Genomic DNA, 144,179 nt, shown 5'->3' on the forward strand with positions numbered 1-144,179 from the left:
AAGTGGTTGGGTTATTGAAAAGCTGTATTCTCCAATGTTTTAAAGGCTGGGGAGGTGGGGTACTGGTAATATTGGGTCTTGGGGAGCTGGAAAGATTGGAAGCTGAGTGGTAGGCGGCTGGAAGGCTTGACGCTGTAAATCTTAATGTTTGTCTGGGGAAATAAGAAGATGAGGCCAGAGAAGGAGAGAGAAACAGATGCAGCCAGGAGACCACAGCCATAGTCATGTTTATCTTTTTTGTCCCACACTCATCTATGTCTCATTCACATTAACACATGCACTGACACACATATGCCCTATGCTTTAACATAAGGTTGACGTGCAGACTATACAATCACAAACACTCATATTTTTTGTGTGTAGTCACTATGGTGTTCCTCACCATGACAAGTGGTTTTTACAATGAAATATCCCTTGTTTGAACTGTATACACACAACCTCTGTGTGACTTCAGTGTGTGTGTTTGCTTTGGGGTCTCAGGTCAGGACTTGCCCTTATTTCAAGGACATGTGAAGAGGAAGAGAAGAGAAAAGGTTTACCCCTATCTTGTTCCCTACCACCCTCTCTTTGTCAAACATTAGTTAATGGAACGGCAACTCAGTGGAATTTCAAAAACAACCATGGGAAACAAGGGAAAGTCCACACCAGGGTCTCAAACTCAAATTAAATGATGGTCAATGACCAGGTGGTTTTCTCCCAAGGGGAGAAAGAATTGTGTGGAGGTAGGAGGAACTGTCCCATGTTTGTCCAACAATTACTTTTAACCATATAATGGAGTTAGATATAACTGAGGTTCGGGAAGCTCAAGTTTGTTAAGACTAAGTACCCCATTAGGATGGGTCAGGACTGAACTGGACCAAAGGCTGGTGTATCAAAAATACAAGTAGTGTATTACAAGATATAAACAAATAACAAGCATGACAAAACAATAAACACTATAGGGGGTGTTGGACTATAGCAGGGCGAGATAAAAGAGGGCTACTGGGAGGGGAAGAAACCTGTGGGTAACTGTCCTTGAAGGCAGGCCTAGACGTGAACCGTACGAGCACAGCAAATGGTGTAAGGAACTCTATAGAAAAAAGCTAAGGATTATGAGTGGGTAATACCGGCACTTCCTTGCAATACATAGTTTTAAGCTTCCATCAGAATCACTGGAGGCTGGCCAAGTGGTTTGATTATGCCTGGACGATGTCCACCAATCTTTCCTCACCAGCCACAACTAGTTTGTGAAAAATACATTAACCCTCGTGCTGCCTTCGGGTCACATGACCCAAAGGTTCATAACGAACCATTGTTGTGTTTACCCAATTTTACCCAATACAAAAACAAATAAAAATAATTTTCTTTTAACCATTCCAATGTGGGGGGTCTGAGACAGCCCGACAGTTAAAAGAAAATGCTTCACTTTGTTTTTGTATGAGGTAAATTTGTCGCAATACTACGGTGGGTCACAATGACTGATGGGTCAGAATGACCCGAAGATAACACAAGGGTTAAGAATAGGTTTTTGAAAGGATTCCTTCTAGAACTTGGTCATTTATCATAAAATGTGTAAGAGGTTGGAATTAAAGCACACCGTGAAACTCTGGAAAACGATGCCTGAAGCATCTGAATAATGTTTTGACTGTTTGACCATGCGGTTTCCCAACAAACGGGAGCAGAGGATAAGTCGGATGTGTAGCGGGGTTTGCTCGTTTAAGAATAAATATACTTGATCTATAATCAGTTATTTAGTTAGGGGTGAGGACATCAAGAAACCTAGATTTAATATGTAATAATCAGTCTTCTGAAGGAATTAATTCATTTAAGGGTAGCGGGTCAAATAACGTGAGGGAACAGAATACGCAAGTTCAAATTATATACAAAGAGGAAGTAAATGGAAATATAATGAACAGTACAGGATATATTTGTTATTGGGTGTGCTCAAGCCTTCGGCGAGCACAACCATTGTTCTCTCACATATATATTATTTTTCTTCTTTCTTTTCCCACCCCTAAGGATCCGTCAATATTTGGACTACATAGACGACGTCGGTGTCAAAAGGTTCATCTTGGTGGCCATTGAGTTGCTTGTATTTTTATTTACGTTCCGTTGCACGGTTTAGGCTGAAATTAAGTTTTTGTGGCAAAAAAGTACATTTACATTTAAGCAAATCAAGACTTGCATGTACAGTAAGTAATGTCACATTAAATAAAGTATTTAAAGATCCTGTAAAGTAAATTCCACGTTTTGCTTTTAAGTACATTATATACGTGTGAAATGAGTTCCTGAAAGCATGGGCAAAGCGCTAAAACTTTGTCACACTGAAATGTGGAGTTAAACCGAAGAACAGTTTCTCTTCCGTTTTCAGATCAGGTTTTAATGGGCGGAGTCAAAAAATGCCCTAGCTACGTCATTTCGCCCTATCTACGTCAGATCACTCAATGGCTCCTCCTGCTGTACTGTTATTGTAGCCTACATCAGCTAGCTAGCTAGCTTCAGGATGTCTCCCACCACCTGCAACTGCATCTTCCCTAGATGCAAGAACTCCAGCTGCGCTGCAACGCCATTTAAGTTCCCTATTGATAATGAAAGGAAAAATAGGTGGATAGATTTTGTGAAGAGCCACGCTCATGGAAAGCTTCGGATAAACTCCAACAGCCGCCTCTGCACTGACCATTTCACGGCGGACAGTTTTAACATGGACCAGAGACAGATGGGGTTCACCAACACACGGCTTCTCTTGCAGCGCGGAGCCGTACTGAGCATCGCCCCTCCAGCCGTTCATCCTCCGGTCGCACCTGTATGGAACGCCGACAGGGTCAAATGTACTCCCGTTTAGGAAGCGCCTGCAGCTGTTTCATAAGCGGCTGCAGCCGTAAATGTGCAGGCGAAAGTTATATGGAACATTTACATTACATTTACATTTATTCATTTAGCAGACGCTTTTATCCAAAGCGACTTCCAAGAGAGAGCTTTACAAAGTGCATAGGTCACTGATCATAACAACGAGATAGCCACAAAACATTGCAAGTAGCCAAAACATGAAGCACACATTGTGAACAACCAAAATAAGTGCCAAAGGGAAGAACCATAAGAGCATGTAGTTAAACAAGTTACAATTAAACAACATGAACTGCTATAAGTGCAAGTGTACCTGTGGAAAAAAGCAAGCAACAATAATAAAAACAATATATCACAGCGAGTACAAAAATTTTAGTCAGTTACCACTAACCACAAGAGCAACAAGTCTCTAAGCAAGAGTCATTGTGATCCTTGAGGAAACTAACATCGGGTCAAGCGAACCATTCCTAAGTACCGTTGTACTCCCGGAACAAGTGCGTCTTGAGCCTTTTCTTGAAGGTGGAGAGACAGTCAGTGTCTCTGATGGAGGTGGGGAGTTGATTCCACCACTGGGGGGCCAGACAGGAGAAGAGCTTGTGTTGGGACCGGGCGGTCTTGAGCGGTGGGACCACCAGGCGGTTGTCTGAAGAAGACCGTAGGTGACGGGTGGGGGTGTAAGGCTGCAGGAGAGACTTGATGTAGACGGGTGCAGTCCCGTTCACTGCTCGGAAGGCCAATACCAGGGTCTTGAATCTGATACGGGCCATGATAGGTAGCCAGTGGAGAGAGATGAGGAGCGGGGTAACATGGGAGCGTCTGGGTAGATTGTAGACCAGGCGGGCCGCTGCGTTCTGAATCCTCTGAAGGGGGCGGGTTGCACATGCTGGAAGACCAGCGAGCAGCGAGTTGCAATAGTCCAACTTGGAGAGGACAAGTGCTTGGACTAGCAGCTGGGTGGAGTGCTCAGACAGGTATCTCCTGATCTTCCGGATGTTGTAGAGGGTGAATCTACACGACCGGGAGACCGCAGCAATGTGGGCCGTGAGGGAGAGCTCGTCGTCCATGGTAACCCCAAGGTTCCTGGCAGAGGATGAAGGGGTCACCGTCGCAGATCCCAGGGTGATTGAGAGATCGTGGGAGATGGAGGGTTTAGCCGGGATGATGAGAAGTTCTGTTTTGGCGAGGTTCAGCTGGAGGTGGTGCTCGTTCATCCAGGCGGAGATGTCTGTGAGGCAGGCCTCAATCCTAGCTGAGATCCCCGGATCGGTCGGGGGGAACGACAGGTACAGCTGCGTGTCGTCAGCTTAGCAGTGGTAGGAGAAGCCATGGGAGGTGATGATTGGTCCAAGTGAGGTGGTGTACAGAGAGAAGAGGAGGGGTCCAAGGACGGAGCCCTGTGGGACACCAGTGGAGAGCTGGCGAGGGCCTGACAGTTTGCCTCCCCAGGAAACCTGGTAGGATCTTCCCGACAGGTAGGATGAGATCCACTGGAGTGCAGTGCCAGTGATGCCCATCTCAGAAAGTCTGGCGAGCAGGATCTGGTGGTTAACCGTATCAAACGCTGCAGAAAGGTCCAGCAGAATGATGACGGATGACCTGGAAGCCGCTCTGGCAGACTGGAGGGCAGTGGTGACTGAAAGGAGGGCAGTCTCTGTGGAGTGGCCAGTCTTGAAGCCCGATTGGTTGGGGTCAAGCAGGTTGTTCTGAGAGAGAAAGTTAGACAGTTGGTTAGATACAGCACGTTCAATTGTTTTTGAAAGGAAGGGTAACAGTGATACCGGTCTGTAGTTCTGGAGAACGGCAGGGTTAAGGGAGGGTTTGAACGCCGACAGGGTCAAATGTACTCGTAATTTAAACGCGTATTTTTGATTGGACACCGTTTAGGAAGCGCCTGCAGCTGTTTCATAAGCGGCTGCAGCCGTAAATGTGCAGGCGAAAGTTACACATGAATGTACGCGTTAGTTAACGCTTGCAGGCGTTAAATAAACGCCTGTATATTTACACGTGCAATTGCAGGCGTTAAATAAACGCCTGTATATTTACACGTGCAATTGCAGGCGTTAAATAAACGCCTTTATATTTACACGTGCAATAGGCTCTGTGCACAATCGTACTGACGAACTTCCGCTGTAGCCCAAATTCGGCAAATCAGTTTCCGGTTTACTGGAGGCGATCACCCGCTTTGCCAAAATGTCCGGCTTTAGTAGATGTCTCCAAGACCTGCCTAAAATAAGCGTCAGTGACGTCCATCGCATCGTAAATGCTTGTTCCCCTGCTCCAACAAGCAAGCGGGACAAGGGATTCAAACTTTACATATCCAGTTATCTGCACAACTATGAGGGTAAGTAATTTAATGTGGTGTTCCGGCCGGCTAGCGGCTAAGCTAGTTAGCGATGTGTTAATTTTTAGTGTAGTATAGAATCTTGTTTTTCTTTATTTTAAACGCTAACTGTCCGTTTTTATGTATTATCATTTGTATTTCTGCCCCTCTCAGTTTCTAATAAAGATCAGGACACAGGGGAAGTCGTGGTCAGGGCATTGTGCTACAGGTCCATGAGGAAAGCTGAGAAACCTCACAGTTTGAGTGTATGGTGAAGTTAGGATTGATAAATTCAAGTTCAGGTTCAGGTTCAGCCAACACTTATAAGCTTGTTACTTTAATAACCCGGCGTTCCTAAAGTTCCTGGGGATTTAGCTAAGGTCATTTACGTTTATTATAACTCTCAAATATAATGATCTTCATTAGGCAGGTAAGTTTACCTAGCTGATCCCCTCCGGGTTAAATGTGTTCTTATTCAAGTTTTCCCTAACTGTCATTCATTTAAGATGCAATCTTGTGTTTAAGGTATTAGGCTATCATGTTTCAAAGAAAAACGATTATGGATGTTGATTTAATGCAGTTGGCATATTATACAACATACTCTAATCCAACATATAGAAATACATGACATTTGATCTGTGATTCTAGAATATTAGATATAGAAAATATTGTAAAAACAAGATTGTGTCCTAAAAGAATGGTTAAACAGTGACCAAGCTAAGATAAATAAGTATTTACTATGACATTTTAATTATGCAGGTGGTACTGAAAGATTCCAGTCCTGTGGAGCTGCTTCATCACAGCTGCACATGTGTTGCTGGAGCAGCTTTATGCAACCACTGTGTCGCTTTGCTGTTCCAGTCAGCACATTACTCTCAGCTGAAGGTGCCAGTGGTCCCTCCTGTGCTAAGCTGTACTGAAGGAGAACAGCAGTGGCACAAGCCCAGAACTTTGGTAAGTTTGCACTGTAATTACAGAGCTGTTGGATATATTTTCTAACTATATTAAACTTCTAACTGTATTGTGCTTAACTTGATAGGGTGTAAAGCCAGGCCCTGTGGATAAGATGGCTGTGCTTTCTGCTAAACCAAAGTGTAGAGCAAAGATGGTGTAAGGTAAAACCTGAATATTGTCGATGTATTCCAATATGTTGCCTATTTGAATTAAAATACCTGTGTGGATATGCCACTTTCCACTCATGAAAGTGTTATGTTCCACACAGGAGCACACTCTACAAAGGCCTCAGTGGGGAATTGCCTGATCTTACTGTTCTTCGGGTTAGTAGGGATTTCATATCAAACAATATACTAGTATTTCATGATTTTCTTTTTCCTCTCCTTTTGATTAAATGTACTATGACCCATCAATTATACAAACAAGTATTCTGCTTTTGAAGAAATAATTGATTGAACTGAAACAAAATAAATGTTTACACAAGGGTTCTTTATTATGAACTTATTTGTAATGGTGTCTGGCGTTGTGCATGATGCGCAACATATTGTGGCCATGAAAATGTATGGTATAATCATTTAGTTTGATATTGCTAATCATTATATTATTACATCCCTAGGTGACAGAGGCGTATAAAGATTTTTCTACAGCGGAGGCGCCGATGATCTGCAGCATGAGCATTAGCTGTGAAATTCCCCTGGTTGACTCTGCCCTTGGCAAGGTTCAAGCCGGAAGTCCATTGTCCTACCAACAACCAGCAACAGCAAAGAGAGATCTGTCCTTCCATGCTGCCCCACCACGTCCATCTATGCCTCTTCAGAATTACTGCCTACAGCCATCAAGTTGCATGTTTGTCTGTACTGAACCACAACAGCTACACCATAGGAGTCTGGAGGTCACCTGGGACATGGTGCACAAATTTGAATGTGCTACCAGAGCACAAAGTTCATGTACTGAATGGCATCAGCTAAGGAGGCATAGATTGACGGAGTCACGTTTCAGGGAGATCTGCCTGGTTGGAGAGAACTCTGAAGAAGGTCTGGCTAACCGGATACTGCAAGGGACACGGCAGCTATGAAGAGGGGGCTCGAATTAGAGGCAGATGCTATTTGGGAATATTGCCAAATGAAAAGGGTCAACCACTACCCCTGTGGATTGGTAATTCATCCTGACGCTCCTTGGCTGGGGGCGTCTCCAGACGGGTTAATCTTTGACCCTTCAGAGCCATGTCAGTTTGGGCTGATTGAGATGAAGTGCCCAAATGTTAAAAGCTATGTGGACTGCCCGTATCTCAAAATGAAGTCAGGCAAATTGGAGCTAAAAGAAAAGCATGCTTACTACTGGCAAGTACAGGGGCAGATGCTAATAACGGGAATGAGTTGGTGTGATTTTGTAGTCTCGGCTGAGGAAGATGTACTCATCCAAAGAATTTACAGAGACAATGATGTTTTGGATATAATCAGAGAGAAAGTAGACAGGTTTTATTTTTATGTCTACTTGCAGAAATGTGTAATGCTTCAGGATTGAGATAAAATAAGATCTGTTCTTTAATTTTCACTTTTAATGGTACGTTTTATGATTGAGATTATTTTATGTGAATGTTTGTGCATCTTTAACTTTCAATGGCAGATGTTTTCCATGATTAACCTTGCCTTCCCAAAAAGTAAACACAATAAAATGTGTGTGTGCCGTGAGCACGCCAAGAAATATTTATTATCTTGATATTAAAGGCAATAAAAATGATTTAATTTCATGAATTCTTTATGTTTAACAGAACAATAGTTATCATATTCCTCAGAAAAAGATTAAGCTACAATATCAAACTTCATATCTCCATTTCTTGACAAGAGGTCCATTTTGGTAATTTGAGAGGAGACAAGCGACAGTGAAGAGTTGGTTTATGCTCCCTGCAATGGAGAGAGGGATGGTGGTATCAAAGAGTTTATTTTCTTTAACTCTTCTGATCATCCTCTCGACATGCACCCTCAAACGGGCGATGGACTGCGTCTTCAGAACATCCACCTCTGGCATTTGGGCCCTCTTGGAGAGGAAGGCAGGACGATGAACAGTCCCAGGTACAAGGTCATCCACCAAGAATCCCTTGTCAACCATGATGGCCATGTCAGGCATTAAGAGTGGTGCAATCCCTGACTGACGAAACACCTCCTTGTCACTCATGGAACCCTCAAAGAGTGCTGAAACAAAACTCAGGGCTCCGTGAGGGGACATGCCCACCATGGCCTTAAAGGTGCAGTGGGACTTGTAGGTCGAGAAAACTTCGCTCTGAAGGAGCATGGATGACGGTGTTTGACACCGTAGCTCTGTACAGTCGAGGACCACCTGTGTGTCACTGTAGCTGCCATCAAAGTCGCGTGGAAGATGGGCCTTCACAGTTGCGGGAGACATCCATATACAGACTGAGCCCAGTAAGCTGTAGAGGAAGTTGGCCCAGGTCACGATGATTCGGCTGACGGTTGCTCGGTGGATGTTAAATCTATGACCCAACTCCCTCTGGGTACAGCCAGTGGACAGGTATGTCAGGAAGAGGAAGAGCTCATCTATTGGCAGCAGTTTCTGTGGGGAGAAGTGTTTAATGAGTGTTAGTTCAAAACCACCCTTTTAATGCTTAGGGATCTGTGTCTGTGTGTTTTTTGGGGCGATGGGTACTTACAGTTGGTCTGGTTAAAGGGCTTGCAGTTGTTGTGCTAGTGGCGTAGGTTTTCTTTGCTCTGGTGACCCTAATTATTTTGGCTGTTGCTGCCTCAATCAGGTTCCAAAACGCCATCAGATGCTCGTATGAGGGGAATCTAAAATACAGTATTACAATTGAAATCAGTTGTCTTGTCATACAAGCTTAAGAATAACATTAAATATCCCATGACATGCTGTTTTTGTATGCTTTTATATAGGCCCTAATGGTCCCCTAATATCTGAAGTCTCTTTCCCGAAATTCAGCCTTGGAACTCATTAATGTTAAATAACCTCCTAAAGTGAACATGTCATGAGACCTTTTAAGAAAAAAAGAGGAAATAATCAAGTTAAGAGAAGATGTTGATCTAATAACTAGCTTACCTGGTGTAAAATCTGATGTCTTCAGGAGACGAAGCAAACCGTTTCAGTCCAAAGTTGGAAAGATGATACGTTTGGACCTGCTCTCTCAGCGCCTCGAGTTCCCTCAACATATCTCCATACTGCTCCCTGTCCACACATACGGTACCGCTGGCCCCATAGTCGTGGTCCACGACCATCGGGACCATGGCGGGTTGCTCGCTGTCCTCCTCTGGCTCCGCCGGGTCAGGTTCCGGATTTGGTGGTCGAGATCGGCGCTCCCAAACACCGGCCCTTGACTTACTGGTGTATTTGTTCCACTCAAATAAAGAAGGAACAGAGCCTGCTGCCAAAACCCGTCTACCCTTAGCAGTAGTGACGATTTCATGGCCTTCGAAATGTCGACTGCAAACCTTGGTGTGTTGGGTCACCGAATATTCCACCCTCCTTATTTTGTGCAGCCACCGCGCACGAAGGCAGGTGTCCTTCGGGAAGCAGTGGAAGCTCAAATGGTTGTTATAACGGCCTGAAGCCGAGCAAAGTGGCACACAACAGTGTTCCTTAGACCCACGCACAGTACCTTGGAACTTAAATGTATCACGTACATTATATTTCTTTTTACTTTCTTTTTTCCGTACAACCGCACCACTCATCTTGTTGTTCGTTCACTAATGCGGATGAGGACAGGAAGTGAACCGGAAACTGATTTGCCGAATTTGGGATACGGCGGAAGTTCGTCAGTACGATTGTGCACAGAGCCTAATGCAAATCACTGCCCACAATTTCCCTAGGTCCTCCTGCAGTTATCTGGGCTAGTGTGATTTGATTCTTCCCTGTATTTTCAAGTACCAGCTCCTCCCCACTGTTGAAGCGGAAGATTCCAAAACAAGTTTAGCCCAGCACACAGAAGTTTGAAGGATGAGAAGATGGCAAGAAGGAACTTCCTAAGACAGTGTAAGCAGACACTAAATGACTGCACTCAGCTTTTGCTGTCGGATAACCCTGGACACGACGACCTTCAGTCCATGTTGACAAAGGTACAGTTTTTTCGAAATCATTATTTGTGACTTAATCGTAATCTTCACCGGCTAGCTAGGCTAACAGGGGTTTAACTTGGTCACTCGCTGTTCGGATAGCTTTTGTTTGTTTGTTTTTTAGCAATGGATTGCTACTGTGATACTTCTGCATTGCTAGCTAGCCAGTCACTGACTAGTCTAGACTGTTGGATAAAGACTAGCTATTTGCGTTTCGTTTTTATCCGTGAAAGCTGCCATGTTAAGGCTGGACAGTCCATATCCAACTGTCTGTCCCCTAGTTATGTAGCTAGCTAAACGAGTTAGCCTCAACCCCCAACCATCTGCTATCCTCAGTAGTCAGTACAGTAGGCTCCAGTGCTGCACATTCTTGAGATTCATTTTTTGTTGTTACCTAAAGTCGATTAGTCTAGCTAGCTGGTATTTTGAGGCAAAACCACTGCTGAAGGCAAGCAAGCTCAACCTTCAACCTAGGCGACTATTTGTTCACGTTCTTATGAGATATGGTCGATAAATTATTACTGGTTTAGATACAACAACAAAAAATACTAGCCTTGTCTACTTTAACACCATTGTCTTCTTTCAGGCTGGAAACAATGCAGCGAAGCCTAGAGTGGGCAAAGGGGTACGCTCTTAAATGTTGCTTCAGCAGACGGCCTGATAGCTGAAGTGTCCGAGCTCATGCAGGAGAGTCGCACCCATGATCGGCATGCACAACCAGGTGGGAACCATTTCAGTGGGGGTGGGTGCTCACAGCTCAGATAGTCCTTTGAGTTGTTTCACACATCGTTCACTTGCTGCCCATTGCATTTTCCCTTGTGCAGTATTTTTTACTGCCCTTGTTCAGTATTTGTTGTTAAATTGCAGTGGTATTTAACAGTGCATGCCTAGAGCTTGTGCAAGTTACAGTCTCTTAAATGTTGTAAGCAAAGCATTGTATTATTGTTGCAGCCAGTTCCGGTTACCAGGCTCCATTGACTTGGAGTGGAGCTAGAGGTGTCAGTTGGCTGAGCGGTGAGGGAATCGGGCTAGTAATCCAAAGGTTGCCAGTTCGATTCCCGGTCATGCCAACTGACGTTGTGTCCTTGGGCAAGGCACTTCACCCTACTTGCCTCGGGGGAATGTCCCCGTACTTACTGTAAGTCGCTCTGGATAAGAGCATCTGCTAAATGACTAAATGTAATGTAGAGGTGCTCCTCATTATCACATCACCGGAGAGCAACTGAGGGGTCTGATGATAGATGGCAGATATTCTTCACATGTTCCATTCTACACTCAAACCACATCTAAGGTCAGTTGTGCTTGGGGTTGAATGCTATGAAATGCAAAGCTTTTAAATGCATGGTTTCCACAATTTTGGCATGAATGGGTTGTCAATAATCAAGTACTCTAGTGATACATTGTCTCATCTGGGCATTGTCAATCTTTCTGTCTTGTCAGGCACTTTGCAATAACTTGAAGGCAGCTGCCTTCCCATCAATGTTGCAGAGGCTGCACAGAAGGTACAGTGTTGCTGCTCTGAATTCTTTATAACACATCGATGGAAACTACAGACTGAAGGTAGATGCTTGCTCACTCACTCACTCACTCACTTTCTTGGTATATCTTGGTTATTGAAACTGTAGGTTGTAACATCTCAAATGCTATCAGGTAGCTCACTTGTTTATCAATTAGAGCAAGAACTGACATGGATATGTGGATAAGAATAGTTTTATGATGTTGCTGCTACTTTGGTTATTGATACAGTAGTAGCACCTTGAAATATACATGCTTATATTGACAGTCCAATGTTATGTTTTTTCTAATGAAAATCTGCAGAGGGGACTGGTGCCTCTCAGTCCTTAAACCATGGTGGTTCCACTGGTTGCAGAAGTCTGCCATGTCTCTGTTGATTCAAGGCAGATACACATAGTGTCTATCCTCCACCTGAAATCACAAAAAACATAACATTGGACTGTCAATATAAGCATGTATATTTCAAGGTGCTACTACTGTATCAATAACCAAAGTAGCAGCAACATCATAAAACTATTCTTATCCACATATCCATGTCAGGTCTTGCTCTAATTGATAAACAAGTGAGCTACCTGATAGCATTTGAGATGTTACAACCTACAGTTTCAATAACCAAGATATACCAAGAAAGTGAGTGAGTGAGTGAGTGAGCGAGCATCTACCTTCAGTCTGTAGTTTCCATCGATGTGTTATAAAGAATTCAGAGCAGCAACACTGTACCTTCTGTGCAGCCTCTGATGGGAAGGCAGCTGCCCTCAGGTTAATGCAAAAGTGCCTGACAAGACAGAAAGATTGACAATGCCCAGATGAGACAATGTATCACTAGAGTACTTGATTATTGACAACCCATTCATGCCAAAATTGTGTAAACCATGCATTTAAAAGCTTTGCATTTCATAGCATTCAACCCCAAGCACAACTGACCTTAGATGTGGTTTGAGTGTAGAATGGAACACGTGAAGAATATCTGCCATCTATCATCAGACCCCTCAGTTGCTCTCCGGTGATGTGATAATGAGGAGCACCTCTAGCTCCACTCCAAGTCAATGGAGCCTGGTAACCGGAACTGGCTGCAACAATAATACAATGCTGTGCTTACAACATTTAAGAGACTGTAACTTGCACACGCCCCAGGCATGCACTGTTAAATACCACTGCAATTTAACAACAAATACTGAACAAGGGCAGTAAAAAATACTGAACAAGGGAAAATGCAATGGGCAGCAAGAGAACGATGTGTGAAACAACTCAAAGGACTATCTGTGCTGTGAGCACCCACCCCCACTGAAATGGTTCCCACCTGGTTGTGCATGCCGACCATGGGTGCGACTTTCCTGCATGAGCTCGGACACTTCAGCTATCAGGCCGTCTGCTGAAGCAACATTTAAGAGCGTACCCCTTTGCCCACTCTAGGCTTCGCTGCATTGTTTCCAGCCTGAAAGAAGACAATGGTGTTAAAGTAGACAAGGCTAGAGTTTTTGTTGTTGTATCTAAACCAGTAATAACTTATCGACCATATGTATCTCATAAGAAAGTGAACAAATAGTCGAATACATCGCCTAGGTTGAAGGTTGAGCTTGCTTGCCTTTAGCAGTGGTCTTGCCTCAAAATACCAGCTAACTAGACTAATCGACTTTAGGTAACAACAAAAAATGAATCTCAAGAATGTGCAGCACTGGAGCCTACTGTAACTGATTACTGAGGATAGCATATGGTTGGGGGTTGAGGCTAACTCGTTTAGCTAGCTACATAACTAGGGGACAGATAGTTGGATATGGACTGTCCAGCCTTAACATGGCAGCTTTCACGGATAAAAACGAAACGCAAATAGCTAGTCTTTATCCAACAGTCTAGACTAGTCAGTGACTGGCTAGCTAGCAATGCAGAAGTATCACAGTAGCAATCCATTGCTAAAAAACAAACAAACAAAAGCTATCCGCACAGCCAATGACCAAGTTAAACCCCTGTTAGCATAGCTAGCCGGTGAAGATTACGATTCATGTCACAAATAATGATTTCGAAAAAACTGTACCTTGTCAACGTGGACTGAAGGTCGTCGTGTCCAGTGTTATCCGATAACAAAAGCCGAGTGCAGTCATTAAGAGTCTGCTTACAGTGTCGTAGGAAGTTTCTTCTTGCCATCTTCCTTCAAACTTCTGACTGTGCTGGACTAAACTTGTTTCGAAATCTTCCGCTTCTACAGTGGGGAGGAGCTGGTACTTGAAAATACAGGGAAGAATCCAATCACACTAGCCCAGCTAACTGCAGGAGGAGCTAGGGAAATTGTGGGCAGTGATTTGCATGTGGCGTTTATTTAACGCCTGCAATTGCACTTGTAAATATACAGGCGTTTATTTAACGCCTGCAATTGCACGTGTAAATATAAAGGCGTTTATTTAACGCCTGCAATTGCACGTGTAAATATACAGGCGTTTATTTAACGCCTGAAAGCGTTAACTAACGCGTACATTCATGTGTAACTTTCGCCTGCACATTTACGGCTGCAGCCGCTTATGAAACAGCTGCAGGCGCTTCCTAAACGGGTTTCCGATCAAAAACACGCGTTTAAATTACGAGTACATTGGACCCTGTCGGCGTTCCATACACCTGGACCATCCACCGCCGCCAGCAGTTCATCACTCAGTTCTGTGTGCTTGTTATAATTATACTAGATAACTTTTCCAGAGGTATCTCTGCTATGAGTTAGTGCAAACTGCTAAATTGATATTAGGCTACTCGGTGTAGAATGATGGTGTTTTGGTGAAATGGTAGCTAATGTGTTAGAAGTAGCCTAGTTGGAGAGCTCACTGTCTGCTGTCTCTGGTGTCCATTTTTACTGTTACAGCTCAGGGGAACATTTCATTTATATGCATCTGTATGTTTCTCTCATTGAACAAATAAATTCTAATTCTATACGGTTTTGTTCGGCTTGACATACTGTCCATTATTTGGGTCGGAGGTAGGCACTAGGCAGCGAGGGGCGGCGCTTCAGCTCCTTCAGGCGACACGCCCCCCTATCCTACTCCCCTTTTAACTTTTACATGTATGCAACTAGTATCAAAAGCTTTTTATGGCACACTCTACAGGGCATGAGGAGCCACCAAAATAATTTTGGGGTGTGTCAAATTTTATAATCCCAAGATATGAGGGGGGAAGATTTTGGCAGGTATTAAAAACAGTGTTGCCAAAATCCTACTCCCCTTCTAACTTTTACATTTATGCAACTAGTGTCAAAAGATTTTTATGGCACACTACAGGGCATGAGGAGCCACCAAAATAATTTGGGGGGGGGTGTCAGATCTTATAGTCCCAATATATGGGGGGGGGGAGGATTTCGGCAGGTAGGATGTTATCCACCATCATCCCTGTGCCCAAAAAGCCAAGACCAACAGGACATAATGACTACAGACCCGTCGCCCTGACCTCTGTGGTAATGAAGTATTTTGAGCGCCTGGTGCTGGCACACCTCAAATCCATCACAGACCCCCTCCTGGACCCCCTGCAGTTTGCCTACAGTTTGCCTACAGAGCCAACAGGTCTGTGGACGACGCAGTTAACATGGCCCTCCACTTCACCCTACAGCACCTGGACTCCCTAGCATCCTACGCCAGGATCCTGTTTGTGGACTTCAGCTCTGCCTTCAACACCATCATCCCCGCCCTGCTTCAGGACAAGCTCTCCCAACTGAACTTGCCTGATTCCACCTGCAGGTGGATCACAGACTTCCTGTCTGACAGGAAGCAGTGTGTTAAGCTGGGAACACACGTCTCTGATTTCCGGTCCATCAGCACCAGATCTCCTCAGGGCTGCGTCCTTTCCCCTCTGCTCTTCTACCTGTACACCAACAGATGGTGCACTTCTACACAGCCATCATTGAGTCATCCTCACCTCCTCCATCACCGTCTGGTATGCTGCTGCCACTGCCAAGGACAAGAGCAGACTGCAGCGTATCTTCCGCGCTGCTGAGAAGGTAATTGGCTGCAATATGCCTACCCTCGAGGAGCTGCACACCTCGAGGACCCTGAGGCGAGTGAGGAAGATTGTGGCCGACTCCTCCCACCCTGGACACTGTTCCAGCTACTCCCCTCCAGCAGAAGGCTGCGGTCCATCAGGACCAAAACCTCACGCCACAAGAACAGTTTCTTTCCATCCTCTACTGGCCTCTTCAACAAGGCCAAGGACTCCCACTGACATTTAACTATGATCTATTATGGTTGCACTACGCACAAGCCACCTTATTGCACTATTGCCCATTCATATTCATTTTCTTCTTATATTATTTTTTTATCTTTTATTTTTATTTTAGCATTTAGATTTTAAATTGTTTTATTTTTTAGATTTTTATTTCCTAGGATTAGTTAGACTACAGTAGTTTTATACTTTTTGATTGAAAATCCGTATATGTTTATTGTTTGCACCTTCCGGCCACAGTAAATTTCGTGTTTGTGTAAACCTTCTTGGTGAATAAAACCAAAATCTGATTCTGATTTTCCTCTCACACTATTGTAGATGAATTTCTGAATGTTTGAAACGTCAAAAGGTTTTTGGTCATGTGACCTGTATATTTCAAAGGCATATTTAACTGCTAACAAAGTACATTTGCACATGTCCATTTAGAGGCTGAGACCTCATCTAATCACAATTTGTGTTAATGACAGTGACATATCCAAACCCTTCGACTCCTAGGAAGTGGAGTAAGGGGTAAAACCCAAAGGCCAACTGTAAAGTCAAATAGGCCAGGACTGGTAATTTGTCATACCGGGCAAATGCCCGGCTGGCTGAGGCACCTTTTGGGCCGGTGTAAAATAAAAACGTGATAAGAAGCCCTTATTCCAGATGGCAACAGACATTCTGGAGTACTCAGGTATGGAGAGTTAAATTGGAGATTACGTCTGATTGAATTCAATATTAACTTTTGGCTTGAAATATAGTTTAGAATATAGAAATATATAATTTAGTTCCAGTCCTTGATGAAAACAATGACTGTTCACTGTGCGGAACAGACAAGCCCCCTGGATGTGGACCAAATACAATATGGGTCAGCTATTTCATTGTAACACTAGTGTGAATGTAATTATGACAATACTAATTAATTGGGTGTGCTCAAGCCTTCGGCGAGAGCACAACCTTTGTTCTCTCACATATATATTATTATTCTTTTTGCCCCCCTAAAACTCAGTCAATATTTGGCCTACATAGACAACCTAGGTGTCAAAGGTTTCGTCTTGGTAGCGATTGAGTTGCTTCTATTGGGATTTACGTTCCGTTGCATGGTTTAGGCTCAAGTTACGTTTGTGTGGCGAAAAGTGAAGCTAACGGTGGCTAATTTGCTAGCCACAGTCACTGACGTTACTAACATCACTACGTCACTAACGTCACGAAAACACGCGTGACTACCTTTGGCAGAACATTCGTTTCGCATCTGTTAACTTGGGGGATAGCTAGGCTAACTATAGCTTTACTGCAAGGCAGCTGCAGAAACGCCACAAGCAAAGAGGCCAGGGTGATAACTATTTACTCATTTTACTTTGTGATATGACACACAATTGTGATGTGTAATGTACAGTATAAGCTGATATTATTAAGGAAGTACATCTACTTTCGGAAACAGTAGTCTACTATTTCACTGAAGTATTAGCATCATGACATTAGCCTGTGTTGCCCGGGCAACACATACTACAGTGGTCTATGATGTAGCGTTATCTGTTTTCAATCGTTAAAATAAACATTCCTCACATATACATTTTCGTTGTAGGATTTATTATGACATTAGATTACAAGTAAACGATTTGTGAGTGAAATTATCATTACCTGTGGTTTCAATCCAGTGTATCACTGCAACGCTGTAGCCTACGCGAGACACTACAAAAACATCTACACAGTTGTAGGAAGTCAAACGGCGACAGAACATGTTCGGCACTCCCCTTACTTAAATCAAAAGTCTATCTAACTACTAACCTGAACTTCATTGCCACAGCCTAAACTTTGTCAATCTGTTCATGAAAATAATTAATTTCAGCCTAAACCGTACAACGGAACGTTAAATCCAATTCAACCAACGCAATCGCTACAGAGACGAACACAGCAGTAGTCTAGTACTGTACCGTAGTAGTACAATTTACCGGGGCAGCTTCTCCACACAGGGCTATATCGCATTTTGCGTTGTTACTGACAATGATCGCTACCAGTGAGCTTTTTATGAATGAGCGATTTTCCACTAAATAAATGTCAAGCTTATTTACGTTTTTGGGGGCATATTTTCAGTTAGCAGATGGTACTGTTTGAATCGCGATTCCATCTTCTACTGCCGGTAACGTCGTAGAATAATCTTCAAAGGGGGTTCTTTATTAATGAATGAATGCAATATGAGTAGGCTAAATGCCTGAAAATATCACGAGAAGGGAAAACTTAAAAGGACGTTTAAGTCATAGAGATTAGGTCAATTTTTACACCGGTCTGCCAAATTTATTCGTTTTGATTCAGCTATGAGGCTGCCTCTTGCAGGGGAAATGAGAAGACATCATATTTAATTCTACACTTCACTCGTATTTTCAGTTGTAAATGAGCAGCACAAAAAAAATGCTTTTAAATCTATGTAATCTTTATAAATAATAAGTATGCATTTTAATATAAAATATACAGATATATCAGTTGTAAAAATGTCATTCAAAAACGGACCCCTGTGCAACCGAAGCAAGCAAGCACACCCTACAATTTCCCCAGAAATTGTACCCTCTCTAGTTGTGAGAATGCTGTTAAGCATTCTCACTATTGTTTTCCTGTTTCTCTTTATTATTGTGAGAATGCTGTTAAGCATTCTCACTATTGTTTTCCTGTTTCTCTTTATTATTGTGAGAATGCTGTTAAGCATTCTCACTATTGTTTTCCTGTTTCTCTTTATTGTGAGAATGCTGTTAAGCATTCTCACTATTGCTTTTTAACTTCTCAGTTCTTCCGCCGTTTTTTGGCCTTTAACTCGTTCTGCATACTTTAACCGATTCCTACAACTTTTGTATCAAAACGTTCAGCTCCTTCAGGAGATGATGGCTATGACTTTTGGTATTTCTCACTTTTATACTTTTTAAGACATTAAGGTTTTTGTGCAAATTATTCTCCCATTAAAAGTAATGGTAAATCCTTTCAAATCATTAAAAAGCTTCCTCCTCTTTCAAACGTAACTACTTCAGCTTACTTTCAGCTAGAGACACCATTCAACCTTTAAAATGTTCACAGGACATTCAGCTATTCCCAAATGATTCAGCTTTTTCAAATGTTCAGCCAATTTTGAATTATGACAGTTTGAAATACATTAAAATGTTTGCTCCTTCTTGATTTTTATGAATGAGCAGCAAGCAGAGTGGCACACTCAGCTTGCTGCTCTTTTTCTGATATTCAACTAATTTGTCAAACAAATTCCTCTAACGTTCATATAGTTTAACTTACAGAAACAAGTTATACCTTAAAATGTAGGAAAAATTGTCCTCTTTCAGCCAATGTAACTACTAAAGAGCTCACATTTACAGATTTTCAGCTATGAGCCTTGAAGCGAGAGCAGCCTTTCAAATTCTCTCACTAACTTCAATGGAGAGGTGAGTAAAATCAGTCAGAGAAAGCAAGAAGGAACAAGATTTTGAAACTGCCGATAGAGTCGTATTTCTGACCGCACAGACATATAAAGGACATCTCTGGTTTCGGCAGAGTCTTGGGTCTCGGAAAATATCCTTATATTTTGGATTGGACGTATAGTTTTGCGTCTAGGTCAACTTGTTTGAGGTGTGGATGCTAGGTAAATGTTCGTTTTCTCTCTGCCTAGCTCGTTAGCTATCACAGCTGCGCCATCACCGTGGCAACCAAACAAACAAGCACCAGGAAAGCAAAAGGAACACGTTTTTGAAACTGCAGGTAGAGTCGTATTTCTGACTGCACAGACATATAAAGAATATCTCTGGTTTCGGCAGAGTCTTGGGTCTCGGAAAATATCCTTATATTTTGGATTGGACGTACAGTTTTGCGTCTTGGTTATCTTGTTTGAGGTGTGGATTCTAGCTGCATTTCTCTTATTCTCTGCCCTCAGCGCGTTAGCAATCATAGCTGCACCATCACCGTAACGACAGACACGCACCACTCAGTCTCTCACACAGGTGATTGGTACGTTTACTTGACCATGAGAAACACGATTACTAGCAATTGTCGGTTTATGCCAATAATACGATTACTCCGTTTACATGTGTAATTAGTTATGCGATTACTCAATAAACGCGTCTACATGATTCTTTTTTATTAATAGTTGTATGCTCCACGGACAAAACTTGCACCATCATCCTTCTGCAACAAAGTGTCGCCGTGTCTTCCTGTATCGGCTCTACTGCTGTATGTTTCATTCCATCAACACATTGAATCCTACTAAGAAAGCCGAGTAAACGCACTCAAAGGTAGGCTACATCTGCTACTGCTATTACTATCCCAACTATAATTTCAGCTGTTAAAACGATAATATTCTTGTTCCGACTAGCTAGCCTACTTCTTCTGTTTAACAGTTCAGCTTTCAGCTTCTCCCGCATTGTAGGCTATTTTAGCTCTTAGCTTTGTTAAGATGATGCAGATGATGCAGTTCAGCTTCCACACTGCCTCTTTTGTGTGACTCACACATTTTTGAAATTCATTTCAGCTTGCGGGTATTTTCTCATTTCTCACTTTTATACTTTTTAAAATATTAAGGTTTTTGTGCAAATTATTCTCCCTTTAAAAGTAATGGTAAATCCTTTCAAATCATTGTTGGAATGCTGCTCCAGCCCCTTTCAAAAATACCTTTCGGTTGCTTTGAAGCTTCAGCTTATAACTTTCTACTAAATTTTCACTATTTTCAGCTTTTTTAGCATGGTCAGCTATCCCCATTCAGGTTTTCAGCATTCTCACTGCTGATTCGCAGGAACAGCCGTTTCTAGTTATTATTATTATTTTTATTTCTTTTTGCCCCCCTAAAACTCAGTCAATATTTGGCCTACATAGACAACGTAGGTGTGAAAAGTTTCGTCTCGGTAGTGATTGAGTTTCTTCTATTGGAATTTACGTTCCGTTGCATGGTTTAGGCTGAAGTTAAGTTTTTGTGGCGAAAAGTGAAGCTAACGGTGGCTAATTTGCTAGCCACAGTCACTGACGTTACTAACATCACTACGTCACTAACGTCACGAAAACACGCGTGACTACCTTTGGCAGAACATTCGTTTCGCATCTGTTAACTTGGGGGATAGCTAGGCTAACTATAGCTTTACTGCAAGGCAGCTGCATAAACGCCACAAGCAAAGGGGCCAGGGTGATAACTATTTACTCATTTTACTTTGTGATATGACACACAATTGTGATGTGTAATGTACAGTATAAGCTGATATTATTAAGGAAGTACATCTACTTTCGGAAACAGTAGTCTACTATTTCACTGAAGTATTAGCATCATGACATTAGCCTGTGTTGCCCGGGCAACACATACTACAGTGGTCTATGATGTAGCGTTATCTGTTTTCAATCGTTAAAATAAACATTCCTCACATATACATTTTCGTTGTAGGATTTATTATGACATTAGTAAACGATTTGTTGGTGAAATTACCATTACCTGTGGTTTCAAACCAGTGTAGCTCACTGCAACGCTGTAGCTTACGCGAGACCCACGACAAAAACATCTAACTTACACAGCTGTTTACAGTAGGAAGTCAAACGGCGACAGAACATGTTCGGCACTCCCCTTACTTAAATCAAAAGTCTATCTAACTACTAACCTGAACTTCATTGCCACAGCCTAAACTTTGTCAATCTGTTCATGAAAATAATTAATTTCAGCTTAAACCGTACAACGGAACGTTAAATCCAATTCAACCAACGCAATCGCTACCAAGACGAACACAGCAGTAGTCTAGTACTGTACCGTAGTAGTACAATTTACCGGGGCAGCTTCTCCACACAGGGCTATATCGCATTTTGCGTTGTTACTGACAATGATCGCTACCAGTGAGCTTTTATGAATGAGCGATTTTCCACTAAATGAATGTCAAGCTTATTTACGTTTTGGGGGGCATATTTTCAGTTAGAAGATGGTACTGTTTGAATCGCGATTCCATCTTCTACTGCCGGGTAACGTCGTAGAATAATCTTCAAAGGGGGTTCTTTATTAATGAATGAATGCAATGAGTAGGCTAAATGCCTGAAAATATCATGAGAAGGGAAAAACTTAAAATGACGTTTAAGTCAATTTACGTTCCGTTGCATGGTTTAGGCTGAAGTTACGTTTTTGTGGCGAAAAGTGAAGCTAACGGTGGCTAATTTGCTAGCCACAGTCACTGACTTTACTAACGTCACTAACGTCACGAAAACACGCGTGACTACCTTTGGCAGAACATTCGTTTCGCATCTGTTAACTTGGGGGATAGCTAGGCTAACTATAGCTTTACTGCAAGGCAGCTGCAGAAACGCCACAAGCAAAGAGGCCAGGGTGATAACTATTTACTCATTTTACTTTGTGATATGACACACAATTGTGATGTGTAATGTACAGTATAAGCTGATATTATTAAGGAAGTACATCTACTTTCGGAAACAGTAGTCTACTATTTCACTGAAGTATTAGCATCATGACATTAGCCTGTGTTGCCCGGGCAACACATACTACAGTGGTCTATGATGTAGCGTTATCTGTTTTCAATCGTTAAAATAAACATTCCTCACATATACATTTTCGTTGTAGGATTTATTATGACATTAGATTACAAGTAAACGATTTGTGAGTGAAATTATCATTACCTGTGGTTTCAATCCAGTGTATCACTGCAACGCTGTAGCCTACGCGAGACACTACAAAAACATCTACACAGTTGTAGGAAGTCAAACGGCGACAGAACATGTTCGGCACTCCCCTTACTTAAATCAAAAGTCTATCTAACTACTAACCTGAACTTCATTGCCACAGCCTAAACTTTGTCAATCTGTTCATGAAAATAATTAATTTCAGCCTAAACCGTACAACGGAACGTTAAATCCAATTCAACCAACGCAATCGCTACCGAGACGAACACAGCAGTAGTCTAGTACTGTACCGTAGTAGTACAATTTACCGGGGCAGCTTCTCCACACAGGGCTAAATCGCATTTTGCGTTGTTACTGACAATGATCGCTACCCGTGAGCTTTTTATGAATGAGCGATTTTCCACTAAATAAATGTCAAGCTTATTTACGTTTTGAGGGGCATATTTTCCGTTAGCAGATGGTACTGTTTGAATCGCGATTCCATCTTCTACTGCCGGGCAACGTCGTAGAATAATATTCAAAGGGGGTTCTTTATTAATGAATGAATGCAATGAGTAGGTTAAATGCCTGAAAATATCATGAGAAGGGAAAAACTTAAAATGACGTTTAAGTCATAGAGATTAGGTCAATTTTTACACCGGTCTGCCCAATTTATTGGGTGTGCTCAAGCCTTCGGCGAGAGCACAACCTTTGTTCTCTCACATATTTATTTATTATTATTTATTTTCGCCCCCCTAAAACTCAGTCAATATTTGGCCTACATACACAACGGCGGTGTCAAAAGGTTCGTCTCGGTAGCGATTGCGTTGCTTCTATTGGAATTTACGTTCCGTGGCATGGTTTGGGCTTAAGTTAAGTTTTTGTGGCGAAAAGTGAAGCTAACGGTGGCTAATTTGCTAGCCACAGTCACTGACGTTACTAACGTCACTACGTCACTAACGTCACGAAAACACGCGTGACTACCTGTAGCAGAACATTCGTTTCGCATCTGTTAACTTGGGGGATAGCTAGGCTAACTATAGCTTTACTGCAAGGCAGCTGCATAAACGCCACAAGCAAAGAGGCCAGGGTGATAACTATTTACTCATTTTACTTTGTGATATGACACACAATTGTGACGTGTAATGTACAATATTAGCTGATATTATTAAGGAAGTAAGCCCACAAAAACTTAAAATGACGTTTAAGTCATAGAGATTAGGTCCATTTTTACACCGGTCTGCCCAATTTATTCGTTTTGTTTCAACGATGAGGCTGCCTCTTGCAGGGGAAATGAGAAGACACCCATTTCATTCTACACTTCACTCGTATTTTCAGTTGTAAATGAGCAGCAAAAAAAAAATGCTTTTAACCCGTTAAGGAGTAGCGTCACACATGTGATCGTTCGAAAGCGGGCCCCACAGAGTACCGTCACACGTGTGATTCTGAACATTCCAACCGACTATTTTCTGATAGACAAAAACTATATGACAAACGCTATAGTATGGCTTCAAAATGTACAATTAGGAGGCTAACAAGTAACACTAGCAGGTAGTAGCATTGCTACGAGTATTATGCTAGGTAACGGAAGCTAACTAAAACTAGCTAGCTTCCGTTTTGGAAAAATAACTCTGGTGGAAGCATCGGTAATATTTAGAACTCACTCCTTAAAAGGTTAAATCTATGTCATCTTTATAAATAATAACTATGCATTTTTATATAAAATACAGAAATATCAGTTGTAAAAATGTCATTAAAAAACGGACCCCTGTGCAACCGACGCAAGCAAGCACACCCTACAATTTCCCCAGAAATTGTACCCTCTCTAGTTAATACTTCTTACATGTGTTTTTCAGGAAACCCCAGGATTTTGACACCAATGTTGATGAGGTGGCTGCTATACGTCTCCTGCAATTATTTTTCTTGCATCCAAATAATTTATTTTATTCATTTGCTTGCATTTTCATTTCTTTAGTCTCAATCCTTTTTAGCACAACATTTTCTTTGTATTGCTTAGAACATTTATTTAAGTATTATGGGGGAAATAACAATTATGTGGCTCGTGTTCTGTATTTAACTGTTTTGAATGTGTTTAGTTGCATTGTTATTAAAGAGCAATTATACTTCATCCTCTACAATCTTTTGGTGTGACCATGCACCTGGTCTTGTGTAATAAAGCTATCAGATGAATAGCACTCCAATTATTTGATCATATGTCATGCCATGTGCGATGGCACAGATATTGCAGTTTGATACTGTTTAGTGGTTGCATGTTCTGGGTGTGATGCAAGGAGATGGTGGTGGAATATCAGCACTGCTTCTCCTCCTAAATAGCCCGGTCAGCAATTTATACCTGTAATTTATTTACTAAACCAAAAGGAAAGAAAAGTGAATGGACACTGAAATGGATTTGAAGATGATAGGTCACATGACCAAAAGGCTATTGAAGTTTGAAATACTAAACAATTCATTTGAAAAAAGTGTGAGGTAAAAATGAAAAAACTAAAGGCTGTGCAACATGTATGCATAGTCAATGAACACTCTGAAATGGATTTGAGGATGATACGTCACATGACCAAAAAGCTATTGAAGTTTGAAATACTAAACATATCACTGAAAATAGTTTGAGTTGAAAATGAAAAAACTAAAGGCTGTGCAACATGTATGCATAGTCAATGAACACTCTGAAATGGATTTGAGGATGATAGATCACATGACCAAAAAGCTATTGAAGTTTGAAATACTAAACAATTCACTGAAAATAGTTTGAGGTGAAAATGACAAAACTAAAGGCTGTGCAACATGTATGCATAGTCAATGAACACTCTGAAACTAATTTGATGGTGATAGGTCACATGACTAAAAAGCTATTGAAGTTTGAAATACTAAACAATTCATTGAAAAAAGTGTGAGGTAAAAATGAAAAAACTAAAGGCTGTGCAACATGTATGCATAGTCAATGAACCCTCTGAAACTAATTTGATGGTGATAGGTCACATGACCAAAAAGCTATTGAAGTTTGAAATATTCAAAAATCCATCTACAATAATGTGAGATGAAAATGAACAAAATAAAGGCTGTGCAACATGTATGCATAGTAATTGAACTATCTGAAAGGGATTGGAGGTTTATACGTCACATGACCAAAAAGCTATTGAAGTTTGAAATACTGAAAAATTCACTGAAAATAGTGTGAGATGAAAATGAGGAAACTAAAGGCTGCGCAACATGTATGCATAGTCAATGAACACTCTGAAACTAATTTGATGGTGATAGGTCACATGACCAAAAAGCTATTGAAGTTTTGAACTTTCAGAAATTCACTGAAAATAGTTTGAGTTGAAAATGAAAAAACTAAAGGCTGTGCAACATGTATGCATAGTCAATAAACACTCTGAAACTAATTTGATGACGATAGGTCACATGACCAAAAAGCTATTGAAGTTTCAAACTTTCAAAAATCCATCTACAATAATGTGAGATGAAAATGAACAAAATAAAGGCTGTGCAACATGTATGCATAGTAATTGAACTATCTGAAAGGGATTGGAGGTTTATACGTCACATGACCAAAAAGCTATTGAAGTTTGAAATACTGAAAAATTCACTGAAAATAGTGTGAGATGAAAATGAGGAAACTAAAGGCTGCGCAACATGTATGCATAGTCAATGAACACTCTGAAACTAATTTGATGGTGATAGGTCACATGACCAAAAAGCTATTGAAGTTTTGAACTTTCAGAAATTCACTGAAAATAGTTTGAGTTGAAAATGAAAAAACTAAAGGCTGTGCAACATGTATGCATAGTCAATAAACACTCTGAAACTAATTTGATGACGATAGGTCACATGACCAAAAAGCTATTGAAGTTTCAAACTTTCAAAAATCCATCTACAATAATGTGAGATGAAAATGAACAAAATAAAGGCTGTGCAACATGTATGCATAGTAATTGAACTATCTGAAAGGGATTGGAGGTTTATACGTCACATGACCAAAAAGCTATTGAAGTTTGAAATACTGAAAAATTCACTGAAAATAGTGTGAGATGAAAATGAGGAAACTAAAGGCTGCGCAACATGTATGCATAGTCAATGAACACTCTGAAACTAATTTGATGGTGATAGGTCACATGACCAAAAAGCTATTGAAGTTTTGAACTTTCAGAAATTCACTGAAAATAGTTTGAGTTGAAAATGAAAAAACTAAAGGCTGTGCAACATGTATGCATAGTCAATAAACACTCTGAAACTAATTTGATGACGATAGGTCACATGACCAAAAAGCTATTGAAGTTTCAAACTTTCAGAAATTCACTGAAAATAGTGTGAGGTGAAAATGAAAAAACTAAAGGCCGAATTATACTTCTCCGACTCCGTTACGGACATACGGACGGACGGAGTCGGACGGATTGGTTGAATTTATAGTACTCCGAAGGCTGTGGGTGCTGAAAACACTTCACCGCCAGAAGAGTAGGTGGCGCAACGTTTTTTTGTAAGTCGTTGTTGAGTGTTTATTTACCTAGGTTATCGAGAAGTCGGAGCAAATGTACAAATTAGTCGTTTCATCAATAAAATACGCACATTTTCAGCAACTACACTGCCCATTTATCGTCACATTTTAATTCAGATGCTGATTTACATGTACTGTTTAGCTGAAATATGAATTGTGAAAACTTACAGCAATGGCGGTCAAAGGATTCTGTTCGTCCTGTTTATCACGGCAACCCCGCCCCTGACGCAAGCGGTTCTTAATACTGACCAATCACAGTCAAGGGGGTCTCCGTAGCTCTCCGAAATTACGACGGATAGTTATAAAATTCAGGAGGTGCACGTCGAGCTCTCCGGGGCTCTCCGAGGGCTGACGGAGAGCTCGTAGAGGGCGTTCCACGGAGACGAGGGCGTTCCCATGTGTCCGTTTTTCGAAAAACGCAGAAGCATATATCGGTATTTATATATACCATAAATCTCAGTTTTTATGGAGACGGACACAGGGAACGCCCTCTCCGACGAGGAATTCCCTCTCCGTGCCCTCTCCGAGCCCCTCGGAGAGCTCTACGTGCACCTCCTGATTTTCCTGACTATCCGTCTGTCCGTCCGTCATTTTACGGATACCCCTTGGCTGTGATTGGTCCGATTCAGATTAAAGTTAAACCATTTATTTTTCACTTCATCAGTTCTGCGCCCTTCTCCAGATACAGCGTTCACTGCATGAGCAATTGCATTCCATGCATCGGTTTTATTTACTGGTTTGTATCCACCGCTGACGCTACTAAATATAATGTGTCGTTTGTCGCTAACTTCTTGCAGCTGTACCTCCACTTCAGAATTACTTAAGTGTTTCTGTCTTTTGTCGATGCCTCCACCGTTTTTACCACGTCTTTTTGAAATTTCTCTGAGTGTGCACACGGCCCTGCCATCGCATGCCCTTTTATGGGAATTAAGGGAATTAACGGGGCGTTTACCTATGCTAAATAGGAGCAACGGGGCATGAGCTTTCAACTTACGACATATTGGGATTCATCATTCTAAGAACACACCTGCGAACAAATCTGCTGTTTAAGAACACGTCTTGAATCACACGTAGATTTCTCTGAGGAATTTTCTTCAGAAACAAATTTAAGAAATAACTTAGGAAGATATTGGTGAATAAGGCCCATAATCTTTGCTGAGTTTTGTTGGTGGCCATGATGTTGTGGTGGTCCTCCCCACGGGGTTCGGGAAAAGTTTGATTTTCCAGCTCGCTCCGTTAGTGGTGAAGGAGTTGGCTAAAGCAGCTTGCACACTGCCCCAACAAACTCCAACAAATCCCAACATTTTAAAGTTGGCAGTTGTTGGTGATTGTCTTTAGAATGTCCAGAAAACCAATGCCAGCTCCACACTGCTCAGACAGTGACAGCTTTTTTCAGCGAGCTAATTACTTTTTCTGTGTAGCTAGTATCATTTTAAGATCAACATTCTGCGTTATTTATTGTGTGATAATAATATTTAACTCACAAAATAAAATTATAACTATTGAAATTAAAATATTTGAAATCAACAGATTGTTTTAGACACAGAGCAATCATTCTGTCATACCCTATGACCCGATTTTCACGTCGCACGCGTAAACGTTGACGTTACCGGACGGTTGAAGAAGAAAGCGAACTAGTGCATGATAGTTTCAAGTTAACATCAACAATGCATCGGTTTTTGCTACCACGTTTGGAAGAACGATTAAGAAACGATAGTGACGTAGAAGAAGAAATGGCAGGGGTATCTGGTGTGGATTTTTAAGGAGAGGAACGTTGTGGTCAAGGAGGTCAACCCTCCACCACTACTGAGGGTGCATGGTGCTAGCAGCATCAGTGACATTAGCATGGACGCTCAGGATGGTCCGAGAAGACCAAAACTCCAGAAATATCCACCTTGCATGTTTGGAGTCCAACCAAGGAGTTTTTGTAAAAGCTATTTGGAACAGTTTGCGTGGTAACAGTTAGCTGTGTCACATTAATGAATGCTGTCTGATTTGTTGCGTGCATTGATTGCAGTGTCGCTGAAGACTAGTTTCGGTTGATAAGCAACGAAGAGGCCCTTTTTTTTTAAGCGAACGCTAGCGATTGTTTATGGCAGATCCAGAGTGGCTCTGGGGCAGATCCAATAGTTTTAAAGATCCTGTAAAGCAAATTCCATGATTTGCTTCTCAGTACATTATATACATGTGAAATGAGTTCCTGAAAGCATGTTCAAAGCGCGAAAACTTAGTCGCACTTAAAGGTGACATGACATGCTGTTTTTGGATGCTTTTATATAGGCCTTAGTGGTCCCCTAATACTGTATCAGAAGTCTCTTTCCCGAAATTCAGCCTTGGTGCAGAATTACAGCCACTACTAGCAGTCCCACAAGGAGCTTTCCTCAGAACGCGCTGTTTTGGTGTCTGTAGCTTTAAATGCTAATGAGGAGCGGAGGGGCGGCAGCATGCGCTAATGTTTACAATGGATGTATTGCAATGGCTGTAGCCCCGTTGCTGTAAGATGCCTCGAATTTGCCCATTCTCATCTGATAACCCTGGTTAGCAGAGGTACACACTCAGTCATTTCAATGAGGGGAAAGGCGGATATCGCGCGCGCCATAACACCAACAGCAGAACGGTTATCCAAATAACAAAGAAGTGTACAACACTCACGTTACAGCATGTGTATTCACACACATACTTAATGCTATCTACCTTTCCATTAGCGACAGTAACTCAGCTGTTAGCTGCAGAGCTAATGTTACAGCCACATTCTAAGGGTAGCAAGCTAGGTAACCATATACAGTAAAGCTACAAAATGATATAGCGTTAGTTAACTTACTTGTCCGAGGTTAGTAGCTGGACGAAGGAGAGTTAGTACTGATCCAGAATTTAATTTCAGCAAGGCCAGTTTTGTATTACATTTACATTTAGTCATTTAGCAGACGCTCTTATCCAGAGCGACTTACAGTAACTACAGGGACATTCCCCCGAGGCAAGTAGGGTGAAGTGCCTTGCCCAAGGACACAACGTCACTTGGCATGACCGGGAATCGAACTGGCAACCTTCGGATTACTAGTCCGACTCCCTCACCGCTCAGCCACCTGACTCCCGTATTAGCTCAAATTGAGGAAACAGTCGTGGCTGAAGTGTTTGGCGCAGACATACAAAACAAATGCGCCTACAACAGAAGTTGTGTAGGCGCATTTCCAGAGAAAATAAAATTAAGATACTGGGTCTTCAGAGGCTCGGATGAAGGAACTGTAAAAATATTTTTGTTTTCCTTTGTACATCCAAACTGAGCAAATGTAATGCTTCATTCGTTTGCAAGACATGATGTCTCTCGAGGATAAAAACACTTGCATGGTCTAGCTCAGTTTCTTATGGGCGGGCCAGATTCTCTGGGCGGGCAAAGCAGAGAGAGGGGAGGTAACCTTCCTCCTTGTGACGTCACAAAGAGGAGATTTTCAAACAGAACAATTGAGCCTTCATTTTCTCAAAGGCGCATAAGAACACCCAGGGCTTGGTTTACACCTATCGAAAATTCTAGACACTGGGGGACCAAAGGCAGGCTAGGGGAACTCATATTAATGTTAAATAACATCCTAAAGTGAAGTTTTCATGTCATGTCACCTTTAATGTAAATCGACAATACACTGTATGGGGCTTTAAAGAGTTTGAGAAAAGGTAGGAATATATTGGTTAGAGGATGCAGATTACCGTGAGTCATCAAGTCAGTGAGTACAAAATTAAGTGGGGATGTGTCATCTCACGAGAAAAATGAGAATCTACTAAATCAGATTCATGCAAGTGCTATAGAGTAATACAAATAATTCCTATCTGCAAGGATTAAACATGCATAACACATGCAAACCTGTAAGGGGTCTGCCTCTAGTTGATGAGGAGTCCAGAGTTGGTGAGGTGACTGATAGCCCTCGGCCCGGAGTCGGTGGTGGTTCCAGCCATCTTTGAAGAACTGAAGGTGCCTCTGTATGTGTGGAAGAAAGCTCCAGTGCAGTGCATAGGGGTGAACTTCATCATCTGGATAAAGTAGGCCCTCATGCTCCAGGTTGTAGAAGTGGGTGTAGAAAAGATCAAGTACCCCTCCAAAAACATCTCTCCAGAAGCGCCCAATTCTGTAAAAAATAACAACTAAATAATTACCAGCTAACATTTACATGTATTTGAATTTTAATAGGTTAGCAAGAAGACTGTTGCAGCTTTTTGTTGTAACTGACTTAAAACTATTGTACTTGCTGTGTAGTTGCTTGCATAGTTGATGTCTATTGTGGATGTTTCTGGTGATCCTCCAAACAACACATGTATAATTGCAGGACTCAATCCAGTGAGACATGGTCCACCGTGGAGGAACGAGTGGCCTATCATGCGTCCCGCCACAACAAAGAGGTCACTCTCTAAAAGGAACGAAGATGATGATGGGACTAGATGATCTTCTTCATCTTCAAACAGCAGTGTACCTCCAGGATCTTCAAACCCCATTGTTTATCTATCAAACAGGCACATTTTATTCAGAGAATCAAAACTGTAGACTTTACCATCAAGTGAGCACTGGAGTGGACAAGCCCATTCTGTGTTACGGTTCTTGTAAAAAGTCAAGATGGACCTTTCCCTGTCCTCTTCTGTGTCTCTCACATCCATGTGAAGTCTCAGAGGCTTTCCTGTTTCGTGGGTACTGATTATGTGCTCTCTGAAACTTGTTGCAGCTTTTAGTGTATCCGATTCCATTTTCCACCCTGTAAATGCAAAAATAGCAATTCAATATTGCGATTAGCTAATCATCCCCTTTAAAAATCTGTTTTACTTAATCAAATGTATGATACAACTATTTAAAATACCTGACTCCTTAACAGCATTTACATCAATGATCTCAGTCACCGCTTCAGTTTCCCTGGATGACACATGGTTTCCTGTGCCAAATCCTGGATTATACCTGACTTCCTGTCTGGGTAGTCTACTATCTGAAGCACTCGCTGACGGCTCAGACCTACTATCTGAACCACTCGCTGACACCTCAGAAGCCCTAACAAACAACTTGTTAAATATTCCTATTCATATATATTTTTTATAAATCCCACCCCAAAAGTCACAGAATTCAAAATCCTTTTAACAATAAAAAGGAAAATGTTACACTTTCAATTTTCAAAACTAAACCATGTACTGTAAGAATAGACAAATGACAGACCAGTACCTAATGCAAGATTCACTGTGCATTTTTATCTCTACAAAAGGAAATTCCTGTCCGCAGCATACACACAGCTGAGGAGGTCCAGCCAGTCCAGTTTCTCTGCCAAGCTCAGCCTCATTTCTGGACTCCTATTAATTTGGATCATTACATTCAAACAAAAGAAAACCCAGGATTAATGTTACTTTGTACTTTTCGAGCAAAAAAAAAAAGCTCTACTTTGCTGCCATCTTCACTTTATTGTCTCGCGACAGTCTCGCGCCAGTTGTAAAAAAATGTATAGAGATTAGAGAATTACAATTTGACAACCACTCGTCACTCACTACTCAACTTTTGATTTGCCAACTGTGCCCCCACGATCTGCAAAATTATTTATGCATTTAGCAGATAGCAAAACATATGAAGGATGTTAACTTTTACAATGCAATTTTTTTTTTCAATCAATAAATTGCAGTGGCCCGAACGGGCCACTGAGTTGCTAGCTTAACTGTCCCGACGTTACTTTTTACTGGCCCCGGGCCATCGTTATTGTCGAGCCCTGGGAAGGGTCTATCTTTGTTGGTGATCGTATAGCGGAGTCTTTCCATATGCAATACATTGCCCAACTCCCTAAGCCACTGTTGGAATAGGGGGCCAGCCTCTGATTTCCACTGTTGCAAAATGAGGCATCTGGCCAACAGAGTACAGAGGGAAATGGCTTTCCCTTCATAGCTTGTAATGTTGGGATCATACACCACTGAACCAAAGATGGCAAGGAGTGGGTCTGGTGTAATAGTTTTATGGAAGGCCTTTGAAATGTAGTCAAATAAAAGACATCAGAAGGAAGTTAGTTTGGAACAAGACCAAAACTGATGTGTAAGAGTACCAGTTTGTTGTTACATTTATCGCATAAAGGAGAAATGTTGGGGTATATGCCATGGAGCCTGTCTTTTGAGCAATTGAGTCTGTGAACTACCTTAAATAGAACTAGAGGATGCCTGGAGTTGATAGAGCTGCTGTGGATTCTATACGTAATTCCCTCCAAAACAGTTATTGAAATTTCCATGTCAAGTTCCTGCTCCCAATAGTTTTTCAGCTTGTCAGTGGGCACCACTTCATGGGCCCTTAGCATCCATCCATCCATCATCTTCCGCTTGTCCGGGGGTCGGGTCGCGGGGGCAGCAACCTAAGCAGGGAGGCCCAGACTTTCCTCTCCCCGGCCACTTCCACCAGCTCTTCCTGGGGGACCCCGAGGCGTTCCCAGGCCAGCCGAGAGACATAGTCCCTCCAGCGTGTCCTGGGTCTTCCCCGGGGCCTCTTCCCAGTGGGACGTGCCCAGAACACCTCACCAGGGAGGCGTCCAGGAGGCATCCTTATCAGATGCCCGAGCCACCTCAACTGGCCCCTCTCGACGCGGAGGAGCAGCGGTTCTACTCTGAGCCCCTCCCGAATGACCGAGCTTATCACCCTATCTCTAAGGGAGAGCCCGGACACCCTGCGGAGAAAACTCATTTCGTCCGCTTGTATTCGCGATCTCGTTCTTTCGGTCACTACCCACAGTTCGTGACCATAGGTGAGGGTAGGAACGTAGATCGACTGGTAAATAGAGAGCTTCGCCTTTCGACTCAGCTCCTTCTTCACCACGACGGACCGATGCAGAGCCCGCATCACTGCAGACGCCGCACCGATCCGCCTGTCGATCTCGCGCTCCATCCTTCCCTCACTCGTGAACAAGACCCCGAGATACTTGAACTCCTCCACTTGGGACCCTTAGCATATCATATAAAAAGGAGACTGTGCCTCTGCTTCCTGGTATAAGGTGTTGAAGACTGTCCAGTGTGTTGTGTTTGGGCATATGCTCGTAGTGTGGTATATGAGTCTTGATGTAATTCCTAATCTGGAGGAACCTGAAGAAGTGTGCAGATGGTAATTCGTATGTCTGTTGTAGGTGTTGAAATGACATAAGGTCACCTTCAGAGTACAGATCCCTTACAAAGACAATATTTTTGTCTTTCCATCTGGAAAAGGCTGGATCCATCAAAGCAGATGTAAAAGCATGGTTGTGACAAATTGGACTGTCTATATAGACTTTGGTTAAATCAAGAAAAGATTGAATTTGTTTCGAGATTCTTAACGAGTGAAGGATTACAGGGCTATTTATATAGGGAGGTGTTTTTGTTTTCGCCGGGTTATTAAGAAGTGCCGGGAGGGAGGTGGCACCACATGAGGATATTTATATTTGAAGCCATGAGGGATGCCCCCTTGACTACTGGCTGTTGGCATACCATTTCGCCAGTATAGTAGCGCATTCAGATTAGCAGCCCAATAGTATAGTTTAAAGTTTGGCAACCCAAAACCTCCTTCTGACATAGACTTCCCTAGGTTTTTTTTGGATATTCTGGCTTTTTTATTGTTCCATAAGTTCCATATTGATGTAGGGTAAAAAAAAAATTCACTCTCATTACTGCATTAAGACCAGTGGCGGCTGGGACTTTTTTTTTCAGTAATTAATTTTTATTTAAATGCAGTACTGAAATACAAGCAAGCAACATTCGTGTTCTATTCGCCTGTGTTTGAGGAAAAGGCGGGAGGGGGTAAATAAACAATCGACGACTTCAGAGAATAGGTGCGTTCGACTTCATGCAGCGCCGGCGTCGCCTGCAGCCCGGCTGACTTGAAGCAGCCAATGGCATTCTCAACTTCAAGGCAGCCAGCTGCAGCCGGCTGTCGGCGCCGCTGGTGCTGCATGAAGTCGAACCAAGCCCCCACCCCTCGCCCCTCGGCTTGAAGCAATGGCCCCGGTGGATGTAGGTGGTATTGCATTTCTTGTTAGACTTCCGGCTCTCCGGTCGTTTGTATGCTATTAACTCCAGTCAACATTTACAAAACTATCTCCCCCAATAATTTTTGTTCGATTCTCGAACCTGGCTCATACTACTAGCTTTTTCATAAAAAATCCTGATTTTTGCTAAATTTGAAACCAATCCGAAATGGGTAAACTAGCACCCCATTTATTTGCTTACGTCAATAAAAGTTGCCTGCAAATGTGCTCGCGGATACTAACAGGGCACGAGCACAAAAGTTCACATTGGCCGATAGCCGATTTACCTGGAGCTGAATGAGCCATAATGAATGAGCACAGGGAGAAATGGCTTGAGTTGCCTTCCCTGTTGTAGCAAGTTTAGCAAATGGTTGTCACACATACATGAAATGTTGTTAATATAGTTTATTCCCGTTATATTAAAACAGATTTGATTTTTCTGTCAAGAACGTTTTTACGTACATGACATGATGGCAAATATTACATTATGTTAAGCATGAGCATATTGTTGACATGTCTATCTGGAGCAAAGACGAAGATTAATACTTTAACTGATAACCACAATAAGAAATGATCTAAATATGATTAGTCTTGCCTTCAGAAGCTTTTGTTAAACACACCCATTATTCTTTTTTTTAATCGTGTCATCAAGCCAGACTTCTTTTGTGGGACAATGAAGGTCCTCAGTGACTGTTACACCCCCACTTATATCTGATGGAAACGTCTTGTATATAGGCCTAGTTCTGTTAATATGCCCCTTTCAAAGGCAAATGTTAAATAAAGTATATTTTAGACACACTTCTCAAGCTTTTATTTATTACATTATTTCCAAGTCTTGTTAGATCACGTTATATCCAATAATAGGCGTTTGGTTTTGTAGAACATATAAAACACAGGCCACATTTCTACACTGATATGTAAATTGAAGGCAGTGTGAATTTCGTGGCATTTCGTTTGAAAATACAGTTGACAGTAAGCTATGGTAAGTCTGCATTATGGAAGATTTCTGTTAGCCTACCAAAATAACTATTGAGCTTTCTTTGCCTGGCGAGAACGATGGAGCTAGTTGTTCATGTTAACAGTTTATTTAATCCGATACAATGCGTTGGAAATCATACTCAAATCACAAGAAAAAAAGCAACATATGTGATGAGTTCCATCTAGAATAGCCCTATATTTAGCCCTATAGCCTATTTGTAACAACCAAGTGAAAGGAATACTATATAATGACAGCATACATTTACGTAAAGTTTGCATCATGTCTCTGATTCTTATCGGACTTGTACCCCATTCTGCCACTGCAATGCCTTAGCTCACACGCTCGCAACCATATAAATCTATGCTCGCCACTGGCTGTCGCAAAGTATGACGTGTACAGCTAGTTGCAAGCGTGCACGAGGTCTCGGAGCTAGGGAAAAAAAGAGCCACTGTTTAAAGCTAGACCGGAAGAGTCGGAAGTGGAAAGATGGCGCGGTCCAGTTTCGCGCTCTCGCTTGCCTCACTGCGCCACTGAGCACTTTTCATAGAAATGAATGGGGACGCCATCTTGGAAGACAAAAGTTGCTTCCTCTAGTTATATTAACTCTATGAGTCGAACACACCTATTGTTTAATACAGGCTCTGACGACATCCACACAAAAGACGTCATGGGGCAGGCTTCTATAAGATTCAAAAACGTTGCTCCGCCTACTGTTCTGGCGGTGACCGATGCAAAAATGTTAGAAACGATGCATCGCGATTTCATCCCACATGCTGGTTTGATGGCGGAGGGAGGAGTTACACAGAGTTGGTATTTCCGGTAAAATTTGAAATGCATCTCTTCCTTCATATTCGCATCTGCCAAACAAGCACACTGTATTCTCCCTTATCTGCTCGAAACATTTTCAAAAGCCTTGTTGCGTATTCTGTATCAGTTTCTAATTCAATTTAAGCAAATACATCCTTCCAACTCATAGTCCATCTCCTCCTCATATAATTTCACTGGTTCTTTCAAATGCGTCTTTCCCATAGACCAGGGGTACTCAATTAGAAACTGAAAAGGTCCACTCACCAAATTTCCATTCAGTCCAGGGTCCGGAACAGTGATGGTTTATTGACCAACTATCTGACTTGAGTCTTTGATCATTACACCCATCACCTCAATCAAACAACTAACAAACTGCACGTGAGTCTAAGAGTCCCCAAAGCCTATATGTCAGATCGCATGCTAACAGGTAGCTCATGATGACATGACTTGCTTAAGTCACCATAATCCATCTCTCTGGTAACATTGCCCCCTGCCTGGATACAGATGTTACTGGGTCCCTTTGCCCTGTGCACCCGGGGCATTGTTGTCTGTTGTAATTAATTAAATGTACTTGAATCAATTTAGTTAAACAGATGTTAGATAGCTACCCCTAACATCTGTTAAGACAACGACAGTACAAATGGATCAAATTCCATAAATATTTATTACATATCAATGAACAGAAATGACTACTCTCACAGCAGTGACAAGTCTACAGCACTTGTTTAAAATAATTGTTCAAATAATATTAAAAGTAATTATAATAATATTTTTGTTTCATTTGAGGCCACAATTTTAAACACAAACATTTACAAGTAGTACTTGGCATTAAAAACAATGGCGATACAATATTTTAAGACACTTGGTGTTTTTTTTGTCATTTTTTGTCATTTTGATATCACAGAGAGGTTCAGCAACAGTCTAAACAGTAAATATTGATTTAGATACAAAACCACTGTGAAAACGTCAAGGGGAAGGAGAAAAACAGAAGAGGGTGGGCTAAAATCAAAAAGAGAGAAGAGGGAGTAACAATCAAAGTGATTAAGCAGTATTAGAAATCTTCAGACAGCAACCCCCTGTTGACCCATATGTTATAGGAATCAAAATATTGAAGAACAAGTATACTTTTCTTGTAAAAAATAATTCATATTTTTCATTTTTTTGGAACATCCTATGTTGTGTAATAGTTGAGGGGATGCACATTGACTCAGGCAAACACAGTGAGAAACAGAGAAGAGTGGGTGAGAGAGAGTGGAGCGTATAAGGGAGAAGGGGGTGTTCATGCATTTTCAAAAAGGGGTTCCATTTAGCAAGAAAATAAGACATGTAGTTCTGATCACTGGCGCCAATATGAGAGTTGCAACGCTAACTTCCTGTCGTCAACATCTGGACTCTCAACAGTGTTAGTTATATTGTATTTGCTATTATAGTTATTCTGGATTATGGCTGTGTCTTAATGCTATTTTAACTGACTCCTGGCTGTGCATGCATTAGTCACTCACTGTTTTCTCATGTCCCATTGCACTTGGTGAGCTCAGTCTTCCACCTACCAAACTCACAAGTCTGAGATTGATCTTTATGGAGATTACATAGATACCCTATGAGGAAGTTTTTTTTATACATACAAGCTACATAGGTCTCCCAAGGGCCATGTAGTGGGTTTGTGAGTTTCAGAATGGACATCAATGCTGACGTGATAACACTACCAGTGGTGGGATGCTGCCGTGTGCAACCCTCAAGACATGAGTGCTATAGGACCCGTAGGTCTGGAGAGGCAGTTGCATCATAGGAACTGTAGTTTTGTGGAGTATGCTGATGATTGGCACTTCTGGGAGATTCCACTTTCAACCCTGTCGGTCCACCTGTCTGCCTCTAAGTAAATGTCTACCTTTCTGGTTCATCTGTCCACCTGTCTCTTTATCTAGCTGGCCCTTTACTTGTCTGTCCCCCTAACTACATACCTGTCCAACTATGTACAGTTCTTGTCTGCAGTACCTAATAACCTGTCTCACTCCTTATCATCGTACCTGTCTGTCAACTAGTTTGTTGGTTCATCTGTCTGCCTGCATACCAGATCATCTATGCATCATTGTACCTGTCTGTCTGTCTGTCTGTCTGTTAGTCTGTCTGCTTGTTGTATGAAGGAATAAACAAGACAGGCCAACGTGTAGAGCATAAAACATAATACATTTACTGAATAGGTGACTTAATCGTATTTTTATCATATATCTATAAAGTTATACAATGTTTTTCCATGTGTATGCATCTTAACATATAAACAGATGTACACATAGCTATGCCTGTATTATACAACATTTGAAAGTGGAAATCATCACAATAATATGCAGCAAATCTGGGAGCTGCGGGAACAGAAAGAGGGAGTTTGAAACACAGGGTTCGTCTTCGTGCCTTGGTGCGTTGGTTTACATTCAGTTTTGATTTGTTGGGGGAAACCATAAGCAAAACTCACTGAACTCTTCCCTGACATAGTCAACACCTGCCACCTCTTCATTTCTTTGGGTTTGTTCGCGGCTGTTAGACACACACTCACACATACAACACACAGCACACACACAAACACACTTACAAACACACACGGTCCATCACACTCCAGGCCTGATGGTCGGGTAAAAGGGGTGTGGAGGCAAGCAACAGGGAGATAAACAAGAAGAAAAAATAAAATCATCTAACAACAAGCAAAACCAACCCACACAAGGAAAGGAGAAGCCCAAAGATGTGTGAATGAGGTGGGTGGAGAAGTGCATGATGGGATTGTCTTCACTTGAGGTCCAGGACATCTTCTTCGAAGGAGGTGGAGAGGGTGAAGGGGTTGGTCAGAAGGGGGGGAGTCTCCTCGCCTAGCACCGTTTTCTCTGGCTCCGCCTCTGAGCCAGAGGAACAATGCCGTTGAACTTCGGAGTCTGTGTCAGCTGACTCAGATCCAATCCTGATTGGATTAAAAAAGAAAGCACATACTGTTCAGTCAATCACAGAGCAGGCAATAGTATGATGCTGACAATGCTGATAATGATGTCAGTCACCTTTCGTTAGTTGACGTCAAAGCCCGAGCCCTGGGCTCTTCCTCAGTAGTTTTCCTGCTCATCTTCCTCTGTTTGACCGTGCTGTTGTCTGGCTTACCACTCGGCTCCTCAGTCAGACCTGCACACACAAACAACATACACATACAGTTTCGTTATGCTCTCTTGAATACTTCATGTAAGGATCATCTCAGTGTGTACCTCCCTGTGTGTCCTTTGCTCGCCTATATTTTCGTTTAGTCATTTAAGCAGACGCTCTTATCCAGAGCGACTTACAGTAAGTACAGGGACATTCCCCCGAAGCAAGTAGGGTGAAGTGCCTTGCCCAAGGACACAACGTCATTTGGCACGGCCGGGAGTAGAACAGGCAATCTTCAGATTACTAACCCGATTCCCTAACCGCTCAGCCAGCTGACCCCCAGCTGATATTAAATGTGTTTACGTAGAAATCAGTGTTTGTGTGAGTGTGTTGTATGCAAAGCCTTACCAAGCAGCTCCTTGCGCGTGCGGCTGGCAATCTCCTTGATCTCCATGCGGGACAGCGAGAGGGAGTGTGTGGCGGGGCTGAGTGGAGTAGGGGCCACCATGCTAAGGGAGGATGTCACCACTTTGTTGACCAGCGGGGACTTGAGAGGCCTCTCAATGCTGCGACCCACCAGGTTACTCAGCGGAATCTTGAAGATGTGCTTACAAGCGGTTTCACCTAGGATGGGGATGGGGGGTAGAAAAAGACACAAGAAAAATGAGAGAGGGTAAGGGATAGAGAGAAGTAAAGAGGGGTGGGGAAGAAAGTGAGAAGAGAGTGTAAAGAAGGACGGATTTAGAGAGAAAAACTAGATAAGACAGAGCATCTGGGAAGGATTGGTGTAATTGGTGAGATGGTAAAAAGAAGCAGAGAAAGATGAACAAGAGAAGACAGAGAGACAGAGGAAACATGGGAAATAACGGAAGAGGAGGGATAGAAAGCCAAAATTTGAAGTCAAAATAGAGAGAGACTTTTGAGACTGTTACATTAGGGAATCTTGAATCAATGTTATGGCTCAGAGGATTAAATTAATTTGCAAGGCTAAATTGTTTGCACATAACACAAAAACAAACACACACTTCTCAGACTAAGTTATTAGCACAAATTACTCAAACCACAAAAAATACACCCACGCTGCAGTCTATCAACTGCTGAATGACACTTTGGGGATTGTATAAATTCTTCCTAATTTTCTTATTAACATGGTGTAATATGACCACTCAGTTACAGCCTGCTATGGTTGATCCTTTATAATTAATTTTACTAAATTAATAATTGAAGTGCTGAATTTCATTGGACGCTTAAGTCTCTGAAACGGCACTGTCTGAACAGTGGCTATGTGCCCGCCTGCATGTAGCCACCAGGGGGTAGTGCTGTGATTCTCCATCGCAGACTTATCACACGGACACATGCATCCGCTCACACACACGGGCCTCACACACACACACAAGCATGCACAATTATGTGACTAAATCAATGAGGAGGCCGCATTGCGCAAAACAGAACCCCACATCCTTCAAATGTCAGGGGGTCAGAGGTGAATGAAACAGCAGAAAGGGTGAGGGAGTCACAGTGATGTCTGTGGCAAACCCACAGCATCACAATCCCCCCCTCTACCTTCACTACAATATTAGACGACAACTAACAGCAGTTCAATTGAAACAAGCATGCAAGTCATGTGCAATATACATTCTATCATCGGGCAGCATCCATATATTCCACATGCGTTTCTGCTCCTGGGGAATAATGCATAAGCATAATCTAGTTACCTCACTAGCATGAGATTCTGATAAGGCTAATAGCATGAATGTCTATTGGTGTCCCATGTTGTGACAAGGTCTAGACCTGATTATGATGGTTTTGTCCAGTCAGCACCACAGGGACCAGGTTATAGGTATTATGTCCCAGCCTTTTCGGGGAAACAGACTGTAGCAGATTGTACCGGAGGCAGGCTAACTACTTTAGCCTGTACCAGGAAAATAGGGTTGACAAATGTGGGGCTTTCTGTCGACTGAAACAGCGTCAGTAACAGACTCTGTCTGATGTTACTGGAGGTGGATGAATTGCAAACTCAGTATGCGACTCTGGCTTATGGATTAGCGGTTAGCAAATCTGTGCTAGTCGTGGTAGCAGTGCTGAAGGAATTGTGGTGGGCGTAAATGAGATATGATCAGATTGGATGAATGACAAAGTCCCCAGCAGCAGAGACGGGTAGGTGCACAGACCAGGACTGAACAGGCACTCTAGGGATGGCAGGTTTGTCAGTGCCCCCACTCCCACTCCAGATTGTGGTACCTCTATTTGGATCGGAGAGGGACTTTGACAAAAGTATCCATGGCGACGGCGCAATCTGTAAATCATGCTATAGCAGACCTGTCTTCTTCTCCCCCTGTCTCTCTCTCCCTTTCTCTCTACCAACAATTTATCACCCTCTACTTTGTTTCCTCCCTTACTTTTTTCTTTCTCTCTACTGTCTTTCCTCTGAATACCACAGTTTTTATATCACTTTTGCCCACCCCTCCACTTTCTCTCTCCTCTCTTTCACCTCTCTCTACACTCCTTTTTTCACTATCTTTATCCACACAACCTCTCCCTCTTTACTCTCTCTATTCTCCTATTCTCTCACTATCAACATCCCCTCTCGCCCCTTTCTCTCCATTCGTCTCTACTTTAAGTAAATGGACAAGTAAGTTTCCTCCCTTTGTTTCACTCACAACTTTCGATTTATCTTTGTCTTTATGTCTTTTCCATCTCATAACCTGTTCTCACCTTGTTGCCTCAAGTGTTTGTGACAGTAATAGGTATGGGGTTAGGAGGCGGGTAGAAGAAGACACTGAACATTCACTTCATGTTCAATCGTCTGGTCTACATGCCAACGTGTCTGATAGTTAGACAGTGTAGTATGTGAGTGCATGCATGTTAGTGGGGGCAGCATCCGCATGGCGTGACACACAAGGTGACCCCTCCAGTACCTTCAGCGTCCTTAGACACGTACAGGGAAAGCTTGGTACCGTACGGAATCCGTATAGAATCTGAACCAGGGGAGGAAGAAGAAGGTTACACAGTGACACAAACACGCACACAGACACACACACACTCAGAATAGTTTCATCTTCTCAAGGGACTGTGAAAACCCTGTTACAGAGGCATCATGGCCAGTCTAAGAGTTGACCAATTGGATTAAAATAGGAAGCACCCAGGAACAGATATAGCATCTTCCTCCAAATCCCCTAGCAACAAGCCCAACAAGTTACCATCAGCTACTGACCGCATACACACACTGTTGGGCACCTCATTTGGATGTGTGTGTGATGTTCTGAAGCTGTTTCTGTCCGAGGTGGCCTTGTCAGTAGATTTACTGCTATTGTGTCTGATGATTGCTGCCTCGTCGGAACAGATAAAAGTCAGCAGACGGACATCTTCCTTGTCTGTTCCCAGCTATTCTCTGTCCTTTGTGTGTGTGTGTGTGTGCACATAGGAGTGTTTGTCTACTCACAGTCCTTGTGAGTCATGAAAAAGACCATTTGCATCAGAAATATGTCCTCCACGTCACGTTACACAGCAGGAGAAAGTGGACCATTGTTAATCAGAGTCAAATGTAGGATGGAGGGATAGATGGATGGGGGAAAGGGTAGAGGTAAAGAGGGGTGGGGGAGGTGGGGAAGAGGGCTGATATTTATCTGCCCACCCCAGTAGGTCTTGCTCTCACTTGGGAGGTTTTGTCACCTGACCTGTGTTTGTGAATGTGTGTGCCAGTCTACTTTATGGTATAACATCCCCTTGGAGAGTGTGCCCTAAAGGATTCATTGTACAACTGCAGGTACAACACCGCAAGGCCCTATGGGAATATTATCTTTCAAACTGCTACGACGAGCAAGCGCTGTCACTGCAGAATCAAACTAATTCTAGACAGGCAGGCTTAAACACTGTGAGAGAATTCCAGTTCTTGAATTCTGCAGTTTTTCTACATTTGGAATCGATGTAAGAGTAATCGTGCAGACTGCCATGATGTATAAGCTCTTGTATGGGCCCTGGGGTGACTGCGTTTCCAGGGGGGCAGTCTTACCATCGCCAAGGGGGGAGGGGAACACGGGCATCTCGTATCCGGTGGGTGTTTGAGGAGAACTCTGGGAACTGGTGTCTCTGGAGCTGCAGTTGGTGGCGGAGTTGACCGGAGCAGATGACACAAAGTAGATGTCCGACTGAGAGAAGAGATTGGAGAACGAAACGGAAAGGAGAAGAATATAGAAAGAGATATGGCAGAAGGAGGAAGAGTATCAAAGAAGATAGAACAAGACCAAGAGAAGGACAGAAAACACGGAGAGAGAGAGTGAGAGATGGGGTGGCAGAGGAAAGAGAGTAGGTAAAGAGTGGGAGATTGACAGAGCCAGAAACAGAGAGGAAGGAAGACATAAAGAGAGGGGGATAGAGAAACATATTAAAAGAATAATTAGCAAGTCCGGAAATGCCATCATCTGCATAGTCAGACAGTCTGATTTTGCGGCATGCTTGTTTCCATGTGCTGGGTGGTAAACCTCCAAGGGAATGACTTATGACTGTATTACTATTGCTCTCTGTGCAGCCTGATTGCTAGGTTAATTTCCCTGTGGGCTAATAAGGGCTGATTGCAGAGAGAGAATGCAGAGAGGGCCTTGCCTACAGTTCACAGCATGTAGCTTGTTTTATACTAGGATCACACTTGTGTTTGTAAGATGCTTTTACTGATTAGTAGAGATCTTGTGTTGTGTTACGCTGTATTGTATTCTGTTTTATTTTGTGTGATTGTGTTTATATTTGATTATGTTATATTGGTTTTCATTCTAAGCCAGGTGTAGTCAAATTAGTAGGACCTATCTGTCTGGTAATGAGGACACAACTGTACTGTCCGGTTCAATCATTCTCACCCTGGATGCAGTCAACTGTAGCTCAGGAACCACGGCTGTGTACACCAGATTGCCGTTGACAACCAGTCGGATCTCGATGGAGTCTGTGGTGAAGGCCAGGATATAGGGGAACGCACAAACTACAAGAACAACAACATCCGCAACATAGGTTACGGCTTATACTGCACTAAAATCACGTCACTGTGTTGTCTTACTGTTAATTAATGTCTGATATATTGTCAATAAAAAGTGTCAGAAGTATGGAGGAAAAGAGTATTTTGTCATAAGCTTCAACAAGCAGCAGTGGTCATTGCTAAAGGGGAAGCGCAATGTAATCAGTCTCACACAAACACACACAGACACCCACCGGAACACACATAAGCAAATAATCCTCCTCAAAAATAAATAAATAAAACACTCAATTGTCGCGGGTGGGCCAGACCAACTGCATTGTTACCATGGCGACGCCTTCAGCCATCCAAAAGCTGGGATGGGGCGTGGCCTGGTTGCTGTGGTTACCTACCGATGGCGTTGGGCATCTGGTTCCAGCTGAAGTGGAACTCTGAGACGTTGGAGTGGATCATAGGGGTGGAGCCACTGAATGGACACACCTTCTTGTAGTAGCAGATGTCTAGAAAGAAGAGAGAGAAAGAGAGTGAGAAGAAAGAGAAAGAACAGAGAATATGAACATTCACACAAGAAAGAGTGTGGTGGACCCGTAACATACCAGTACAATCACAATACATGGTATTAAATATTTATGTGCAGAATCTAACCTACAAAACAACAACTCTTTAAAAAAAATATTTCTCAGGAGGGATTAAATTCACCAGGTAACCATGCATTTTAATTACAGCGTTCATCAATTTAATAAACAAGCACACACAAACACACACACACACTCTCCTCGGGGAGAAATTTACAGTTGTAACACAGCAGCAGGCCTGCCTCCCCATCCTCGTACACATCGATGGCAGCCACAAAGTTCACCTGCAGAAACATAACCCACAACCTTAGTCAGCAACCTGAACACAGCATTGACAGCACCACGCCACTCAACGTGAACGGCTTCTCCAAAACTAGCTCCATATAACCAAGAATTGCTCGTATCTAGAGATGACATGGGTTTACAGTTCATTGACTGTACATGTGTGTGTTAATCATGTTGACACAATTATTTCCTCACTAGTTCATTAGTTACATGATAAGGACAGCTATTGTTTAGTTAGTTGTAATTCTGTCATTTTGTTATTTGTTTGCTAATCCGGGGTGTGCTGTTAGCTGGGATGCTAACAGAGCTGGTCCAACTGAAGCTGTGAGGAGCGAGGTTGTTAGAACAGCTGCCCCAGAGGCTCATTCTGTCCAAGGTGCTGAGGGAGAGTGTTTACCCAGTAAACCAGCATAGTTGTTTGTGCGTGTGAGTGTGAGAAAGGGTTTGACGCCGTGTTGAGTATGTGTGTGTGTGAACATGGGTGTATTTGTGACCCAATGTTTTATATACAGTAAGAGTGTGTGTGAATGTGTGTGTGTGTGTATCCAGACCCGGTTGGCATCTACGTGGTGCAGCCGGTAAGCATCTCCAGTACTCTCGTTGATCAAGTCAAACTGGTGTTTGTACGCCACACAGATCATGTTGTCATTTTCCCCCGTCGGCCCGTCAACCAACGCCATGACGACTGGGGGATCACAAAGGCAGATTTCCTGCAGAGGAGTCACGGGCTCATTAATATGTACTGTATACAGGGGAGTCAGGTGGCTGAGTGGTGAGGGAATCGGGCTAGTAATCCGAAGGTTGCCAGTTCGATTCCCGGTCATGCCAACTGACGTTGTGTCAGCAAGGCACTTCACCCTACTTGCCTCGGGGAGAATGTCTCTGTACTTACTGTAAGTCGCTCTGGATAAGAGCGTCTGCTAAATGACTAAATGTAAATGTATACAGGAGGATGCGAGTGCATTGTCTTGTGTGTGTGAACCCACCCGTATGTACTGGAACTCCTCCACTGGTGAGTCCGCTCCCATGGCAATGGCGCCAAACCCGTCAGGGCGTGGCTGTTTCCTGGTGATTAGGAGGAGCTTGTTCCTTATGGCCGCCACGATGCGCAACTCCACCCCGTGGTGTGTGTTGATGGAGTAGAGATGACAGCCTGGTGGAGAAGAATGGAGGGATGAGAAAACAGGTGGGGCAGTTAGTGGAGAGGAAGATAAAGAAAGAGAGGAATATAAAATATAGACTCAGACTACTAAATACAGTCTCACAAGAGGATCCAAAGAAAGAAAATGAAAAACAAGACATAGGCCTACAAGACATATAGTCATAGCCATAACTCAAGACTCAAATAAAAAAACAGTTCATGTTAGGCTTCATATCTCGCCAGCGTTTTCTGAGCCTGGATGAGTACCAAGAGAAGCTCTTTCTAGGGCTGGTTAGGGGCTGGAACGATAGGGAAGAGAGTTATAGGGAGGTGGAAGAAAAGAGAAAGAGAGACAGAGAAAGAGAGAGAAAGAGAGAAAGGGGTTACGAAAGTGAAGTGTGGGGTGAAGAAGAGAGAAAAGGAGGGGTGAGCAAGAGAGGGAGAGAATAGTTTGGCTGTAGTACAAAATGTTGTGTATTGTATGTGCTTTTTAGCTCCAGGATAAACCGTTATTCTTGAGAGGGTTTATGTGTGCTTACCTTTAGTCTTCTCCAGCTTGTTCTCTCGGCTGTCACACTTGCTCCTGACCAGCTGCCTCTCCTCCAGTCCTCTCTTGAGCGTGCTCAGTCTGAACACATAGAGACGGGCATCTTTCCCTGAGAGGGGAGACAAACCCAATCAGCACTGAGATACACTAACCTACTTCCACGGACCTTCCTTCTTTAAGGGGATGATACATGACAACAGTCATCATACTTCCTCAGAGATTCAGTAACACAAGGTTCTAATTATTGGGGATATATCCTTACATAGTATTTTATTATTGTGTTCATTCATTCTGTTTCTGAAACCACCCATAGGCAAGCAGCCTGTGGGTGGTTGATGAAGATGGCTGGACGGGGATGGATGGATCCAAGTGCAGAGCACAGGGGTATTCATTATAACAATAGAAAACAGGAGCAAAAAAAACAACAGAACAGCGTTTCTATAAAAAAGTAGTTACTTGAAGATAAGTACTAACAGGTTTGGTAGACTGGCAAAAAGACAAACAATACTTCACAAAGGACAGGGTGTGAAGCAGTTTAAGTAGTGGCAATAAGTGTCAGAGGGAGAACAGGAGAGTGGAATTTGCAATCAGTACACCGAGGACCGGGATCTGCTGTGAGGGGTTCATGAAGTCCGGTGAAGGGTTTTCATTTCCTAGCCCTATGGGAAGGTTGCGGAAGAGGCGCAGGGACAGACCTTACACTGCCAGTACTGAGGGTTGGTGAATGAGCTGACAGAAGGCTTGCCTGGACCACGATCATATAACACGCTACTGTGCTTTTCTGAGATTAATGTTAGGCTTAATTTTGAGCCTCCAAACTGAAAAACACAGATCCACACACATTCTGTACGTGTAACGAGGATGCAGACACAGGGTAGGTTCCAAATGCAGGGGGGTTATTAAACAGGGTCAGGGTACGGTCCAAGATCAGGTTACCAGCAAACAGGGCAATAGGGACAATCCAAAGACTTGGTCGAGGTACAGGCAGCAGTTCGTTAACAGGCAAACAGGGGGTAATCCAAAAGCAGAGTCTGTGTTAAGTCAGTCAGTCAGATTTATTTATAAATAACATTTAAAAATAACAGCTGCTGTAAAATAGCGAATTATTAAAACACGATTAGACACAAAACACAATCACAGACAATGCACAAACATTTAAGAGCCAAGGGTAACAATACACACAAGACAGGACTAGATAACGCTCAGTCGGCAAAATACGTAGTTTAACACTGAAACTACAGATGTCATGGATTTAAATTGGAAATTACATGACACCGGTGAAAAAGCTTAATACTAATGAGCACAGAAAACCTAATTCTACGGGGAAGCGGAGTGCAGCCACTTGGTAGGTAGCTCAGTGGAGCTGGGTGTTACAGTACGCACACACAAATGCACAAACACATTCACACACACAGACATGCTCACACCCATACATACGCAGTTCCTCAGTGAGAGCATTGCTCTAAGAAAACCCAAAGTGGTTCACCGAACGTCTTTTTCAATTCCTTTTCAAGTGAGAGAATACGAAGGCTGTTTTTTTTAGAGCGAAGCTCTCAGGCGTATCAAGTTGAAAATAGTTCAATTTTGAAGTAAATCGGCGCAAAGCGTTTGGTAGAACCCCAGTATTTTTTTTCTAAATGGCCCTGTCTCCTTTTCTGACAGAAAAGTGCTCAGGGATTTCAGGATGTTTGTTTGGTCTCTGTGTTAAAGACATCATTTGGAGCATGTCTGCCTCTGATGGTGAAGGCTAACACTCAACCTTAAGACTATTTTGCATTCTTCTTTTCTTCTGAAATACATATTACAATTCAGTCTGCTGTTGATTGACAAGCCTGTGTATAGATTTCTCTCTCTCTGTCAACCTCCATAGTAAAATAGTGGAAAGGTTATCTCAATAGGTCATCATAATCCTGCTGGAGACACACACACACACACACACACACACACAAACACATAAACAGTATACACATGCATATACACACATATACTGTATGCAGTATATACACACACACGCACAACACACACACGCAGACACAGAGATCAATGAGTTCACTGGAGCGACTGAGCGAATCAGCTAGAAGGAAGCGAGTAAATGTTCAACGCAGAAGAAAGAGAGGGAGAGACAAAGGAGTGAGAGAGCAGGGGAAGGGGATATGGAAATAAAGGGGGGGGACATTGTCTTGAAAAGAAAGTGTAGGGAAAAAGAGGAATAAACAAGCCCCTTATGAAAGTATATGAATTTAAAGGTGTATGGACAAATATTGGGACTTGACTGTATGACTGGATTGATGAAAGGATGGACAAATAAATGGGGTCAACTTTCCTTTACCTTTATCTGCTCGGGTGATGAGCAAGTCCTGAGGTTCTAGAATGTGCATCTGCTTGACCACCATGGTCTTGTCAAACACCTGCACTGGAGGCACCGCTGGAAGTTCTGCAAGATAACACAGAAAGATATGAACGGATCATCTTATTTTGACATAATAACCGCATGAATCCAACTTATTATATTGAAGCTCTAAAAACAGTATTTGCGAGTCATTGCAAATAAAATTGTCGATTGTCTCACATTAATTGTCTCACATTAACTATTGATGTCCCTACCAAAGCTGATATCAAATTTACATCCCTGTTGCCCCAGTAGAGCTTCTAGCAATGCACTTGAGTGACCCTAACAACCCTGATCTAACATTGTCTCAGAATGGGTCTTTTCTTGGTGAAGTGAGCAGCTGCTCAGATATTGTCAGATAATATAACTACCAGAAGACAGAGATGTCTGCAGGGGTTGAGAGAAATAAAAAAAGACTCTTTGAAAATAGAGTACTCAGAGCAGTGATCTTCTCAGTTTTTGTACAGCACTACAAGAGTTGAGTCTGTCAGACTCACCGGTGTTTGCAAGCATTGGATCAGGTGCTGAAACACAGTGAAGCAAAAACTTAGTATAAATAGTGGTGCTGTCAAACGATTAAAATAGTTAATCGCGATTAATCGCATTAATGTCATCGCACATTTTTATCTATTCTAGATGTCCCTTGATTTATTTTTGTCCCATTCTTTTTTCTCATTTTAATGCTCTTATTAACATTGAAAAGTGGATTGGATTGCTTAATTAGTGCAACTAGTTTTTAATTGAAAACAACATTGCAACATTGCCTGGCTTTGACGAGGGGGCGGAGAATTCGCATCAGCTGTGTGCTTGGCCATCAAGTGGTAACTGGACGTGCTGCAATGATAGCTCAGTTCACAACGACAAAACACACAGATCAATTTGGTCTTGTCAATGGATCCATTTGGCAACTTTTTTAAAGTAACTTTTCCATTCAGAATCTTATTGGCATCCATTTTGGCGTCTCGCGCTCACTATCCACTCAAAACGTAACGTTAGCCTCTTTAGGCGCACACACTCTACTGACGTTAGAAAAACTACAACACCACACCGGATCACACTACAACAAATAGCTAGACCGGAGACAAAACAACAGGCACGCCGCACACACTCTTTAGCCGGCTCGCAAAAGAGTGTGTGCGGCGTGCCTGTTGTTTTGTCTCCGGTCTAGCTATTTGTTGTAGTTTTTCTAACGTCAGTAGTTGTTGCAACAGCATGTGAAAAAAACTACAAAGTTTGCTATGCCAAAAAGAACGTTAATCTTGCGATAAAAAATGTTACGCCGTTAAAATGGGTTTGCGTTAATGCCGTTAATAACGCGTTTAACTGACAGCACTAATAAATAGTATAAATTACTATTGATGGGATTATTAATTCTGTTTTAAAATCCAGAATAATGATCTGGATTCCAGTTTTTGTTCAAAAATTCCGTCATTCATATTTCAATGGCTAACAGGAGATAATGACAACAATTCTACTAATGACTCAGATCAACTCACCGTCCAATAACATTACCCCTGCCATGTCCGTGGCAACCAGCAGTGACTGACCCCAGGAGTCGGCACACACGGTCTCATGGGGAAATGTACTGCAGAAAGACTGGGACTCCCAGGGCTGCAACACATACACACACACAGACACACAGACACACCGACATGCACACACACAGACAGGGTTTAGAATAGATTTGAGAAACTGTGTCTAGGGGCTCATACCCATCCCATTATAGGTCATTGAAAGACCTAGTCAGATGCTCACCTCCTTCCTACACAGGCCTGTGGTCACCAAACTGGTGGGAGCGTCTCCTCTCACTATGGTCTTCAGCTTCAACGCCTGGACAACACAAAAATGTGTGTCTGTACAAGTGTGTACTTTTTGTTTGGTCCATATGTGTGTGAGAAAGAGAGAGAGAGCAAGAGAGAAAGAGTATGTTACCTGTCCTATCCTGACAAACTCAGCCTGTCGTGCCTCCTCCTTTTTGCGTGCGGACTTGGGCGACTCTGGGAGCACGTCACTGAAGGAGCGTCTGTTCAGCATGTTCTGAGGAGAGAAGGGAACCTACACATGGGAGACCAGCACACACATACATGCACATACACACACAGGCACACACAGAGACAAACACACAAGCAGAAAATGGTCTCAGAGGCAGACCTTGGCAGGAAGCAGCATTACAGCCAAGAGAAGGGTGAGGCATGTGTCAGAAACAACAGGAGAGAGAGAGAGAGAAAGGGGGGGAAGACACAGGCCTGGTGAACACAAAAACATGTTTGTGTGAGGTAATGTGTACTTTATGCTCTGTTTGTTCCTATCTGTGTGTGTGTGTAAGAGAGAAAAAGAGCCACTTTAGAAAGAAAGACAGCATTGAAGTATATATTTTGAGGCAGCAGGCTTAGACTGAAGGAGACAGCAGTGGAAAAGAATAGAACTAATTAGAATTAAATAGAACTGAGTAAAGCTGAGTAAAGCTGAGTAAAATAGACCACACTAGACAATGGCAGAGTGGAATGTGTAGGACAGTGGGATTAGGAACAATTGCAAAACGGAATAGACAATAAATGATCAGACCCCACTACTACATTCATGTTCCTAACTAAACAAATATGACATAGTCCCGACCAGAGCAGATATGACCATATTCAGTCTGGCCTGAAGCAAGACCCTGAGCTGAGTCTGTACCTTGTGGAGGTCTGGGATGAGGTCCTGGTAGAGGGATCGGATCAGCATGTCCAGAGTCCTCTGACGCTTCTGAGCAAACGTAGGCGTGTCCAGGGTGGCTTTCTCCCCATTGATTACTGCAGGAAGGAGAGATAGCCGCAGTGGGGAAGAGAGAGGACAACAGAGGAAATGAGGGACAGAGTGGGAGAGAAAGAGGCATAGGGGTGGAGAATGGAGAGGATGAGATGGAGAGACAACTACATGTTGATCTCGGCTTAACAGTACTGATACAGACAGCTCAGTCCTTAGTGGCGATCTTACATTTGACTAGCAAAAAGTCCCTGAATTCCTGGTGGTCTGTAAACACAGGTGGGGAGGGAAGGGGAGGTCCAAACAGGGGAACACTCTCCTCTGAGAATATCTTCAACCTGGGACATTCAGACACACACACACACATTGGGTATCATTGTAAAGGTATGCCAAGGACAAGATTTACAAACAGCCAAACAACATATCACTGTCCTGGTCACACACATACTGTAAGGTAAACACACAGTGGTCAGACACACAGTGTTCCCCTAGATACTTTAGTGGTCAGATACACAACCCCTAGGTTATTTACACAGTGTAAAAATGAAATTTTTACCAAAAGATTTAAAAGATTATTTGTTGGTCATGTGTTGAACAACAAACATAATTTAAATGTCAAGAGAACATGATTGTGAAACAAAGCCTGACTCACCTGTAACTGTCGTTCTGACTGTTATATCTGACCAATGCAAAAATATCTGACAAGGATGTTGAGGAAGCAGGTTAGGTGAGTTGTTCTGTCATCATCACTATCATCATCTACATCATCTAACTCAATAAGGGATACGTGTGAAGTGGGAGCGTATCATGGACGGTTTGAAGGATGGTGAGGCGTCATCTCCCTCCTGGAATACGATGGTGACTATGTCGTTCCCAATATGTCTCTTCCTCTCCACCTGAGAGAGGAGAGGAAAGGAGAGGAATGGAAAGGAGGACATAAGAAGAGAGGAGAGAAAGGAGAGGACAGGGGATGAAAGGCGAGGAAAGTAGAGGAGAGGAAAGAAGGTAAGGGAGAGGAGAAGAGATGCGATGAGAGAAGATGAAATAAAAGGCAGAGAAAAGGAGGACGATGGAAACGTTCCAAAAAGTGAGAAGGAAAGAATGTTCAAAAGTGAATGAATATCATTAGTCACCAGTAGGGAGATGCCATGGCTCTGGCTCTGTAGATCAGACTGGTGATAAGGATGTTGTAGCCAAACACAATTAGCTGACTGCAAAGGTTGACTCATCATGAGCAACATCTCAAAGATAGCTCTCCAACTTCCTTTGATGATTAGATTGTTCAGTGGAGTGTGTGTGTGTGCGTGTGTGTGTGAGTTTGCGTGTGCGGAGAGTGGAGGTTGTTGTATCTCAACAATTGTAATTGACCCCTGACCCTTGCAAGCTTGTTAAGAAGCCACAGTGATTAGAACACTGTCCTCTGCAAGATGTGAAGCACTGTGGAACCCTGACATTGGTGAACACTTCTCCTTTCATCCATCCCACCATTCATCTTTTCCTTCCTTCTCTCACATTCTCTTATCACTTTCCTCTCTCATTTTTTCCACTCCTCATTCACTCCTCTCTCGATATTCCATCCATCACTTTCTCTTTCTCTTTCTCTCTCTCCTCTCTTTCCCAGCCTCTCTCCTTTCCCTGCTTGAACAGAACCATGCACCCCAAGGCAGAGAGGGTTGAAGCACAGACCATAATAATATTTAATTATACTGAGCCCTTCATGATATGAATGGATAGTTTTCCATCAAGATTACTGGCTCACACATACTAACTCATACACACTCACATGGGCAAAACACATACACACCACACACATCGACATGTTAGTGTTTAGAATTTGATTCATTTAAAACAGTCCAATCGATTTAATAGGGAATGCCACACACACCAATCACCCCTCCTGTGATCCTGTCAGAGACTTTCACTGAAAATGTCCAAACATGTTCATTTATTTGTTTTCATGTGGACCTTTGTGTCTGTGACATTCTCTCATAAGTCAATTCCTCAGTTTTTTATGAATTTAAAGGAATTTGATGGACACACATGTGATGTGTACAGTATGTGTTTAGCCTGAGTGAGAGTCTATGATAGTGTCAGTTTGTTGTCTCTCTCTCTCTCTCTCTCTCTCTCTCTCTCTCTCTCTCTCTCTCTCTCTCTCTCTCTCTCTCTCTCTCTCTCTCATCTTGGTAAATGGCCTGCCACCATTTTCTCAGAATTTCATCTTTGAACATTAATGAGATGGATACACACAACACACACACTGAAACAGTGAAACAGAGACATACAGACAGACACTCAGACAGAGACACACACGCAAACACGCACACACACTCAAACAAGGACAGACACACACACACAAGCAAATGCACGCACACACCTGCTGCTTATTCTCCTTAGAGTAGGGGAGCATGGTAGAAACATGGAACATCAGCTCATGGCCCTGGTACACTGTGTAGATAGAGTTCATTCCTGTGGTGTCGTCTGGAAAAAAAGAGAGAGAGAGAAGGGAAAGTGGGGGGGGGGCATGAGTGAAATAATTCATATGAATCTGTTCTCATAGTGTTTTATTCAGTGAGAGAGTAAGAGAGAAACAAGCAAGAGAAAGAGAATCAGAGAGAAAGCGAGACAGAAAGAGGCAGAAAGAGAAAAAGGAAAAGAGAGCAAGAGAGAGAAGGAGAGAGAGAAAAAGAGCAAAGGGGTCAGAGGAAGAGAGGATGCAAAAGAATAGAAAGAGGCGGAAGGGCCTGTTACTTACTCTTGGTGTCTAAGCCTCCTCTGTAGCCTGCCCAGCCCTGTAGGGATATGCTGTCTCCTAGCAGGTTTAGGAACTTATCAAAGCTTTCGCTGCCCATCTCTGGAGGACACACACACATACACACATAGGAGTGTTGGCTGAATTTAGACAGGTGCTTTGCTGAAGTGAATGTGAATGAGATGGAAGAGAGACTCACCATTACTAAACATCTCATCATCTGTCAGCTGGCCATCTTTGGCGTACAGAACACCAAATTTAAAATTGACAGAACCCTGTAGAGAAGGATTAGTTGAGATCACATCCTGTTGAACCCAACCTATGAACTGTGTACGTGTGTATGTGTACGTGTGTGAGACAGGTAGGAAAAGAGAAGGGAGAGATGAGAGAGAGCGAGAAAGAAGAGGGAAGTAGGGAGGAAGAAAGGGAGCAAAAGTGGGGAAATAAGTGGGAGAGATAGAGAGAGAGAGGAGAGAGAGAACTAGAGAGAGAGAGGAAGAAAGTTCAGGACAGATACGCTACCTACCTCCTGTTCCTCTAACACCAGGAGGTCCTGCACAAGAAATCTGTGTCAATTTAACCGTTGTTACCTTACACTCACACAGGACGGATGCATTATTGCACTCTGTACATGTCACGGACACGCACACACAAAACAGTGTGGACCAGAGGCTCTCACCTTCTGTATATCTGGATTGAGTATCTCCCTGGGCCCTTTTTCAAACCTGTCTAGGTTCATAGCACTGGGAAAGAGCGAGATAAAGAGACAGAGGGAGATAATTTATGCCAGGGCCATGATCAAAATATGACACATCCCCCCCCAATATTCAAATCTGGTCAAAATGTCCCCCCCCCAATATATTGATATAAAAATATAAATAAATGTGCTACGCTATGACAAACAACCAAGCACACGGTCCAAATTTATCATAAAAAATGAAATCATATTCACAACTAAACGTAATTTTTTTTCAGGGGGTACCCTCAGAGTCCCCAGCAGATTTCGTCCCCCCCAATGTTGACTCCATGGCTACGGCCTTGATTTATGCCACAGAATAGATTTTACCTTGCGTCACTGGCTGACACACTCGCTCACACTCTTGATACCTTGACTCTGTGATAATCCAATGTTATATATTGTATAATTTCAGTATTGTAAGTACTGTATCTGTAGCATTTCTTTCTATTTTATGATTGTTTTTTTAGAGGTACTATATTATGTGTAATTTCTCACTTTTTGTCTCATCATTAGGGAGGTAGAGAGAGGGAGAAAGAGGTTTAGGAAGACAGTCATATCTGGTCTGTCAGTATAAAAGTCTTCGTAAGTCTCACCTTAGGATGGATTTGACTGATAGTGTTTTGGTGGGACTGTAGGGCAGACTGATTTTCAGGGTGCCCTGAGGAAGAGGACGAGAGAGACAAATAAAGAGAAAGAAAGACAGAGAGAAAGAGAGAGAGAGAGAGAACAGTGCTCACTCATTCATGCCAATCAAGCATAATTTAATTGAACTGAATAATTTAATTTAATTAAACTGAGAGATAAAGAGAGGAGAGAGAAGATAGGTGAAAACAGTAAATCAGACTTATTCCTAAACTGAACCCAAAACACCCCAAAAAAACTAAATCCCAGAGAAATAGCAATTGATATGGGGACCAAGAAAATGTCCCCTAAAGGAGAATGTTACTATCCTTGTGGGGATTTCAAGGGTAGTAAAACAAGGCCACACACACACACAGCAGTGATACTCACACTCTTCCTCCAGAGAATGGCCCGGTACTGAGGGACCCGTTGGTTGTTCTGGTCTGACAGAACCACAGACAGGTAAAAAGGGTTCTTCTCGGCATCTGTACCCACGTAGTTCTGGTGGACTGGAGGGGGAGAAACACACAATCACAATTTAGTGAACGAACAAATAACATCATATATTTATGAGGAATTCAAATGTTCTCATCAATTTTACAAATAGTGAAGACACTTAAGTATAGAGAGATACAGATAACTCTATCCATACAGTATCATGTCCTCCACACTGGTAAACCCTCCCCCACCACCCGTCATGCACAGACCTACGGGTTTACACACCTACAGTACACCCCTGTAAGAGGGTCGTAACTGTAGTTGCCTGTTGAGACAGAGTAACTATTTCATGTAGTCTCGTTTCTATCATTGAAGAATCCAAAAGCCAATGTTGCAGATAAACAGCTAGACAGTGACACATCTTCACTAGTGCTGCTCTTGACACACATGCATTATAATTGAAAGCACTATTAGATTGCTTGTTTGGTTGTTTGTCACTAAGTAACTACTCATATCCGAGAGGAAATGTTTGTTGCCTTGGGGAAGGCTGGTGATTATTTTTATTATTGGGTGTGCTTTGCCTTCGGCAAGGGCACAACCTTTGTTCTCTCACATATATATTATTGGGTGTGCTTTGCCTTCGGCAAGGGCACAACCTTTGTTCTCTCACATATATATTATTATTATTATTTGTATTATTCTTTTTGCCCCCCTAAAACTCAGTCAATATTTGGCCTACATAGACAAACTAGGTGTCAAACGTTTCGTCCTGGTACCGATTGAGTTGCTTGTATTGGGATTTACGTTCCATTGCACGGTTTAAGTAGAAATTACGTTTTGTGTCGAAAAGTGAAGCTAACGGTGGCTAACTTGCTAACCACAGTCAATGACGCTACTTACGTCACTAACGTCACGAAAACTCGCGTGACTACCTCTAGCAGAATATTAGTTTAGCAGCTCGTTAACTTCTGGGAGATAGCTAGGCTAACTATAGCTTTACTGCAAGGCAGCTGCAGAAACGCCACAAGCAAAGAGGCCAGGTGATAACTATTTACTAATTTTACTTTGTGATATGACACACAATTGTGATGTGTAATGTACAATATAAGTAGATATTATTAAGGAAGTACATCTACTTTCGGAAACAGTAGTCTACTATTTCACTGAAGTATTAGCATCATGACTTTAGCCTGTGTTGCCCGGGCAACACATACTACAGTGGTCTATGATGTAGCGTTATCTGTTTTCAGTCGTTAAAATAAACATTCCTCACATATACATTTTCGTTGTAGGATTTATTCTGACATTAGTAAACGATTTGTTGGTGAAATTACCATTACCTGTGGTTTCAAACCAGTGTTGCTCACTGCAACGCTGTAGCCTACGCGAGACACTACAAAAACATCTACACAGCTGTAGGAAGTCAAATGGCGACAGAACATGTTCGGCACTCCCCTTACTTAAATCAAAAGTCTATCTAACTACTAACCTGAACTTCATTGCCACAGCCTAAACGTTGTCAATCTGTTCATGAAAGTAATTAATTTCAGTTTAAACCGTACAACGGAACGTTAAATCCAATTCAACCAACGCAATCGCTACCAAGACGAACACAGCAGTAGTCTAGTACTGTGCCGTAGTAGTAGAATTTACCGGGGCAGCTTCTCCACACAGGGCTATATCGCATTTTGCGTTGTTACTGACAATGATCGCTACCAGTGAGCTTTTTATGAATGAGCGATTTTCCACTAAATAAATGTCAAGCTTATTTACGTTTTGGGGGGCATATTTTCCGTTAGCAGATGGTACTGTTTGAATCGCGATTCCATCTTCTACTGCCAGGCAACGTTGTAGAATAATCTTCAAAGGGGGTTCTTTATTAATGAATGAATGCAATGAGTAGGCTAAATGCCTGAAAATATCATGAGAAGGGAAAAACTTAAAATGACGTTTAAGTCATAGAGATTAGGTCAATTTTTACACCGGTCTGCCCAATTTATTCGTTTTGTTTCAACGATGAGGCTGCCTCTTGCAGGGGAAATGAGAAGACATCTATTTCATTCTACACTTCACTCGTATTTTCAGTTGTAAATGAGCAGCAAAAAAAAAAATGCTTTTAAATCTATGTCATCTTTATAAATAATAAGTATGCATTTTTATATAAAATATACAGAAATATCAGTTGTAAAAATGTCATTCAAAAACGGACCCCTGTGCAACCGACGCAAGCAAGCACCCCCTACAATTTCCCCAGAAATTGTACCCTCTCTAGTTATTATTGGGTGTGCTTTGCCTTCGGCAAGGGCACAACCTTTGTTCTCTCACATATATATATTATTATTATTTTTATTCTTTTTGCCCCCCTAAAACTCAGTCAATATTTGGCCTACATAGACAACCTAGGTGTCAAAAGTTTCGTCTTGGTAGCGATTGAGTTGCTTCTATTGGGATTTACGTTCCGTTGCATTGTTTAAGTGGAAATTAAGTTTTTGTGGCGAAAAGTGAAGATAACGGTGGCTAACTTGCTAGCCACAGTCAATGACGCTACTTACGTCACTAACGTCACGAAAACTCGCGTGACTACCTCTAGCAGAACATTAGTTTAGCAGCTCGTTAACTTCTGGGAGATAGCTAAGCTAACTGCTTTACTGCAAGGCAGCTGCAGGAACGCCACAAGCAAAGAGGCCAGGGTGATAACTATTTACTAATTTTACTTTGTGATATGACACACAATTGTGACGTGTAATGTACAATATAAGCTGATTTTATTAAGGAAGTACATCTACTTTCGGAAACAGTAGTCTACTGTGTCACTGAAGTATTAGCATCATGACATTAGCCTCTGTTTCCCGGGCAACACATAGCTACTACAGTGGTCTATGATGCATCTGTTTTCAATCGTTAAAATAAACATTCCTCACAAATACATTTTCGTTGTAGGATTTATTATGACATTAGATTACAAGTAAACGATTTGTGGGTGAAATTATCATTACCTGTGGTTTCAATCCAGTGTATCACTGTAACGCTGTAGCCTACGCGAGACACTACAAAAACATCTACACAGCTGTTTAGGAAGTCAAACGGCGACAGATCATGTTCGGCACTCTCCTTACTTAAATCAAAAGTCTATCTAACTACTAACCTGAACTTCATTGCCACAGCCTAAACTTTGTCAATCTGTTCATGAAAATAATTAATTTCAGCCTAAACCTTACAACGGAACGTTAAATCCAATTCAACCAACGCAATCGCTACCAAGACGAACACAGCAGTAGTCTAGTACTGTACCGTAGTAGTACAATTTACCGGGGCAGCTTCTCCACACAGGGCTATATCGCATTTTGCGTTGTTACTGACAATGATCGCTACCAGCGAGCTTTTTATGAATGAGCGATTTTCAACTAAATAAATGTCAAGCTTATTTACGTTTTGGGGGGCATATTTTCAGTTAGCAGATGGTACAGTACTGTTTGAATCGCGATTCCATCTTCTACTGCCGGGTAACGTCGTAGAATAATCTTCAAAGGGGATTCTTTATTAATGAATGAATGCAATGAGTAGGCTAAATGCATGAAAATATCACGAGAAGGGAAAAACTTAAAAGGACGTTTAAGTCATAGAGATTAGGTAAATTTTTACACCGGTCTGCCAAATGTATTATTTTTGATTCAACGATGAGGCTGCCTCTTGCAGGGGAAATGAGAAGACATCTATTTCATTCTACACTTCACTCGTATTTTGAGTTGTAAATGAGCAGCAAAAAAAATGCTTTTAAATCTATGTAATCTTTATAAATAATAAGTATGCATTTTTATATAAAATATACAGAAATATCAGTTGTAAAAAACGGACCCCTGTGCAACCGACGCAAGCAAGCACACCCTACAATTTCCCCAGAAATTGTACCCTCTCTAGTTGGGTGTGCTCAAGCCTTCGGCGAGAGCACAACCTTTGTTCTCTCACATATATATTATTATTTATTGTTTATTGTTTATTTTCGCCCCCCTAAAACTCAGTCAATATTTGGCCTACATACACAACGGCGGTGTCAAAAGGTTCGTCTTGGTAGCGATTGCGTTGCTTCTATTGGAATTTACGTTCCGTTGCATGGTTTGGGCTTAAGTTAAGTTTTTGTGGCGAAAAGTGAAGCTAACGGTGGCTAATTTGCTAGCCACAGTCACTGACGTAACTAACGTCACTACGTCACTAACGTCACAAAACACGCGTGACTAACTGTAGCAGAACATTTGTTTCGCATCTGTTAACTTGGGGGATAGCTAGGCTAACTATAGCTTTACTGCAAGGCAGCTGCAGGAACGCCACAAGCAAAGAGGCCAGGGTGATAACTATTTACTCATTTTACTTTGTGATATGACACACAATTGTGATGTGTAATGTACATTCGTTTCGCATCTGTTAACTTGGGGGATAGCTAGGCTAACTATAGCTTTACTGCAAGGCAGCTGCAGGAACGCCACAAGCAAAGAGGCCAGGGTGATAACTATTTACTCATTTTACTTTGTGATATGACACACAATTGTGATGTGTAATGTACAATATAAGCTGATATTATTAAGGAAGTACATCTACTTTCGGAAACAGTAGTCTACTATTTCACTGAAATATTAGCATCATGACATTAGCCTGTGTTGCCCGGCCCACACATACTACAGTGGTCTATGATGTATCTGTTTTCAATCGTTAAAATAAACATTCCTCACATATACATTTTCGTTGTAGGATTTATTATGACATTAGATTACAAGTAAACGATTTGTGGGTGAAATTATCATTACCTGTGGTTTCAATCCAGTGTATCACTGCAACGCTGTAGCCTACGCGAGACACTACAAAAACATTTACACAGCTGTAGGAAGTGAAACGGCGTCCGAACATGTTCGGCACTCCCCTTACTTAAATCAAAAGTCTATCTAACTACTAACCTGAACTTCATTGCCACAGCCTAAACTTTGTCAATCTGTTCATGAAAATAATTAATTTCAGCCTAAACCTTACAACGGAACGTTAAATCCAATTCAACCAACGCAATCGCTACCAAGACTAACACAGCAGTAGTCTAGTACTGTACCGTAGTAGTACAATTTACCGGGGCAGCTTCTCCACACAGGGCTATATCGCATTTTGCGTTGTTACTGACAATGATCGCTACCAGCGAGCTTTTTATGAATGAGCGATTTTCAACTAAATAAATGTCAAGCTTATTTACGTTTTGGGGGGCATATTTTCAGTTAGCAGATGGTACAGTACTGTTTGAATCGCGATTCCATCTTCTACTGCCGGGTAACGTCGTAGAATAATCTTCAAAGGGGATTCTTTATTAATGAATGAATGCAATGAGTAGGCTAAATGCATGAAAATATCACGAGAAGGGAAAAACTTAAAAGGACGTTTAAGTCATAGAGATTAGGTACATTTTTACACCGGTCTGCCAAATGTATTCGTTTTGATTCAACGATGAGGCTGCCTCTTGCAGGGGAAATGAGAAGACAACTATTTCATTCTACACTTCACTCGTATTTTGAGTTGTAAATGAGCAGCAAAAAAAATGCTTTTAAATCTATGTAATCTTTATAAATAATAAGTATGCATTTTTATATAAAATATACAGAAATATCAGTTGTAAAAAACGGACCCCTGTGCAACCGACGCAAGCAAGCACACCCTACAATTTCCCCAGAAATTGTACCCTCTCTAGTTGGGTGTGCTCAAGCCTTCGGCGAGAGCACAACCTTTGTTCTCTCACATATATATTATTATTTATTGTTTATTGTTTATTTTCGCCCCCCTAAAACTCAGTCAATATTTGGCCTACATACACAACGGCGGTGTCAAAAGGTTCGTCTTGGTAGCGATTGCGTTGCTTCTATTGGAATTTACGTTCCGTTGCATGGTTTGGGCTTAAGTTAAGTTTTTGTGGCGAAAAGTGAAGCTAACGGTGGCTAATTTGCTAGCCACAGTCACTGACGTTACTAACGTCACTACGTCACTAACGTCACAAAACACGCGTGACTAACTGTAGCAGAACATTCGTTTCGCATCTGTTAACTTGGGGGATAGCTAGGCTAACTATAGCTTTACTGCAAGGCAGCTGCAGGAACGCCACAAGCAAAGAGGCCAGGGTGATAACTATTTACTCATTTTACTTTGTGATATGACACACAATTGTGATGTGTAATGTACATTCGTTTCGCATCTGTTAACTTGGGGGATAGCTAGGCTAACTATAGCTTTACTGCAAGGCAGCTGCAGGAACGCCACAAGCAAAGAGGCCAGGGTGATAACTATTTACTCATTTTACTTTGTGATATGACACACAATTGTGATGTGTAATGTACAATATAAGCTGATATTATTAAGGAAGTACATCTACTTTCGGAAACAGTAGTCTACTATTTCACTGAAGTATTAGCATCATGACATTATAGCCTGTGTTGCCCGGGCAACACATACTACAGTGGTCTATAATGTATCTGTTTTCAATCGTTAAAGTACACATTCCTCACATATACATTTTCGTTGTAGGATTTATTCTGACATTAGTAAACGATTTGTTGGTGAAATTACCATTACCTGTGGTTTCAAACCAGTGTAGCTAACTGCAACGCTGTAGCTTACGCGAGACACACTACAAAAACATCTACAGTACACAGCTGTTTAGGAAGTCAAACGGCGACAGAACATGTTCGGCATTCTTCTTACTCAAATCAAAAGTCTATCTAACTACTAACCTGAACTTCATTGCCACAGCCTAAACGTTGTCAATCTGTTCATGAAAATAATTAATTTCAGCCTAAACCATACAACGGAACGTTAAATCCAATTCAACCAACGCAATCGCTACAGTACCAAGACGAACACAGCAGTAGTCTAGTACTGTATCGTAGTAGTAGAATTTACCGGGGCAGCTTCTCCACACAGGGCTATATCGCATTTTGCGTTGTTACCTTACAATGATCGCTACCAGTGAGCTTTTTATGAATGAGCGATTTTCCACTAAATAAATGTCAAGCTTATTTACGTTTTGGGGGGCATATTTTCAGTTAGCAGATGGTACTGTTTGAATCGCGATTCCATCTTCTACTGCCGGGTAACGTCGTAGAAAAATCTTCAAAGGGGGTTCTTTATTAATGAATGAATGCAATGAGTAGGCTAAATGCATGAAAATATCACGAGAAGGGAAAAACTTAAAAGGACGTTTAAGTTATAGAGATTAGGTCAATTTGTACACCGGTCTGCCAAATTTATTCGTTTTGATTCAATGATGAGGCTGCCTCTTGCAGGGGAAATGAGAAGACATCCATTTCATTCTACACTTCACTCGTATTTTCAGTTGTAAATGAGCAGCAAAAAAAATTGCTTTCAAATCTATGTAATCTTTATAAATAATAAGTATGCATTTTTATATAAAATATACAGAAATATCAGTTGTAAAAATGTCATTCAAAAACGGACCCCTGTGCAACCGACGCAAGCAAGCACACCCTACAATTTCCCCAGAAATTGTACCCTCTCTAGTTATGTATGTGAGTCAGGTGGCTGAGCAGTTAGGGAATTGGGCTAGTAATCTGAAGGTTGCTGGTTCGATTTCCGGCTGTGCCACATGACGTTGTGTCCTTGGGCAAGGCACTTCACCCTACTTGCCTCGGAGAGAATGTCCCTGTACTTAATGTTAGTCGCTCTGGATAAGAGCGTCTGATAAATGACTAAATGTAAAATGTAATGTATGTGGAATGTTTAGGTACTGAGCATCTGTTTTGTGTGTGTATTTGTGTGGACGGGTGCTTGAGACCTCAAAATCAAATTAGACAGAGGAATCCATCTCTCTCTCTCTCTCTCTCTCTCTCTCTCTCTCTCTCTCTTGTTCACCTCTGTCTCATCCACCCATTAACTCTGCACCCTTACCTCTCTCCCTCTCTTTCTAGCTCGCTCTCAAAGCAGTGTGCAAGGAAGGAAGCGTTAGTAAAGGGGCAGTGATGATAACACATTTTTATCATGGCCATCCGATCAGGGTCTACAGTCTTGTGTGTGTGCAGAAATAACTTCTCATGTTGACAGACTGATTACAGGAGGAGCCAGCTAAATACTAATAGTGTTAGCCCTTTAGGATGAGATTCTGGTTACTGTGTGCCTCCTCTGGCTGTGTGCATATGTGTGTGTGCACGTGTGTGTGTATGCTTATGCAAACAGCAACGGAGAAAAACAGAACCTTTCCCCAGGAAGTATTTGAAGAACCATCTGGTGTGGTATTCTGGGTTCTCCAGATGGACATCGGTTCTTCTCCAAGTTCCTGGCGTGTAGTCCGTAGTCTATGGGAATCACACGTGCAAACACACAGAGCACATTTTTACCATGTCATCATAAAGAATACAGTGACTCCATACAGTTTTCTCCATGGGAGAGGCTGATTACAACCCTACTACATATGCGTCACACACACATTTGCATCAGGCAACATCCTGTTTTGTATTGTGTATACCGTACATATGTGATATGTAAATGGGCTATATGTGTATTGTGACTGTACATTGTTGTTGATGTTTATATAGTCATGTGTACATGATATACAGTAGCTTGCTCTATATATTGCTATATATGTATTTACTATATTCTTACAGTTTTTCACAATTGTTAACACACGTTTCTCAAAACAATAACGGCTTTCTCAAAACTGTACACACAAAACTGAAAACCTCACACACAAAATGCTAAACCTGACACTCCCTTTGCAAGATGACTCTTTGCCATCAAATTTCTTACCTGTTCACAAAATGCAACTTGTGTTCTCATTTGGTACACACAGCCATATTTTCAAATGACACACACATACCATTCATAACAGTACACACAATAAGCATTTGCTGAACACTACCAAACATTCACAGCACACAGTAGTGCAAAATTGAAAACACAATTCTAGAAATGGAACACACCACGAATGACTCTGGGGAATGAGCCATTTCAACTTTTGTAAAATGTCTCAGTGTAGGCCTAATTTTTTCAAACATAAAACAGCACACATATGCGGCAAAAAAAGTTTTATTTCTGAACAGTACAGTACTGTCAACGGGCCTGCTCAACCCATTGCAGCACACAAAGTGATGTTCCCATCACGCTGGCCGGGGACCTCAACAATGGCGCGCTGGCCAATTACATTTCTGCCCCGGCGCCTCCTCTTCACCAGGTTGAATCCAACCTCATCAATGAATATGTATTCATATAGCTCATTAGCTGTGTCATGCTCCTGGATCCGCTGGAACAGACAGCATGGTAATGCAAGTTATAGTATGGACACAGATGGGTCAACACAGTGGGCTACAGTGAGACACTGTAGAAAAAGAACTATTGGATTACAGGTACAATACATGCATGTGTCAGTGCTGAATGTATGGGACTTACAAGCACAAACTCTTGCTGTAACTCCCTGATGTGGTCTGTGTTTCAGTCAAATAGGACCCTGTACACTTGTTTCATCCGCATGGCATTCCTGGGGTATTCCATTCCCCCATGTTTCTGAATGTGGCATGGTCAGCCAGGATCCTGGTTTGTATCTGTTGGAGTGTGATAGTGTTGTTTTCACAAACCATTTTCACAATGTCAGTCTCCTGTTCGGCTGTGAAATTGCATGTTCTTCCTCCACGGTGTAGTTCTCTTTCAGTCCTGCAAAATACAAATACAGTGAGCACACTGTATTCTATTGATATGCAGTATTTCAGTACACAAGGCAAATATAATTCATACCTGTTCTCCATTCTAAAGGTTCAAATGATGGCAGCAACTGTGAAGCGGCTGAGATTTGGTTGGACCCTCTGGCCAGCCTCCCTCATGCTCAAACCATGGTTGAGCACATGGTCAACCATGGTGGCCCGAATCTCATTAGAGATCACCGTTCTCTTTCTTCTTTCTCCTCATCCTCCTTCTTCTTCTCCTCTTCCTCCTCCTCCTCATCCTCCTTTTTCTTGTCGTCCTCCTCTTCCTCCTCCTTATCCTCCTCCTTGTCATCCTCTCCCTCCTCTTCCTTGTCCTCTTCCTTGTCCTCCTCTTCCTCCTCTCACTCTTACCCCTCTCCTTCTCTGGTTGTTGATATGTTCTACTGTAAGTTCTCCATTGTTCTCCAAAAGAAACAGAGGCTCAAGGCCCTTTTTATGCTGCAGTCCTGATCGCAAATTGCTCACCAGACCTGAGTGTTTAGAGATTTGAATATTTGTGTGTTGTAGGTTGATGCTTTGAGACTTTACTTGAGAAATGAATGTGTGCAACAACTGAACATTGTGTGTAGTGTTTTGACAACAAGGTGATGTGTAATTGACATCAGTGTGTAAACAAGGAAAGTCAGAGTCTAATGCAGATAAGGGAGTGTGAAGTAGTGCCAAATTGGGTCGAGCAAGTGGTACATGAAGTTAAGGTTGCTTTTTGTGTGTTAACAATTGTGAAAAACTGTAATATATTCCGTATTTTACTCCTTACTATCTCCATTTTCTTCACCTGTCTTGTGGCTGCTGTGACACCCACATTTCTCAGTCTGGGGATTAATAAAGTATCTTATCTTTTCCCAAAACCCTAACTCCCACCGTAACCCAAAAACATCATGTAGACCCTTAACCTCACCCTAAAAACTATTACTAACTCCTAATCTTTAATGAAATTCTAACTATCACTAATGCGAATCTCAACCATTAACCCCCTAAAAGCCCCTAGAAATAGCATTTGAACTTGTGAGGACCAAGAAAATGTTCTCAGAAATAAATCATTTTACCCTTGCTTTAATGTTCTTAAAAGGGTGACTTCTGGTCCCAACAAGAATAGTTAAACAAGGCTGCACACAAACACACATGCGCAAAGAGTTGTGTCCACAGGTTGTGGTGTGGAGATGGAGAGAGGAGAATATCCTGTGTTATCTCAAGATCTCCTCCCGTCAATGCCACTGTTAAGCCATCCGTAAGTCCCCTAAAATCAATACACCTCCTTCTCATTGAGTTGCTTCACACACACACGTACACACCCACATATACACATACACACACACATGTAACACAGAGCCAACAGACAAACAAAGGCACCAGTCTGACCACCAGAGCAAACCAAACCAGATTGCCTGGTAAACCACAGTAAGACTCACAAACCCTTCTCCTACCCCCGACAAGAAGAAAGGGTTTATCACTTCCTTATATTTCAAGCGAGGCTTCAAAGGGTCCTACTCCCCACTTGCTCAGCATGGGGTCAAAAGGAAGAGCACATGGCCCTACAGTATTCAGTTATCCAGTAGACAAAGGAGTCTGAGGAAAACTGACCATTTATGGATTTACAAACATTCCTCAAGGACCACACGACTCAGGGATACTTTGATGACAGTAATTGATGTGTTATAATGTGTGCTTTTCTCATATTTAAAATTTTTGTTTTAATTGATGTTTGATCGTAACTTCCCTTCAGGTGAGAGATAAGTCAGTCAATCTTGGTATCCATATAATTAAATTCTACTAACAAATCCATTTTTCAACGTTGTATAGTTATATTTGGAAGTATAAGCAATGCATGAACACTTTAAGCCCTGAACCCAAAGTTACCGGCCATTTCACACCTATACGTGAATCCCAGGAACGCCCATCTTGAGTAACTGACCAATGGACGGATTCACCTTCACAAAAACACCTCCCTTTTCTTATGGATTATAAAAACCCACAACGAACAATTGGCCCCGCTTTTTCATAGGAATTTACCTGAAGTGTTTGCGACACTGTCTAACCTATTCTTCGTAAGAAGCAAGCTCACATAACTCAATCTCACTGGATTACAAGGAACTTTGACGAAAGATCCTTTTGTTTGTTCTAACGGACCGTTTGAGGACGACCACGGAACTTTGACCCCTCTTCTTTACACGACAAAAGTAACTGTGACTAGCTATATTTCTTACTTGTGAAATTGGCATGTTGTGGTTTAATTTGTCGGTGTGTGATTTAGATTAGAAGTAAAATAACCTCACTTTTAGGGTTACCGTTACATATCCATTGTGTATCCCATTTGTTCATTTTACTATCCAAATTCAAGTACTAACCCATAACCTCTCCAGTATTGATCATTCTATAATAACATTTTCTTAACTAAATCATGATGTATAATATTAACTCGCATTCATATTTGTCCATGTTACCTGATCTGCTCTACTTTTAATGTATTCATCCCTTCGAATTATTGATTAGTAGGCTATACTTAAAATACATTCCTCGATGGAGGCACCACCTCGAAGTCGAGGTGGTGCCTCCCTCTAACTAAATAACTGATTATAGATCAGGTATATTTATTCTTAAACAAGCAAACCATGCTACACACATGTACGCACACACACACAGACACACACACAGACGCAAACAGGTGCAAGAACACACATACATACCCACGCACACACACACAGTTAAACACACATATTTGCTGACATGAGAAGAGGTTGGAGAAGAGATAAGGAAAAGGTTTGTTTGTAGATAAAACATTTAAGGTCGCCATGGCGACTGCTAGGTGCTTGAGCACAGGGGGTTGCTGAATGGAATAAAGGCTGAAAATGGACACCCCTCCTCACCAGCACACCGGAGGGGCCATGGACTGCTATTGATATTGTTGATGTGCAGTGTTTTAGCAAGCATGATGACATTCCTATATTCAAAGTGTCTAGGAATGTGTCAGTGTCAAGCAAATGAAATAAAAAACGATATGAAATGTAAAGCATGGATTTTACAGGGTGGTATCGATCATAGCTCAATTGCTGAAATACAGCTATTCTCCCCTTTCCTTGAGTGTGTGTTTGAGTATGTGTGTATGTATGTCTATGTGTGTGTGTGTGTGTGTGTAATGGGGGTTGGGTGGGGGGCCTGAGGAATAATGTGTATTATGTAGTGAAAACATTTACAGAAAAAAAGGCGGCAAGAATAATCCTTATACCAATATGAAGACGGAGGTAAAAAGCAGGTGAGTCTTAATAAGACCCCTGGTTGAAAAATTACGACATCACTTTTAGCTCTGTAATTGCTCATTTCTTTTTTTGAAAGACCACATTTTTCCAATAGCATTGCAATGCAAGACAATATGATGTAAATGTGGTCTTTCAAAAAAAGAAATGAGCAATTAGAGAGCTAAAAGTGATGTTGTAATTTTAAACTGAGTCTTACAGGGTTAACATTATAGAGAATGAGAATTGTATTCTACTGTGGGTGAGCTTTGGGACGCGTGTGTGCATGCGTGTGTTTGCCAGAGGTCCAGGGCCCCTCACCTCATCTGATGAGCCGTTCTCCACTCTAAAGCGTCCAGCCCTCTGAATGGCCCCGTCTGCATCACTGGAGATCAGCTGGAGAGATGAGAAGGGAAGAGGGGCAGGAAGGGAGGGTTGGAGGCACAGAGATGTGGAGGGGAGCGAGAAAGGGGAAGGGAGGGAGGCGAGTAAAGGTAGGACGGATTGAGGGACGGGAAAGAGGGATAATAGGAGGGAGAAAGATCAGACAAAACTTTTGAAATGAGACAGCGTCAATCAGAGGAAGCATCTGGATGAAGCGGCAAGTGGCATGATGTTAGCAGGAGGAACACAGAAGACACCTGGTCATGCTACACTAGCAGCCATCAGCAGAGGACCTGCAACCTACACTGAACATACATCTGGTTCACACTCAGTCATTCTTCCTCGTTATTCTAATGTCATCTGCCCCCTCTACTGACACCCTTTACCTCTTTTTTTGTTTTCTTTGTTGATCTTTTTATCCTTTGCTCCCCCCTAGCCAGTATGCTCATCAACTATTTGCTGACTCACCTCTCTGTGGTCAGGACATAGAGACAAAACCAAAGAGAGGGAGAGAGAGAGAAACTGAGAAAAGAGGGAGACAGAACAACCCATTAGAACTGAACAATATGTTCTATGCTACAGAACTCCAGTCTGAGTCTTGGCATGTCAGCTCCAGGTGTTTCTCCTAAAAGAACAGTTTCTATACAGAGTTCTGTCCCCAAGCAATCCCTCTGTCCCGAGCACAGAGAACAGAGTCATAGTCAAACAGAGGCAAACAGGACAAACAGCGCTGTGTTATTTCACCTGTATCTCAGCATGTATTGTTCCTGTTCCTGCCTGTTCAGTTGTTGTTTTGTTTTGGGAGTTTGTTGGTGGTGTGCTGTGTAGTTGTGTTGTGTTGTTGCTGTGCTCTCATTAACAATAATGATACAGATCTTTGTTTAAAAGGACCATCCAGTGACAACAGAGGACCAGCTGGAGCCAGATGATGATGAAGGGAGGAGGAGAGGGGGATAGGATGGAGAGTAGAGAGAGAGAGGTTGGGAGGGGGGGGGCGGTTGATGAAGAGCTATGGGAAAAAAGTGGGGATTGACAAGAGAGAGGGAAGAGATAGAGATGAGAGTAGGAGATTAGAAAAGAAAAGAAAGAAAAGCAAGGAGGAGAGGACTGGAGGAGACATTCAGTGCAGGCTCTGAAGTATCCATGCCGCATTCACCTGTCTCACCATCAACATGCCATCTTCTGTGATCACAGTGGAAAAATGAAAACCCCCCCGCCCCTCCTCAACCCCCCCCCTCCCTTTACCCCTTAGAGCGAACAATGCCTGGTTGCCAGGCAACGGAATCCGATATCTCTTTCTCTCTGCTCCCTGTCGCTCTCTTAACCCCTTACTCCGTCCCTCTGTCATTCTTCCCTGTCTCCCTACCATCACTCTGTCCATCGCTCTCTACTATCTCCATCTTATCCATCTCTGATCTGAATTTCCTTATTCTCTTATTGTCACATCTCCTTTGTTTTCCTTTCATCTCCTCTCCTTTCAACTCCTCTCCTTTCCTTTCCACTATTCTCCATCTTCTCCTCTGAGCCTAAAAAGGTCTCTGCACTGCCAACATGTCACCAGACACAGAAAAGGGGTGTGTTTCAGCATAAGTAGGTGTGCGTGAGAGAAGCCTGTGTATGTGCATGAACGTATGTATAGAGCCTGTGTGCATATGTGAAACCACAAATGTGTATGGCTTGTGAGTATGTTTCAGGCAAAATGTGTGTGAGGGCTTTTCAATGTAAGCCTAAGTGAACATCAAGAGAAGGACGAACAGGAAGTTACAAGGAGGAGAGAGCACTAAATGGAAGTGTGTGTGCATGTGAGTGCATGTATTTGTGTGTGCCTCACAGTGTGATTCATGCAGCCCATGCATCTTTTCATGTTGTGGACAGCAAACCTCATGGTTTGGTGGGAGCTGCCCTGTTTTGCATACTTTTCTCTACAGAGACATTTAAATGTTTTTACACCTCATGGTGTAACATCATCCCCTAATTGTTGTCATGTATGTGTACAGTTTCTAACAGTTGATCGATGTATATTACTGTAAATGAAATGTAGACCATTGTTCATACATGAACATTTAAAATTTACATTTATTTATTTAGCAGACACTTTTATCCAAATGAACTACAAGTACACAATTGTACCCCTGTGACAGTGTTTGGCGGCAGTGCATCTCTCTCTCTCTATTCCCTCTTAAGCCTTCATTTTGAAACACAAGCTTCGTGATTTATTGTATAAATGTACAATGTTAATACCTAGTCTTGTCACTAAACATCACTTTGACCATTCTTGCCATATTCAACCCACAATCAGCCAGTCTCTGCACAGGGAATTGAGCAAAATCATGTACTAACAACATTCGAGTCTACCTACAGAGTAAAGAGAGAAAAGAACCTTGCCTCTCCTCTTCTCTACTCAAACATGCATAATAATAAGTCTGTAGACACATAGACTCAGCATGTTTCCTGGTGCTGGTGGGAGAGGTTTTTGTCTTGTAAGGTTCTGTCCTGGTTTGTGAGATAGAGGAAGAGACAGAGAGAAGAGATAACAATGGAAAATAAATGTCAATGCACTGCACTCTCTTTCCTTCTCTCTCCATCTCTTTCTCTCTCTCCCCCCCCCCTCTAGAGAGAAAGAGAGAGAGAGAAAGAGAGACAGAGTAAAAGGAGAGGGCGATAAGGAGAAAGACAGAGTGAGAAAGAGGAAGAGACAGAGAAAGAGTGAGAGAGACAGAAGGTGAGTGAGAGAATACATTTGTGTGTATAAGAAAGTAGAGGTTCAAAACACTAGTATTGTTTATTCATGTTTATTCATTCATTGTTTATTCAAAGAGAGGCAAAGAGATTAAGAGAAAGAGAGATACCTTTGTCTGCCTTATGAGTGCAAAGGAATCTCTAGATGTGTACTGGTGTGCCTACGTGTGTCTGTGTGTGTGTTTGTGTGTACACTACCCATCCTCTAAATCATGCAGCAGCAAAATGGCACAAGAGGAAAAGCTTGCTCTCTCCTGATCCCCTGTGTGGTTGGCTGGGGAAGGGAGGTGGTGAGTGGACAGGGTGGAAGGGGGGGCGGGGAGAGGAGATGTGTGAGAGTGGAAGGGGGACTGTACGGTCTTCACCTCCGTGCTTTAACAAAACAAAGCCAATAAAGAGCACCAAAAGAAAGAGAGAGGATAGAAAGAGTGAGAAGGGGAAATATTCAGTATATTTACAAAGTGAGAGAGTGAGAGAGAGAGAGAGAGAGAGAGAGAGAGAGAGAGAGAGAGAGAGAGAGAGAGAGAGAGAGAGGCAGGAGAAAAAGGAAAAAGGGATGAAGAAATATACGGCCACTGGGAAAGAGAGAGAAAGCAATGGCAACACAAAAATTGAATAATAAAGGATGACAGTCCCAACAGTATAAGACCCCATGGTTAAGGGGGTCTAGTGTTTAGAGGGTGTACATGCACATACATACACACACCTTAAATAGCTACCCTTTGAGACAGGACTTGAACATTTCACAAACTCAATTGAACCCTCAGCAGTTATAAGAGGCTGTGTAATTTCCCTGAGGCCTGCACAAAGAAGTGTAGTGCAGGGAGAACGATTGTGTGCGTGTGTTTGAGAGACATTTAGAGAGACAAAAAGTGAAAAAGAGACAGAATGTGTGCGTGTGTGAGTGAGTGAGAGAGAGGCGAGAGAGAATGTAAGAGTGTGAGATACAGAGTGAGAAAGAGGAAGTGAGAGAGGAGTGAAATAGAGAGGGAAAAGAGAGGGAACAGATCAATGCTATTGTCCTGAATGATAAAGAAGAGCTCTAATCAGAGAGGCTGCTCATGCCCACACGATTCACTGAAGAGAACCAGGGAACGGAGAGAGTTAGAAAGATAGTGAGATAGATATAGAGATAGATATAAAGAGAGATCCAGAGAGAGAGAATGGAGGAGGAAGGGAGAGAGGAAGATTGAGGAGAGGGGAGGAGGAAGATTGAGGAGGTGGAGGGAGGGAGAAAGGGAGATAAGGAGGATGGGGAGGGGAGTAGAGAGGAATAGAGAGAGGGGGAGAGAAAAAGAGAGGAGGTAGGGAGGTGAGTGGCAAGCACATGAGAAAGGAATGAAGATGTACAGAAAAGAGACTAACAGAAAGGAACATGTTAAGGAAAGAAGAAGAGTAGAAAGATGTGGGAGAGAATACTGGGGATGGGGGGGAGGGGGTCACACTCTCAGTGAGACCTCTTTATAGAAATCTATTTTCTGCCTTCCTGTTTTCTGGAATATTCCACAAGCAGCATTGTACTACAGGTTCCTATATGGTGTGGTATGTATTACTGTAGTGTAAAATTACTGTAGCCACAGGGGAAGCCTATGTCAGCTGTGGGTATTGTGTATAAGGTGGGTGAGGAAGTTGTCAACTGTGACCTTTCTAGGAGTGACGATCTCACCATCACAGAGAAAGGGAGGTAAGAACAGAGATAGCTGATAGAGTGAGTGTGAGGAGGCTTGTGAGACACAGAGAGAAATAGGTGAATGTTAACCAGAGAGAAAGACAAACCGAAAACAAGGGGCGACAGAGAGAAACATAGAGCTAGAGATAAAGGGAAAGAGAGAGAGAGAACAGGTGTTGTTGAAATCAGAATAAGCAAGCTAAGTGTTCGTAAATTTCCGCTCACACACTTGGAAAATAGCCAGTCCCTGATCACATTTGACTGCGGGGGATAAAGAGGTCTGGGGTTGGGGGACCCCTGATGGTCATCCAGTGATCACTGGGACATAAATGAAGAATCAATGCTATTAGCTACCTCTCTCCTAACCTGCACAGGCTTGTTTACCTTGGGCAGATTTATGACTATGTCAGGATAATCCTATTCAATTCCAAACTAAAAGCCTTTAGTCCTTTCCATTCAACTCTACTGACCCCTAACTCACATAGGATGTGGACACAACAGCGACATCGCCACCATCGCACACCAGCAACATCACCACACACACACAACACTCCTATGCTGAAGTGAGCTTGGACATACTGGGGCTAGAATATGATTATTAGGGTTCCTCCGGTAGGAGGGAACCTATTGTTTTTGTTAGTATTCCTATTATTATTATATTTCTCCATGAAATGGCTCAAAATCTCAAAATGTCCTTGGCCAAATGTATTCAAATTTGGCCCAATGATACAACAGGTCACTCACTACTCCCAGATCGCTAATGGCCCACATACGTGGCTTACCTATAAGCCACGCCCAAAGTCTATGTGACTTCCCCTGCGCCCCATTTCTCCAAAATGCCTGAAAATTGTTATACATGCCTTATTTCTCATGGGAAACAAAAAATCCTCAAAGACCCATAATGTCTGCCATGATAGATTTTGCTGTACAGTCAAAATTTGGGTAAACCTACAAAACTGTTCTCCTCTTGACCCGTAATCCAATTGTCTTCAAACTTGGTATACATGTGTAGAATACATGTCGTCCTATAGGGTCAAACGGAATAAGGAATGCAATGCAAAATGGCTGAAAGGGGTGTATTTATGTAAATGTCCACATTGCCTCAATATCTTTGTGTCAATAAATCAAATATAATTTTGACTGATGGTTTTTCAAACCTAATAGGGTTCAAAATGACATCACTCTTAAGTACCATAAACAATTTAACTTTGATATGTCAAAAGATGACTGAATTACAGCTGCTTAAACTTTGTCCCAAAGCTGACCAAAGCTAATACTGCCCTTTCTATTGATCAAATCTCAACAGTTGATGTGTAGCAGAGAGGATAGAGAGGCTGACTTGCAACCACATAATCTTAAATTTGAATCTCCATTCAGCCTGTTGTTATTCGCCAAGCATGAATTTATTTTGCTCTCTTGTTGTCCAACTCTTGACCTTCTACAATGTACATTTTTATAATATTTTGCCATTTTGAGGAGGAACCCGGATCGCTGCTTGCAGGTATATTTTATTATTGATATTCAAAATAGATAAGGACACTCAGAAAAATTATGTTTGAATTCATGATGTCATTCAACTGGTCAAACACACCTACGGACACACACACACACACACACACACACACACACACACACACACACACACACACACACGCACACACACACTGTGACATAACCACTTTCAGTCTTCTGCCAGAATAATGACTGGTACGAGAAGCAGACCACACCTAGGGGGCCCTGCAGGGAAGCCATGGCTGCCTCAGGGTACTTGTATAAGGGAAGGCCCCCTCCAGGCAAGCCTGGGGATCACAGGGCCTCAGCAGGAGCGGGCCAGAGCAAAGCAGAGCACACATGAATGTTTGATGGGAGATGGTTTTCATCTTGACAGACTGTGCTCCAGCTCTGACGGAGAAGACTGTGTCATACCAGAAAGAGAGGGAGAGAGCGAAGGAAGGAGAGAAAGAAAAAGACAGGGCATGTGTGAAAGACGAGCAGAGCGACACACACAGATGTAAGTAGAGGGTAGATGATGTGCGTGACACAGCAGTCAAAGGTCTCTCAGGAAATGATGCTAACAGCAGGAGGCAGACTTGAAATGGAGCTGTCACCTGGTCATCAAGCTGGTGAAGTGACAGTGACCCCCCTCCCTCCTGCCCACACACACACATCAACCCCGTCACCCCTGGGAGGAGTGTGTGTGTGTTGGTAATGGAGGCGTCAGCTCCTATTGCCGTACCTGCCTATTCTCAATCGGAGGGACACACATACACACACACTCTGTGCCCACAGCAAATCTACTATCTCTCTATCATGTGTGCGTGTGCGCGTACACACACACCAGCAACTATGAAATAATTTCCACATAAACAACCAAGCACACATGCATATGCCTGTCACATTTACAAACATACACACACACCAGCCTCCTTAGCTCTCTACTACGTCCCCTCCCTCGTTGCTTTGCGGGGCTATTCAGAGCAGTTCAAAGGCTGTGTGATGTTCCCTGCAGACGGAGTAAAGAATAATCAAAATCTACTTCATACGCGACAAGTGTTTGATTCTGCCATCACAGATAGTGTAACAGGTGTAAATGGACTTAATGCTGTATTCAGCTTAGTGCTGTGGCTACAGAATGTACAGGAGGGGCACTTGACTTGAGGTTGGTCACCAGAGTGGCAGTGGGGTGCTAATGGCAGACACTGGATTGCAGATGGAGGGAGAGAGGAAAAGGTAGAGACAGGGAGGGAGGCTAGAGGGAGGGAGGCTAGAGGGAGGGAGGCATAGAGGGAGGAAGGCAGAGAATGAATGATAGAGGCAGGAAGGGAGGGAGAGAGATGGAGGAGGGAGGAAGGGAGAGAGAAAGGAAGAGGGAAGGAGGAGAAAGGGAGAGGGGAAGGGATGGCGGGAGTCCTTAGATTCTATTAAAAAAAATATTGATATCACCCTACTGTATATCAACCTCTCTCTCTCCCCCTCTGTCTCGCCTTGAGTCTTTATTTGTCCCTCTACCTAACTGTCTCTAATCTGGAGTTTTGAGACACCCTAACCCAGCCTACGAATCTATGCGTATTATATGTAAATATGCATGCAAATTAACTTGTGAGTGTGTATAAATGTGTATGTGTTTACACATTTCTCTTTGTCCCTTGTTGTATTTGGAAAATGAAACTACAGTATCTACCCCCCCCCCGCTCTCTCTTTTAAGGCTCCGTGTAAAGTCATCACACACGCTTGCTCTCTTTCTCTCTCTTGGTCTCTTTAATGGGGATTTTTGCTCAGAATTATGATGAAAGCCATTCTGTCCCAGCATTGTTTAATGAGTTTGGAGTAACACTACCAACCATGAAGACCACAAAAAAACAAACAATTACAATTCAAACCACAGGGCAATTTTTCTACAGTGCTCCTATCTCACCAGACAACCGGCTAAATTAATTACACATTTGATTACCTCGACATTAGAACAGTTCGGATGCAAGCTCTAATTATCAGTCCGTAGCTTCCCTGCAGCATGGATGAAACTGAGCCTAAGCCAGCTCCTACAGAGAGACCTGGCGTCTGTGTGTGTTTATGTGCGTGTGTGAATCATATTGTTGCCGCAGCCTTGTAAAGTTAAGGTGGATGCCACCTCTTGGAGGCATCTGTGCCTATGTAGTGAACGAGAGGTGATGACAACATGATTGCTGGCAAGTCACAACATCGCTTTAAAGATCCCCTCAAATAAAATGATTCAGAATCCATCTGTGCTTCTGTTGACTCTCTCTTTCCACTCTTTCTTTATCTTCTTTCTTTCTCTTTCTTTCAATCTGACAGTTGAAATAGATAGTAGGACAGGCTGCGTTCAGAGCCTTGCGAATCAGAACAAACGCACCTGGTTCCAGCTGCATCATGTATACTAGTATCATACTACCATCCCAGGTGGTAGACACACACACACATATGTTGTTACCCAATCTAATCACAATGGTATTGCGATAATGATCTAATGCACAACGTTTAACTTCTGTGCCATACATGCCTTCACACTTTCACACATTCACACACACACTTTACCATGCCGCTGGAGCTAACAGATAGGCAGCAAGTAGTAAGAACCAGGGCTAATCAGACAGAGCCCAAACAAACACACACTGTCTCGGGCAGGAAGTGACATAGCTGTGCGGCACTCCACAACTTCCTGTGCCTGTTGCTTATCAGGACAGGCAGGCTCCATACAGTTCCATTCTCGCCATACACACAAACACACACACTCACACACCCACTAATAGCACAGTCATGACTCAACATGAGGGTAATAAACCACAGTGCTAAAACTCTGCAGCAAAAAACTATGCGTGCGTGTCTGTGCATGTGTGCGTGTGTGCCTGTGTGTGTTTTGAGGCAGCAGTCCTATGCCTCAGTCTATGTAGGACCTGATGGCTATGCTCATCACGACAGACCACACCCAAACACTTATGACTCATTCTCCCTCCTTCCCTTCCTACGTGTCCTCCCCTCCCTTCATCCCTACACAACGACAAAAGGGAAAAAAATAAAGGACAGACAGAAATAAAAAGGGGGCCGGACATGAAGAGGAGTGATGAGAGAGAAAAGATGGAGGGGGGAAAGGTGAAGGAACATTCTTTGCAAAGGGGGGTGGAGGGTTTGGGTTGGGTGAGGGGAGTGGGAGTTGGAGCGCAGAGAAAGAAGGACACGCACACACAGAATAATAATAAGTGGCAAGAGTGTGTAACTCACCAGTTCGACGGAGCCATAGTGTTTTCGGCTGAAGTCACCACGCCTACAGCCCAGGTCCTCAGAGGCTGAGCTGCAACACACATGCATGGTCAGTCAGGACAGTCCCTCTATCAGAACACACACACTAATACACTAACACATACACAACGATTACTGTAACGTACACTCGCACACTCATACAGGTTGCATGTCTCTTTGTCTCCTATTTCCCTAGACTCTCAGTTGTGTTTCTCTCCTCCGTTGTCTCTACATTTCCCTCTCTCTTTTTCTGTCTTTCTCTCTCTCTCTCTGGTTGTCTCTGTCTCTCTTACTCACTCTTTTCTCTTGGGGTGGCAGTGTCTTTGCCAGCTAGCTGAGAACAGGCGCAGTAGCAGTGTATGTGTGTGTGTGTGAGTGTGTCGAGACCAAGGCCCAGATTGAATTAAGTACCAGTGATAGATAGTCTGCCTGGGGGAAAAGACTACTCTGCCACACAGTCACAAGTACAGCAACTGTGTCTGACTGACACACACAAATAACAGACACACCATACATATTGCAAAGGTTTATGCAGGTCTGAGCTGACAACATTGGCTAGGTGTCTGAAGGAGTCTGTGTGTTTGCATGTGTATTGTATGTCCTGTGTATGTGTCCCTCCAAGTGTGTATACGTGTGCATGTCTTTCTCATGTAGAAGGGTCTGTCTAGCTCTCTGTGAGAGTGGGGTATCATTACACTTCCATTAACATCTACAGCAATGAAAGCATTGATTGCAGTGTTAACACCCTGACAAGGCTCTTCTATTGAGCGTGTGTGTGTATGTGTGTGTGTGACAGAGAGAGAGGTTGTGAGTATGATTGAAGTATGGTTTGTGTTGTAAGAGCTTGTCCTTTTCATCTGAAGTTTTTATGGCATATACAGGAGCTTGTGTTAAGTGTAGAATTCTCTTTCTGAGTGTGTGTGTATTTTCACAGCAGGGTATTAGGTAGTACATGATGGTCTGTACATATAAAAACACTCAATGTATTATAAAGTAAATAGGGCAGGTAAATATATCTCTTTCCATCTGTATTCTCTCTTACACTCACTCTCTCTCCGTCTTCCCCCCTCTCTCTCAAAGTGAAAAGATGAGCAGAGAGTGGAGTAATAATACATGATATATGGGCCGTCTATTCTCTTTCTTTCCATCCATTCCTCCTTTCTTTCTTTCTTTCTTTCTTTCTTTGTCTTGCTTCATTTCACAGCCTAGAAGTCTTGTGTTTCCTGTTCTCTCTCTGTCTCCATGTCCCATGTCTTTGTCTCTCAGTGTGTGCTCCTCCCTCCGGCAGTGGCAGCAAAAGTCCCTCCATAACACACAATCTCTACAACTCCATCTCATTTACAGTCTTAAGGCCGATTTAGGGTACTCCGTTTTCCAAAAAACTGACACATGGTAGCGCCTTAGTCTACGTGGAACGCCCTCTCCGAGCTCTCCGAGAGCCCTCGGAGAGCCCTGGAGAGCTCGACGTGCACCTCCTGAATTTCCTAACTTTTCGGATAGTTACGGATACCGCCTTGGCTGTGATTGGTCCGCTAATGAGTGAATTGTAGCAGTGAATTGTTTTCAGCACCCACAGCCTACGGAGAACCACAAACAAAAAATATTCTATCGTATCCGTCCGTATCCGTCCGTATCCGTCCGCCCGCCCATCCGTAAACGGAGTCGGAGTAGCATATAAAGGCTTTTATATCCATCTTCTCATTCCCCTCTCCTGCCCTTCACCTGTCCTTACAAGGGAGGACACCAGGAGATTGAGTAGGAAGGGAGGGGGGTTATGTTATGGACTGGAGGGGGGGGGGGGGTACTGATAAAGGGATGGAGAATGCTCTGACGACCTTCACATACTCTACATGGGGCTGATGAAAAATATCCAGTTGAGGAGAAAAGACGAGAAGAGAAGAGAGGAGAAGACGGGGGAGAGGAGGAGTGGAGGTCTTTTATGGGTGAATAGGGGTCACAGCCGAGTAGGGTTTGTGGTGGTGGTGGGGTGGGGTGGGAGGAGGTTATAATAACACAGGTATTCATGAGCCTGACAGCTGTATGTGCTGGCTGTATGGTTCTACACACCGCCGATCTTCTCTGTCAGGGGCTGTGGCCCATCTTGCTACAACCCTAAACTTTATTTTGACAGGACATGCAATGAAGAAACAGACAGAAATCAAGCGTGTATGCTTTGTACCTAAACTAACCCAAGACATGGAGACTAGGACTACTGATGATAATGATGACCAAGTGGCTAAAGATGATAATGAGTGATGGTGTTGATGGATGAGGAGATAAGTGAAGACAATAGTTTGACCCTAATAATACATACACAACCAAGAAACAGAGCCGTGCTGCCTCTCTCTCTCTCTCTCTCTCTCTCTCTCTCTCTCTCTCTCTCTCTCTCTCTCTCTCTCTCACTCTCTTACACACACACACACACATATGTAACGGGTGTGAACCTGTGAAACTCACTCCTCAGGTATGTAACAGGCCACCCGCGTCAACAAATAGCTAGCTTTTCTTTGGCGTAGCTGGTAGTGGTCACGCTTGGCAAGTCAGAGGTTGTGTGTTCGAGCCCAGCGAGTGGCGAACGACACCTTGTTGTGACGGAGCATGGCTACGTCTGTTACATACCGTCACATTGGTGCCGTGACCCGGATTCACGAGGTTAGCGTCAGCTAACCGCCGGAGTGAATTTCAGAGGGGTGAATGTAAACGTGTGTGAACCTGTGAAACTCACTCCTCAGGTATGAAACAGGCCACCCGCGTCAACAAATAGCTAGCTTTTCTTTGGCGTAGCTGGTAGTGGTCACGCTTGGCAAGTCAGAGGTTGTGCATTCGAGCCCAGCGAGTGGCGAACGACACATTGTTGTGACGGAGCGTGGCTAGGTCTGGTACATACCGTCACACATACACACACACAGAATCAGGGCATGACCCTTTAACCCAGAGGTGAAAGATCCATTTAGCATTAGAAATGTAGAGCTGAAACCTTTTTTCTGTAACATTTTGTCAAATGATCCATGTGGGATAATGACTGTTAAATCACCTCTGTTAACAACACTGTAAAAAAAGGATGACATTACCGCACTTTTTCCTGTAAATTATACGTGTTTTTTTCTGTATTTCTGAATGACAGGAAATACAGATAGAAAGACAATGGCAAACTGTACATTTATAATTTTACATAAACATTACAGCCAAATGTTGTTACTTAAAAATACACATATCCGTCCACTGCAAACACGTATCAAAACACGTATCATATTCTCATGTAGGTTAGTGCATGACATGTGCACCAGCAGATACTATTTTAAAAGAAATTCCTGCATTAAAATAATGTATCATGACAGTTTGTATGATTTGGTCATTTATTATCACACTAGCATTTAATTATCACGGCAAACAATTACACTAAACTGTAAGTGTAAATGTAAAGTGAAAATAACAAAACCAGTCAGTATGATGACTGGAGCGAATATCATTCACGTCTTACTAAAACAGCGGCCACGCGAAAGGGAATGAGGAAACTGTTTCCTCTACTAAAAAATACAATGTGGGTCACGTGAAAAAAGGATCCAAAGACTCGTAGAAAGACCGAGTCGGGAAATGAACGAATTGTTCGTTTCCTCTAGCTACCACTACGCAGGCCACGTGAAAAATGATCCAAAGACTCGTAGAAAGACCGAGTCGGGAAATGCACGAATCGTTCCCTCTAGCGTTTCCTCTAGCTACCACTACAGAGCCTATGCAGGTCACGTGAAAAATGATCCAAATACTCGTACCCGAAGACCGAGTCGGGAAATGAACGAATCATTTCTGTTTCCTTGGACGAGCCTATGCAACAGGCCCGATGCGCAGCCACGAGAAAATGAACGAATCACTCTTTGAGAGGACTCGTTACTCCCGAGTCCTTGTAAGGATTCGTTCAGAATGAACGAATCGTTCACGAACGACACATCACTAGCGGCTAGCATTATTCCTGTCCAATTCGCACAGCTAGCCGGCGCTACAGTTGTAATCTGAAGCGCCGGTAATATCCGAGTGTCTGGATACTGAATACGGTATCTCAATGCTGTACGTTCTGCACACGATTCTTTTAAATGAAAATGTTAAATAGTTATATCTTAATTAGGCTGTATTTAATATATATATATATATTTTTTTACAGAGAAGTTCAATGAATAAAAGTCATATTTACCGGCAAAGAACAACCTGTAATGCAATATTACAGATATATCTTGTAAATTTGGTACAGGAAAAATACAATTATTTTACGGTTAATTAATGTTAATAAAAACATTTTGTTTTTACTGTAATTGAATGGGTTTAATATGGCGTCCTAGTTGCCAGATTGTTCCTGTTTTTTTACTAGTTTTTTTTTTACAGTGAACATCTAGACCCAGCACTATAGGTTCAGGCTAGGGCCCAGTCTCTCCTCCACCCCTCCCTCTACCTAACTCTGCACCCGCTATGAAAGGGCTCGCCCTGTACTGCAGCTGGAGCTGCACTCTTAAACACTGGAGGAGAGAGAGAGAGAGAGAGAGAGAGAGAGAGAGAGAGAGTGAGAGAGAGAGAGAGAGAGAGAGAGAGAGAGAGAGAGAGAGTTGACAACAAAACAATTACTCGGACATTACGGACTAAAGATCAGTGCACTGTCAGTTCATGTGTCCAACAAATAAATGTCTGAAGAACACTATTCAAATAGGTCTTTTCATCTTGAGCACCGCAGACTCCATCCTTCCGAGAACTAAAAGGCAGGCATTATCATCAATTATTTAAACGTTTCCGTGTTCCTTCACGGACAGCGTCCACCACCATAGCAGCAAACAACCCTATCGATATGCCAATGCGTTTTACAACGCTCATGTCAAATTTCAACAATACGGACGCTCAACTATATCCCAGGGCTCTGGGCAATCTTGTCGTTTTGGAACGGTGTCCATCGGTGTGGTGACGGACAAGGCACCGAACACCGAATTTATAACAGGTTGACTCAATGCGCACGCATCGTTGTCACCTTAGGGTACTTCAGATTCAAACACATAAATAACCGAAAATAAATGACATTTTCAGAGGTTCAGGAATCTCTATTGGACATGTATTTCATAGGCTATGAACGGGGTTCACGGAGGAATAATGCCACAAAGCATAAGACAAATGTTGTCACTTTACAAATAATTCCAGAACCCTTAACATAAAACCTCTCTGGAAAGCCACGTCACATTTGTAATACTGTTGACTGGCATGATTATACGCCACATTATACAATAAAAAATAAATCCAATGTTATGCCTCATATCCACACAGAAAATACTGCAGTGACAGTGGCTCCGGAGCGTCGTATGACAACAGAGACAGGGGAGCATTCAACAGATAGGCTGGTGTCCGTAAAGAAAGCCCCAACAAAAGCTTTAAGTGAATAAATTAATTTGTTAATTTACCGTTGGTTGAAAGTCAACAGTTTGGTAGAAGCTGGATCAACACTGTTCATGTCCCCATGCGATATCGGTCCAGCAAACAAGGCGGTATTCTCTCCCTCTTTCTCTCACTACAAACGCGTAACCATCACTGCTCTCCAACTCCCTACTCACATCCAAGCAGCTTATTTGCGGCACTCAATTTGAGTTTCCTCAACAGTTAAAATGTGGTTTTGCTACGGGAATGATCGCTGCCACATATGCCAGAAATGTGTTGTGTTTACTGAATAGTTAGTGTGTGCGCTATGAGTCTGTCCCTAGCTGTCCAGTCCGGCACGGATCTCCGCCTCTGGACACATTTAGCTCGCGCGCTCGGCAGCGTGCACTGCCTTTAGCCTCCTAGTATGACAGCCAAAGCAACATGCCTCCACACAGGCACAAACAAGCACATACAGTCTTGGCACCATGTAGTGTCAGTCACCTGTCTAATCAGGGGTGTTAGAATTTTTTTTGAGTAGTAACTGACATAAGGTCACAGAACTGACTTCCCTGATCATATATATGGTAGGCTACAAACCACAATCAATTGCCTCTATTTTTTATTCTTTTAAAAGAATGAAACTGCAAACAAAAAAAATAGCGACCAGAGTTTTGGTTGACAAATAGATGTCTTACAATATTCACAGTTTGTGGGTGTTTGGGGCCTTTTCGAATGATGACTGACTAGATCACTGATGAGGATGGTGTCCAACGAAAGCAAGTAGCCTAGTATTTTTAGCTTCCCATTTCATGTAGCCTGTGTGTAGGACCTGATCGATTTCTTAAACGTGGGTCTCATAAAGTAAGTAAAATAAACAAAAAAGTATTTATATAAAATAAAGTAAAACTTATAAAGAAAAGTGGTGAAAACAGTAGACTGGATCATTGTGTAGCTAAAAGAGTTAAATAATAGGCTAATAATTATGATTGTAAGAGGCGAGTGGACTTCCTGCATTTTGCCTTGTGTGATTTAGTTTGTAACTTGAACGCAGTTATATCACCACCAATGATGTCTCCTGTTACTGCAGAATGCTCTATCAAAGTACAAAACAAGAGCAGTTGTTGTCAACACGTGTCGAGCTTCATTATTTTCAGTGCATAGCATTGTGTGTGCTGTGGATCTCTGTGTGTGTGTGAGAGTGCGTGTGGTGTCCGCATGCCTTTGTGTGAGTGGATGCACGCGCAAGAGTGTGTTCACATGAGTAATGAGTGTTTTGAATGATGATAGTGCTAATAGCTCTGTTAATGGCAGTCCCCCAGTCTCTGTGGAGGTAACCATGGCCACACAGGTGGGGTAATTAGGTCCAAATAGGATGAAGGAAGGAGGGGATGGGGGGTGAGGGGGAACAAATCCTGAGACATGTACAGTTGTGAGGGTGTTGATGCAGAGGGCAGAGATTTTGAGAGAGGGGTGGGGGTGGCCTTGTGGAGGAAACCATGGCCACATAGGTGGTGTGAGCAGGCATGAGGAGGGGATAAAGGGTGGGTGGGAAGGAGAGCAGGAGGGGGGTGTTGGTGAAATGATGCCTGAGAAGTGTAGAGATGTAAGGGTCTGAAGTGTAGAGTTTGCAGGGGGAGGGGGGGGACAAGGAAGACAAGGAGGGCGACACCAATACAGATAGATTACAGCATTTTTAAAATCATGGATATGGGATGGATTGTATACACACTGAGGTGGGACATGACCAGCGGACAATCCAGCCCAGATCTCCAGGTGTCTCTGTTACAGAAAAGCATTTGCATGACACTCAATAACACCCACCTGAGGGGGAAAAACGACCTATTATCCATGTTCTATGGAGACTAAAAGATGTTCTGCTTTGTACTATCAATTTAAATGTTCCATTTCAAACAAGACTTTTTCAAATGTATGATGCATTAGATGAAGTGTGTTGGACATGTGTGTGTGTCATATAGGTGTTGTATGTGTTTGTGTTTTTCAAGGACACTATCTTTCTGTGTTCGGAATTCATACCGCACCCACTCATACCAAAAAGCTGCTAATTACTTTCTTACCCTCGATGTGGTAGCTATAGGAAGATGCTTGGAGTGTGTGTGTACATGTGTTGGTATAGGGGTGTGTGTGGGGGGGAGGGGGGGGGGCGGAGGGGTGATCTCCAACACTCAGTCATTCTCCTGGCTGGCTCTTCTAGGCCTACCCATAATCCCACTTGAAGCCAGATCCAGGAGATGATGATGTCATATACTTACAGAGAGCCTCCCTGCTATTCTCTCTCTTTTCTCACAGTCTTGTTCAGTGTTCAACTCTCTTTTCTCTACTCATTCCCTCTCTCTTGTCCTCTCACCTTTCTCATTATACTCCCAATGTCTTTGGCTAGATTAGCTTGCTGCCTTTTCAACCTTGTAAATTGTGTGTGTGTGTTTTAAGACCAGTCCTCCACTCTACAGTGCTGCATTCCCAGGGCTGAGACAGAAATGGTTAACGTCAGTATATCACCAACCTACTGCTGGCCCTAGTCTTAGCCAGCCCTAGACCCAGTTTATCACTAGACACAACCCCTCCCTAGCCCGAACCCTCAGTTTGTAAGTATAACAGCACAACTGAAAGAGAGAGAGAGGGAAAGTGAGGGGGGGGAGTAGTAAGTGATTTTATGAAAGAGTGTTGGAGGAAGGTGATTACATATGGTGAATGACCTGAGTGCAATACAGGAAGGAGAGATAGACAGAGAGGAAAGAACTAACAGATAATCAGATGCTAGGTAGTCAGTCTGTGTCTACAGGATGAAATGGCGGATCACACACACGCACGCACGCACACACACACATACACAGGCACACCTTGCAAGATAAGGAATGAAATGTGAGCCAGGGTAAAGCTGATACACACCTAGTAGGCTAGCTGGTCTGGGTCTCCACCAGACACAGCCACCAGGTCTCACACATCATGCAAATATACACACGCACACACTCACTCACCCACCCACTCACACACCTCATATACTGCTGGAATGTTCATACTGCAGCTGCCAGGTCCATCCATATTTCATGAGTAGAAAACCCCTACTGAGACACACGGCATCATGGGAAAATTACCTGACAAACACCATTGGTGGACTGTTGTACTAATATTGTCCCCTCCAGAGGTTGTTTTGGTGTTATGAGAGCACAAGCATGTGTTGTCAATGTTGCGGAACGCTTGTTCCACAGGGACAGTGTGGGAGCGCTCAGAGGGGAAAACTTGACAAAAGGGACAGAATGACACTTTGTCCACTTATCCTGGGATTGAGTTACAAACAGCCAACCTGAGATGCGTGAACAACCGCCATAATTAGTGCCCCGGGGGTATAAACACACACACACACACACACGCACAGACATGAATGCCTCTGACCACACTCACAGTACCTATTCACATACACAGAAGAAGAAACTCACACATACTACTCTCCCCAGTCGATACATATTGACCCCCGCCCCCAAACTGGATTGTTATAAACCATTGTTTCTTTGAAGTGTGCAACCCTAACAGGGGAAGTGGATGGAGCACTTCCTCCATTAGAGGTGAGCCCATCAGTGGCGTTTATCTGGCAAGAATCCTATAATAGGTGCGTCAGCCTCTGAAACGCACAGATAAAATGTCAATAGGGTCTTCGAGCCAACAGGTCATGTGACGGGGCACCTGTGGACCGGAGTGGCCATCGGGAGAATCGGGAGAATTCCCGGTGGGCCGCTTTGCCCGGTCATAAATTGGGCCGGCAGGTCGCCTGCTTTCTCTTTGTTTTGTCACACACCGAATAAAACTATAGTGTTAAGTTTGTTAAAGGGGTCATTGACAAAACGTCCAGCGGTTCAATCAGCGTCTGGACTGGTCTCTGTTGGATCTGGAGCTGGTTAACCGCACGCTCACTGGGCTTCATCCTCTATCATGTGTGGTGTGCGGGTCATTCTCCCATCCTACTGGGCTTTGCCCTCTCACGGTGCCTTCTAAAGTGGGGGATCCTTCCCGTGATGTGCAACTAGGTACCAGTGGCACGGAGCGCCGCTCGTTCAAACGCCAGGTGCCTACTGCGGTTTTCGCTTCTCCTGTGTGCATGTATTTCAATGAGGGGGCTTGTACTTATCAGTCCCCCTAGGATTTCGCGGGCCTTTCTTGTGATAGTTGCGGGCTAAAATTCCTGATTTCGAGGGAGCTTTTCCAAAAAGTTGCATGAAAGTTGCGGTGTTTTTTAGGTGTTTGTTGCGATAAAATTGCGGGAGCAAGTGAAAGTTGCGATAAAAAGTTGCGAATTTCCCTCTTTGTAATTTTAATTGAGTTATTGGTTGAAAATTAAGTAATTAACAAACATTCATCAAAGAATAAAACCATTGAGAAATGGTCCCCTAAATAACCTTAACAACATGCCAATTTTCATCATATCCCATTTTTAATCCTTATCCAACCAGGATTTACATTCGCATGAATTGAAGTGAGGAATCTCCCTTTTTTTAACAAAAAAGATTGAAATCTCTATCTGTCTGCAATACCGCTCTCGGCCTCTACGCAACTCGGCGCTGTCACGCTTGCCAGGCATAGACAGTAGAAGAAAGCACACGCAGAAATTGACTGGTTGGGCAACCCTGGATACAGGACTGTTAACGAGATGGGTATGGCTGCAGCCTGCAGCCTCCCGTCTCATGCCCTCCCGTCTCATGCCCTCCCATCTCATGCCCAGGCTGTCCAACGGTAAGTTCAGAGGGTCAAAAATACTAAATCGCGAATTATTTTACGGATGGAGTTAAAGGTAAGTTCGTGAGCACGTTTGTTGCAATAAATTGAAAAACTTGAAATTGAAAAATGTTATCCATATAGTTTGCTGATTTCTGGATGTTATTGTTCTGTCCCTGATCTTAACGTATATTTGATGAAACCTGCGATGACCTTCATTTAAAACTGCATCAGCGTTGACATTTGTTAGCGAATATTAACGTTACCTAGAGAAATTTATGGTTGCAGACTTTGATGGTTTCTTTTTGTGATTTTCCTTAAGGTAGGCTACACATCAGTGTCTTTAAAAAAAAGAACACATCGCAGGTGACAAAATGCACGGTGTGCTGTACCGACCATCATTGTCCCCCAACCGTCGTGGTTGTGCCTAACCTTAACCTCGACCTCTGTGCTCTTACTTGACTCTGCTTGCTGACCTTAACCTCTCTCCTCTGCTAGGACTCCTGGCCTTAAACTAATCCTAACCTCAATCGTCGTTGTGACGCCTAAACTCAACCGGGCCTCCCAGGCTGCAGCTGTAGAATGGATTTTTAGTTTGTAGTCTAGCTTAAAAAAAAACACGTACAACAAAGTAGGAAGGAGAAAAAGCGGACCAGACAAGCTTTTATTTTGAAAAGTAGAAGCATGAGACGGGAGGGCATGAGGCGGGAGGCTGTAAGCTGCAGCCATATACTCTTGCTGTTAACGGTGTGTTTTTCGCCTGGAAGTCTCTAGAAATCTGGAACCTTACTGAATGAAATTAAAAAGAGTGAAAGAGTTCACAGACACCAGAATGAAAGCGTTCACAGTATCGTTCATCAGGCAGTAATACATTATGTTCATTTCACGTTCACCAAAATTATCAACGAGTTCATGAACTTTCGTTCAATGAACGCGTTCAGGCGCAACACTGGATTTAACCCTTACTGGAGAGAGTTGTGGGAGATGACGATGATTGGTCAAAGTTGCGGAAAAATTGCAGTGAGTGGTTAAAATTGCAATGTCGCGCTGAATTCGCGGGGAATCGTTGAATTCGCGTGAATTGGTGCAATCGCAACATCGCGAATTCCTGGAGGGTCTGACTTATCCTAATTGGCGATTTCTTCATGTCTGCAGTCAGTGCTCGGACAGCCATCCGAGGTCGACTTGCCCGCGTTGGTTCCGACCAGCGGTGTCCTCCGGGCCAAAGAGGAAAAGGACCATCCGGATTGTTATCAGCGCAAAGTTCAAAAGCCAGCATCTGTGATGGTATGGGGGTGTTAGTGCTCATGGCAGGGTAACTTGCACATCTCTGAAGGCACCATTAATGCTGAAAGGTACATACATGTTTTGGAGAAACATATACTGCCATCCAAGCAACGTCTTTTTCAGGGACGTCCCTGTTTATTTCAACAAGACAATGCCAAGCCAGTACTAGACGGGCCTGCCTGCAGTCCAGACCCGTCTCCCATTGAAAATGTGTGGGGCATTATGAAGCGCAAAATACGACAACGGAGACCCCGGACTGTTGAGCAAGTGAAGTTGTACATCAAAGCAAGAATGGGAAAGAATTCCACCTACAAAACAATTAGTGTCCTCAGTTCCCAAACGCTTATTGAGTGTTGTTAAAAGGAAAGGTGATGTAACCCAGTCAGTGCTTGAAGTGGAGAAAAAAAGGTGCCGGTACTCTCTTGCATTGGCAAATCATTATGAAATTTTAGATTTCTACAGTGAAAAACAAAACTTGGAGATATTGCTGGTACAACAACAAATTATTGTTAGCCTATTTATTAACAACATAAATGCATAGCTTCGGGAACATATTTTATCAGGGGGGTGGCTTAATGTTCAGGCAGGGACGGACTGGGAGTAAAAATAGGCCCTGGACTTTTATCCAGACCAGCCCACCAGAACCGGCCCCCGTATACGCCACCACTGCTGCTTGTAATGCATACATAGTCTGTTTGATGTGATGCTACTTCGGGAGTTCGATACTTAAAGGCCAACTTTTTTGGCCTTTATTTGAGCGCAAAATAGTTTTTTGAGCTTTGTGTAACATAAAAATTGCAGTTTTTTAATTGGTAAAAACTTGTCTAGTGAAAGTTATGTCTTTTTTTCTCTTTATTTTTCAGCCCCACCCTTACGTTTCTTATCCTGGTTTTCCATCGTTATTCTTCTCCCGGTGTTCCCGATGGCCAGTCCGCTACTGCGGGGCTATTCCGCGATGGTGGATTTTAAAGTAATATAATTTAATATTCTCGTGCTGTCAGGGGGTGCTGCAGCACCCTCAGCACCCCTAGCTCATGATTCGTAGCCTACCCGATGTTTCTGGTTGGACTTGGACCTCTGTTGACGTGTCTGGCTCTGGGACACGCGTTCTTTTAGTGCCTTTCTGAAGACAGGCTAACATAATTACTTACAAACGAAAGTCGTTTAGTTTCTAGGTTTGAAAGCAGCAGTGAAAAATCTGTTTTACTCAGGCATCAGCTGATGCTGTCTAGATAACTTTTTCGAATCTAGCGTACCGGCACGCAAGAAAAGGTGCCGGTACGCAAGAAAAGGTGCCGGTACGCTTAAGAGTAAACTGTAGAGGTGCCGGTACTGCGTACCGGTGAGTACCGGCCCACTTCGAGCACTGTACCCAGTGGTAAACATGCCCCTGTCCCAGCTTTTTTGGAACGTGTTGCAGACATCAAATTCAAAGTGAGTGAATATTTGCAAAAAACTATAAAGTTTATCAGTTTGAACATTAAATATCTTGTCTTTGTAGTGTATTAAATTGAACATAGGTTGAAAAGGATTTGCAAATCATTGTATTCTGGTTTTATGTACATTTTACACAATGTCCCAACTTCATTGGAATTGGGGTTGTACAACAGCAACGGATCCCAAATGTTATGGAACTTGTCAGTTGATCTTCTAGAGGAATATTTAATTTTCTCTAATTTCAGGAATAGCATCAGGTCAGTAAGCCAGACTGACGCAGTCGGTGGTCGAGGAGATTTCCACTCCAGAACTATCCTTCTACGAGCCAACAGAGAGGCAAAAGCAAATGCGTTTTTCTTATCAGCGGACAGTAAGACCTCACTTACCAATACACCAAAAATGGCCAGTTCTGCATTCAACCTCACATTTGTGTCAAATGCTTCATTTAAAGTTTTGCAAACAGTTGACCAGAAGTCACTTAACTTTGGACAAGACCAAAACATATGAGCCATGTCTGCTGAAGTAGAATTACAGCGGTCACATCTCTCATCAATGTCCGGATATATTTTGGAAAGTTTTGATTTGGTGTAATAAATACGGTGAAAGACTTTAAACTGTATCAGGTTGAGGCGGGTACATGAGGATGTGCCATTAATTCTACTCTGAGCACAGTCCCAGGCTGCGTCAGATATCTCCATCCCAAGTTCTTCAGCCCAATCAGTTCTGATTTTATCTAACGAAACCTCCTGAAAATAACAGATTGTGTTGAATATATTTGAATCTGGCCTTTACGCTGCATAGGAGATTGTAATATACCGTCCAACTCTGAATTTTATGGTAAGGCTGGAAAGGTTGAACAATCTGACCGTTGTAGTTTAAATTTCTTGGTAAAATCACCAAAGCTGCCAAAAAGACCATCTATATAAAAGTCATTACATCGAATAAGACCAACTCTGTGCCACCGTGCAAAGGTATGATCCAATCTGGCTGCAGGAAAGAGGTGGTTATTGGAAAAAGGGCTACACATAGAAAAGTTCAGAAGTTTGAAGTGTTGTCTAAATTGTGCCCATATTTTGAGGGTAGACTGTACTACAAGGTTTGAAGCATACTGTGATGGTGGGAAAGGTAACTTTGCTGTAATCAGAGCGGAGAGAGATGTTGATATGCAGGAGCTTGCTTCAACTTGGCACCACTCGGTTTCTGGAGACTGATACCAATATATAACTTTAAGTATGTTTGACGCCCAGTAGTAATTCCTTAGATTGGGAAGTGCTAGGCCACCCTATTTCTTGGGTCTCTCTAGGAGCTCCCTCCGGATTCTAGAATGTTTACCATCCCACAGAAATGAAGAGATTAATTTATTCAAAGACTGAAAAAAGGCTTTGGACAGAAATACTGGGAGACATTGAAACAAATACAGAAAACAAGCGGAGCTGGTTCATGAAGGAGGACGTGAGACATAGCGCGCCACTAGCAACGCGTCATTTTATGCGCAGGGCACTCCCTCCTAATAGGGCGGGGTATATAAGGGATTCCCGGCATATGCATCGCTAGTGCGACATAGACTTCAGTCTTCCTGCTGCCTCCGCCTCCCCGGCCTCCACCCTTGGTTCTGTTTTCTGTTTCCTGTTTCAGGGGGAATGCGTCGCCGCTCTCTGCTCGGAGGTCGAGACGGTGTCTCGTCGGATGCGGCAGGGAGCCGATGCGAGCAGAACCACAATGCCAAATCAAATCAAATGTACAATCGTGTTTGTATAGTGGGAAATAAAGTATTCGTAAAGTCATACTGAGTCCTCCTGCCTGAACCTAGGTAGAACGTTTATTTTTACACAATTAACCCTACCTGCGAGAGATAGGTATAGGGCTGACCATCTCTGCAGGTCTGATTCTAATTTTTTCATGAGGGGTTTGAAATTCTTTCCATAAAGATCTGAGAAGTTACGGGTGACCTGTATACCTAAGTATTTAAAGCCACATTTGAACACAACGGAAAGGGAGTTCATTATCTGAAATCTGAAGAGCCAAATTATTGAGTGGAAAGCATTCACTTTTAGACAGGTTGAGCTTGTAACCAGAGAAAAGACCAAATATATACGTAACATTTCCACAATATTAGGGACACATAACACTGGATCTGATATATAAAGCAATAAGTCGTCTGCATATAGAGAAAGTCTATGTTCAATTCCCATCCTGCGAAGCCCATGTATGACGTGTGATGTTCTTATCTTAATTGACAGGGGCTCTATGGCTAATGCAAACAGAAGTGGGCTGCGGGGACAGCCCTAGTCCGCGTATTTTTGATACTCTGTCCGAGGCTCTGTGTTGGGTTTTGCTGAACGTGCACAGGTTGCCGTTCGTGCTGCACCTGCTAGACGATTTTCTGGTCATTGATTTTCCATCCTCGCCACCGGCTCGGTGCATTTCGGTAGTGAAGGCAACTTTTGGGCATTTCGGCGTGCCGTTATCGGAGGAGAAGACGCAGGGGCCTTTCACGTCCATCGAGTTTTTGGGCATCCATCTGGACAGCCTGTTGATGCGTGCGTCTCTCCCAGAGGAGAAGCTCAAGCGGTTGCATGCTGTCCTGGCTTCGGCGGCTGTGTCGGGCGTCGAGATGACTAAACGTGATCTTTTGTCGTTGCTCGGGCATCTGAATTTTACAATGCGCATTATTCCCCACGGCCGGTCGTTCGTTTTCTGTCTGCTGGCCGTGGCTAAGTCGGTGCACGACGTTGTGCGTTTGGATGAGGGTTGCCAGTCCGATTTGCGTTTTTGGGTTGTGCTTTGCGAGCATTGGAATGGTTTGGCGTTTTTCTACAACGACGAGGTGGAAACCTCTAGCTCCCTGGCTTTTTACACCGATGCAGCGTTGTCCATTGTTTTTTTTGTTTTTTACGCAAACAAATGGTTTAGCGAGTCGTGGCCCGTAGAACTGGAGCTTCTGGCTTAATCCATGTCTGGGAAACTGGGCCATATCGGCTGTAAGAACAAATACAGTATGTAACATATGTGAACAGAATTAATCTCCATGCCGCTCTGTTACATTGGCTGAGCAGCACATTTGGCCAGATTTCTGGTGCATTCCTTTGCCTATTTGGTAGGCTATTGAATGTTTGAATCCCCTCTGACCATACATGGGGCATTGAGCACACATAGTTTCTTTTTAACTCAAACTTTGGTGGTTGTAAAGTTTCAGCATAATACTTTTTCACGTCAAAACGAATCTTTAATAAATGTGTATATGACCTTTCATCAATTATTTACAATCTCCTTCCATGCTCTGCGCTTGGAGTCATTATAGGCTATTGTTGCATTCATCCACGTTCCCCAGTCGAGGTTCATAATTTTAGTAAAATGAATGACACAGAATAGTTTGCCATGAAATGCTTGTCTTGTTGACTAGAAAAACAAATTGTAGGCCTATGTGTAGGCTACATTAGGCAAAATCCCAGTCACATAGTATATTTATGCACAAAGTTGAACACGTTGTTTATGAAATGTCTAAATTTGGCCAATTTAGATTATGTAGGCCTATCTTAATATTTTAACCCAAGGGGGTTGGTATATTATGCAGTGCACATAATGCACTGTACATTTAAACATAGTTTCATTTCTAAACATTTCTAAACTGTCGGAGACTGAACACACCACATAACATAAGGCTACAGCAAAATATAGGCTATTGACTTGACTATGAATTAATTAGCCTAGGCACTATAGAGGCTTAATTATTATTATTATAACAATGTATATATTATAATTATTTAATAACTTATTGTCTGAAAAAAATTTAATATACAGGTCTAGTATCTACTGCGAGCAATTAAACCACAGGTCAGGTAATAAAGGATAAGCACAGGGCAGCAGCAATCGTCAAATAATAATCAATCATAAGGCCTTGCAAGCCCTGGAACTTTAAAGATCAGGGAATTAAATCCCAAATCTTGGCTAGTGCTCTACGGTTTACAGAAATAATCCTCCAAGAACTTCCCTCTTAATATTAAAACCTACAGTAAATAAACAACGACTGAAAACGAAGACAATGGCCCAAAAAATATATATTTTAGAAAACAATTGCCTAATCATTAAGCTGCAAGACTCTCCGGGTCGCGGATCACAGGTCACGTGCCATTCGTTTCAACTTCTGCAGAAGTTGGGTACATTCTGGTCAAGTCTGGGCACAACTGTTCAGAACGTTTCTGGTCGTCATTTTCTGCGATTTACCTCCACCAGAATTCGAAATCACACACAACGTTTTGTCTTCTTCTTTGGTTCTTTTAATGGCGGTTAGCAAACAACGTATAGGTGCATTACCACCACCTACTGGACTGGAGTGTGATACAGGATAAACCGCACAGTCTCTACACAAACGTTAAATTTGGGGTCTTAGATTCGGGGTAAGCCCCGAATGTTTACAACGTATGGCTCGGCTCCTGGTGGGGATGGGCTGGTTTTGGCCATTACACTCCCGGGCTGAAAATGGGTCCCACTCCGGCCCTGCCTCTGGAGTCTATGCGTGACTGCCCTCTTGCATGTTGAAGATTGTGCTCTCCAGGAGCCCTTTTAGATAATACTGTTACAGTAACCTCAGACTGTGTGTGTGTGTTGAGGGATGTTCAGGTATTACGTGACAGTAAAATGCCACAGGTAATGAATTTAATCCATTGACGCCACACAGCAGTTGACAGTACACACAGCCTTGCAGGTCCACACCCTCCACACACCAACTACTCAAATCAACATGCATTATGACGAGTTGTTTTTGTCTATCCTTTTTATTAAGCCCATCGATCTTGTGTCATGAGCTTATACAAAGGCACTCTGTTGGAGATATGGCTATATGACTGACTATGAAAGTGGCCACTTTCTTTCAAGTGTCAACATGTATTGTCCAGTGCATGTGCAATTTTTTCTAAATTTCTCAAAGCTGAAATGCTGCTTTCTTTGAATGTTTAATGGTAGCCTTATCAAATGTTATGTACTACAAACGGGAGCATAATGTTTTGTTACAACACAAGAGTTGTTTTTCTTTATGTCTCATATATTTCTTAGAATGTTGCCACTTTCCAATTTTTTAAAGAGTGTGAGAGGACGTGCGTGTGCATGTGTGGATGTGCAGATAAGTGTATGTGCATTTTTGTATGTGTGTCTATGGTGTGTGTGTGGATGTGGTGAGACTTGGCCCTATCAAACTATCCCAGGCTTTACAATCCCCAGAAACAAGTTAAAGGCCCTGGGAATATTTGTGTAGGTGTCAGCATTGTGGTGTGTAGGTGTATTCACTTCCAATCATTAAGCTTGTGTGTACATGTGATGTGTTTGTGTGTATATGCATCATTTACTTCTGAAGTTTTCTGAAGTTGAGGGTTGGGGATCAGAAGCTGTTGACTCAGTAATCTTGGCTATCTATGCTCTGTCTCTGGACTCCACATCCTTAAATCCTTCCCTCCTACACACCCCCTGTATGTGTTTGGGTTTGTGTGTTTGTCTGACAGACCACAATGCCTTTCCCACAAGATACACACAGCCTTTGAAAGGCTCACTTTGATATGGTACAAATTAAAGACAGGGATCATAATGAGAAGTGTCCCCTGATTCCTCACGTCAGACAAAACGAGTGCTGCGTGGAACCATTTCTCCCCCATTGAGAAACCTTCTGAGCACTTGTGCGGTTCAGACCTCAACCTATATGAATTGATTTTAGGAAGTCAACACCCATCCCCAAACTCACAGTTATGGAGGGAACTGATATTGAGTTAGTAGAGAACTACACATATTTGCATATTGTGATAATAGGTTGTGCTTACAGGCTAATGCAGATGACATTTCTAAAAAGGTGCAACATTGTCTACTTTAGAATTATTTTTATTTTAACGAGTGCACCAACATTTTTACAGGTCCACAGAACTTTTATTGAGTTGGTGCTGTCTTTTTGTATTTTGGTGAGGTTTGGGAACCTCAGTCTGGCTAATGACAATAGGCTTGGTCGGCTTGTCAGAATGGCAAGTAACGTTATTGAGGTAAACCAAGCACAGCTCTCTGATCTTTACAATCTGCAGGTTGTAAGGAAGGCACATGCCACACTGAACTGACCAACTTTGCAGAGGGAGTTTGAGCTTCTGCCTTCAGGTAGAAGATTTAAAGCTCCATCTCATTGGACAAAAAAAGTATTTTGTTTGCACAGCAATTAGTGGGCTGGATTTGCACAAAAAAGCCCTCATCTTCTTTCTCATCTTTTGTCTTCATATAAAGTGATCTTACACTGTACTGTATTGCTTTGTGGTCTGTGTCCTGCCCGGTATGTCGTCTTTCATGATAGATTGAAAGTGATTTCTCCTAGCAGGATAACAATGGATCATTGTTTCTGCAGTTGACACTTCTTCTGCTGAACAAAAGGTTATGGGTCAGAATAGCCAGAAAAGCTGGCTTATTACCATACTGCAAAATGCCACCACATATAATAGGTGATCTTGGATGGCTTTGGCGCACTGTATAAGGTATTGCAGAACCATAGATATGAGTTGGTTAAGCAATGGCCTAGATTTTCTCAATGGTGTGCTGGTCTCTTGTTCGTACTCAGGTGATGGTTTAATGACTGCGTGTCTGCTGTGTAGGTAAGACTGTACTACACTGTAGCTACGGCAGACAACGCCAGAGTAGACAGTTCCAGTCTGTGTGAAGATTTTCCCACTGTGGAGACTTATGAACCAATGGGCTGGCAGGATACCTCAGCAGCTACCTGCCCCCGCTTAACAGCAGTACCTGATAATGAACTAGATGTCTGTGAATTGGAAGTGAAGATAAGCTTTCTCATACCAGTCCCTATAATAGTTTTTAGTATGCTGCGTTGTTGGGCTGTATGAGACAGTGGCAGGCTTTTTGGGACTGCTGACTGTGTGTGTATATCTGTCCATGTGTGCTGTCCATTGGGAGTCAGGTGGCTGAGCGGTTAGGGTATCGGGCTAGTAATCAGAAGGTTGCCGGTTCGATACCCGGCAGTGCGAATGATGTTGTGTCCTTGGGCAAGGCACTTCACCCTACTTGCCTCGGGGGAATGTCCCTGTACTTACTGTAAGTCGCTCTGGATAAGAGCGTCTGCTAAATGTAAATGTGTTCATGTATCTAGCTTATATCTGTGTGCTGTGAGAGTGTTTTGTCTAGTAATGTTGAGTGTGTGTGCATGTCTCCTCATGCGTGCAAGAACTGCATGTCTGTGAAAAGTGTGTTTTTTTTCATATCAGGGGCAGTGGGGTGGGGGTGGGGTCGTTTGCAGGGGAAGGTTAATGTAGGGGAAGGTTAATTCCCCTGAAGTTTAACAAGGAAGCCATCATCAATCGCAAGCACTCGACACACTGACATTTTGCTGAGGCCACTTGGTCACTCACTGGCATTTGGTATGCAGGAGAAGAACGAGACCAGGGTCTGAATCCAAGTGAACCCTGGGTCTGGTGTGTGTGGGGGTGTGGCGGTGTGATGGGAGGGTAGGGGGAGGTTTCCCCCAGATCATCCTGCTTGTCACCCTACCACCCCCTACTGGTGGAGTAGCAGTGCTGCCAGTTTATCCGGACTTTTATAAACACACAAACATACAAGCTTGGATGTGCCTGTTCACTGCCGTGCAAGACTAATGCATGCTCCCTCCCTTTCAGGCTGCCTCATTCCTGCGATCAGTCTGCCCTCTCGTGGACATGTTTTGTGTTGCACCTTTCAAGGGAATTTTTATATAGTAATTTGATCCACTACTGCAGAGTGCCCGTGATGCAGTATGTGATTAAGATGTCAGTGAAAAACACAAATACAGATTCCTTGAACTATAGGTAGTGCATAGTGCCCGTGATAAAAATGGTGGCACACACTCCTGGAATTATAGATAGGGCACAGTGCAATGATGTCCGTGACACACAGATTTCTATAATTATAGATTATATGAAGTGCACATGATGCCACGATGTCTTGCCACCACAAACATCTAAACATTTAGTTCATAACATAAATCATTACATGCACAATGGATGAGCCAGTTGTCATAATTGTAGGATTAATTCACCATACAAGCGCTTGTACATTTGCAATGTGCAGGCAGTTTTTACATCAGTAAACGCATTAATTTATGTAACAAAATTCACTGATCTATACTGTAAGTATATCCACTTTATATTGTCGTTTCCCTTTGAATATGTAATATGTAATACGTAGAATATGCAAAATGTAATACGTAGTTTATTTATAATTTATGCCAGAATCCAACCTGGAGGAAGGATTGAATATTTTGTCTTCAACTGTGTGTTTCCTTGTTGAGTATGTCTGGTTGCACTCATATTTCCTACAGACTCCTTCCAGAGTGAGTAGCAGCCTCATGCAGTAGGAGGCAGGGATAGGATGTGGTTGGGTTTTCAGTTCTGTAGTTGTGTTTGTACAATGTCCACAACTCACCACTGGTGTTCTGGATCCCAATCTCCACAAACTCCACCGAAACTTTATGAAAACATATTCCCTCTTTCTATTTCTTTCTCTTTTCTCTCTCTCTCAATTCTCAGAATCTCTTTTGGAACAAACCCCTAACCCTATCTTTCTTTCTGTTTCTTTCTTCTCTCTTCCCCTCTCTACTTAAAAAACAAGTTGAGGTTTTGGCAGACTTCTCTGTTAACCACAGGGCAGCAATGTATGAGAGAAACACTCTCACACACAAACTCAAGCACACACACTTCTTCTGGGTACTTGAGAGTCTCCATGAGATGAGGAGAATATGCTGCTCACTTTATTGTGTGTATGTATATGTACAGGTCAGATCCTCTGATATTTGAATTAGCAACACACAAACACCTCCAACTACCAAAGAGGTGGTTATGGCGTTTATAAAACTGTGACCACCCCCCCTCCCTTACACACACACACACAAATGTCTCTAGCATGTGGCTGGCGGCTGGGCTCAAACAGGCCATGTCTTTACCCATGCCCTGCTAGAACACACGCACACACACACACTCACACTCCTCATTGGGGTGCTTCCAGCTTGCTATAACGGGAAAAGTTTTCCAGGCCGAGCTTCCCGGAGCAGTGTTCACTCTTCTAATATGTAGGTATGTGTCTCTGCGGCTTAAATGGAAGCAGATGTCCTCCACTGGAGCAGGAGTTTAGAAAGGCTGTAATCAAGGCTTAGGCCTTTCCCATTTTTCTTTGCTCTATTCAGTCTATTTATGGTGGAAATGAGCCTGGTGTGCTGTATTGTGTGTGCGTGTGTGTTGTAGCATATGGAAGTGATTATCTTGGTGCACAGTGAGTCTGACTGTACTCTACCCACTACTCAATTCTAGAATTTTCTGTATCTACTCTTCCTTGGTCACAGAAGGGAGTAGTGAAACACATACTGCAATGCACATGCCCTGAAAACACACACAAAACAATACAAGTTACATATTTTTAGGACTCATTTGATAAGGTTAATGAATCTCTATTTCAGATCATTCTGCAAGCGTGCACATGGCTGTCAGTCAGGTTTCAGTTTGGTTGAGAGAGAGGGAAAGGCAGAGAGACACAGAGAGAGTGACAAAGAAAGAGAAAGGCAGAGAGGGAGAGAGAGAGAGAGAGAGAGAGAGAGAGAGAGAGAAAGAGAGAGAGAGAGAGAGAGAGAGAGAGAGAGAGAGAGAGAGAGAGAGAGAGAGAGAGAGAGAGAGAGAGAGAGAGAGAGAGAGAGAGAGAGAGAGAGAGAGAGAGAGAGAGAGTATAAAACTTGTCGAAGCTGTGGTCAGCCACATGGATGGCCTGGAGGGAAGGTCTGCAGATGTGATTACAGTGACAGATGACACCATGCATTGGGTTACATTGACACAGAGCTTTAGACCAATAAACAGCTCAACTACTCTCCACAACACAACAACAATTCTATTATATTGTTTTTTCCATAGCTGAAAAGGCAGGTGGTCCTGTGAGCCTGGCATCAAACAGGATATCATACGGCCAGTCTGAAAGGATATGACACGCTGTCATGACTTCAGGGTAGCACACATAAGGATGCCAAGGGTCCCTGTCCTGTGGTAGGGAGCACAGTTTTGTGGAATGAAGATATGGAATCCTAAAAGTGAATCGTTATGGAAAGGTATGCTTGGGGAGGACCACTGAGTTTGGTTACTATAACCTGACAAGGGGGGGGGGGCATTTCTAATAGCAGAATATAAAAAAAATGGAAATATGAAAAATATGTATATACAGCGAGGTGTTCAGTAATTGGATCCTCAAAACACCCAATTTGACTCTGTGGAGCCAGTGCTACTCCTTATCTATTTATGAGCCATTATTGGCCTTTAACGTCTTCTTATCAATTTGGTTTTAAATCTAAGATACATTATATCATTAGGGTTAGGGAGATAAGGATTTTCTCACTGTGAGCATCAGGAATTGATCTTGGATATTGGTTCACATTGGTCAGACTACTGACTGATAGCATCATAAAGAAATAAGTGTGTTTACATAACCAGGACCAATCCAAACATTGCATGCCCAGTGCAGTCCTCTTCTATCTTCCTCTTGTCCGGCAGTGGGTCAAGACTTAGCCATCCAGTTACCTCACACACACACACTCATAAGTATGCATAAACACACGCACACACACACCATGGGCTATCATTCCTGACTTACTTTGCAGTACTCCAGAGCAACTTGTTCACAAGATTCTTGGCTGAGCTATGCTGATAACATCTAGGCACATCTTGTTTCAATAATACATGTTTGGAATCATTCGAACTCAATTTGGAGTAATAAAGGACTCTGTTGTGGAACTACTCCCCTAAATGCCTTCCCAAGACCTTATAGACTGTCTGAGAAAATATCTTCAATCTTTAGAGAAATGTACAAAACGGTGTTTCTGTTCCTGCATGCGTTGTAGCATGCTAATCCACCGAAAGACTATGTCTCTTCAGCTCTTAGTTGTAGACTCTCGACAACTCTTATAGCTCCGGGGCTAAACCTCACTAAATATTTCACCAAGAGCGCAGTGCCCCACGTTAGCACTTTGATTGATAGTCGTTTAATTCACTGGTGTCCGAGAGACCGTCCAGGAATCCTCACGACTGTGCTCAGCCGCCAGAAGGCTGAAGTGAATGGGCTGCTTCTTCACTATAAGGAAAATAAATCAACTTGCCGACTGAAGGCGCAATTTAAAAGTAAAGTGCTTGGCGATGAGTCGCCCCCGCAAACACTGCCCGGCCGCCGAGCTGCGAAGCGAGCGCACTGTGTCTATTCTGAAAGTGCGAGCCACCCACAATAGGCCACACCGTGGGAGACGTCGCAGGAACACGACTATCAATGAAGAACAACGTGAGGGAGCGCAAAATATAGGGAGTCAGGTGGCTGAGCGGTTAGGGAATCGGGCTAGTAATCCGAAGGTCGCTGGTTAGATTCCCGGCTGTGCCGAATGACGTTGTGTCCTTGGGCAAGGCACTTCACCCTACTTGCCTCGGGGGAATGTCCCTGTACTTACTGTAAGTTGCTCTGGATAAATGACTAAATGAAAATGTAAAATGTGTTCTATAAATATATAAGCGAGAGGGGGTTGGGGGAACGTCCCCAAGCAAACCAGGGACTAATAATGGATGCAGTAGGCTACCCTGTATTGGCTACTTCCTTAAGATAATCAACTGATGTGGTTTGAGGCAGATCAAATGGCCATGTAATTGAATTTAATTAACACAATTCAATGTATGGAGATGGGCCCTGAGCGGTAGTATAGCGCCATCTAGCAGGAAAGGGGGAGAGACTTGATAGTCGGAGAAAGTGTGTCGGTGGTTGTTCTACTTCAAAGGATAATACCTTAATTCAGTCCTTGGATTGAACACAACGTCGACATTGTCACACCGTGTCCGTGTGCTTTTTTGTTCGAATGAGGCGAGGTGAAGCTTTGGCCCAGCAGTGTTTGACGGCCACACTGCACTCACAGCCTGCAGAAGGCTGCCAGTTCTCAGAAAGAAGCAGGTACCTTGCCCCCAGGGGTAACGCAAGCGTTCAGTCTGCGGCTCGTTAAAGCCCGTCCTGGATACACAGATCGGTCATCCACTCCCCCACTGTCATTGTGTCTGGTATGCTTTAACTTGCAGACTCCTATACGACCTGGTGGGACTGTCCATGCTCCTCTCTCATGCCTCACACTCAAATGAATCGCACGGAGCGCAGGGGCACTGTAAGTGACATCGATAATCTAATTTGCGGCAAAATTGATAGCAATGCAGCACAAATGGAGAATGGGTTAGCCTACAGTCAGGCACCCATGCGTAACGCACACTCCGGCGAGTGAATCAGCCAGTACAGCGACACACGGTTGTGGAAGGATTAAAAAAAATAAGGTAACAATATTTCAATGAAAACCAATGGAGATAAACACGCTGTTCCAGAAAACTCCTATACTCTAGCATTTTGGGCAAAAAAGATCGGAACTGATTGACAGAGAGAAACACAGTTTCTTACGATCATAGAAATTATAGAATATTAAGTATTTGCAATACAGCCTGCAATCTTGAGACAGGGCGACGTTTCTCGTGCAACACAGTAACACTGTGTGCATGTTTATTTTGGGCATCCCTCGAGCGCTGGAGTGTAGCATGCTCACCGGTGACCGGGTCAATAGTCAATAAAAAAACGGCCTCACATTTGTCCTATCTATATTGCAAGAGAAATAAAATGATGTGCCTAACATGAAATGTGTGGGGAGCAAACTGCCATGGTCCCCTCTCTGGATACAGTAGGAAAATAGGCGACAGTAGACTACCCAAAAAGGAACTCTATCACCTACCTTGTAATCTCAAAGCTGCACCCTTTCCTAAGGAGCAAAGCTCTCTTCCGCATGATGCCCGCTTTCTCCCGGCCGAGGTACACATTGATATCCGAATTCATGGATGCCGGGTGAACAGGTTTACTCCGTAACGACACAAATGCTTCTCGTCAAGTCAAGCTAGGGGAGTGAAGGGGAGAGAAAGGGACAGTGATTAGCGGAAGAAAGGGTAGACCAAAATTGAAAATAAAATGCTCTCCTCAGCTCACGTGGAAAAGAAAAGTGAGTCGCAACTTCCCTTACTTCTATTTTATCGACAAACAAACAAAGGTTTAGTGCAGCATGTTTGGGCCGCTGGTTTCAAACTCCACACGGTTAACCGTCGGTTCTAAAGCGCGGGCACAGTTGGCATTTGGCAACGTATTTGACAAAGAGTCTCGGGCTGGCAAAGAATACGGCAACGGTCCGTTGTTTAGTCGCCTGCTCTCGAGCGCTGTACGGTGGAAGGTTCTCTGGGTTATATTCCACACTACTCCCTCGGTGCTAGAGCGCTCCCAATGTCGACTCCGGGGAAGCGATGGATGGGGGTGCACGGGAGAGAGATAAAGAGAGAGAGAGAGAGAGAGAGAGAGAGAGAGAGGGGGGGGGGGGGGATTGAGAGAGAGAGTGAAGGCTCAACAACAAGGGAGTTGAAAATACATAAACGAAACATTTGAATGCAACTGCACTGAAATAGTGAGAATACTGCAATAACAATTACACGTGCTGCAACTTTCATACTCGCTGCAGTGCAATGGGAGAGGGGGATAAGACTAAAATATGTTAATTAAAGTAAACCTACGCCAGAGTGGCCTTTTCCCCAGACAATTCCATGTGTCTGCTGTTTAAACACAGTAAACCCAGCTCAAACAGAAATACTCGACAGTCACAACTGAGAAGTCATTGTGTGTGTGCAGCAAACCCTAGTGTTGATTGTGTGTGTATTTGTGTGTGTCGTATGATTGCATCAGACAGAGATCAGCAATGGAGTGTCTTGAGGTCAGGAGGTTAGCTAAGGATGCTGTGAAGGGTGGGTGGAGCAGATGGCTACACAGCAACCTCTTGGCAAATCTGCTCTTCTTTAAGGTTAATAGACTCAGGCAGGACCACACACACACACATACAGACTCACACAAATACAACACAAATTTACTTTAAAATCTGGAGTTTAGAACATAATAGTTGCTCTTTGTATTCACAACTTAATACTTGCTAGACAGAAACGGAAAGTGTTGCAAACGTTCATTGAGTCACCTTTTTATTATGCAACTCCGGAGTTGAATCAAGGTTTTCGGACACCTAGGTCTCCTGGAGTTGTTTGAAGGGAAAGCCAGGGCCATGGTCATTACTGCTGGGATGTTCCCTTCACTGCAACAGGAAAAGTGTGTCCTCATCTTTATATCCAGTACCACATACACACAATCACATTACATACACGTGTCCCCCTCCCCCTCTTTCACTCCCTCTCTCCAACCTGTTCAGCCAATGTTTTGATTAGGGATTGTCCAAATGTGACTCACAGCAGACCAGATGTATTAGCGAGTAAGTGAAGGAGGGAGTCATCCACATGGGTGCGGCTGATTGCAGAGTTAGCACGTCTCTGGCTCTGTTCCTTGAGCCCAGAGTTCTCCTACTTTTTTACCTGACATTATAGTGTTCTTGTTACATTTACATATTGTCATTAAGTGTGGAGCAGTCTAGCATTACAAACAGTAATTGTATACTGAATATGCTGAATATCAATATGCTCAATAATATTATATAAAATACATTCTTAGCATTATGGGAGAGCCTTGATACCTTGTGAAAGAGCAAAGTGGTGCTCAGAGTGGCTGTTTCTCAAGGTAATTACATATTAATTTGTTGATTTGAACATGTTGTTCAAGTTGTTGCATTGCCTATTACACACCTAAACTACACACAGTGTAATTGAGCATGCCTGCATTTGGCAAGGCGCAACCTGTATTCTCTCTCATATATATTTCTTTATTATCTTCCAACCCTAACTATTCCCAACATTTTTGCACTACATAGACAGTGTTGGTGTCAAAATGTTCGTCTTGATCCCGATTGCATTGCTTGTATTTCCGCAAAGGTTCCATTGCACTGTTTAGGTAAAATAAAAAGTGCAGCTAACGGTAGCTAACTAGCTAGCCACAGTCAGAAACGTCAGGATGTCACAATGTCACACGATGTGCGTGTTCATTACAAGGCCTGTACATTGACTGCATTCAGTGGAGGCCCACTCAGTGAACCAGTAGCTAGCTACAGCTGACAAAGAATAGCTAGTTAGCTTCCAGGATGTACTATACAGTGTTTAGCACTGTATTACCAGTCTACGACTAACTGGTAGAATTGCAAAACTACTACTACTAGACTACCTACACAACAAAAAGGCATTGGCAAGGGTAAACATTTCTCATATGCTACTAATATTGTCTTCCAAAATTTACATATGCTTGCACTATTGCCTTTCCCCCCCCACCATGAGTAAAGTAAAGTAAGCCAATTACTTACCATTAGGGTTGGATAAACCAGGAGTTTCAATATGTGTGTGTGTGTCTGTGATCCGGTGATGTGTTGGAGTAGGCTACCACTGCAAACTGGGTTGACCAAGAAAGATGTCCAAAAATATGGTGTTCATTCAAACTCCTTTCACATCCATTAGCTCCAAATAGAAAAAAATATGAGTGCTATGTTAATGTGGTGCTTTGAAAAAGCCAGGTTTTAGAGGCCATTTTACACAAATCGAATGTACCCATTTAGAGAACATTTAGTAAGAATATATAGTTAGCTCTAGTCATGCGGTGGGCGTTCTGGCTCAGGCAAATGGACCAATCTGGCATACAAAGATTTTGAATTTCAGTGTGGGTGTGCTCCGATAGTTAGTGAATGAAAGACCAGTTAATATGTTCCCCAAAACGCAAAAAAATGCTGTTACAGTGCATCTAATTAGTAATATCATCATATCTATGAGGCAACATTGTATTAGTGTTGGCTACATGCTGTGGCCCACTGTACAGTCTATGGCCCTGTTGTGTCTCTGGTGGTTGTGGCTTGTTAGTGCTGCCCAGTTAGTCAGCTCAATGACCTCCAGATTGCCTTGTAAGGTCGCCCTCATCCAGCCAGCCAGACTGTCGTTACTGTACATGTACAGCTGCCATCTGTCAGAGGAAAGACCAGGGTTGGAGTGGGGTGAGGATGAAGGAGAGGAGAGAAGGGAGACAAGAAAGGAAGCCTGGGAGAGTAAGAGATGGGTGAAGGAAGAGTGGGAGAAGAGAGAGACAACATAGAGTCTGATCAGGCACATACGTGTCAGGCTGGGAAGGGAGAGCGGACAGCCACTGCACTTTTTTCGCTGCGATGGATAGAGGAGAGAGTGGGAGGGATGGGGCATGGGGAAAAGGAGAGGAGGAAGAGAGGAAGCAAGTGGGGAGGGCAGGCGGGAAGAAAGGGAATCCTTACCTCTTCTCCCGCCCACGCAGTAAATGAGGAATCACATTGTTCGGTGGGGAGGAGGAGCCAGAGGAGCAGAAGGAGGGAGGTGTGGGCAGGGGGGAGAGGTCTTCAGCATGGTGGGACACTCGGCAGTCAACACGCCTATGGCAGAGCAGTAGCTGTACAAGCCTTCATAACAACCTCATCCCTTGTCTGCCTTTTGGTTGGCTGCCACAGCTTGATTGGAAACACAGGACTTGGATTGGTAACTGCTACTTCATCCTGTAAGTCCTAGTGATCCAGATCATGGTTAGACAAGACTAGACCACCCTTTGAAGTTTTGATGAGCGTTTGCTTTTGTCTCCCTGCAGAGCCAGATGAGTGTTGAATGTGTCAGTGATTCCAATTCTCTTAAACACTTGAAGCAGGCAAGCTCAATAGAAAACACAGTATTTGACAGGATTTCTATTTTATCCTGATATTGGAAAACGGTTTAATAGCTGTGGCTCTCCCCTTACAGGAACACTGGCTTTATCCACTAAACATGACAGAAAATTACAGGAATTATAGACTAAAAACCAGGTGATTAATTGGGTCATATTATCCATTTTAGAGCTTTTCACAGTTCCCATGGGGTGATCAAGTATTTCTTTGCAGTAAAGAGATAGAATTGTAAAGCACGTGTTAGTCATGGCAGGTTTAATGGTGCCTTCATGAAGATCTCTCTCTTACCCTCTCTCATTTACCCCAGAAAGGATAGCAGAAAGGAGCTCAGTGATATGGTAATGAGTAGATGAGAGTGATAAACTACCTCTAAAACTTACACTTCTTCCGGTGTCTCCACTGCTGAGTCTACTGCTGTCTCTATAGCAATCTTTCCATACATCTGCTATTGTGCTTATATTACCGTCCTCATGTAGGGCTCGATTCCTGTTGACTGCTATCTGTACTGCTACCTCTACTGTTGCCAACAGCACACTTTACTGCTATCTCTACTCTCTCAAGTTAACTCTTCTATCTCTACTCCCTTCCAAGGCTACTTCTACTGCTGTCTAAAGTGGTTGTTTCTACAACACATCAGTATAGGAACACAGACACAGCCCTACAAGCTGTGTATCAATCTATCATCGCCCGACCTAAGAGGAAAAGTACAGCTTGATTAAAACTCTTTCTTGCTGACATAGTAAGAAAAGGGTGGGAACTTTGATGCCAACCTGTTCTACCTCCCCTGGGCTCAGGTGAATGTCTTGGTGACAACGTGAGGTGCCAGCTTGGCAGAGAGGGCTGTGAAAGTCAGTTGGATGCCAACTTTGATAAAGCCGCAGAGGGTTCAGGTTGGTTTGGCAAGGAGGGCAAATATCAGTATTCTTTGACGGATGGAGGGAGAGATAGAAGGAGAGTGAGTGGAAGGACTGCCAAGTACCACCTCAGAAGGCATTTTATGGTCCAATCTCACAGTTAGGTTAGCCTGGCAAGTGGAAATGTGAATGTTATGAGTAGAACGTTCTAATCATTTCACCATTGTTCACAAGTGAACATTTTCAAGAACACTATCCACTATCTCCAAACGTGCCTTGCAACTTTCTTTGAGGTTTCTTATAAAGCAGGCCCACGAGGGTAATTAACGCAGGCTGTGTCCATAGATCATGCTGTGGGCGTGAACTGCCCTGAGATGACCTCTGTGTGTGTCTGTGAGCACAAACATTTAATAAGCAGGTGCAGGGAGAGTCTCAGAGGGGGACTCCTGTAAAATGGACTGGGCTGGTGATGGGAGGAGGAGTCTAAAGAGTGGAGGAAAGATAAAGACTGAGAAATAGAGTAGGAGGACAAGAAGACTCTTCACCTTCCATTTGATCTAATATTTGCCGTCTCACTCATTCAGGCACGCAAAAACACAAACCAGCTAGCATGCACACACACATACATAATCAAAAAATCAAGAATCAAAAACTAAAAGCCCCTCAAAAGATCAAGAGACCACTCAACCAGATGAGCAACTAATATATGATGCAGAAAAACATCGCCCTCTCCGCCCAGAGAAACGACATTGGTAATGGAGAAATCCAGACTGGTAGGATACCGAAGAACAGAAACCTCTCATAAAGTCAGTACTGTTGCCTCACAAGTATGACTCATGGGCAAAGGAAGGGTGTGTGTGTTTGTGCGGAGAGCAGCGTTTGAGACTAAGGGATATCTTTTTGAAAGAGGGAATGGGGATTTGGGGTGTAGGTGTCTGACCTCTTCCCATACAGTACCTACAGCAATGTGGCTGAAATGGGTGGAGTTGAACCATGAAAGCGGGGGGATTTATAGGCATAGAGAAAACAGCTACAGCTGCAAACTCAAACTACCCATAATGGTTGTCAATATCAACACCTCTCGCCTCTCTCTCTCTCCATCCAGGTAATAGACGGTGCATGAATGTGACAAATGCACTCATGGCATCCATACATTGTTTCTTAAATTGGCCGCCTTCAGAGGTTACGTCAATACATTGATATCCTCCGGTATTATAGGCCGGTCATAAATACGGATGTGTTGCTATACTTTTAAACAACCGAAAGTACTCACCCTGTCCCTTTAGCTATCATCAGTATGCCATATAATGTGCTTACTGGAGATACCACTGACTTGTCATTGCTGGATAATGGATGGAATATATGGGCTGCTAAGGGATGAATTAAATTCTGTGAGGCTCTGTTTGGATAAAGTGTTCATCTGCTGATTTTTCTTTCTGAAGTGTGTGTGGCGTGCAAGTTTTCATGCCAAATTCTGATTTAGGATGTTACAAGGTGAGACTAAACTAGGGAAGGCTAGTATTTAACAGTATCTGAGACTAGATTCAGCTAGACTAGAATGCTAAGGTGTTAGCATTGTTGAATCGACTAAACAGACCATGCTCAACTAGGCTAGACTGTTAACATACTGGAGAACTGCTCGGTATAGACCTATTCACCATGACGTCACAACAATAATAGACGTTCTTCCGGGTGGCAAAAGCCGATGGCACCACTAGTAAATTGCTTGGAAGGGCTTATACTACTAAAGTAATTTGTGTATTAATTTGACCTTGTCAATTTGATCACTCTGGCTTTATTTGTACTCATGAGAAAAAAAAAGTATTTGTATTTCTGTAAGATTTTCTTCTTTCTTAACATTTCACAATGTTTTTGACTATATAATTATGTTTACAGTAGCCGGCTGGATCTCTTCTCTGGTCAGTGGAAGCCGCTCGCGTTCTGCCACCCGGAAGTATCTTGGTGCCTATTGTACAAACATTCTGAAATGCTCTATAGTATCTATCAGTGGTGCTCAGAGTGGCTGTTTCTCAAGGTAATTACATATTAATTTGTTGATTTGAACATGTTGTTCAAGTTGTTGCATTGCCTATTACACACCTAAACTACACACAGTGTAATTGAGCATGCCTGCATTTGGCAAGGCGCAACCTGTATTCTCTCTCATATATATTTCTTTATTATCTTCCAACCCTAACTATTCCCAACATTTTTGCACTACATAGACAGTGTTGGTGTCAAAATGTTCGTCTTGATCCCGATTGCATTGCTTGTATTTCCGCAAAGGTTCCATTGCACTGTTTAGGTAAAATAAAAAGTGCAGCTAACGGTAGCTAACTAGCTAGCCACAGTCAGAAACGTCAGGATGTCACAATGTCACACGATGTGCGTGTTCATTACAAGGCCTGTACATTGACTGCATTCAGTGGAGGCCCACTCAGTGAACCAGTAGCTAGCTACAGCTGACAAAGAATAGCTAGTTAGCTTCCAGGATGTACTATACAGTGTTTAGCACTGTATTACCAGTCTACGACTAACTGGTAGAATTGCAAAACTACTACTACTAGACTACCTACACAACAAAAAGGCATTGGCAAGGGTAAACATTTCTCATATGCTACTAATATTGTCTTCCAAAATTTACATATGCTTGCACTATTGCCTTTCCCCCCCCACCATGAGTAAAGTAAAGTAAGCCAATTACTTACCATTAGGGTTGGATAAACCAGGAGTTTCAATATGTGTGTGTGTGTCTGTGATCCGGTGATGTGTTGGAGTAGGCTACCACTGCAAACTGGGTTGACCAAGAAAGATGTCCAAAAATATGGTGTTCATTCAAACTCCTTTCACATCCATTAGCTCCAAATAGAAAAAAATATGAGTGCTATGTTAATGTGGTGCTTTGAAAAAGCCAGGTTTTAGAGGCCATTTTACACAAATCGAATGTACCCATTTAGAGAACATTTAGTAAGAATATATAGTTAGCTCTAGTCATGCGGTGGGCGTTCTGGCTCAGGCAAATGGACCAATCTGGCATACAAAGATTTTGAATTTCAGTGTGGGTGTGCTCCGATAGTTAGTGAATGAAAGACCAGTTAATATGTTCCCCAAAACGCAAAAAAATGCTGTTACAGTGCATCTAATTAGTAATATCATCATATCTATGAGGCAACATTGTATTAGTGTTGGCTACATGCTGTGGCCCACTGTACAGTCTATGGCCCTGTTGTGTCTCTGGTGGTTGTGGCTTGTTAGTGCTGCCCAGTTAGTCAGCGTTTTTGACTATATAATTATGTTTACAGTAGCCGGCTAGATCTCTTCTCTGGTCAGTGGAAGCCGCTCGCGTTCTGCCACCCGGAAGTATCTTGGTGCCTATTGTACAAACATTCTGAAATGCTCTATAGTATCTATCAGAATGAGAAGTATGACTACTCACACACACACACAGAGGTCAACTCAGGGCAGTTCACACCCACAGCATGATCTATGGACACAGCCTGTGTGAATTATCCTCTTGGGCCTGCTCTAAAAGAAGCCTCAAAGAAAGTTGCATGGCAAGCTTGGAGATAGTGGATAGTTTTCTTGAAAATGTCCACCTGTGAACAATGGTGAAATTATTAGAACTTTCTACTCATAATAATCACATTTCCACTTGCTAGGCTAACCTATCTGTGAGAATGGACCATGCACAGTATCTTTGCCAATGATTTACATTAACTACATACACATGACATATTCATCACAGAGCTATAGGGGCTTAGGACAAGCCATGGGCTGTTGTGGTATACCTCTCAGCTTCACAGCCCTACAGTCCATTCTTCAGTCCAGGGCCAGTCCAGTTTAAGGACCGTAATGGATTCAGAACAGATGGCGACATGGTGTTAGAAACAGGAGGATGTTTCTGTGTATTTATGAGTGTGTGTGTGTGTTTGTATTCCTGTGCCTGCCTGAGCATTCATATGCCCCCATCTCTGAGAAGTCACTAGGGGCCCAGTGCTCATTGACTAACATGTAATCAGGACCACATAGGATCACATAGACCACACATAGGTGTATGCGTGTGTTTGTGTGCTTGCATGTGTGTGTCTGTTTTTCCGGTTGGGTGTGTGTAACAGTGTGTGTGTGTCCCGTTATGCCCTGACACTGCTTTGTTACATCTTGTCTTGTCTCCCCCGCTCTTCTTCCTTCCCACATTTACTTTTTCTTTTTCCCTTGCCTCCCTCTCTCCTTCTACCCGGCTTTCCTCCCTCCTCCCCTCCCCTTCCCTCTCCTTCCCCCTGGATTCCACTGGTCCTGAATCATTCAAATTAGACTCTCTTAGCCCTCATTTTAATCCTCCCTCTGGTGCTCTATCTGGGATGTGCACACACATGCACATACACACACACCCAGCAGGCACAACCAGATTTCTCTTCAGAACCCTTTGTACAAGTGGGTGTGTATACCTCTTTGCTTGCGAAATGTATATTGCGTCACTGTCATTCTTGTGTAGAGGCGTTAAGTAATCAATTTTAAAGGTTAGTCAAAAAACAAAAGACAATAAGATAACTCAACAATCCTTACGAATACCAAGTTCTGAATGTCACCTTTTTTCAATACTACGATCTGATAAACACATACATACTCAGAGGAAGTCCTGTTGGAGAGGACTAGCTAGGTTCCTCAGGGTACTTCAGGGAAGACCAGCTAACCTTCACAACGTACCTTAGAGAGGATAGTCTGGACACTCTGTCACTATTAAAAGGGCATCACTGTAAACATGGCCATATATAAATATATATGAGATGAGTCACTTAAGCTACTGAAATAGGGATTCAGTAGAATGTTTCATCTCAATGTCTCAAAATGAAAGGTCACTGAAAGATATAGCTGACAACTGCTCAATGAAAACAAATGATGGTGCCAAGATAATCTACGGATGTCATACAGAGTTGAATTCTACAGTGAATACCATGTCTGAACTCGACAGGTTTTGTCACTCATTGAGTATTCATTGAGATTTATTTAGTTGCACAGAAATACAGGTGGACAGGATGGATGAAGAGAGAAAGTGTTACACCAAGTGGAGGATCCAGACCACTGCGCTCTCTCTCTCTCCCGAGTATTAGGATTCCCTCGAACACCTCCAAGCTCAGGAGCGAGGGATGCGTAATTACGCGCACCTGTTTCATGTCCTCAGCTGTTACAAATTATGTTTCTGGTTTCTGTATACAAGGTGTGAGTTTTGTGTTAGTCCTTTGTCAGGTATTGTCATGTTTTCTTGTTGTCACTATGTTCTAGCATGTTGGGCATTATGATTGCCTTTTGAGCTCCGCTAAGATTAGAAGTAATACTTTGTTTCCGTTTTGTTGTTTTTCTAAAGACACGTAAGTTGTTTGTTGTCTTGTTTCGCTGATGGACATCCATTAAAAGAAAACCTCTTGCATTATATGTGTCTCCTGCCTACAACCTTCCCGCAGCGACCTTGTCTCAATCTTATTGTACCTCATGGGCCCACAACCAGAGTACAGTATATTGCTCATTATTTACGTGAGAGTTGAAAGCTCAATCTAAACTTGACCAATATATATGTAATACATTTCTTTCTTCCCTCACATGGGTGATAATGACATCTCTTTAACAGTGTGAAGATCAGTGTATTGTGTTTGAAGTCTGATACATCATAATAATTACCATACCTATTGTTATACACCACTATACACCACTCCTCTTGTTGTTGTTGTTGAATGCCTCTATGACTGTACACACACACATAAACAGTGAAGATGGAAAGACCGAGGATTACAGGAGTATGGTTTCTCATCACCGCACCTGTCAATCAAACAGCCACCCGCACTTTGGAGGTCAAAGCTACTACTCAACTGCCATCCTCTCCTCTTCTTCTTTTTTCCTCCTCTTCCTCTCTCTCTCTCTCTCTCTCTCTCTCTCTCTCTCTCTCTCTCTCTCTCTCTCTCTCTCTCTCTCTCTCTCTCTCTCTCTCTCTCTTTCTTTCTCTCTATCTCTCTCTAGCTCCTCTCATGTCCTCTTCTCTTTACCTCTTCTCTTTCTCTCTTTTTCCACTCATGTCTTCTCTTTTTCCAAGGAACCCCAGTCTGTAATGATTAAACAAAAGGTTAATAGACATTGCCCCGTCCTGACTTTCTCCCCCCCTTTCTTTGTCGTTCTCTCTTTCTCTCTGTCTCTGTCTCTCTTTTTCCCTCTTCTTTTTTGTGCTCTGTTGCTCTATGATTATAAGTCATTGTTCTGGATGAAAGGGGGAGTCTGTTTACAGTAATATGCAAATTATGCCAAGAGGTGCCTCTGCAGTGTCATCCCATTTAAATGAGGGAATACACTTTTGGGCAAGACCCCGCCCTTGTAGTACACTCTTGTCTAAATCTATGTCAAACTTCATATAAAACTTGCACCCCAGTACATTGTCAGTAGAATGTATGTCATGACACTAAAATGGTCATCATGATTCATGTATTCATATATATTTTTTTTATATAGTCAAAAAAATTCTGCTTCATTAAAGTTGGAAGTGCAGGAGTAGAAACAGCAAAAGCTGCTGCACTGTGACAAGTGTACTGGTTTGTGCATCGGTGGTTTGTTAAATGTCCTTTCTTTTGAGGTTAATCACAAACTCTGACTCACAACATCAAACTAAACATCTATATAAAATATATCTATTTCTATGTATTTACGTGTGCAACAAAATGAGCGAAATGTGAAAGATATCCTTTAATTTTGGTTTATGTAAATGATCCATGTCCACATTTAAAGCTGTCATCTTGTGTACTATGAAATGGTGGTATGAATAATGAGTGGATATCTAACCCACCCCCCCCTAGACAAACAGTGATGCGCCCCCCCTTACTAGCCTTTATCTTTGACAGATTAAACGTAACACTGATCCACTAGTAGCTTCGTCTCAGATGCCATTGATCAAAGTGGAAGCTAAATCAATGTACTGCGCCCTCGTTGACATCAATTAGCATTCATGAGAAGCTAAGATATTCCTAACATGGTCTCCTCCCGACCAGCCAATCACCAGACGGCCTTATCTGAAGCTAATAATTGGCTGTGACTGAAGATGAAGGGTTCAGAGATTCAATGTGATTGTGGAGCGATGGGAACTTTACTTTGTTTAAGTAAGTATAGAATCAAGCAGCTAGTTCGAGAATGTACTGTGAAACCAGTGCCATTCCCGCTCTTCTGTGTATGCATGCATTTGTGTGTGTGTATTCATTTTAATTGTGTGTGTTCATGTGTGTCCTGTGTCTCTCTTTCTTTCACAAGAGGATGTGACAGCAACAGTGGGGTGAGGGCTAGGACTGGGTCACAGCCTTGTGAACCTTACTGTCAAAAGTTTCCTTCACAGCCAGTGCTGGGTAGCCTGGTCCTACCAGTCTCGTACATTTCATTTGTACAGAGAGTCTGGGCTCTCTCCATTGACAAGCGTTAACTTCCTTGAAGGCTGGTACTCTGTTGAAGTTTAAAACTATTGGATCTGCCCAGAGCCACTCTGGATCTGCCATAACCAATCGCTAACGTTCGCCTTAACCAATTCCTTCACCACTAACGGAGCAAGCTGGAAAATCAAACTTTTCCCAAACCCCATGGGGAGGAGGGCTACAACATCATGGCCACCAACAAAACTCAGCAAAGATTGTTCTTGCTCCGGCTTTAAGTTATGGATATTTGGCAGCGTTGCCACAACGGACCGAATGGCTTCGCTCGCATCTTTCTCCGCTGCCATCACTGAACTACAACTCAAACTAGCGCATGACATCAACATCATCGTTCTCAGCCACTCCCTCTGTTCGTTGATTGGACCGGTAAAAATGTGTTTGGAGAAAACCGACTAATATACCGCAGACCCAGACGGAGTACTGAAGGAAAATGAACATTGAGCGGAAGTACGTAGGAGGGCAGAGCCAGGCTAAGTGCTGGGTGGAGTTCACACATGAAACGGAGATGAGGAGGAGAGGAGGATGGAGAGTTTGTGTGCGTATGTTTGCCCATTCGTGTGTGTTGTGTGGGTGAAACAGAAAGAGAGAGACTGAGAGAAAGACTGAGAGAAAGAGAATTTAATGTCTCACACACACATCTGAACATTATAAATTCTGTGAAAATTAACAGAAGGTATAATACAAATGTGACAAGTGCTGGTATTTTGGTCCTCAAATAGGTCAAAGTTTATTTATTTTTTTACAGATTCTGAAAGTGCAGATTGTAAACTTTCAAACAATTAGTCATACATTAAAATAGTACAGCTTAGTACAGCTTTAATATTTATTAGCAAAGAATATCCCCTTGAAATACTTTTATGTGGTAATGGGTGGGAACAACAACTGGTTAACTCCACCCCCAACCCCTCCCTCATTATACTACCTGTCATTTTCTTAATTTTCTGTCATTTTCATGGGGGTGGTCAGCCAACCTTTAGGAAACAAACTTACACGGCTGACAAGTGAGTATTGCTAAATGTACATTAAAATATACTTCAATTGCAAATACAAACATCATAACATTTGGAAAATTAAATATTTTCATAAATCTTAGGCTTTTAAGCCTAATATATTACATATATGCATATCTGCAAGTGCATGAGTATGTATGAATTGACATTGTATCGATGTCTGATGTTTAGATGTTTACTGTAAAGTATGGATGTATAATGTATGGACCACAATCTGTAGAAATGCGGTCACCTCTGTGTGCTGCCAAATCATATACCATAGAACACAAGAATAACAGAGAGAGGACAGTACTATAGCAGTTATTAGTTATTCATGGACTCTCAGTCAGACCATGTTTTGGAGATGAGGTGCAACGTGTCAGAGACATCAAAATAATTACCATACTGTCCAACACATAGTTTTCACATGCCACACTCAATTACGATTCTTGTTTTTGATTTGATTGTTACTGACTTGCTTGTAAGGGTGATCTGTGATTGGTTTGGACCCGCACACACACACACACACACACACACACACACACACACACACACACACACACACACACATACACACAGCAAGATAATCTGTGTAGTCTGTCCCTCATTTGCATCTAATTCTGCCTCATTTAAAGGAAGTGTACTAAATGTCCTGGGCTAATCACAAAGTGCTTGACCTCACTGAAACTTTAACACACACACACACACACACACACACACACACACACACACACACACACACACACACACACACACACACACACACACACACACACACACACACACACAAGCACACACACACACACACACACAGTGTTTATGGTGGATAAAATACAACCTGTAGCTCTGTCTCTCTCTTATTCCACCTCTTTATCATGGCTCCCCATGTCCCTCTATCTTTCTCTTTATCTCACACTCCCTCATTCTCCCTCCACTTGTCTCTCTCCCTTCTTCTCTCGTTCTCACTCTGGGTGGCTGGCTGGAACAGTGATGGAATTACAATGCCCAGAGGAGGAGATGATAGAAATACAAATACACATTCCCACACGTCAGCAGAAAGTGACAAAGCTTTGCTGCAGAGCTCACTAAGTAGGTATGTGTGAAGGTGTGTGTTTGAGTGATTGTAGGTGTGTGTGCGTGAATGTCTGTACGTGTGTACGTGTATGTGTGTATTTGCAGTTTATGTGTGTAAGTGTGTGTGTTCATATATGGTGTGTGCAGGCAGGAGTATGTATCCCACAGTAATGAAAATATGTTAATAAAACCTCATCCTCTTACACTTTACAGAACAGTCCTGGTCTTGTCGGAGAAGAGGTCCGGACCAAAGACAGGAATGTGACAAAGACGGCTGTCTTTGTGTAAAGCAATGCCTTCATGCCTTTATTTTATATTGTACAGTATTGTTAGTATTTATTTGTATGTTATACTGTATGCACCTGCCCATCAAAGTCAATTCCTTGTTGTGTAAACTACTTGGCGTTTATACTTTATTCTAATTCTGATTTCTGATATCTCCCCTCTTGTCAGTGGGCTTTTACAGTGACTATGAAAGAAACAGTTGGGGGTATAGAAGGAGGGATGTAGACATAGAGAGAAAGAGATGAAGATTCACCATTGACATAATCCATCATAGACAACTTCACTTACCATCAAACGAATTGCTTTGCAAGAGAGTGTGTCGAGACATATGTGCATGAGTCTGAGAGGGCGATTTCTCCAGAAGTGTCCAATTTGCAGCCAATCATGGTGTGAATAAAGCCTTTTCTCTGTGTCCTCCAGACTCCCTGCTCCTTATTCCACTGGCATACACCCTCTTGTTGTACTCCTGTCTGCCATGGCTAATACCATACTCACTGCTACTGATTTCATACAACATCAGTCTGTCTCCCTTGCCTGTGTATGTGTGTGAACTTGCTCAGGAGCTGTAAAGTAAACATTAAAAAGCCCAGAATGAACGTGCTGTGCGTGTTTTTGTTGAATCTACCCAGGTCTTCTGGTCTCTGTTGGGTCTTCTAGATTGTACTACCTATTGTAGATCTACCATAGAGGCCATGGTCCCCAAAGGGGATTTGTTAGGATGGACAATTTGTGCAATGTGTTGTCCACAGTCTTATTAATAGAACTGAATGTGTGTACATGAATACTAGTTTGTGGTTGACAAATGTAGAATTGTAGAATCTGTTAAATGTAGAATCTCTGTCACGGCCCTAGTGTTTTCCCTGTCATTGTCTTCACCTCTGTCTCGTTCTCGTTAGCGTCATTGTGTCCACCTGTGTGTCGTTTGGTTTGTGTATTTAGGTTCCTGTTTTGTGTCCAGTTGTTGGGTGTGTCTATTACCGAACACTTTACGAAGTACACTGCAATACAGTGCACTTACATCTGTAGTGCACTCAGTCGCTGATTAGTGCTGTCTCAAATGGAACACTTACGTTAACCACTTGGCAGAAGTGACGGACGCAAATCTGCTTGCGGCACCCGTGAATCTAAGGCGGAAGTGACGGACTCAAATCTGCTCGCGAGTCATTTCGTCCAACATTATTTTAGAAATGAAATGAAAAGCTGCCGAAAGGACTCCTCCTCTTCCGCTACGTAGCCAATATGGCGCCTGTTTAGGGCGAGTAGTGTCCATCGTTGTTCACTGCATTTTTTGACCGTTTGCAGTGCGGCATCCGGGTACTTTCAGTGCCCTGAATTCTGCTGGTTCTGTCAGTGTAAGCGCCCTAAGCACTGAAAGTCAGTGCTCGAAGTGCACAAGTGCTTGGTAGTAGACACAGCCTTTGTCTTGTCCTTACTACTACCTGTCCGTGTGAGTACCCTATCTGTGTCCCGTTTTCTGAAATTAAACCTTAACTGTTTATCGCAATGCCTCGCATCTCTCGTGCATTTGGTACCTACCCCACCCCACGCCCTGACAGAAGGACAAGACCACAAATGGACCCAGCGGAGAGTTTTCGCAACCCTTTCCTAGGGACCCGCCTAGCCTTCGGTGGACCCCGAAGCCTGCAGAGGAAGACCAAGACCTGGCTCCAGCCAGAACCCCGACTCCAGCCTCTGTCCTGCCCCGGGCCCCTACCTCGATCCTGCCCTGTGCCCCTGCCTCATCCTGAGGTTGTGCCGCCCAGCGCCCGGACGACCAAGGTTGTGCCGCCCAGCACCCAGAGCACCGAGGCTGTTCCTGCCGGGGAGTCTCGGCCGCCTGCCGCCGGTACCCACCCCCGTTCCTGCCCTGTACCCCAGCCTCGGTCTTGCCCTGTACCCCCGCCTCGTTCCTGCCCTGTGCCCCAGCCTCGGTCCTGCCCTGTGCCCCAGCCTCGGTCCTTCCCTGTGCCCCGGCCACTGCCTCCTCCGCCGGAGGAATTCTGGCCACCTCCTCCGCCCGAGGACTTCTGGCCGCCTCCTCCTCCGCCCGAGGACTTCTGGCCGCCGCCTCCTCCGCCCGAGAACTTCTGGCCGCCTCCTCCTCCACCCGAGGACTTCTGGCCGCCTCCTCCTCCGCCCGAGGACTTCTGGCCGCCGCCTCCTCCGCCCGAGGACTTCTGGCAGCCTCCTCCTCCGCCCGAGGACTTATGGCCGCCGCCTGCCACGGCGTCCGTGCTCCCAGGCGCCCACCCGGCCGCGCTCCCAGGCGCCCCCTCGTCCGCGCACCCGGACCTGCCCCGACCCTCTGCTCTGCCTCAGCGTCGTCCTCCGACCCCCTGCCCGGCCTTGTGGGACGTCCGGTGACGTCCCTTGAGAGGGGGGTACTGTCACGGCCACAGCCGTGCCCCCCCGGTTTTAGTTTTTTGCCCTGCCCTAGTGCTTCCCTGTCATTGTCTTCACCTGTGTCTCGTTCTCGTTAGTGTCATTGTGTCCACCTGTGTGTCGTTTGGTTCGTGTATTTAGGTTCCTGTTTTGTGTCCAGTCTTTGTCTTATCCTTACTACTACCTGTCCGTGTGAGTACCCTATCTGTGTCCCATTTTCTGAACTTAAACCTCTGTTTATCGCAATTCCTCGCATCTCTCGTGCATTTGGATCCTACCCCACCTCACACCCTGACAATCTCATTCGTTAAATGCAGCAACATTGTGCCCAAGGGGACAATGAATGACATCTTATCGTACCATACCTGTCTGTGTTGGTTCTACCTGCCTGTGTTGGGTCTACCTATCTCTACTGGGTAAATGGACTGCATTTATATAGCGCTTTTCTACCTTAGCGGCACTCAAAGCACTTTACAATGTTTGCCTCTCATTCACCCATTCATACTCTCACATACCGACAGCAGCGAGCTACCATGCAAGGCGCCGGCCTGCCCATCGGGAGCAACTTGGGGTTCAGAGTCTTGCTCAAAGATACTTTGGCACATGGCCTAGGAGGAGTCGGGGATCGAACCGCCAACCTTGCGATTAACAGACGTTTAGATGTTTAGATGTATCTGCCTGTTCTTCCTGTCTATTGGGTTCAGTCAGGTTTATTGAGGAGCCTGTTGTAGGTCTCCAGTCTGTCTCTGCTGAAAGCTCATTCATTCATTCATTCATTCCTCATTTTCATCCATAATTTCTTCAGGTTTAATCTCAATTTAACAGACCTGAATATTGACCTTAGTTTGTTTGTATTTTATTCCCCATCAAATATTCCTTTGCAGGCTGTTCAGTCTAAAGGGCAGTGTTTATTTGTATCTCGATCTTAAGTAATTTGTTGTCGAATTTTGCGACTTTACCCGTAGGTGTTTTGATTCAGGAGCACTTTATATCTTACCAATTAATAAATGTAATGCCATCTGAGCTTTGTGTCAGTTAGTCGGGGTAGAGGCAATGATTTAGACCATAAGACCATGTGTGTGTGTGTGTATTTTCCCTTAAAGGGGTGTAAGGACATTGTACCGACTCAGTTGAGGGAAATGTCATTGTGCGTAGATTAGACTCATTATTAGAGAACATAAACAGATTAAGTGTGTACGTTCTGTGCAAGCCCATCTGTCTTTCTACCTATCTTCGGCACTTGAGCTTATGAAGCAGGAACAGGTGTGCTACAGAAAAGACGAGGAGAGAGAGGAGAGAGAAAAGAAGAGAGTGAGGGGAAAAAAAGTGGAAGAGAGAGAGTGGGAGGGCGGAGGATAACAAGAGAGAAACAGAAGATAGAAAAGGAGAAAAAAAGAGAAGTGTGAGGGGAAAGAAAGAGAGCCACTATGAACAGTTCCAAGGTCATTGCAAGGTCCCCAGACTGAACAACATAATTTGTTTGAATTAGCTTGATGAGTTGATCGTGTGGCAGACAGAACAGTTTTCATGTACTGCATCTTATCAGTGTGAAAGGGGCGGGAAGGAGGGGGGCTGGGATAATGTTATCCCACATGATAGGTGTTCAGGGGGTGGATGAATGCACCTTTGAGTGTGTGTGTTTGTATGTTTTGTTATCTCATGACTTATCTCAAACAGCGACTGTGCAGACAGTAGGAGGAGCGAAAAATACCCCTGAGTCTGAGGGAGTGTGTATGCGTGGAGGAAGCAGTACTAAGAATCTGTAACTTCCTGTAAATGAGTGTACATTACTGTGTCTGTACAGTATACACTGATAAACCAAACATTATAATAATCTGCCTAATATGCTGTTGGTCCTCAGTGTGCCACCAAAACAGCGCCTACCTGCAGAGGCACACACTCTACAAGACCCTTGAAGGTGTCCAGTGGTATTTAGCACCAAAACATCAGCAGCACAGTCCTGAAATTTGGGAAGTGGAGCCACCGTGGATCGGATTTGTCAGTCCAGCACATCAATCGGATGATCCGTAACAAATTGACCCTCGTCAAAGTCGCTCATTGTCCTGCTTAGCTCGCTGCTTCAGCCAAACTCCAATGAATGTGTTCCACGAACCAAACAATCGGGCAACCTCATACACATACACACATAATACACACACTGGCTACAGAACCTGATCTATATTGTGTCTTTCAGTAGGTTAGTACAGTAGGTTACTAGCAGGGTTGGGTAGGTTACTTTTTAAATGTAATCCGTTACAGTTACTAGTTACCCATCCACAATTGTAATCAGTAACGTAACTTTTGGATTACTCAGTAACGTAATCTGATTACTTTCCATTACTTTTGGATTACTTTCAAAACCTAGTTTATAACCAGTTGAAGTTTGTTTACATAACCTGGAATATGCCTAAATCAAAGAACAAATGATGTTGCACCCCAGAAACTGTTGCAGCAGGACATACAGTAGCACTCCAAAATAAATAGAAAGGTCACCCCAATTTATGTCAAAAAATCGGGGTGGTCGTGTATTGCATGCTGCACTATCTGATCAAATTGACAGTTCTCTCTACAGTCAGAGCTCGCGCAAGAAGGTGGAACGTAAGGGAGATACCCTTTCCAAAACTTGTAAGGGCCTAATAGTTTGTGAAAGACCCAGAGAAACACAAATTGCGATTGCGTTTTTGTTGATCAAAGTTTTAACAAGAAACGTCACAGACAAAATGGCCAATGATAAAACAGCCAAATTTGCAATTTAAAAGGATACATTTTCCATCCATCCATCCATCATCTTCCGCTTGTCCGGGGGTCGGGTCGCGGGGGCAGCAACCTAAGCAGGGAGGCCCAGACTTTCCTCTCCCCGGCCACTTCCACCAGCTCTTCCTGGGGGACCCCGAGGCTTTCCCAGGCCAGCCGAGAGACATAGTCCCTCCAGCGTGTCCTGGGTCTTCCCCGGGGCCTCTTCCCAGTGGGACGTGCCCAGAACACCTCACCAGGGAGGCGTCCAGGAGGCATCCTTATCAGATGCCCGAGCCACCTCAACTGGCCCCTCTCGACGCGGAGGAGCAGCGGTTCTACTCTGAGCCCCTCCCGGATGACCGAGCTTCTCACCCTATCTCTAAGGGAGAGCCCGGACACCCTGCGGAGAAAACTCATTTCGGCCGCTTGTATTCGCGATCTCGTTCTTTCGGTCACTACCCACAGTTCGTGACCATAGGTGAGGGTAGGAACGTAGATCGACTGGTAAATAGAGAGCTTCGCCTTTCGACTCAGCTCCTTCTTCACCACAACGGACCGATGCAGAGCCTGCATCACTGCGGACGCCGCCCCGATCCGCCTGTCGATCTCGCGCTCCATCCTTCCCTCACTCGTGAACAAGACCCCGAGATACTTGAACTCCTCCGCAAGGATACATTTTTCAAAAGAAAATCGACTATTCCCCAAATGTAAAAGTAGCGCAAATTAAGTAATCCTCAATATTTTTCAAAAGTATCTATAATCTGATTTTTTCTTTTTTCCAGTAATGTAACAGATTACAGTTACAATTATTTTGTAATCCGATTACAGTAATCTGATTACTTGTAATCCGTTACTCCCCAACCCTGGTTACTAGAGGGGTCAGCACACATCCAATGTGGATGTGTGCTGTGTATTGGTAAACAAGAATGAGGGGAAGGGAAAAGGAGAGGATGCGTAAGGAAAGGAAACAAAGAGAGTAGAATAGAGCAGAGAACAAGAGAGGAGAGCAAAGGAGAGGAGAATTGAGGAGAATTATAGGAGAGGTGACATGACAAGAGGAGTGGAGAGACAAGGAGAGGAAGCAGGGTAGAAAAGAGATAGGATGAGATTTGACATGCAAACCTGCTACTCTCTGAAACAAAGAGCCCATTCATTCACAAGCTAGTATCTTAGATGATGTGGTTCTAATGCATACCACATAGCGTCATGTCTGTGTCTCTGCAGCCTCTGCATCAGGGAGACCCTGCATGGTGCTGCTTTCAAGGCTGCTCAGTTTGTGCTGTCCCCCATGGTGATAAGACCCTGCCTTCATATCACACACACACACACAGAGGGAGAGAGAGAGAGAGAGAGAGAGAGAGAGAGAGGGAGAGGGAGAGAGAGGGAGGGAGAGAGGGAGAGGGAGAGGGAGAGGGAGATCATTGTGTGAAAGAGATAGAGAAGGAGGAACAGGGAATGTTCGGGAAAGAGGTAGAATGTTAAGAGAGAGAAAGAGAGAGTGCTGGGGAAGGTTAGATAAAGAGATAGTTAGAATGGGGGGAATAGAGAATGAAGAGATGGAAAGTGAGCGAGGGAAGAAGGAGAGAGAAGGTCCTGTATTATGTGAATGTGCTTCTGTAAAACTCGTTCACAAATGCCACTGATGCCGGTGTCCAAAGCAATCTGCTGCTGATGTGATGTAACAAATTGACTGTGAAAACAAGGCAGATAGTGTGGGAGCAACACCCGTGGAAGGCTGACTAAGCTGACTTGGTCTCTTCAACACACACACATTCACACATACACACACACACATTCACACACACACACATGCATTTTAATAACGCCTAAAGTTATGAGTTGTGGCAGGTATCTCATTCTATTGAACGCTGACTCATGCTGTAGTATAATGTAATAGGATGAAGCTGCAACTTTCTTTCAGTACTTTCAGTACTGAAGGCTGCCTGGCATCACCTCTGGAACTATTCCTCATTTGCTAGCATTTTCTGCTAAGCTCCCAGATTTAGGGGCCTTTAGAACAACTCTCCTGATCCTGCCCAGGCTCTTTATGGCTTTTTATGATGCGTTTTTATTTTTTAATTCCAGTATTTGTATACACTTTTTATTTTAATCACTCTTATTATTATCAGAGTCCGAGTTTGCCATCAAGTTCTGTACATTGACACTGGAGAGCCGATGGAATAAAGAGGCACTTCTCTGGGCATTCAACAGTGGATTACATGATGTAGTGAAGGTAGACCTAGCCAATAGGAAGTGGGGGAACTTGATGGTAGACCCTTTGATTTGGATACAGTTGAGTTTATCACCATTCCCGTCACTACAAATATTCTCATTGTGAGATGCTCTCCTTATCCCCAGTGGAATCCCATCAGGACAAAGAGGTATTGGGCCACCTCTGGCTGCAGAGTTACAACCCAGTTTAATTGGAATTCAATTACACTTATCATTGAGCCCTGAAAATAGCCTAGCTAAACATTGTACCTCCTGCCAATGTGTGTTCAGCCTACTCTTAGCTGTCACATGAAGTTACTGGTCCTATCGATATTCATCAAGGGGGGCCAAGCAGAATTACCAACACCATGGAGGAATACATTGGCAAATCCCTAAAGAACGATCAGACCATTCACTTTTTTGTACCATAAAGGATAGGGATGCATAGTCTTTTGGGTTTGAATAAGGAAAAAGAACAAGTACCCCTATCAACTCACATCCACTGCTTTTGCTCTGCTCAGAGGTACCACTGTGTTCATCAAGATAAACCTGCACATCTCTCAGCACATCTTGTGTGAATCAATGAGGTTGATGAATGTAAAATGTCCTTTAGCGTTCCTAGGTAATGGCCTTTGACTCATCTTAATCCTCTGCAGTGTTTCAATCTTGCGGATGATATTCTGAAAGACTACGTAATCTGGATGATGTTTATCGTTTCTGGATAACAAGTGTGATGGCGTTTTTTGATATAGTTACTAAGAATGTATTTTTAATAGACTGAGGTTGTGTTTAACCTGTTTACGCTCCTGTTTCGCCCGCGAGACAAAAATGCTGCCTCCCCCTTCCTTAGTTACGACGCACTAAATTCTAAAAAATATATTTTTTAGACGCTACACATGTTATACATCGTTGGAAAGCTACGATTCTTGTGCTTCCATTGAAATAAACCAATTCAAGATCAAGTCGCAATAGCAAGCAAAGTCAACGTCTTTTTCCGGTGAACATTCCTTCAACAATGCCAAAGAAAAAAGTTGTACTCACCCTAAGTTGTTCAAATAGGTCCAGGTGTGCAAATCATGCCATCAAAACTTGATCTGCTAAGTCCCAAGGGTTCAAAGTATCTAACCATGTAAAGTAATTCGTCCAAATACAATGTTTTACGTTCATGAATAGCCATTATCCTTTGTTTCATTATGCAAGTTAGCCGACGGAAGAAACAACTTGTTCACATAAAAGTGTTATTTTCTCCGATTTATCAACGGAGTATTTACAAAATGAAGGTCTCAAAATGTCCGTTGAACCCTCCCCTTTTGATTGACACCTTGTTCGACCCAATAGGAGCTTCCATGCCCCGTTGACAGCCCTCTAAAGCCAACTAGGTCTGTGCGTCCTGCCCCCCCCCGCCCCCCCCCCCCCACACTCGTTCTAAACAAATTTCTCGAACTGGCTTCGACTGGCTCTGAAATTAGCTCGTTAGCCTTGTAGCTGACAGCTAGCTGAAAATGCCAATACCTCATTTGTATGCGTCTGTGGAGCCTTCAAAATAACAGTCGATTGCGCAATATGGTTGACAGAATCAGTGTTCTTTGTGCGCCAATCCTTGGAATCAGATAAAGCACTCCAATGTGTTCATGCTTCAGTTTTTGTGTTTCAGTATTACTAATTAGGGATTTAGCTATTATATATGATATTTCTAAGTACCAGAGATGGGCCAGAGATAACAATTATGAAAAATAATACCTTTTTATTTGACCTTGACCTTGGTTACAAAGGGTCATTTTGGAGTCTCCAAAAGACCCTTTTAGAAAATTCCTGGATGTACTCTTATAAAAACATGTGTCAAATATGAATATATTGTGGTATTATGTTTGACTTTTGATTTGAATTGGGTAAGGCTTCAACCTGTGGTCCAATTTAGTCTTCCAGATAATACCTACCACCTCTAGGCCTCTTCAGGCCTCTGTTTTCAAAACAAAATCTAGGCGGAAATAGAAATTTTCACTTTCCTTGTGTTCAAGCTTCTATTACTCAACACTAGAAGGACTGACAGGGGTCCTGACAACAGGGGACATAACTTCAGAGTGTCAGCTTTCAAAAGAGATCATTTACATGCATGTACTCCAAATGGTTCAAGAACAGCTTCCAATTTACTTTGGGTATGCTGTTTAGGCGTTTTCAGGCAAATTTAACAGGAACATGAAAAGGTTAAACAAATGGATGTTGCAGTTGGTCTTAAGGTATTTATGGTGTTGGTTTATGATGCCTGATTGAGAAGCTAGGGGCACGGAGGTTGGGGGATGTTTGAGTTCTGTGGCCTAAAGGGAGAAGGGTAGATGGATCAGTTGATCTAGCAGCTCTGACCTTTTGGCCAAGGAGATTGTGTCCTGTGTCCTGTTTGTGTTTCATTAAGGGTATCCTTACTGTCCTCATTTAGAGAAAGAGCCGTGACATCAAAAGACTTTGGTATCTTGACCTGGGGGGTTATATTGTCTTAACTGTCACTGACCAGTGTTAGCCAATCACAGAGACCACTGCATTGATGAACTGAACATTTATTAGGGGATCTGTTTTAAGTGTATAAAAGCACAAGCTTTATGATTGTTCTTTATCACTCTTGCGAACGACCTGTGGCTAGCACCTCCTTCGTAATGACTGATCAGCAAAGCTTTGTTTAATATTACGTAATTGTATAATCTAAATAAATTGTAATAAACCCACATCTCTTGACTACTCAGATCTACACAGTGCCGCTTGAATTTCCACCTTTACACTTTGGTGGCCGAGTACGGGGATCCTCGATTGGTCTACGGCGTTCAGCAGGCGGCTCCCCTCGGCGAATTGATCCGCCATGCGTGAGACAGCAGGGCCAGGGGGGGCGCCCGTTGGACGTTTTGTGGCTGACGCGGGATCTTCAAAGGAACCGGTGAGATATTCTTTTGGTCACTGTGTGATATTGAATTGTCTAAATGTGTGTTTTTAGGCTATTGTCAATAATTCGGTTAAGTAAATAATTGGGCAGAGGTAAAACTGTCCTGTACGTGTAAAGTCGTACGAATTAATAAGGTAAGGTTGTTGAACCTATCTTTTACGTGTAAGTCGTAAAAAAACGTCTGCAGAAGTGTGTCGACGGACACACATAGAGGTAGTGTTGTTGACGAACACACAAAGGGAGATAAATTCACATGTTGTATCGTGTTATGTGTCTTTTGAGACCCTAAGGATTAGAATATGTTGGGTTAGTGATAGTTTGAGAAATTGTATTGGCATTGGTGCAGTTCTTATTTATTAACGGCCTAAACGTGATTCTAAGTCCCGAGAGAAAAGTATACTTGTGAGGTAATCAGCTGTGTGAGTGAGAGTGTTTACAAAGTGTTTGAGTCCCTGAAGGTGGAGAACAAAAAAAAAGAAGTTAGGATGTATCCTGAGGGATTTTCAAAACAAAGGTTTGAGTTTTTTACACGCGTGTTCATTTTTTGTTTTAATTGCAAGTTATGTTTTTTGAAGTTAAAAGAAGTATGAGTAACTAATGGTGTCTACTATTCAAGCTATATACAAATTCCAAAAATCAAAATTTTAATTAATTTTCGGTTTGAATATTTGTAATTTATGATTGTGCAGTTATTTTCATTGAAAGTTGTGAAGTCGGAATTTAATTGTTTTTAGAAAAGAAAAGGGGTAATTGTGTCTTTATTTTCCGTCGTTGGTTGTCGTTTATGGATTGTAATTCTAAAAAAATGAATGGTCTGGAGGCAGAATTGACCTGTCCAAACATCGATTACATGAAGCAAAAGTATGGTAACGATAGTTTATTGCAAATGCAAATATGGATTGATAAATGTGGATTTTCGAGTGTGGCGTCGTTTTGTTTTAAGAACCTTATTGTATTGCGAAATAGGTTCGTGGATAGAAATAGATACACAATTTTTTTTTAAGTGGAGAAATGAATCTTAGCCTGATTGGAGAGCTTTTTCTGATTGGATGGAGATAGGTCAGATATCTTCTGACATCTGCCATCTTTATAGATTTGCTTTGGATTCTCGCAAAGATTGAGGCTTGTGCTTTGACTTGCAATTGCCTATACTGCGTTTCAAAGAAGGGGAGGTTAAAGTCCTCTCCGGTACAAAGGGTTTGAGTCCCTGTTGTGTTTGGAATAAATAATGTTGTGGGCTATGTTGGTCAAAGCTAATGCAGAGCGTGTTGACATGCTGTTGAAAAACATGTAGGCCAACACGAATTGCTAGGTATGGTCAATCCAAAATGCGTGCTTTAATTGTGGGAATTTGAGCAAAATGTACGTGAATGTCCGGAGATGTGTCATCACTGTTGACTCTCGCAAAATCAGAGGGGTTCGTGACCGGAAGTTGAGTTCCGAACTGGTGGCGTACAATGTTTATCGGTTATGACACTGTTGGTAGAGGAGAGACGATTGACTTGTTATATTGTTTTACAACTTTGTGTTAACCGTTATATATTTGATGTTAGACTTTACATCGGTCTGATTACCGCCAGAAGGCATTTGTTTTTGAAGACGGAGACATTCTGTTTTGAAAATGCTAATGTTAATTCTTTGACTGAATTCTCCACTTGAAAAGAGGCGCATGCGCTTGAGCCTAGCGGAAGTTGATTCTTTCATTGAAGCTCATTCTGCGTGCAGTGGCCCACACACCCGTCATGAGTGCAAAAAAAAAACAAACAAAAAAAACAACAACAAAAAAAACACTCATTTTATAGAGAATTTGACGTTGAATTGAGAAATTTATTGGTTGGAAAAAAGATGTGTGTTTCTGTTTCTTTGTCAAACTTAAGAAAATATTGTGAGTTGCCATACTCTTGATTTGGAAATTATGTACAGACCGATTTTCTATATGCGCTGGAAATTTCGTTTTTGGGTAGGATAATTGGTAGAAGGCCAGTTTTGGCAACAAAAGCGGTATTCATTTTAAGAATTACAATCCCGGGGTTATTGAAACTTTTATAGAAAGTTATGTGTTCAAACTGAAATGTTATGTTGTTTAGGGAATATTTTTGTTTATGTCTGGAAATGTTCGATGGTTTAATTTTTAATTTTGTGGGGGTTCACAGATGTTACTGTTGTTTAAAGAAATATGTAAAGGGTTATGAAGAAGTGATTAGAAAGATTGAGCCAGTCCGAGGGACTGAAGTGTATACAAGGGGAACTAGTTCGAGAGACTGAATTGCGATTGTTGTTAAGGGCAAAGGTGCTACATATGTGTGTTTATTGCTGCTGAGATGATTTGTTGAAATGTGTTGGGTTTGGTGGTATTCATATTTACCTATTTAAATGGACTTGAAGTTGAAGCTTTGTCCAACCAGAATGCTAATACATGGGTAAACTCATTCTCTGACGAGTGATATGCATATGTAGATTTTGGAGCCTAATTTTATGTTGAAATTAAAATAGTACTAATGGTTCATAGAATTGTAAAGAAAATCCAGGCCGTGACTTTGTTGGCTAATGGCTAATGGTGAAAACGTGGAGGAAGTGCATTTTGCTCTGTCCTGAGACAAAGGAGAGTCCAGGAAGTTGAATTTGCAACTATGGCAACGACATTGGCTAACAAACTGACAGACCGACAGGCGGGTACAGGCTAGTAAAGGAATTGCAGCTTGACATTTGAGATCCATGAGTAACCGCATGACGCATGCGCACATGGAAATTGAGAAATTGACTAAGACGCAAATTTAGAGAAATAGATACATTTGGAGCGAATTTTACATATTAATTTGGTTATTTTTGGAAATATGTTGGGTGATGAGTATTTTGAGACATTTGCTAACAAGGTTTTTGTTTGTTTGAGGACATTTTAAATGAGTTTCAGAAATTCAGAGGAAAGTTGGGGGCTAAAAAAAAGAGTCCCGTTACGTTGAGTTTTACAAAGGTGATCCCAGAGGGTGTAATTCTGCATAATTATGTGAGTATTAATGGTGAAAGATGTGTCCGTTTAGATGAATTCGAAGTTTGGTGGTTTACGAATGTATGATTAACATTTGTTCTAATTCCTAGCCAAACAGGGTGGAAACCTTTCAGACCAGAACTTGTATTTACGAGCGGAAAATCTGTGGTGTGTGATGGTATCCATAAAAATGCTGAAATTGGACCCCTGGTTCATAAATTAGTTCTAATTGGATTGGAAAAGTTATACTCTAGCAAAATTAAGTGAATAGACGGTAAACGCCAACCATCTGTGTTGTTTAAAAAGAAAAAGGGAGAGTTTATATTTTCTTTTGTCTTAAGGGCATTGTTTGATTGATGTGATTGCGAGTCGTAGCGTAATTCTAGCATGAATTACCAATTCTAAGAGCAGTTTTAAGTGTGCGAACATGGATTTAATGAAACAAGATAACGTTTTGTGGATGTGAAGAGATGATTGGTTTAAACATTTTGATGTTCTGAAAAGGGAACTATGCATATGCTTTGAAGAGGTATATTGGCAAACGTTTTAAATCAGAATACTAAAATCTAGAGGTTTTTTTAAGAGTTTTGATAAAGGTATTAGATGCACTGTGGTTATGAAATGAGAAAGAGAAAATAATTACAATGTACTTTTGTTTGGAGTTTGACTGTAATTTGATTTTAGTTTTCTGTGAGAGTTTTATCAGGGTATGGTACAATGTTTTGGGATAAACAGTTAGGCTGTGATGAGGTTGTTTCATTATGCTATTGGTTCATAAAGAGGGTTATTATAATTTGGTTTTGAAATAATTTGGGAAGACTCATTAAGTCTGATAAATTGTGGTTATGATGGTTTGTGCTAAGTAGCTTGTTCTGGACTGCAGCCATAGCAAGTTATGAAGTTCTACCTATCTAACCTATATAGAAATATAGATGGGGTATAAGTTTGGCTAATGGTTACATTAAGAATATTTCATGGTATGTTTCATTTTGGAATCATACAGACTAAATACTGGTTTAGGGTAGTGATGCTAGTTTTCTACATGTCTTGGAAAAAGAGAGATTTGATTTGGTGAATTTAAATACAGAAAAAATTAAAAGGGAATCTGAAATATAAAGGTATTCATTTGAACTGTTCCTGAAGGTTTAAAAAAAAAAAAGATAATAAGAGACTAAAAGATGGGGTAATTTGGTTGTTTTCTAAAATAGTTTTATTTTATACAAATTGGTTCAAAAGTTGTTTGCTTCAGTGTAAGCTTGTTAATTCATAAAAGGGAAAATAGTTAAAATATTTACTGATAGTTAAATACATCATTGGTGTTACATATGATTTTGGGAAAGGTATGGAAACAGGAAGTTTCTTATTTTCACTTATAGAACAACTTGCTGTATGCAAATGTGGAATTCACTCTAACAATGATGATTATTCCACAGGGAAAATGCTAGTGCTGATACTAGCTGGAGCAGTTTCTAGATTGCCTGCATGCATTGATCAACTAACTAGAATATGTTTTTTGTTGATATGTTTACAGGAAGTGATGGGATGATGTTGCTATGTCCGGATGAGCCTAACTTGACAAATTTGGGCTTACAGGACTCTTTTGAGGAAAATTGTTGTGTGAACTTGATACAACATTTGTTACAGATTCTTTAAGGGAAGCGCAGGCTTCTTAGAGAGGAAGAGGTGACGTTTAGGAATTTATGACTGACTGATCCAAACAGAGAGTGACTATGGGGGTTTTATGGTTTTATGAATTTAGCTTCAGTAGTTTGGATTTGTGATGGGACTGTGAGGGTTTGATATGATATTGCTGAGTTGAAAAGTATTGGACTGTATTTAACCCAGAGTGAGAATTTTGTTTTTGTTTGAGTGTATTTGATAAGAATTACAGAATACAGCGGACAGATGGAGAAAGGAATGGTGGAATGGAGATTCGAACTTGGACTAATCCACAAGAAAATGCGTTTTGGAAAAAGGAAGGATATGAGAATAAAAATGGAGGTTGTATGGTCTGCATAAAACATTTATCTTGAGATTTTGCTAAGTTAACACATGGAAAGATCATGCCTCTACAGTTTGTGTGATATCAAGAATCCATTATTTTAGCATACAAGAGGATTTGTAATGGATGCATAGTCATTTTGTTAATACTTCATATGTGGGACAAGTATTATGAGAAAAGGAGTTTAAACACGATAAACTTCACAGTTAAGGTTAGAGAAACTATTTGAGTATTGATAGATGGATTTTGTAGAGTTCAATTTTTGGAGAAGTGATACTGTTTTAATGATTGTTGATGGTTGTTGGATGGGAAGAAGTTTTAGACTTCTCAGGGGCTCAGTGGTCAAGTTTTGTTGATTTAGATTATTCTTCGATGAGATTTTTCTTTGAGGATATGTAATGATAATGGGTCACACTTGTTTATGGAAGTTATTTTGGTGTTGATAGGATTCAACATTGTGTTAATCACTTCGGTTGAATGAGAGAACAGAACTTTGAAGACAAAGTCAGTTACCATTAACTGACCTCTGTGAGAATGTGCTTGTTTATCACTGTGCAACCTTTTGGAGTCTACTTTGTGTGAGATTCACAGGCAGGAGAAGGAGGCTATTCCTATGACTGGACCGCTGCATGATTTGATACCAGAGGACTGGATTGTGGTGAAGGACCTGAAACGCAAGTCCTGGTAAAACCCAAGGTGGACGGGGCCATACCAGATACTCCTGACGACAAATTCGGCGGTTAAGATCGAGGGAAGAGCAACGTGGATACACGCTAACCATTGTGAGCGTGCACCTTGTCTGAAGACGGAAGCAGAGGATACGCGTTCTGCGTAGTACCAAGGAAATTTCCGAGCTGTACGCAAAGTGCAGTGTCGTTGAAAGTTGCCCTGAGCAATTTGATCGTCGTTTGAAATTGGTTTGACTCGACTACACTGACTGAAAGAAGTTTGCCTACAGCCAACTGAAGATGGTCACTACGGATGCACAATCATGGCATCCGTTCCAACAACCTGGACTTTGTGGTATACGGGGTACAATGGGTTTTGTCTTGGGAATGGCATTTCTTATTGTGTTTCCAAGGTTCTAATGATATTATGACGACAAATGTAATGACTTCAATTGTTTCACCAGTAATGATGCAGCTGTTAAAAAGAGATGTGCCTATGAAGTTTAAAGTTAGAAATCAGGTAGCTGCAGGATTAGAATGATGTTTTTGCGTACGGCTAGCAAAATGTGGATTGTATTAATTATACATATTATAATCAGAAACGTTTTATTAATTACATGGTGGATACGATTTCTGGGTTAGAGAACAAGGGCTAAGACTTTTTCAATTCAGATGGTGAACTATAGTCCTTTAGAGAATTCTGACTGGATTTAAGGATGAAGAGGCTACTGTGAGTGATATGTATTTCTCTTGTTATTTTTGGGGTTATGTTTTGATTAAAGGGGGTTACGTTATTTTCTTGCCTCCATATCTGTATGGATGTTTTATATTTTTGTATGCTTATGCTTTTGTATGCCTATGTTGTTTAAAAAAAAAAAGTAAGGAATGTGATGGCATTTTTGATATAGTTACTAAGAATGTATTTTTAATAGACTGAGGTTGTGTTTAAACAAATGGATGTTGCAGTTGGTCTTAAGGTATTTATGGTGTTGGTTTATGATGCCTGATTGAGAAGCTAGGGGCACGGAGGTTGGGGGATGTTTGAGTTCTGTGGCCTAAAGGGAGAAGGGTAGATGGATCAGTTGATCTAGCAGCTCTGACCTTTTGGCCAAGGAGATTGTGTCCTGTGTCCTGTTTGTGTTTCATTAAGGGTATCCTTACTGTCCTCATTTAGAGAAAGAGCCGTGACATCAAAAGACTTTGGTATCTTGACCTGGGGGGTTATATTGTCTTAACTGTCACTGACCAGTGTTAGCCAATCACAGAGACCACTGCATTGATGAATTGAACATTTATTAGGGGATCTGTTTTAAGTGTATAAAAGCACAAGCTTTATGATTGTTCTTTATCACTCTTGCGAACGACCTGTGGCTAGCACCTCCTTCGTAATGACTGATCAGCAAAGCTTTGTTTAATATTACGTAATTGTATAATCTAAATAAATTGTAATAAACCCACATCTCTTGACTACTCAGATCTACACAGTGCCGCTTGAATTTCCACCTTTACACAAGACTCAGCCTTGTTCTAGTCCCCAAGAATCTCCAGTATCTCCATGAAACAAGATGCCTGATCCCACGCCTAGCCAGGTGGACCCTGTTCTTTAATTGATCAATTGTATTTGAACATTTTGTCCAGTAACAAGAAAATGCCAAAGCTGACGATTTTGTCACAGTTTGAAAGCTCTGATAGCCTGTCTTCAGGTTATTACCCATAAAGCAACAGTGAGATGGAGCAAGGGAATCAGGAGCTGGAGGAAAACCTCCTCTGCATGGTTTCCTCCATCCTGACATCCTGGAGCCAAAGACGGCTCTTCCATTGGTATGTTGCCTTTCAAGGCCCAGCTAGGTTATGTTCCACCAGTCTGTGGTACCATTTACAGAAGCTGCGGTGGCCAGATGCCATCAACCATGGAGGTTGCACTAGTCGGGGACCAGATAGTCGGTGTTCCACATCACAGGGACCCTTACAAGACACAGGCTCAGGTTGAACAAGTGCTGGAGTACTCCTCCACACAGCTTAGTGGCGCAACTCCTCAGCGCTGTTGGGCAATTGACCTCAGAGTCGGGAGGCTTGCGTCTGTGAAGCTTTTTCAGCTCGGTCTTTACTTGGGCAGTGGGGAATGACAGTGGAGCAGTTGTGGGGGAAGGTGATGATGGGTAATTGGTGGTGGGGGAAGGTGATGGGGCAAGCTGGAGGGAAAGTTGGAAGGGCCATTGTCAAACCTGTTAAAGAACATATAGAACAATATTTAGAACTGTTGACTTTTCCGCACACCTGCCTCCATTTCTAGGCCAGCCACTTTGCATTTATTACTCAGATTCTTACTTTTATCACAACCACATTTTGGTATTTACAATATATTTTAATTGTTTTAATTGCACTCTTATACTTGTATTCTTTAAAGGATAACTTATGTCTACACTGTTGAGAAATCTCGGGAATGAAACTATCGTTGTCATACATTTTGTTGATGTGAATATGAAAGTACCAACTAACCGCTGGCACCTTATACTGTACTCGAGAGAGGACAGATTGTTGGTTGCAGAGGAAATATCCTTGGCCTTTTAGATGTATGTCCTCACACCGTAAGAAGAATATGTATGTGTGTCTCTGTGTGTGTTTGAAGATGTCAGTGTTTGTGTGGTGTGGTCTTCATACACACACAGAGAGACACTCACATAGACACACACACACACACCTTAGGCTGGGACAGGGAGAGATTTCCATCATAGATTGTAATCAAATAATTACCTCTCTTCGGTTCTATAGTCACAGAGTGGTATTCCATGCCAGTATTATCATCAGAAGCATTCTGCGGAGAAGTTATCCATGTTTCTTCTAACATTCCCATACCATACAGAGAGAATGAGATAGAGACTGAGACAGACTGTAATGGAAGACCTTGATTATAGTCTGTCATACTCTGATCAATCACCAATATACGTTGATTAAACACCTTGTGTTATTACCTTTCTGTTAGGTTAGGTAAGATTAAGGTTGTGAAAACACACCACAATCAACTCTGTGGTTGTGTCGTTGTGTGAGTGTGGGGTTACTTGTAAAGAACTGAAATGGTGGTACTCTCAGACCCCAAGGACTGATCATTTGTCATGATGACACACACAAACACACATAAACACACACACACAAAAACACACAGAAAGAGTGCAGGCTTCTTACACCACCATCACTCTTCTAAAACGGAATAATAGAATTGTCTCTTCTTCTTCCCTGGTTCCAGTAGAGCCTAGTGTGGCTGTGCTGCTGGGCGTGTGGTGGTTATGGAAGGCATGGTATGTCTCAAACAAGGTTGCCAGTAACAACATGATGCCGTAAATCCATATTCATACTTTCTGTGCAAAACCATTAAATATCCTATTCCAGAACTTTTTTTTCTCATTTTTCTTCCAGCAAATGTATGTTGATATTACCATGCACTGTAAAAAGAAAAGAATATGCCCTCCACATTTCACTTTGAGTGCCTTTCATCAAAAATTCAAGCGAGAGGAGTGAGATTGAAACATTTCAGTTATGTATGGTATCAAATATTTTACTAAATTAGTTAACCTTTAACCTAATTTCTAAATTAATCACCTTTCCTTTGTTACCACAGAACCCAGATATTAAGTGATTCTCTAAAACCACTTGTTATGCCTTGCTAACACTCCTGCTCATTTGAACTAAGCAACTGCTAGGCCTCTATCAATATAGTGTGCTTTATTTTTATAATACCAAAAGTGTTTGTGTGTGTATTGTGTGGAGTGTGTGTGTGGAGCAGACCATAAAAAATTGACTTCCATGGCTGTGAGAGTTTGTGTGTATGTGACTGCGTGTGTGTGCATGTCCTATGCCTGAGCATGAGTAATTAGGCCCATCGTACTGTTATCTTGCAAAGCTGCACGGCCCATTTAAAGCAACACAGGTGGGCCCATTAATTTCAGACCTAGAGGTCCAAACTCAGCCTCAGCCCCAGCCCCAGCTCCAAACCCAGCCACAGCTACTGGAGGTTGAGTGAATGTGTGTGTTACTTACTTCTGCTTCAGTTAACCTCGGAAGAAAACATTTCCCTGAAAAGGAAATGGTTTGAACCCTTAGGTTATTGCGTCTGCTGTGGCTGATTCCAGACAACCCACATCCCCCCACCCCAGTGAGCGACCACGCACGCACGCACACACACACACGCACACACACACACACACACACACAGACAGACAATGCCTCTTGTCCTGGCCATCCCTACTGGATATCTGGAGTCAGGAAGCAAAAAATTAAAGGACTACAAATGTTACAGCCGTCAGAAATCATAATGTACTGTGTGTTAACGATTCAGAATGAAAAAATAGGACAGAAAGAAAAATATGTGCTGGCGGGAAGAGAGCAGTAGTGAATTCAACCTCTCATGTCATCAATGTAAAAAAGAGCAGCTGTCTCTTGTAGACTACATTACAGACTAATATCTTCAATGTTCCAATGGAGAATCCAGAGGCGGGATCTCTTCCTCACTCTTTCACAGGTTCCCATTGGCCAGACCCTGTTGTTCCTTGGCGGTTCTACCCCTTGTGCTCCATCTACTTCTGTGACAGTTGGGTCATAACACAGGCCCCTCACAGTTTACATCTGGCTTCCCAATACAGCCATGACATAGCGAGACAGGACTGCACTCAGGCAGCTGAAAGAAAGAGTGAGAGAGCCAGAAACCGAAAATTAGAAACAGAAAGTGTTTCTGAGAGAAACAGGCAGCAGTATCCTCATGTTAAAATATACTCATGTGATTGTTCAGGTCATCAGAAATCTTTGACTCTTATAAACTAAGCTCTGATATTGATTCCCTGTAACAATCACCACCTCTCGTCCACAACAAGATTGGAGGGTGTCTGTGGGAATGTGTGCCTATTCAGCGACAAGATCATTAGGGAGGTTGGCAGGGCTGGACTGGGACAAACAAATGGCCCTGGCACAGCTACAGCACTAAATGTCGGATATTTTTGCACATGTTGAGGCATCAACCTCTAGACTTTTACTTTTTTTGGCCCGCAACTTCTTCTCACCCCCCTTGACCTTGTGCTTTTGTTTCTCCATCCTAATCCACAGATTTTTGGCTCTGAGCCACTGCATCTGACACAAGAAACAGAGGGGGAGGGGTGGAGTCTGTTAAGAGATGTGATTGGGCCAGCCCAGTGTCAGTATGTAAAATGAACCAATGGCCCGCTGTCCCTGCTTTATGGGCCGGTGGTTGGCCAATTATAAGTTTATGTAAAAAAAAAAATATATATAAAGATTTATATATATTACATATCGGCCCCAAGTGCGTCGGCCCACCGGGCATTTGCCCGGTATACCAGATTACCAGTCCAGGCCTGGAGGTTGGGCACTGATATTAGGTGATTAGTCCTGGCTTGTCGATTGCATTAAAATATCCCAAATGTGTTCGATGGTGTTTAGGTCAGGGATCTGTACAGGTCAGTAAAGTATTTTCACACGTAACCCATTCCATACCAAAACATATAGACCTCGCTTTGTGCATTAGGGCATTATTTAGCCGAAACAGGAAAGAGCCTTCCCCAAATTTAACCCAAGTTGCCACAAAGTTTGAAGGACAGAATGATCTTTTCTGCTTCAGCATTAATATTTCCACCAATAGAACTCAGGGCTCTAACCCCAAACTATTAAAAACAGCCCCCATTGTGAATTGGCTTGATAATACCCAAATGCAAAAAGCGAGTTTTATACAGAAATGCTTTGGTTTGGAAAAACTTGACTGACCTGCACAGATTCCTGTGGCAGAATAGAGGCAAATCCTGCATTAATATTCCAAAGTATATTGGAAAGCCTTTCCAGAAAAGTGATGGAAGATCTCTACTTACTTGCCAGTGTCAGTCATGGAGCTCTGTAGCTCAAATTAATCTGATAAGTCTTCTGGTATAGCTGTAGTACTCCAAGCAGAGTGAACAATAAGACATGTGTGGCTCGAAGGGCATTCTTTTTAGCTTCTCCACAGGACAGAGAATAAGTGTGCCGCAGCAGAAATGTCAGACAGATGAGATCAGGTGATGGTCGGGTATTGAACAGGCTCAGATGGAGACTACCTCTCCAGAGAGAGAAGGAAAGACACATGAACACATGCTGCTTTACTGACCACATTACCGTATTTTTCGCAAATAAAGCCGCGGTTTAAACCCCGATTTTTTTTATTTATATATATTTCGATGCGGCTTATTGCACGTGTTTATAACAGCCTACAACAGTAGAAACACTTTTTTGTGAATGCTATACCCGTTAAGGAGTAGCGTCGCACATATGTGATCGTTCAAAATGCGGGTCTCACAGCGTAACGTTGCATATGCGATTTGACAGCTGCTCTATAGCTGTAGTACTCCAAGCAGAGTGAACAATAAGACATGTGTGGCTCGAAGGGCATTCTTTTTAGCTTCTCCACAGGACAGAGAATAAGTGTGCCGCAGCAGAAATGTCAGACAGATGAGATCAGGTGATGGTCGGGTATTGAACAGGCTCAGATGGAGACTACCTCTCCAGAGAGAGAAGGAAAGACACATGAACACATGCTGCTTTACTGACCACATTACCGTATTTTTCGCAAATAAAGCCGCGGTTTAAACCCCGATTTTTTTTATTTATATATATTTCGATGCGGCTTATTGCACGTGTTTATAACAGCCTACAACAGTAGAAACACTTTTTTGTGAATGCTATACCCGTTAAGGAGTAGCGTCGCACATATGTGATCGTTCAAAATGCGGGTCTCACAGCGTAACGTTGCATATGCGATTTCGAACATGGACAAAAACTGATGGACAAAAACTATGCCACAAACGCTTTAGTATGGCTTCAAAATGTACTAATGAGAAGGCTAACAAGTAACACTAGCATGGTAGTAGCATTGCTTTCGTTTTGGAAAAATAACTTACGCTCTGGGGACCGTCGGAAATATTTATAAAGCACGCGTCTAAAAATAAATGAGTTAATTCCCTGGAAATAGAAAACATATATTACGCACTTACATTCGTTTTCGAAGTGTGTTAGACAACCGCGTGCATTGCTTGTACGTGCAGGTTGAGTACATCATGCGTCCGGATTGCGTCCCGGGAGCTACCTCCCGGAAATGAGTCTCTGCAGGTTGGGATGTCTGCGTATCATTGTTCCCGTATCAAGTGCGGCATATATTCCAGTGCAGTTTATTCTCAGATTTACAAACACAAAGCTCCCATTCTGGTGGGGTGCGGTTTATAGAAAATGCGGCTTATTTTCAGAATCAAAAACTCAGGAGAAAGCATGCCTTGTTCACCTACAACTTTATTAAGCTCTTTCTGTCATTCATCACAGTATTATTGCTGTGTGTCTCATCACATTCTGTTATGTGCTGTTAAGGAAAGCTGCTTTCTCTTTACTGCAGTGACTTCCTCCTTCAACTGCATCTCTAATGAACCAATCAATGGTAAACACCTGTAGCATGCCACCTCTCCTCTCACAACACTCCCACTCTCCTCACCCTCCTTCATTATCACCTTCACCTCCTTTCTTCCCTTGTTTTGTCTCTGGTCTACAGAGCCACTTTCTGGTTTTTAATGTCTTTTCTTTTTTGGAGTGCAAGAAGACACACATACACGCACAATGAACGTGCATAAGGCCTTTCTCTAGTAAGGTTGACATACTTCTTTCTTTCTCTCACACACTCACTAACTACCACCTTCCAAATAAACAAATTAACAAACATACTCCATCTCACCCTCACACGAGAGCCTAGTCTGCTAGCTGGCTACGATAACGGCAGAATCTTAAGGGTCCTTAACAGTGGCTTGTCTTCTCTCCTCAGCCTGCCATCATCTTCTGCCTTATCTTCTCTCTCCGTTATCTGCTGCGACTGGGTTGCTCTCTCTCCTTTACAAACCTGAGGTCTCTTCATAATTCAACTCCTCCCTGTCACGGATGCAATTGAAAGCATCTAAGTTCTTGCCATTTCATGTACAAATACTATGTCATTAGAGGATGTGTGATGTCATCTATAGGTTATCATTGTTCTGGCTGCTGGACAAAGACTGGATTTAAACTGGAGATGTATACCATCTCCAGTTTAACCTCAACCTCTTGTACTGATCCGGACAAGGAGCTCTCCATCTTCTCAAATATGCTTGAAAACTACAGTACTTCACTCACCAACATGCACTCCTCCTCGTACTCCTCATTCGTTTATATGAAGACAAGGAGCTGTGTCATCATTTCAAATACTCTTAATCGTGGCAATGCTTATCTCCTAAGATGAAACACACTCTCGAACAGTACTGTGCTATGCTAACCAGAGGACAAAGTTAACAAAGTCTTGTTACTCGTTAAATCACTGCACGTTTCACATACGTAATCAACTTTTCTGACTTGGCACATGTATACACATCCATTCACACACACACACACACACACGCACACCCACACGCACGCACACACACATACTGTGCATGCCAATACACAAAAGCTCACAGCAAAGTTCAGGTAAGCTCAGTCATGTTTTTGTCTCTT

At 42.7% G+C, this 144,179-nt stretch overlaps 1 protein-coding gene and 1 long non-coding RNA gene across 9 annotated transcripts; both read right to left on the reverse strand.

Moving 5' to 3' along the window:
* Positions 1-12,347: 12,347 nt before the first annotated feature.
* Positions 12,348-14,066, reverse strand: LOC134033793 (uncharacterized). 2 transcript variants are annotated; one of them, XR_009932165.1, is made up of 3 exons: positions 13,724-14,066; positions 12,992-13,126; positions 12,348-12,761 (listed from the first exon to the last, which is right to left on the reverse strand). It is a non-coding gene; the product is annotated as an uncharacterized LOC134033793 (long non-coding RNA). The 2 variants fall into 2 exon arrangements; XR_009932166.1 differs by having other exon boundaries at positions 12,971-13,126.
* A 25,301-nt stretch (positions 14,067-39,367) lies between these two features.
* Positions 39,368-105,745, reverse strand: garnl3 (GTPase activating Rap/RanGAP domain like 3). Of its 7 annotated transcripts, none has more exons than XM_062478718.1 (32): positions 105,460-105,743; positions 105,178-105,336; positions 79,545-79,614; positions 70,337-70,411; positions 65,285-65,384; positions 57,007-57,125; positions 56,589-56,653; positions 55,936-55,999; positions 55,783-55,809; positions 55,456-55,531; positions 55,260-55,358; positions 54,882-54,985; positions 53,295-53,403; positions 53,160-53,205; positions 52,739-52,845; positions 52,439-52,554; positions 51,695-51,817; positions 51,518-51,592; positions 51,259-51,373; positions 50,260-50,286; positions 49,703-49,807; positions 47,366-47,482; positions 46,672-46,838; positions 46,237-46,395; positions 45,618-45,684; positions 45,218-45,325; positions 44,716-44,834; positions 43,878-44,013; positions 42,784-42,843; positions 40,274-40,489; positions 39,790-39,907; positions 39,368-39,695 (listed from the first exon to the last, which is right to left on the reverse strand). In XM_062478718.1, the coding sequence occupies exons 2-32, from the start codon at positions 105,276-105,278 to the stop codon at positions 39,527-39,529; spliced, it is 3,159 nt and encodes a 1,052-aa protein (XP_062334702.1). In that variant the 5' UTR covers positions 105,279-105,336; positions 105,460-105,743; the 3' UTR covers positions 39,368-39,526. The 7 variants fall into 7 exon arrangements, with proteins under 7 accessions (XP_062334702.1, XP_062334703.1, XP_062334705.1 ...); XM_062478719.1 differs by having other exon boundaries at positions 51,695-51,799; positions 105,460-105,742; XM_062478721.1 differs by lacking the exon at positions 42,784-42,843.
* Positions 105,746-144,179: the final 38,434 nt, after the last annotated feature.

Source organism: Osmerus eperlanus, chromosome 14 (genome assembly GCF_963692335.1).
Source record: "Osmerus eperlanus chromosome 14, fOsmEpe2.1, whole genome shotgun sequence".
In the NCBI taxonomy this organism is placed as follows: domain Eukaryota; kingdom Metazoa; phylum Chordata; class Actinopteri; order Osmeriformes; family Osmeridae; genus Osmerus; species Osmerus eperlanus.

Bases quoted from the DNA above. Each gene is read 5' to 3' on its own strand.
- garnl3 (XM_062478718.1), bottom strand. From the start codon at position 105,278: ATGAATTCGGATATCAATGTGTACCTCGGCCGGGAGAAAGCGGGCATC. The intron at 47,483-49,702 runs GTAAAGGAAAGT...CTCCCCTCTCAG, and splicing joins CATCACCCGAGCAGATAAAG to GGAAAGATGCCCGTCTCTAT. The intron at 45,685-46,236 runs GTCTGGATACAC...ATGTTTCTGCAG, and splicing joins ACCACGTAGATGCCAACCGG to GTGAACTTTGTGGCTGCCAT.